At 47.3% G+C, this 144,179-nt stretch overlaps 1 long non-coding RNA gene across 1 annotated transcript; it reads left to right on the forward strand.

Annotated features, from left to right (window-relative positions):
* The first annotated feature begins 14,557 nt into the window (after positions 1-14,557).
* On the forward strand, positions 14,558-78,839 carry LOC138267837 (uncharacterized). The gene is made up of 7 exons (XR_011199875.1): positions 14,558-14,616; positions 75,614-75,677; positions 75,763-75,976; positions 76,063-76,126; positions 76,217-76,280; positions 76,364-76,420; positions 76,544-78,839. It is a non-coding gene; the product is annotated as an uncharacterized lncRNA (long non-coding RNA).
* The last annotated feature ends 65,340 nt before the right edge of the window (positions 78,840-144,179 follow it).

Here is a 144,179-nt window from a genome sequence, read left to right on the forward strand (position 1 = left end):
TGCTATCCCCTCAATCTCTACAAGTTTTTGGCCTTTTTCTGTTGCAGACACCTAGCCCACCCACACAAGTGAAGTACCGTGTCTATGGGGAGACTTGGGGTGAACGCTGGGTGGAAAGACATTTGTGTCTCCTCTCAGATTCCAGAACTTTCTGTCACCGAAATGTGAGGAAAAAGTGTTTTTTTTCTGCAAATTTTGAGGTTTGCAAAGGATTCTGGGTAACAGAACCTGGTGAAAGCCTCACAAGTCATCCCATCCTGGATTCCCCTAGGTCTCTAGTTTTTAAAAATGCACAGGTTTGGTAGGTTTCCCTAGGTGCCGGCTGAGCTAGGGGCCAAAATCCACAGGTAGGCACATTGCAAAAAACACCTCTGTTTTCTTTGGGAAAATGTGATGTGTCCACGTTGTGTTTTGGGGCATTTCCTGTCGCAGGCACGAGGCCTACCCACACAAGTGAGGTATCATTTGTATCGGGAGACTTGGGGAACATAGAATAGCAAAACAAGTGTTTTTGCCCCTTGTCTTTCTCGAAATTTTTTCCTTCCAAATATAAGAGAGTGTGTAAAAAAATACGTCTATTTGAGAAATGCCCTGTAATTCACATGCTAGTATGGGCACCCTGGACTTCAGAGGTGTGCAAATAACCACTGCACCTCAACATCCTATCTTGTGCCCATTTTGGAAATACAAACGTATTCTTGATACCTATTTTTCACTCTTTACATTTCAGCAAATAATTTGCTTTATACCCGGTATAGAATGAAAACCCACTGCTAGGTGCAGCTCATTTATTGGCTCTGGGTACCCAGGGTTCTTGATGAACCTTCAAGCCGTATATCGCCCCGGAACCAGAAGAGTCTAGCAGACGTAACAGTATATTGCTTTCAAAAATCTGACATTGCAGTAAAAGGTTACAGAGTAAAACGTACAGAAAATTTTTAGTTTTTTTCACCTCAATTTTTTTATTTCAGTTGTTAGTTTCTGTAGGAAACCCTTGTAGGATCTACACAAATTACCCATTGCTGAATTCAGAATTTTGTCTACTTTTCAGAATTGTTTGGGTTTCTGGGATCCAGCATTGGTTTCACACCCATGACTGGAAAGAGGCTGAAAGCACAGAAAATCGTAAAAATGGGGTATGTCCCAGTAAAATGTCAAAATTGTGTTGAAAAATGTAGTTTTCTGATTCAAGTCTGCATATTCCTGAAAGCTGGGAAGCTGGTGATTTTAGCACCGCAAACCCTTTGCAAAACACAACTCTTTTTCCCATTTCTGTTTTATAAAAACAACATTTTCGCTGTATTTTGGCTATTTTCTTGGCTGCCTTCAAGGGAACCCACAAAGTCTGGGTACCTCTAGAATCCCTAGAATGTTTGGAAAAATGGACGCAAATTTGGTGTGGGTAGCTTATGTAGACAAAAGGTTATGAGGGCCTAAGCATGCCCTGCCCCAAATAGCCAAAAAAAGGCCTGCACCTGAGGGGGAAAAGGCCTGGCAGCATTTATGTTTTGGAACTCAACTGAGGCCTACATAAAAATAAACAATAAAGCAATACATTTATCCCTACCACGCTTTACACCTCGGAATCTAGTTGGCCATATTTAAAAACCTATACAATAAAAGGTTCAATAAAGTGCTCATTATTAGTTTTTATGAATATGCAATTGCAGGATAAAGTACTCCGATATAAAGTGCAAAAAAACAGAATAGTACAAATGTGCACATCAGTTCGATTGAGATGGATTTAGTGCAAAAATACTAGGACACTTTGAGAGCATTACCTTCCATATTTACATAAAAAGAACCGTGTATAAATATGCAAATAAGATACTATATATAAAACAATAGAATAAAATATTTACATAGACAGCAGCACTCGGAAAATATACTCGAGCACTCGCTATGGCACGTTTTATTTTATGAGGTCGAGCTATTTTTAGATTCCACTGGGACCCTTCTGGCAAAAATCTTATTCTTATCACATTTGCACTGTGTTCAGAGACAGAGGTCAAAAATCAGTTTGTCTTCTTGCATTGCAAATGCTTTTCCTTTTGACTGCACAGTTCCAGGGTTTTGTAAGGTGAACTGCCTGACCTATGTGAAATGAAAGGCTTTTGTTATCAGGTGTTTCCTAATACACAACATTTATATAACTAAGTCAATTTTACAAACATTTCAAAATATATTTCTCTAGCTGTGAAAGACCATTTTTTAAACTTCTCTGTGATGAATTTTAATAGGATGAAAAAAAGTCAGAACGCTTTACTTGGTGATGTGCAAATGATAAATGTTTTTGTGAAAGCCAATTTTCACAGAGTATTGTTAATGCACCACATAGTATTATCAGTAAAGCTGAAAGTTAGTGGGAAGGTTTTTGGACATTTCTTGGAAATGTACTGCCTGTAAATGACAGTGCACTACCACATCATGTTTTAGTAATACATTTATTTAAAGTAGGCGTTTAAACATAAACTGAGAAACACTCCTGTCCTGATGGCAAACCTATTCGTAAACTAAGAGGCAAGTCATGCATGGATCATGTGTACCCTATATCTGGGCTGGATTTATTATACAGGGAGCAAACGTTTAGTGTATTTAATCAAACAAAAGAGGATTTTTTTTACAGCAGAAATGCCGAACTCACATATTTGAAGGTGCACTCGTGTGAGAATGAAGAAAAAGGCAAATGTAAAATACAATATTTGCCTAGGATCACACAATTTGAGACACGTTTCCAGAACAAGTACATTACATTTAGGTCGAGTAGATTATTCACCCTGCGGGCTAGTAAAATTTTTATGATTTTTTGAGGCCTGTAATACATACACCCCATCGCTCTGAACAGTTTCACTATGGTGCCACTAATATAGTAGTTTCAGCAATTAGGTGCCCTTGTGGAGAGTGGTGCACCCTTTAACTTCTTACATTGAAAAATATAACTTTTGTCCTAAAAACACCACACTGAGCATTGCTATCAATGACAAACATTCTGCACTCGAGCATCACATTTTTATATATAGAATCCATGTTTAGACAATCCTTTATTCTAAATATGAAATTTTAAATAATGATGACTAGCGACATATTTTAAAGACAGTAAAGCAGTGGTGCCATCTAGCGGCAACTAGAGAAAGAGACGGAATGTGTATAATTCACTTTTCGTGTTTTTGTTTTACATTTAGATCAGCTTTCACATTTTCAAAATGGTTTCCTACCACTCCAAAGTGCTTTTAAACTTTTATTATTAAAATGGCCATTGACTTCAGAGAACATTTAATGTGATACGAATCATGAGCCATTTGTATTTCACATTTTTTTTTGTAAATGAAAAAGTACAGAACTTGCCTCTTCGTTCCCATCCATTTTCTTGTCTTTGGCCTTACTAATGTGAGGCGTGTGCATCTGATAAATAGGCAATACACTTCCCATCTAATAGAAAAAAGTGACCTGGATCTTCATTGCGGGAGGCTCGCTCACTATACGAAGAGTCCATGCAACCATAACTCTTGCTTTTAGGGCTGTCCTTTCCACAGACAGTGCCGTGGGCGAAACTCGTTCTTCCCCATCTTTTCAATTGATCTTAGCGGGAGGCTGTTTTGGGCTCACAGGTCGGGGTCTGGATGGGTACCTTTTACAGTGATAGGCCTGTGTCCTTATATCCTCATCTGAATCACCTATTCAGTTGCTAACTGAATGTGAAAGCGACATGGGAGAGGGAGCAATGGGAGGTTAAGGAAAGCAAACAAAACAATTCGATATTGTACACCAGGAGACACTAACCAGTCGCGCGTGAGCTACCAGTAGCTACTAGACACCTTCAGAGTAGCTCGTAGCCCTGAATTCATTTTTTAAATAAGCTCAACATATCTCTGCACTTAAAATTTTTCCCATTTAAAAAAATATGGTGGTATGTTTGTGCTATATATGTGATAGTGCAACATATGGTGAAAAGTATGTCCGTGCCACAATTGCATACAACACAGGCTATCAGTCACCAATCCACACACATATCCCATTCATACACACACATGTTCATACATCCACAAAAGACCACAGTCTCACTGTCACACCTGGCATTCCTGTCAAAAGTATTTTGTTCAAATCATAGAATCTGGCTCTAGGAACAATAGGCTTAAAGTCAATGAAGCTGGGTATGGGGGTGTCTGGTAACAACACACAAGTTGCTTAGCCTTCAGTAGCTCACAATTATTTTCACTGATCAGAAGTAGATCTCACTAAAGAAGAGTTCGGAAACCCCTGTTGTAGACATTCTGGAGAAGATCAGCCGCACCTGCTGCCTGGAAAACGATGTGTAAGGGCATTTTTCAGAGTTTCGGGGTGGGTAAGGATATTGGGTAGTAAAGGTATTTTTAGGATTTACGGTGGGTAAGGATATTGGGTGGTAAGGGTATTTGTACGGTTTAAGTGTGGGTAAGGGTATTGGGAGGTAAGGATATTTTTAGAGTTTATGGGTGGTGAGGGTGTTGGGTGGTAAGTGTATTTTTAGGGTTTAGAGTGGGTAAGGGTATTTGGTTAGGAAGGGTTTTGGATTCAGGATGGGTAAGGGTGTTTGGGTGATAAGGATATTTTTAGGCTCTATGGGAGTAATGGTTTAAGGGTGGGTGGGTTGATTATTGGGTGGTCAGGGTATTTCTAGGGGCTAGGGGTGGGTGAGTTTAGGGGCCAAGAAGGGGATATAGAGATAACCGAGTGGCGGTCGCCACTAGGTACTAGGTCGGTATAGCTGCTTTTCCATAGCTGATCGTTTTTTGGCTTGCTAAAAAAATTGACCCCATTTTATGAACCTTCACAAAACTTTCCCAAAAAAACTTTGTCCACCTCCCCTCCTTCCTGGACAGTTTTGGGGTGATCCATCAAGCAGGGGCTGAGGGAAAAAGGGGGGTCCCAAAACATTGTATTTTCCACAGAATTATTTAAGGCAGGCTTTATCAAAAACTGCTGACTGGAATTACACCAAATTTGTCAAGATGCTAGATCAGTGGTTCCCAACCTTTTGACTTCAGTGGACCCCCACTTTATCATTACTAGAACCCGGGGACCCCACTGAATTATTGTTGGACTCCCCCACTGAGTCATTACTAAAAGCTGGTAACCTAATCTGTCAATATCATTTAATTTTCCAAGCAGTCGCGGACCATCTGAGGAGGCTTCGCTGACCCCCAGGGGTCCCCGTACCACAGGTTGGGAGCCCACTGTGCTAGATCTTGGGCCGCAGATTGTGCTTTTTGTGATATGGTGTGAATCTGTTAAGTAGTTTTGGGAAATTAATGGCGAAAAATAATATTATATTCTGATGGATACAACTACCTGTCGATTCCTCACCTAATGAATTCTCCCCATGCGAAGCATTCAACGGAAACTTCTCTCCAGCTCTGCACGTCGGCGAGGACTTCACAATTGCCCGACTCCACGCGGCTCCGCCTGACGTCGTGGCAATAAGAGGCCCTCGCCAGCGTGCTGACGTCAGTTCCCTTTTTTCTATGCCTTCGATAACTGTTACTTTTCCAGCTACCTGTATCGTTTGCTGTTCGGAAGGGATACTTTGTGTTTTTTGTCGACATGTCAGCCCGAAGAAGTCAGGCTTCAAGCCCTGCAGAGAATGTGGAGGTCGGATGTCGGTGACTGACCCCCCATAACGACTGTCTTTGGTGCCTGAGTTCGGACCACGACGTCCAGGAATGTGGTTCATACCAAAAAATGAACCCTAAAGCCTTGGGAACGTGAGGCCAAGTTGTTCTTAGCCAAGGCTAAGAAGGGGAGAAAACGGCACCATAGATCATCGTCGGGGAAGTCAAGTCACATGAAGCGGTGTCATCGTGATTCCAGGCGTTGATCCAGAAGCCAGTCGGAGTCGAGGTCTCAGTCAACCCGACGCCGTAAGTCCTGGGAGGTCAGTCCGACGGTGTCTCCTCAACCATTGACTCCGCAGTCATCCCCGGCGCCGTCGGTCTTTGAGGTTGTGGAGCCTCAGAGTCAACAAGCTTCTCCGGCGCATCCAGGCGTGCAGGATTCGAGTCCAGCACCAGCTCTGGCTCCTCAGGACTATCCTGAATTCCCGGCTCCGGGTACGGATCCGGTGGCATTTCTAAATGCCATGTTTACTTTATTCCAGAACATGGCTCTGGGAGGTGGTGCGCCGGCTGGCCCCACTGGTCCCCTGGCATTCAGCTTAGGCGTTCCGGCTACGTTTAGGCTGACGCCGTTTATGCCGTTCTGTCCAGCAGGAGACACTAGCCCGGCGCCGGTGCCGGCGGTGCAGCCATTGACGTCGAGGGAGAGGCCTTCGACGCCATTATCCGTTGAGATGGAGCATCGAAGCCGGATGGCGTCGACAGGTGCAGGTCATATATCCACGGCGCAGATGGATCCATCTACGGCATCGGGAGGATCCGGAGATCCTGTAATGACGCCTTCTTGGCGCCATTCACCGACGTCTTTGCACTCCATTTCGACGCCGGGGTTGGAGGCCAAATTGTGGTCCAGGAGGAAGGCCCTCAGGTTGTTGGAGGAGAGGGAGTACCAGCGGCAGATCCTTGAGGAAGGGGAGATTGCTGAGCCCCAGAGTGAGTTTCAAAGGTTGGATATGGCCAGTGGACTAGATACTTCCCCGGAGTGGGATCTGGCCTCCCCCGGGGAATATACAGAGGAAGCAGCCACATTTAATTCCGTCATCAGGAAGGCTGAGGATTTCCTAGAACTTCCCCTGCCTACAGCGCAAGTTAAAACCAACATCCTGACGGAGGTACTTCATCCTGCCACGGCCATTGCAGATCCTCTGTTGACATTCAGTGAAGCTCTCATGGAGCCAATAGAAGAGGTGTGGAAGAAACCTGTTACTTCGTCGGCTGTGAGCAGGTCGGTGGTCAGACGGTATAGGTCTGCACCTGGAGACCCCGAATTTCTATCTAAGCATCCGTCTCCAGGGAGTCTGGTCGTACAGGCATCTTGTTCTTCACGGTCGGCTCCTGGCTCCTTTCCTGGAGTACCATCTGACCGGGAGTCCAAGCGTATGGAACAGTCAGCCAAGAAGGTTTTCTCCTCGTGCAGCATGGCAATGAAATCTGCTAATGCTACATGCATCCTTGGCAGATACATATACGCAATAATGGATGTAGAAAAGACAACGTTACCGGACATGCCCCAAGACTTGCATGGTCTACTCTCGGATGCCCAGGCAGCAGCTACGCAAGTCATACAGTCAGGGCTGGATACCACGGACTCTGTTGCTAGAGCCATGGGAACCTCTATTGCCACCAGGCGCCATGCCTGGTTGCGCACATCTGGATTTTCATCAGATGTTCAGGCCACGCTCTTGGACTTGCCTTTTAATGGGGCTAAATTGTTTGGCTCTAAAGCTGACTCTGCGCTAGAGCGCTTTAAGGAGTGTAGGGCCACTGCTAAGTCCTTGGGCCTGCAGACTGTTTCGACCCCATTTAGATCCTTTAGGCGGCTGCGAGTTTTTGGACGAGGGGCTTCCATTTGTGGGAGATCGCAGCAGGCAGGACAGTAGTCTTTGAGCCTCCCTTATAGATCATTTAGGGGGCGGGGTAGGGTCCACACTAGAGGGGCCACCCAGCAGCAGCACCCTTCCTCTTCCTCTTCCTCAGGAGGGATGCAACAGGGAAAGCAGCCCTAGTCCTCTCGCCATCGCGTCCCATGCCTCTCCGGTAGGGCGAAGGTTATCTCTTTTTCTTCCCATGTGGGAGTCCATAACATCCGATTCCTGGGTCATCAGCGTGGTAAGGAAAGGCTATGCCCTTTCGGGAGATTCCTCCTCCCTTCCCTCCCCGCCCTTCCTTTTGTTCAGAAGATCATCTCCTGTTGCTAGAACAAGAGGTTCTGTCCCTATTGTCAAAAGGTGCAGTGGAGTTGGTTCCCGAGCAGGAGAGGGGACAGGGATGTTATTCAAGGTACTTTCTGATCCCCAAAAAGGATGGTCGTCTGAGGCCTAATTTGGACTTGAGGATTTTGAATTGGTTCCTCAAGCAGGAGAAATTCAAAATGCAAACTCTAGCACAGGTACTTATGGCATTGAACAAGGAGGATTGGATGGTGTCGGTCGACTTGCAGGATGCTTATTTCCATATTCCCATTCTCAAGTCACACAGGAAGTATCTCTGTTTTGTGGTAGGGTCGCAACACTACCAGTTTGATGTCCTTCCTTTTGGTCTTACTTCTGCACCTCGGGTCTTCACGAAGATGATGGCGGTTGTTGCAGCAGACCTCAGAAGGAAAGGGATAGCAGTATTTCCTTACCTGGACGATTGGTTGATCAAAGCCAAGTCTCCGGAGCTTGTGCTGCATCACCTGCAACTGGCAACCCAGTTGTTGTTCAGTCTGGGCTTTTCCATAAATGTGCCCAAGTCTCACCTGGAGCCCTCTCAACACCTCCTGTTCATAGGGGCAGTACTGGACACTACATTGAATCGGGCCTTTCCTCCGCCTCAGCAGATTCTGGACATTCAGGCGTTGATTCCGATGTTTCAAGAAGGAGCGGTTGTTCTGGTCCTCAGAGTCCTTCGGTTGCTCGGTTTGTTCGCTTCTTGCATTCTGTTGGTCATTCATGCACGCTGGCACATGAGGGCTCTTCAGTGGTGCCTCCGCAGGCCGTGGTTTCAACACAAAGGGGATCTCGAGGAGTCGATAAAGATTTCCAGAGACACTGCAGCGGATCTACCATGGTGGGCTGCGGGCGGCAACCTGTCTCAAGGAAAGCCGTTTTCGCTGCCTCCTCCAGTGACCACAGTGATAACGGATGCCTCCACTTTGGGGTGGGGAGCTCATCTGGGGGACCTGGAGATCAAGGGTCGTTGGTCTCCAGTGGAGGAGATGTTTCATATCAATCTGCTGGAACTGCGGGCTATTCGTTTGGCCCTCAAGAGCAGACGGACAACACGACCGCGATGTGGTACATCAACAAGCAGGGAGGAGTAGGGTCGTACCTTCTCTGCAGAGAGGCTCTGCGGCTCTGATCCTGGGCACAGGACCATCGGCTTTGCGTAATAGCAAACCATTTGGCCGGGGTTCAAAACATGCGTGTGGACAGTCTCAGTCGGTTATTCTCAGACGATCACGAGTGGCGTCTTCATCCAGATCTGGTTCTTTACATCTTTCGGATTTTGGGTTTTCCTCGGATAGACCTATTTGCCACTCAGGAGAATTGCGCACTGCCCGTTGTTCTACAGTCTTCAGTATCCGATGCAGGGAGCGTTGGGAGACGCGTTTCAGATGTCCTGGTGCGACCAGTTGCTTTACACTTTTCCCCCATACCCTTGATTCCTCAGGTTTTGAGGAAGATTCGCCAAGACCGGGCCCGAGTCATTCTGATAGCTCCGGATTGGTTGCGAAGGGTGTGGTACGCAGACCTACTCCAACTCTCACTGTGCCCTCTGCACCGTCTCCCTCACAGGGCAGACCTCCTCTCGCAGTCGCAGGGGCAGGTTCTAAACCCCCACTTCCAGAACCTGCACCTTCATGCCTGGTGATTGAACGGGGCAACCTGAGTGCTTTTTCTCCCCTATTGGATGTGGTGGAAGTTATTTTATCGGCCCGGCGACACTCCTCCAAGTCTGTCTATGCGGGCAGATGGGCTAAATTCGTTCATTATTGTGGAGAGCAACAAATTAATCCCTTAAGTGCCCATCTGTCAGATATATTGATGTTTGCTTTGTCGTTGGCGTGGCGAGGTTGCGCTGTGGCCACTGTCAAAGGCTATCTTTCGGCTCTTTCAGCCTTGTTATGTCTTCCTGATCAACCTTCTTTGTTCAAATCCCCTTTAGTGTTAAGGTTTTTGAAGGGGCTTACCAATAGGTTTCCTCCCACTCCGTTTATCATGCCCCAGTGGGATTTAAATCTGGTGTTAACCTTTTTGATGGGCTCTCCTTTTGAGCCACTTCATTCTTGCCCTTTAAGGTTTTTGGTTCTAAAAACTGTGTTTCTGACGGCCATCACGTCAGCTAGACGTGTGAGTGAGCTTCAAGCGCTTTCTGTTCATCCACCTTTTACAACCTTTCATAAGGACAAAGTGGTTCTGACGACCAGGGCGGCTTTCCTCCCAAGGTAGTGACTCCGTTTCATTTGGGACAATCCATCACTCTCTCGACATTCTACCCTCCTCCGCATCCATCTAAGGAGGAGGAGAGACTCCATCGACTGGACCCTAGGAGGGCTCTCAGCTTTTATATAGACAGGACGAGAGAGTTGCGCGTGGATGACCAACTCTTTATTGCATACGTGGGGAAGAGGAAGGCCGTCCACAAACAAACGCTATCCAGGTGGGTCGTTGTAGGAGGCTGGCCTGGCTTGTAGTTGGTACCAGAGGTACTTACACCTTGTGCCAGGTCCAGTTATCCCTTATTAGTGTAGAAGAGGTGTTTCTAGAAGCTTAGGCTGATAGAAGGTAGCAATGGCAAAGCAGCTTAGGCTGAACTAGGAGACATGTAAAGCTCCTACTATACCACTGGTGGTGTCATATGCACAATATCATTAGAAAACGCAATACACAGAAGTACTAAAAATAAAGGTACTTTATTTTTATGACAATATGCCAAAAGTATCTCAGTGAGTACCCTCAGTATGAGGACAAGTACATATATACACAAGATATATGTACCCAAACCAAAATTATGCAGGTAATAGCAAGACAAGTAATGCAAGCAGTGTAAAGTTACAATAGATTGCAATAGGAGCACATAGGTATAGGGGCAAACACAAACCATATACTCAAAAAGTGGAATGCGAACCACGAATGGACCCCAAACCTATGTGAGCTTGTAGAGGGTAGCTGGGGCTGTAAGAAAACAGTGAGGGTTAGAAAAATAGCCCACCCCAAGACCCAGAAAGGTAGGTGTAAACTGCACCTACTACCCCCAGAGAGCACAGAAGTCGTGATAGGGGGATTCTGCAGGAAGAACCAACACCACCAATGCAACAACAGTGGATTTCCGGACCTGAGTACCTGTAAGACAAGGGGACCAAGTCCAATAGTCGCAACAGTGTCGAGAGTGGGCAGGAGCCCAGGAAATGCCAGCTGAGGGTGCAAGGAAGCTGCCACCTGTTGGAAGAAGCTTGGAGTTCTGCAAGAAAGAAGAGAGCTAGGAACTTCTCTTTTGGAGGATGGATGTCCCACGTCATGATGAAGCTTGCAGAAAGACCGCAAACAAGCCTTGCTAGCTGGAAGGGTCGCAGTAGAGGTTTTTGGGTGCTGCTGTGGCCCAGGAGTGACCAGGATGTCGCCACGTGGAGGAGGAGACAGAGGGGGCGCCCAGCAAGTCAGGGAGCCCTCACAGAAGCAAGCAGCACCCGCAGAAGTACCTGAACAGGCACTTGGAAGAAGAGTGAACCGGAGTCCCCGCAAAGTCACAAAAGGGAGTCCCACGACACCGGAGGACAACTCAGAAGGTTGTGCACTGCAGGTTAGAGTGTCGGGGACCCAGGCTTGGCTGTGCACGAAGGAAATCCTGGAAGAGTGCACAGGAGCCGGAGCAGCTGCAGATCACGCGGTACCCAGCAATGCAGTCTAGCGTGGGGAGACAAGGACTTACCTCCACCAAACTTGGACTGAAGAGTCACTGGACTGTGGGAGTCACTTGGACAGAGTTGCTGAGTTCCCGGGACCACGCTCGTCATGCTGAGAGGGGACCCAGAGGACCAGTGATGCAGTCTTTTGGTGCCTGCGGTTGCAGGGGGAAGATTCCGTCGACCCACGGGAGATTTCTTCAGAGCTCCTGGTGCAGAGAGGAGGCAGGCTACCCCCAGAGCATGCACCACCTGGAAACAGTCGAGAAAGCCAGCAGGATGAAGCGATACAATGTTGCTAGTAGTCGTCTGGCTACTTTGTTGCGGTTTTGCAGGTGTCCTGAGCAGTCAGCGGTCGATCCTGTGGCAGAAGGTGAAGAGGGAGATGCAGAGGAACTCTGGTGAGTTCTTGCATTCGTTATCTGGTGAGATCCCCAAAGCAGAGACCCTAAATATCCAGAAAAGGAGGTTTGGCTACCAAGGAAGGAGGATTGGCTACCAAGAGAGGTAAGAGTCTATCAGAAGGAGCCTCTGACGTCACCTGCTGGCACTGGCCACTCAGAGCAGTCCAGTGTGCCACAAACACCTCTGTTTCCAAGGTGGCAGAGGTCTGGGACACACTGGAGGAGCTCTGAGTGGTCACTCCCCTTTCCTTTGTCCAGTTTTGCGCCAGAGTAGGGCTGGGGGATCCTTAAACCGGTGTAGACTGGCTTATGCAGAGATGGGCACCATGTGTGCCAATCAAAGCATTTCCAGAGGCTGGGGGAGGCTACTCCTCCCCAGCCCATCACACCTATTTCCAAAGGGAGAGGGTGTTACACTCTTTCTCAGAGGAAATCCTTTGTTCTGCCTTCCTGGGCCAGGGCTGCCTGGACCCCAGGAGGGCAGAAACCTGTCTGAGGGGTTGGCAGCAGCTGCAGTGGAGACCCCGGAAAGGCAGTTTGGCAGTACCCGGGTTCTGTGCTGGCGACCCAGGGGATCATGGAATATTGGGGTGACAATTCCATGATCTTAGACATGTTACATGGCCATGTTCCCCATCTTGGATTCCCCTAGGTCTCTAGTTTAAAAAAATGCACAGATAGGGTAGGTTTCCCTAGGTGCCGGCTGAGCTAGAGGCCAAAATCCACAGCTAGGCACTTTGCAAAAAACACCTCTGTTTTCTATGTGAAAATGTGATGTGACCACGTTGTTTTTTTGGGGAATTTCCTGTCGCGGGCGCTAGGCCTACCCCCGCAAGTGAGATACCGTTTTTATTGGGAGACTTGGGGGAACACAGAATACCAAAACAAGTGTTATTGCCCCTCGTCTTTCTGTACATTTTTTCCTTCCAAATGTAAGACAGTGTGTAAAAAAGACGTCTATTTGAGAAATGCCCTGTAATTCACATGCTAGAATGGGCACCCCGGAATTCAGAGATGTGCAACTGCTTCTCAACACCTTATCTTGTGGCCATTTTGGAAATATAACGGTTTTCCTGATACCTATTTTTCACTTTTTATATTTCAGCAAATGAATTGCTATATACCCGGAATAGAATGAAAACCCATTGCAAGGTGTAGCTCATTTATTGGCTCTGGGTACCTAGGGTTCTTGATGAACCTACAAGCCCTATATATCCCCACAACCAGAAGAGTCCAGCTGACATAACGGTATATTGCTTTAAAAAATCTGACATCGCAGGAATAAGTTACAGAGTAAAACGTGGAGAAAAATGACTGTTTTTTTTCACTTCATTTTCAATATTCTTTTACTTCAGCTGTTATTTTCTGTAGGAAAAACTTGTAGGATCTACACAAATGACCCGTTGCTGAGTTCAGAATTTTGTCTACTTTTCAGAAATGTTTAGATTTCCGGGATCCAGCATTGGTTTCTCACCCATTTCGGTCACTAACAGGAAGGAGGCTGAAAGCACAAAAAATAGTAAAAATGGGGTTTGTCCCAGTAAAATGTCAAAATTGTGTTGGAAAATTGGGTTTTCTAATTCAAGTCTGCCTGTTCCTGAAAGCTGGGAAGATGGTGATTTTACCACTGCAAACCCTTTGTTGAAGCCATTTTCAGGGAAAAACCATGAGACTTCTTTTGCAGCCCTTTTTTCCCTTTTTTTCTTTAAACAACATTTTCGCTGTATTTTGGCTAATTTCTTGGTCTCCTTCAGGGGAACCAACAAAGTCTGGGTACCTCTAGAATCCCTAGGATGTTGGGGAAAAAAGGATGCAAATTTGGCGTGGGTAGTTTATGTGAACAAAAAGTTATGAGGGCCTAAGCGCGAACCGTCCCAAATAGCCAAAGAAAGGCTCGGCACAGGAGGGGAAAAGGCCTGGTAGTGAAGGGATTAAAATGGAACTGAGTGGGGAAGTAGTAGCTAATTTCACAAGGTCAGTTAAGTACTAATTTTAAGTTGGATATTGTTTTCCTTACTTCATTTATCTGTAGAGGACAACTGAGCCCACAATTACAATCAGGAATGAAGCTCCATCAGGAATGCAGATGTATCTGACTAATCTACCACCTGGTTCGATCCTGTCTGTCGACCAAGCTGACATTGTTTTCTTCAAAATCTTGGGTCATGTCTCAGACTGTTGAAGATATTTGCGCAATATTAATATATTATGAGCAACTTATAGTAACACTTTTATCGCCGTGTCTTTCGCTGTGAGTGAAGTGGAACAGAGGTTGGTTGGCCTTAGCACCTTTTTTTAGGTTGAAGGTTAGTCGTTGGGAATTATATACAAGATAAAATCAATCCTGGTTTGCATCCTTGATTTAGTTAAAGTGTATTTTGTGTTTACCCAAACGTACCTTGTGATAGATTCTTTTTTACACAATGCACGAGTTTCACCCACTAGAGTGTTAATGTATTTCACATTTTTATATAGCGCACCGCTAAGTCAGGTGTCAATGATGTTTGCAGGATGAACAACAAGCTAAGTTTGGATCTCATAAAATGATGGAAAGCAAACTAGTAGAATCAGTTCAGCAACCTAAAGGGATTAAACATTGACCTATACATAGGAACCTAACATTAAAAAGAGAAGCATGAAGGCAAACCAGTAAGAAGCAACATAATGTTTTCAGGTGAGAATGTTTTAAGAAATGTTTGTGTATACCTGGGAAACGTTTATATTCCTGCATTATATGTTTTGACTGTTGCCTGGATTACTTCCCTGCAGGGCCACAGGAATTGTGTGGCAGGGTTGACTAATTATGCATGAAGAAATTATAAATGACGCAGCACAATGTAACACTTTTTGTCTCGTAGGGGATTTCAATGTATAGTCATAAGCACTGAATAGTTCTGCGGGGACCCCGGAGCACTGTCCTGTAATGTATTCTTAAGTGTAGATGTTAGCCTTTCTTGAAAAAAGGCCTGTTAAACCACTTAAGAATATCACTGTGCAGCCTAGGTGAAAAGCTACACAGGCCCAAATTGTTTATTCTTGAGGTTGGAAAGAAAGACAGCTGTAGTATAGATACACCTTTAAACACATATTTATTCTAGAAATGTAAAAAGTGAAAAATATATTCTCAAACTTTATTTACACCTCCAAACGAGAATAAAACAATGCAGGGCAGTGTAGCCCATAGGCTGCCATTATACAGGATGTAAATAGAGCTGTGCCTTTAAGAAAGGAAAGTCTTCCTGTATCCCATCATGCACAGCAAAAGGCAGTTGCCTCAGTTCTTTTTTCCGGCTCCTTCTGACAGGACCCTGAAGCATTGAGCTCTACCTTACAAAGCATTTTTTGACAAAAATTCAATTAAAATCCTTTGGATTTCAATTTCACTCGACGTTTTTCATCTAGAGTGAACATTTTCTAGCCTTTCCTGTCAAATTCTGACAGAAATTTAAAGTTTTTCTGTCTTTAGAATGCCTTCTCTTTTTGACAAATGTCCTAGCTGTGGCAGGAAAAACGCCAAAACAGACCCACACCAGGTCTGCATTATTTGCCTACCATCAAGTCACAAACCTGATGCCTGTGACATTTGCAAAACTTTCCCCAGAAGAACTCTTCGCGACAGGGAGAAAATTCGGCTTCAGGCAAGAGAGGAGAGGAGAAGAAGAGGGCAGTCTGCCACAGAGCGAGGAGAAGGTCAGTCTTCTACCAGGGCTCTCACTGTGTCCTCAGGAGCAGCTGCCAGACCTGCTCATAAACGCCATAGGTCTCCGACGACGTAGAGAGCATCGACGTCGAGACCGGGAACGGCACCAACATGTTCGCCGTCGAGGACCGGCTCACCGTCGAGGAAGAGACGTCGCTCAACGTCGACAGCCGTATCGCCGTCAAGACGGCGTAGACACTCGCCGTCAAGAAGGTCTTGGTCCAGGTGCACGATCGACGTCGGTGGACAGTACTCGTCGTTGAAGACGTTTGCCGTCATCCCATCGACGTCGAGTGAGATCACCGTCGAGGGGCTCTCAACGACGAGAGGAGTCAACGCCGAGAGGTACACGTCGTCATCGTACTTCGTCGTCGAGAAGTGTGTTGACGTCGAGGAGGCACTCAAAGAGGCCAAGGAGGGTTTATACCACCTCAGAATCCTCGGCTTCTCTCATTCTTCTACCAGCTTCACATCAGCCGTCACCCCTACCACAGACACCTCTGGCACCTACAGCTCCTCCGCCGGCTCCTCCTTCAGAGTCCGCTCCAGTGACTCCAGCGGAATCCACAAGATATTCCCGACACTCTTCGAGACGCTCTTCTTCCTCTCGACACCATCGTCGACGTGAATCGGTTCAAAGATCTACTCGTTCCCACCTTAGACATTCCTCCTCATCCACAAGGGATTACTCTCCCACTCTATCTGACTCACCGTCTCCGAGAGTTTCTCCCATAGACGACGTGAACACCTTCCAAGAGGTTCTAGTTCGCAGTGCTACCAAATTAAACATCCCGCTGGCAGTACCCGCTCCAACAACCTCTGTTATTTTCGAGACATTACACCAGCGCTCATCTTCAAGACCATTACTACCGCTGGTCCCAGGGCTACTTGAACAGGCAATGGACATATTTTTAACACCGTCCACAGCTAAAACTGCTCCTTCCAGGCTTATAAAGAAATATCGTCCTCCGGAGCAGGACCCTTTATTTCTGAGGACGGATCCTGTGCCTGACTCAGTGGTTATAGTGGCTGCTAAAAAGTTGCATTCTACATCTCCGTCTTCCTCTTCACCACCGGACAAGGAGAGTAGAAAGATTGATGCCGCAGGCCGCAAAGTATGCTCTACCTCAGCCATCACGATGAAAGCAGCCAGTGCTACTGCACTGTTAGGCAGGTATGATCGTGCCCTTTGGGCTGCAATTTGCGGAACATCTCCCTAAAGAGAAAAAAGAAGATTTTTTGGAGATCGTTAGTGAAGGTGCCATGGTCTCCAATCAAGTGATCAGCGCCGCTGCCGACTCTTCGGTGCTATCCTCCCATAACTATGCTCATGGAGTGTCCTTAAGAAGACACGCCTGGCTACGCCTGACATCACTTAAACCAGAGGCGCAACAGAGAATTCAAAATTTGCCCTTTTCAGGTTCCACTTTGTTTGGCTCTCATGCTGACGATGAGATGTCGAGAATAAAAACTGAACTAGACACTCTGAAAGCGGTGGGCATCGAGAGACCAAGAGAGCAACGGAAAACATTCCGTCCCTTCCACCGTAGACTCTTTACTCAGAGATATCAAACGCCACAGTGGATGTCTTCAAGACCCCAGCAACAGCATCAAAGAACCTTCTCGACCCAACGAAAGCCAACAAGGGGTCGCTCTACACCGCAAACCCAGACAGCTCGTCAGGCACCAGCGTCTAAGCCCTGAATCCTCGCTTCTCCCTCCTCCGTTACCCACTCCGGTAGGGGGAAGTATCTCAAATCATCTGGACGAGTGGCAACGCATTACATCAGACGCCTGGGTGTTGAATATTGTGCGGAATGGCTACTCTCTCAGGTTCATCAGCCCTCCGCCGTCTATTCCACCCAAACCAGTGAGTCACCACCTCAACGCTCTCAAATTAGAAGTAACAACCCTATTACAAAAGAGAGCAATAGAACCTGTCCCGATCAATCAGCACGGAAAGGGAATCTACTAGAGGTATTTTTTGGTACCAAAGAAAAACAAACAAGAGTTTCGTCCCATTCTAGATCTAAGGGTAGCAAACAAATGGATTCGCAGAGAGGAATTCAGGATGCTACCCTTACACCAAATCTCCCCCCAACTTCGTCAGGGCGACTGGCTCTGCGCAATAGATCTCTGCGACGCTTACTTTCACATTCCGGTGATCGAGAAGCATCGAAAGTTTCTAAGGTTCGTCGTCGGAAAAAGTCATTACCAATTTACGGTACTGCCTTTCGGCCTCAAATCAGCACCGAGAACTTGTTCCAAATGCATGGCGGTGGTGGCAGCCCATTTGAGGAAACATCGAATATTCGTCTACCCCTATCTAGACGATTGGCTCATAAAAGCTTCCACGTATCTGGAGGCTCAACAGCATTTCAACTGGACTCACCAGCTTCTCCAAAGTCTGGGCCTTCAAGTCAATCTCTCCAAATCCACAGCAACACCTGTTCAGAGGCTGCATTACTTAGGTGCCATCATAGATACCAAGCAAGGAAAGATGTTTCCTTCGGAGGAACGATGATTATCAATTCTCCAAAAGTGACAGCAGCTCGAGAAAACTCCTCAGACCACTGCAAGAGCGATATCTTCTCTCCTGGGCTCGATGGCGTCTTGCATCTACCTCATTCCCAATGCTCGCCTCCATATGAGACCCTTACAGGAATGTCTGGAGGATTAATGGTGTCAACTAGTGGACGATTGGGAGAACAGCATCCTTCTTTCTCCCCACACCTTTCTCCCCACACCATACAATCCCTCAAGTGGTGGTGTTCGCTGAACAATCTTCTGGAGGGGATTCCATTCCAACAACAGCCGCCATCTCAAACCATTGTCACAGACGCATTGCTGCTCGGATGGGGTGCGCATATGGATCACCTTCGAGTCCAAGGCACGTGGTCACAGAGAGAGCGACTGTATCACATCAACCTTTTGGAGCTTCGCGCAGTCCATCTTGCGCTCAAGGCCTTCCTCCCATCACTGAAGACGAAAACTCTGCTTCTCCAGACGAACAACATGGCCACCAGGTATTATTTAAACAAACAAGGAGGCACCAGAACCAAGACTCGACAGAGGCTCAAATAATCTGGCACTGGCTTCTAGCCAGGAACCTCTCGCTAGTGGCAACTCACCTTCCGGGCATACAGAATGTTCAAGCGGATGCCCTGAGCCGAGCAATGGACGAAAACCACGAATGGGTTTTGCACGACGTCCGTTCCATTTTTCCCATGTGGGGTACCCCCTCTATAGACCTATTCGCAACCCCAGAAAACAAAAAATGCCAAAACTTCGCCTCCAGATACTACCATCCAGGAACGCTGGGGAATGCCCTGTGGAAGCACTGGTCAGGCGCATTTCTTTACGCCTTTCCACCGCTTCCCCTGATACCGGCAGTCCTCCTGAAGCTGTCCAATGCTCACTCCAAGATGATTCTCATTGCCCCAGAATGGCCACGCCAGTGGTGGTTTCCAGACCTCCTTCACCGGTCACTCAAACCACACATCAGGCTGCCTTGTCGCCCAGACCTTCTCACGAAGTTCAGAGGCCAGATAACTCATCCCAACCTCTCATCGTTGAATTTGGCAGCATGGCGCCTGAGTTAGTACAATATGGTCACCTGAACCTACCTCAGGACTGCATAGAGATTCTAAAGGAGGCAAAGCGCCCATCCACAAGAACAGCTTATGCCTGCAAATGGAAAAGGTTCTGCGTGTGGTGCTTGGAGAATAATGTCGACCCAATATCCTGCGGAGAGGAGACTATTCTGCCATACTTATTAAGTTTGGCGAAGTCTGGATTGCAATTGTCATCAATAAAAGTACACCTGGCGGCTCTAACGGCATATAGAAAGAGCCCTTCCCAATCCTCTTTCTTTAGGATTCCAATCATAAAAGACTTCCTGGAGGGATTGAAAAAGGTCTTTCCTCCCATTAGAAGGCCATCTCCTCCATGGGAACTGAATATTGTCCTTTCGCGTCTGATGCTACATCCTTTTGAACCAATACATAAAGCATCACTCCAACATCTTAAGTGGAAAACTGCTTTTCTGGTCGCAATCACATCAGCTCGTAGGGTCAGTGAGATCCAAGCCCTTTGCGCTCAAGACCCTTATACAGTGTTTCATTCTTCGAAAGTAGTGTTGAGGACACATCCAAAATTTTTACCTAAAGTCGTTTCAGACTTCCATGTGAACCAAATCATTTAATTACCAACTTTCTTCCAGAATCCTTCTACCCCTGCCGAGAGAACCCTACATTCTCTCGACGTAAAGAGGGTTTAAAAATTTTACTTGGACATAAAAAAATGCTTGCGCAAATCACAGCAGCTGTTTATTAACTATGGCCCAGTTAGAACAGGTTTAGCCACTTCCAAACAATCCTTATCCAGGTGGATTGTCTCATGTATCATATTTTGTTATCAGTTAGCAAATAAATCTCTCGATGGCAGGCCAAAAGCCCATTCCACTAGAGGGAAGGCAGCGACTGCTGCCTTGATGAGAAATATTCCTTTGACAGAAATATGCAAAGCGGCTACCTGGAAATCTGTCCATGCCTTTACTAAGCATTACTGCCTTGATTCAGATGCTAGGGCAGATGCGCAGGTCGGACAGGCCTCTCTCAAGAATTTATTTGCATAATTTATGGTTTCAGTATTGCTCTGTCTACTCCACCGCGGTTATGGGGGTGGGCTTGCTAATCTATTCAGTGCTTATGACTATACATGGAAATCCCCTATGAGAGAAGGAATGGTTTCTTACCTGTAACTCCAGTTCTCTCGTAGGGGTATTTCCATGATAGTCATAAGCAACCCTCCCTCCTCCCCGGTGGAGTTGACATAAGAAAATTTGCAATAATGATAACGATGTTGTTAATACAAAGAATGTTCATCTTTCTTCATGTCATGTTACAAGCCTACAAAAAAGAACTGAGGCAACTGCCTTTTGCTGTGCATGATGGGATACAGGAAGACTTTCCTTTCTTAAAGGCACAGCTCTATTTACATCCTGTATAATGGCAGCCTATGGGCTACACTGCCCTGCATTGTTTTATTCTCATTTGGAGGTGTAAATAAAGTTTGAGAATATATTTTTTATTACATTTCTAGAATAAATATGTGTTTAAAGGTGTATCTATACTACAGCTGTCTTTCTTTCCAACCTCAAGAATAAACAATTTGGGCCTGTGTAGCTTTTCACCTAGGCTGCACAGTGATATTCTTAAGTGGTTTAACAGGCCTTTTTTCAAGAAAGGCTAACATCTACACTTAAGAATACATTACAGAACAGTGCTCCGGGGTCCCGCAGGCGAGCAGAACTATTCAGTGCTTATGACTATCATGGAAATACCCCTACGAGAGAACTGGAGTTACAGGTAAGAAACCATTCCTTGTATAGTATTAGTTCATTATTCTGAAATTTCTACACATGATAATACTGTCAGTGCAAAGATTTCACCCCATTTGTACCAGTTAACAACCAAATACATAAATAAGCAACTGAAAGTTGACTCGTTTACTTTAGCGAAGGGCCTTCCACAGCGTGCAAGCATGTCCCAACATTTTTATTAATCTTTGTTCCGCTTGCAATAGAAAGACTTTTTAAAATTAAAATCTGCAGATTATAAACAGATGATGGGTAAAATCAGAAATCCTTAAGTATACGCAAAAAGCAGTGGCTACAGAATCGCATAATTCCAGTGGCCCCGTTTACCAGTGATTTTCACAATTCTGAACCTTCCTCATCTCAGTACTTACTACCTTTCAAAGTAGTCTTCTATGTCTGTGCACCCTCCTGTAAACTTCATATAAAATAGGAATGGTCCCATGCCCTCTTCCTAAAAGTCTAATGGCTATTATTGACAACCTGATGAAGACTCTACGAAAGGAGGGAGGGTCAAAATATTGGGATGAAAGGTATTAAGAACTACTGGCAAGTAATCAAAGTTTTACCTGCTCATCTTCTTCCTTGTTCTATTACTCACTTAAATGAGAATATGCCTAATTGGCATGCCTTCATCGTTGTCTGAAAGAAACTCAAGATTTACCAGTGAAGAAATTAACAAAAAATGAGTGCAAGACATTTCTATTAACACTGTCCCTAGACAGCCAAAATGCAAGACATACATGCCACAATAAATACAAAAACAGCATTTTTGAGTAGCTGTCTTAGTCCCTTTAATCCAAAACTTAGGCCCATATTTATACTCTTTGACGCAAAGCTACGCCAACGCAGTTTTGCGTCAAAAGTTTTAACGCCATTTCATTGCACCACCCGGGTGTCAAATTTATACTTTGACGCACGGCGGCGCAAACCACTGCTGAGAGTCATTTTTTTTTTTACTCAAACCAATGCGCCACGTTGTAAAGAAAAACGGAGTTAACGCAGCACAAATGACTTTTATCCGGTTTACGACGTTGCAAACTGGGTACGCAACATTTTTTGACGCAATAGCGTCAAAAAGCGCTGCAAACACTGCAAAATGTGCAAAGGAGCCCCAAAATGGATTCCAGAAGCTATGAGAGACCCCAGGAAGATGACAACCGACCAGGAACCAGCCAGGAGGACCTACACAAGACCCAGGAGAGGGAAAAGAAGAAAAGGAAGTGTCGGTTCATTGCAGAGGAGCATGAAATACTGGTGAAAGAGGTGACGGAACACCAGCACCAACTTTTTGTCACCTCTAAATTGCCAATTGGGAGGAGAGAGGCAATTTGGCAAAAAATTGTCAATAAGATCAACAGTGTGGCAGAAGTACGGAGAACAGTCAGCGTGTGCAAGAAACGCTGGCATGACTGCAAGCGCAGGACCAAGGAAAAAATGGCCAGGAACAGGACAGGAGCACTGCAGACTGGAGGTGGGAGTCCAGCACCGCAGGAGGCCCTGGACCACATGGAGGAGATGGTGGCAGCCGTCATCCCTGAGGAGATCGTCACGGGGATTCAAGGACAGGACAGCGCAGACTACCAGGAAACCACACAGATGTAGGGTAAGTGGCATGGGGGAACAAAAGTGCCTAATTGTTAACTGAAAGCTGGGGGGCATACCTACTACACAATACATGTCAGCCATGATAATCAGGTAGTGGAAAGGGCAAAGGGGCAGGGCACAGGGGCCAACACTACACCAACAACCTTTGCATGGGGGTGCTCAGCCATGCCAAGGATGTTGGAAAAGCAAAGCCAGTCCAGGAGGGTAGGGTAGAACGTAAAACTGGCATGCTGTCACACGACTGCTGGTATTGTCGCTACATGAACTAGGGCTCAATTAATAGTCCCAGGCCATATCCGCAAGTGGAATTTAACATTGACAACAATTGCCACTACCACCTCTGCTGTGTGTGCAGGTCAAGTAGCTAATAGCAGTTACATGCCCCTGGATCAAACACACCCAAAATAGAGGGGTCAGGATGAAGTTATCAATCCCCTGTAATCAATAAAAATGTGCAAATCCTGTCAAATGTTAATGTCCATAGTCGCTACAAAAATCATGCAGTGTCATAAACATTATGAGGTACACAGCAGTAAAGTCATACCCATGCTGCACATGTCAGGGTCTACCCTGTGCCTGGGTCACAATAGCTGCAATGCCACCATGCAACATCTCAAGTGTCATAATGCTAAGACAACAGCATTGAGGGGGAGGACATATGTTTCCGGCTAGTGAAACACACCTGCACAGTCAGTAGAGGAAATAGAACACTGCTAGGACCATCAGTGCAATCCAATGTAGCACAGATTCCCCAACATCAACATTACACACTACCAATGCTGACACCTGCATTGTGCCTTGCCAATGCTATACATAGTACATGATAGGTTCCAGCAACATATAGCTGGATGTGAAATATCTGAGACTGGGTCAGTTCCAGATTGTTAAGTGTGGTGCAAGTGCCATCAGAACACCCACAGACATTGCAAGGCCACACCATGATAATGGAAGTAGACAGAGGGTTGGATAGGACAAGAAGGTGGCAACATACAATTTGGGCAGAACCTACACCTAGAGGATGTGACGCAGACATTTACCCAAACTGCTCACACTACATGTGACATGCAGATGGGGCATAGGCCTGGGAGAATGCTAATATTGATGACAGTAACAATGAACATTAACCAAGATCACAATGTGCAACTAATAGGAAGCCAGGAAACTCACATTACAAATGTCACAATACAGACACACTAATTGTACAATATCTAATTGCAGAGGACGAAGGCTCTCCTGGGGATATGCCTGTCCTGGACTTCCCTGATGACATGGATGACGAGCTGACAAACATCAGCCAGCAGACCCTCCAAGATGTCCTTGGAACCCTCCAGACACCACCTTCAGTCGCAAGGAGGAGCACAGAAGTAGCAGCCATCACAGAGGATACACCCACCCACCCCAATTATACATCCTGCCAGCTCCAACCCAGCAGAGGACTCTGATGACACTGGCCTGGCACCAGATTGAGAGGACTGTAGTTGGAGTACAGCGGGAGCGGGCCAAAGAGGTGTGGGTGGGGATGCAAAATATGACAGCCAGCCTAGAGGGGGTGCGTTTGTGCATGATGTCATCTGCAGTACGGGCAGCAGCCATGCAAGGGCGAACATCTATCTTGCAAGAACTTCAACAAAGTGTGAAGGAAATCAGCACAGCAGTAAGGGAGTTGCCACCGCAGCTCGCACACCAAACCTTTCACTGCGTGCACAAATGCAATATTGACCCCCTCAGGGCCGACCGGGTTGCCTACCACAGTGATGTAGCTGCTATACTTAAGAACCAGCAGCTCCTCCTTGCTGCAGTACTGCCCTTAATAGCCCCAAAGTTGGCAGCTACCGGGATTTCCACGTCTTCAAACACCAAAGTGTGTGTTTCCCCTTCAAACCCACCACCACCAAGGGCCGAGGAGACGACACACACATCAGAAGATGAAGACGTGGAACAGATAGCCTTCACCCGTAAGAGTACCCGGTAGCACAAGTCCATGCCAAATGGGCACTTATATCCAAGGTCCTGTGCTTCGTAACATGCCAGTCTTGCAACAGCTGCTCACATGTACTGTTCCCCAGCCCACTGTTTACCTTAACACTATGCTCTGTGATTGTCTCTCACTACCTCATTGGCAATTCATGTTCCTCTGCACTGTATGACACTTCACCCCAGCATGTCCAATGACATGTCCTTTTGAACTTGTGTAGTATCACAATAGAAGGCGTCACACTAATAGACACACAATCCTGGACTATGTAAATATAGCACTACAGAACTTTAAAATAAATAGCACTTACCCAACCACTTTGTCTCTGTGTAATGTGACACATCAACCGTGTAGGAGATTAGTGATGTTTGTCTCATGTCAATGGCCAGAGAATGTCAATACAACTTCCTTGAAAGATTGAGGGCTGATAACTATGCACTGGGGTCTGGATTGTACCATAATTTGCCCTTCCTGAGGGTTATTTCTGAAGTAAATAGAAAGATTACAGTATAATGCTGTGTTGGACGGAATAAGTCTGCTTCAAGGGATGTCTAAGCAGAAAATCAATGTCTTCAATTTTTTTGTCTAGACAATCTTTAGGTATGTGACATCTGACTCTAAAACTTCATCACACACACACCATACAGCAGGAATGGATGTGTACGAGTGTACGGACAAATATGTAACCTGGCAGTACAATGTAAGAAATGATATTTGTGAGTTATGTATACAGAACTACATAAGATTATACAGTCACTCACCTTATCAGGGTTCACATGAACATCAGGCTGCAGGCAGACGTACCACAGTGTCCAAGATTCCAAATCTGGTCCCAAAGTATGACATTAAAAACATACATCCAAACTTAACAACACATTGGGAACCATATTAACCTTGAGTGGTGGGTGCAATGGATGGCAGATGCATAAAGAAGTAGCTTTGGTGTAGCTGCCAATGTGAGAGCTCAATTGGAATTTGGATGCAGGATGGAACACAAATGCAAATACTCAATTGACACTGTTCACCCATGCCAAGGCCCTGATCCCCAAGCATATGACACTTACTGTAAAGGAGTAACTAAATATTTATTAAACTATAAAAAAGGATAATAAAATCAGGGGAAACATCTTAACTAACCTAACCTATCCTAACTACACATTACCCACAACTGACCCTAACTACCCTAAGCTAAACTTACTTATCACATTTAACTAATCAATCTAAACATCAACCCTCCACCCCAGTTATATGATGGGACACATGGAGGACAACATATACTAACCTAAACATATACTATCTTATCCTAAACAATTATATATAACTTTTAAAAATATTTATATATTTTTTGTATTTTTTTTTAAACATGTAAAAATATCATACCCCCACCCCCCCAACCCACTTATACTAACTAAACTAACAGCCTATTCTAACCTAACACTAAGCCCCATAAACCCATTAAATATAAGAACCAGGAAAGAGGAGGGGGGGAAGGAATCATGACTGAGGGTCCAACAGTTATAAGTTTGCACTCCGCAGGATCTTTTTTATCCCACACACTCTCTTGTTAATCTGGGACACCTCCTGCTGCAGCCTGTCCATTCTGCGCAACATCCGTTGCATGTCACGTTGCATGTTGCGAAGTTCAACATTGTCAGTGACTGCAGCAGGGGTGGCCTGTTTGCCAGTTGTTGAGGGTTGGGCGGTTGTCGGTGCCATTCCTGGCGGGGGAGGTGCAGGGGCTGCTGTCAGTGGTCCAGGAGCTGATGATGTTGAGGGACCTGCAGTGGTGGCTGTCATCCTTGGTGCCACTTGGGTCGGAGTGGTGGTGCTGGAGGTGGCGGCTGTTGTGGACATGGATGGGCCCCCTTGGGCAAATGCCCTCTAGACCCCTGTGGCTCTCTCATGGCTATAACGCCGTGCCATGTGGCGGAACCCAGACTCAACATCCAGAATGTGGCGGTAACGCATCGCCCTCTTCTGGAATTCACGGATCTGATTGGCATCCATATTGGCTGCTGTTAAAAAAGATGAAGCCAAACATTAGTTACATTATTGTGTGATGCAGCTACTGATGATATTCAAAAAAGTCATCTTAAACAGGCCAAATCACAGTACAGATCACAGATTGTCCCTGAGGAAGTACATGCCAACGCAGCCTACAAATGTCCTATCTAACAGCAGAGCAATGCTCTAAAAGATGTGTACCTACTTAAATGATCTAAGCATCATTGTTCAGCCATTAGTCACATAACAAATGCTGCAACTCCTCTACATGTGGCAGGCCAACTAATGACTGTCTTCTGGATGACAATCAAGGGCCACAGGATCTGTGATTTGTAAATGGAATTGCCAGGATGGTATGCAGTTGCTAATCATGAGTGGGTATCCTAGGTTGGAACAAATGAATTTCTGAATTATATGTCTGTGTACTACACTTGGATCCTCACACCTAGGTACACATATTTCATAACGCTAACCCTGTGCCTCAGGGGGAATGGACATGCACCTCATACTTTCAAACATCAAAGACAGCCAGGAAGCTTTGGACAGCTGTCCATGGGTTTAGTTAGTCCACCGCAGGTAAGGAGGGTGTCCAACTAGGATAGACACAAATATTGTACAATCACATACCAATTTATGTTCCTAATTGCAGACAATTGTCAACATCATTTGATATCACCAATACCTGTCCTACAACAAGCAAATAGATGCAAGCACCCATCTGGGCTTGAGCTGCATGCACACCTATGACATTGTACTCAAGTGCCACGTAAACGTAGCATAACATGTGGAGCTAGATGCTGTTAGGAATTCAAACATACAGTCCTACATGTTCATTAGTTAACAGGGAGGCTCAAGTCTGTGGGTAATACTTCGAAATCCCTGCTCTGTGTGATTCAGGGTATGACTTGCTGACTAATTAATTAAAATGGCTACCTCTAAATATTTAATTACAAGAAATGTAACATCAAATGCTACCCTATTCACATGGCCATGCCTACAGTGCTGCACTATAATCCCAAATGATGACTCTACGCCACTGATTGACCAACTCAAATATGGAAAAAAAGGTCAAACTCCAGTCAAGTCACATATCAGATCATGTGCCAGCACATCATACCTTGCTATGAGTCCAACACACAGGTGGCAGTCACACAACAGCTGCAAACGCAACACAGAACTGAAATATCAACACTTACTGGATATGTCTGGGTCCGCAAATTGAGCCACTTCTCCAATTGTGTAGGGGGGAGGTCCACCTGTAAAGCATGGAAGGGTGAAATGTGCTCAATGTCTGTGCACTGTACAACATTTTGAAGAAAAAATTACTGTGTGTGACATTATATCTGATTGTCCAGCCCCTCAGGCATAAAGACACTCCATCATACATACCACTGCAAACATGTATTGACCCTGTCACTCCAGTGAGTGATACACACACATATGCACACATGCAGTGGCCCTAACAAGCTTGTGGTGACAAACATGATTCCTCAGTTGGTTGCAGATTAATTTATAGAGTGTACTCCATTTATTCATTTGTTGTTTTGAGAGACATGCAAAGCCACGTTCCTGGTGCACTGCAATACCAGTTACTCAAATATTGTGGCTTGTGCATCAAGGGACAATCAGTTACTGTGTGATGCTCATGTGGGTTGAGTTTAGCTCATGAATTATTATGCTTTCTATGGTCCATTACATGTGGGCCTGTGTTGTCTGTAGGTTACATATGCTACATTGACAGTGTACCCAAAGCCAGATATGCCCCCTATGACACCATAATGGCAGGGATCCTGTGTGTTACTTGATGACAGTCTGACGCTAAACATGGATTGGCCATTTATCTAAATTAATACAACAAAGAAATATATGCTGACAGTGTCTATTTTGGTCATTGGTGACAGAATGCAGTGGCACAGGTGTAGTAATTGTACCTTAAATGTGTAACTCATTGCCCTGTGTACCCATATCGGGTATTGGAATTCACAGTTAGCCACATTCATCATCTTACATTAGCCAAGTTGGGTGATCTGCGGGTATACAACAAACTGACACTGTCCCATTATTGAAACATGGTTTAGCAAACGTCCTACTGTGGCAATCTTGATGATGTAGGTTTCAATTTGTATGCACCTTGGGAATGGCAGCAGTCACAGGAATGCTTGTCTTCTGATCTTAGCATACACCCATGTCTGTGATAGCCTTCATACTGGGAAGTTAGCTATTGTACATATGGTGCACTAGATCAGCAGGGGTGTACCAAATGTAAAGTAGCAGGGTTTCTGATGGATACAAACTACCTGTGGATTCCTCACTTTATGAATTCACCCTTGCGCCAGCATCCGATGGAAAATCTTCTTCCCAGCTCTCCACGTCGATGATGATGTCACAAGTGCACGGCTCCACACGACTCCGTCTGACGTCACTGTGCCAATAAGAGGTCCTCGCTGGCGTGCTGACGTCAGGTCCCTTTTTTCCATGCCTTCGACGCTAACGGTTTTCTCCTCGCTCTTGCTTCTGTTGGAGGTTTCATCTTGTTGCTCTTTGTAGTTACAATGTCTCCCCCTAGGAAGTCCGGTTTCAAGCCTTGCAGATAGTGTGGGGGGTCGCATGTCGGTCACTGACCCTCATGACGATTGTCTTTGGTGCCTTAGCTCTAAGCATGACATCGAGGAGTGTGCGTCTTGCCAGAGCATGAATCCTAAGGCTTTAAAGGAAAGAGAGGCCAAACTCTTTTTGGCCAAGGCGAAGAAGGGTCATAGGAGCCATAGAAGATCCTCTTCCCATGCTTCTTCGAAGAAGCATAAGAAACGGCGGCATCATGACTGTCGGCGCAGTTCGGCTCAGAGCCGATCGAGGTCTCCATCTCGTCGGCGCCGTGTTCTGTGGGAGGTGAGTCCGACGGTGACTCCTCAACTCCAGAGTCCTGAGGCTTCTCCGGCACCGTCTATCTTGGAGGTTGTGGCACCTCAGGACAGTCCTCGATTTTCACCTGCTGCTCAGGAGTCCGATGTTCAGCAAGCACAGGTGCAACAGGGAGACTAGCGGTATCCTGCCTTCCCGGCTCCGGGAGCGGATCCGGCGGCCTTTTTGGATGCCATGTTTTCTATGTTCAACACCATGGCCCCTGCTGGTGCACCGGCTGGTCCCACGGGTCTATTGACATTTTCATTGGGCTCCCCTGGTCCGTACAAGGCAGCGACGTTTATGCCATTCTATCCGGCTGATGGTACCAGACCGGCACAGATGACATCGCCTAGAGGTCCTGTGAATCCCATGATGTTGCCTTATAGATTTATGGTGCCGATATCATCACCCCGTCAGCGTTGCCAATGGTGGAGCCACATGCATCTTTGGCGACATCAGGATCCGTGCCGGATCCGAGTGATGGATTCGAACGGAGTCAACCTTCCTCTCCTGTTCCTCGTCAGGTCTTGAAGCCGGTGTCTTCGACGTCGGCAAATTCCATGTCGACGCCGAGGTTGGAGGCTCGATTGAGGTCACGCAGGAAGGCCTTGCGTCTCTGGAGGAGGAAGAATATCAAAGGCAGTTGTTGGAGGAAGGAGAGATTGTCGAGCCTTTGGGAGAGTATCAGGGCCTGGAGTCGGCCAGTGGGCTGGATACTTCCCCGGAATGGGGCATGTCTTCAACGGGGGAATTTACGGAGGAGGCAGCTTCTTTTCACACGGTGATCAGGAAGGCAGGGGACTTTTTAGAACTTCCATTGCCTGCTGCGGCAGTTAAAACGAACATTTTAAAGGAGGTGCTTATTCCTTCTTCGGCTTCTGCAGACCCTTTGCTTCCTTTCAATGAGGCTCTTACGGAACCCATATTAGAAGTTTGGAGGAAGCCTGTTTCGTTGCCAGCGGTGAATAGAGCTGTGGCAAGGAGATATAGAGTGGCGCGTGGTGATCCGGGGTTTTTATTACGACATCCTACCCCGGACAGTTTGGTGGTCCAGGCCTCTTGCTCTACAAGGTCTGCTCTGGGCTCCTTCCCTGTGATTCTACCTGACAGGGACTCCAAGCGGATGGAACAGTCCGCAAAGAAGACTTTTTCGTCTTGCAGCATGGCTCTCAAGACTGCAAACGCTACCTGTGTGTTGGGCAGATATGTCCACATCCTCATGGACCCCGCGAAGGCCGTATTTCCTGATCTGCTGCAAGATGTGCAAAGACCGTTTGGGGAACTCCTGTCTGATGCGCAGGCTGCGGCGAAACAAATAATTCAGTCTGGCCTGGATTCTACAGATTCGGTGGCCAGGGCAATGGGTACATCTATTGCTACCAGGAGGCACCCTTGGTTGAGGTCCTCTGGGTTTTCTCCGGATGTACAGACCACCTTGTTGGACTTGCCATTTGATGGGGGAAAAACTGGAGATAAAGCGGACTCTGCCCTGGAGCGCTTTAAAAATAGCCAGGCCACGGCGAAGTCTTTAGGATTGCAAGCCTCCTCTTCTACCCCTTTTAGGTCCTTTTGTAGGTTCAGGGGGGTTGGACATGGGGCAGTTTATCGATAGAGACCCCAGTCCTCGGTCCAGCAGCCTACCAGCCTCCCATAGCCGTCCTTTGGAGGGTGGGGGAGGGTTAGAACAAGAGGGGCCACCCAGAAGCACCCTAATTCATCCTCTTCCTCTGGAGGACAACTGCAAGGGAAGCAGCCCTAGTTTTCTCCCCTTTATCGACCATACTTCTCCTGTAGGGGGAAGAGTACGTCTTTTTCTCCACGAGTGGGAGTTAGTTACATCGGACTCATGGGTTCTAAATATTGTGAGAAAAGGATATGCTCCCCCTTTTCAGGAGTTTCCTCCTCCCATGCCTCCCCATCCCTCGTTTTGTTCAGAAGACCATCTCCTGTTGTTACAGCAGGAAGTTCAGACCCTATTGTCAAAAGGTGCGGTAGAGTTGGTTCCAGAGCAGGAAAGGCGTCAGGGTTGTTATTCAAGATATTTCCTGATCCCCAAGAAGGACGGTCGTCTGAGGCCGATCCTAGACCTGAGGATTTTGAATTGGTTCCTCAAGCAGGAGAAATTAAAAATGCTGACTCTGGCACAGGTACTTCTGGCGTTGAACAAAGAGGATTGGATGGTGTCTGTCGACTTGCATGATGCGTACTTTCACATCCCTATACTCAAGTCGCACAGGAAGTATCTCCGGTTTTTAGTGGGGTTGCAACACTACCAGTTTGCGGTCCTTCCGTTTGGACTTACTTCAGCACCTCGAGTCTTCACAAAGGTGATGTCGGTAGTTGCAGCACATCTCAGGCGGAAAGGAATAGCGGTATTTCCTTACCTGGACGATTGGTTGATCAAAGCCAAGTCTCCGGAGTTGGTGCTGCGTCACCTGCAGGTGACAACCCAGTTGTTGTTCGACCTGGGGTTTTCGGTAAACGTGCCCAAGTCTCACCTGGAGCCCTCTCAACGCCTCCTGTTCATGGGGCAGTACTGGATACAACATTGTATCGGGCCTACCCTCCGCCTCAGCGGTTTCGGGACATTCAGGCGCTGATTCCAATGTTTCGGAATGGAGCGGTGTAGGAAGTTGGCTCTGTATGTACTATTTCAAAGTAAGAAATAGCATGCACAGAGTCCAAGGGTTCCCCTTAGAGGTAAGATAGTGTCAAAAAGAGATAATTCTAATGCTCTATTTTGTGGTAGTGTGGTCGAGAAGTAGGCTTATCAGAGGGTAGTGTTAAGCATTTGTTGTACATACACACAGGCAATAAATGAGGAACACACACTCAAAGACAATTCCAGGCCAATAGGTTTTTATATAGACAAATATCTTTTCTTAGTTTATTTTAAGAACCACAGGTTCAAGTTTTACAAACAATACTTTAAATGAAAGGTATTTCACTTAGGAACTTTAGGAACTTTGAATTAGCAAAATAGCATATACAGTTTTCACACAAATGGCAATAAGCTATTTTAAAACTGGACACAGTGCAATTTTCAACAGTTCCTGGGGGAGGTAAGTGTTTGTAGTTTTGCAGATAAGCAGACCACCTACAGGGTTCAAAGTTGGGTCCAAGGTAGCCCACCGTTGGGGGTTCAGGGCAACCCCAAAGTTACCACACCAGCAGCTCAGGGCCGGTCAGGTGCAGAGGTCAAAGTGGTGCCCAAAACGCATAGGCTTCAATGAAGAAGGGGGTGCCCCGGTTCCAGTCTGCCAGCAGGTAAGTACCCGCGTCTTCGGAGGGCAGACAAGGGGGGTTTTATAGGGCACCTGGGGGGACTCAAGTCAGCACAAAAAGTACACCCTCAGCGGCACGGGGGCGGCCGGGTGCAGTGTGCAAACAGGCGTTGGGTTTGCAATGGAGTTCAATGGGAGACCTAGGGGTCTCTTCAGCGATGCAGGCAGGCAAGGGGGGCTCCTCGGGGTAGCCACCACCTGGGCAAAGGAGAGGGCCACCTGGGGGTCGCTCCTGCACTGGAGGTCGGATCCTTCTGATGGATACAACTACCTGTGGATTCCTCACCTCATGAATACTCCCATGGCGCCAGCATTCGACGGAAATCTTCTTACTAGTCTCTGCACGTCGACGAGGACGTCACTGTCGCCCACGCGACGCCGTCTGACGTCATACAGGCAATAAGAGGTCCTCGACGACGTGCAGACGTCAGTTCCCTTTTTTCCGTGCATTCGAAACGGTTATCTTCGAGGGAGCAACTGTTACTCTTGCGGTTACAGTGTATATCTTGCTGCGTAGTCTTTCGTTGTGGAAATAATGTCGCAGAGAAAGTCTGGATTTAAGCCTTGTCGTGAGTGTGGAGGCAAGATGTCGGTGACGGATCCTCATTCCGATTGCCTTTGGTGTTTGAGCTCCGACCACGACGTCTCGACTTGTGATTCATGTCAGCACATGAATCCAAAGGCTCTTAAAGAACGTGAGGCGAAGCTGTTTATGGCCAAGTCAAAGGAGAAGCATCACAAGAAGTCTTCTCCAAGACATCGGCGTCATCGAGACTCCCGGCGCCGTAGAGAATCTCGGCGTCATTCAAGGGAGGCTCGTTCCAGGTCTCCGGATCGGCGCCGAAGAACATGGGAGGTCAGCCCCACGGTTACGCCGCATCCTTCGACGCCGTTGCCTTCTCCGGCGTCTCCAACTTCACCTGGACAGGCGTCGGTGATTGAGGTATTGGAGCCTCAAGTGTTTTCTCTGGCGCAGACGCCGAGGCCGGCGTCGGGGTCGCCTCCGAGACAGGCACCCCAGTATCCGGCTTTCCCCACCCCTGGAGCCGATAGTTCCGCATTCTTGAATGCGATGTATGCCATCTTCCAACAGATGGCTCCAGGGGGTGCTCCGGCTGGGCCTTTGGCCTTTTCTTTGGGTGATCCTGCGCCTCTTCGGCCGGCACCCTTTATGCCCTTTCTCCCGTTTGGGAACGTGGGCTCGGCGCCAGTGTCGGCGCCGGTGGCCGCTCCGGTGGCTTCGGAAGGATTGGCCCCAGGGATTTCCATCCCGTCGACGTCGAGATTTCGGCCTGTGACTCCGGTGGGTCCATCCGTTTCAACTGCTCTTCAGTCGGCGCCGAAGTTACCTGTGGCGCCGGATGCGGCGTCGGTGGCTTCGGAAGATCGGCGCCGATCTCCGACTTCGGCGGAGGCATTGTCGACTCCGCGGATTGAGCAACGACTGCATTCAAGGAGACGTGCTCTCCGGGTACTAGAAGAGCAGGAGTACCAACGAGCCCTAGAGGAAGGAGAGCTAGAGGACTCGGGTGATGGGCTGCGTGGACTGGAGTCGGCCAGTGGGCTGGACACTTCCCCTGAGTGGGACCTTTCGTCCCCGGGGGAATATACTGAGGAGGCTGCTTCCTTTCATGCAGTGGTACGGAAGGCAGCTAGTTTTTTGGACCTGCCTTTGCCGGTGGTGGAGGCGAAACAGAACCTTTTGACAGAGGTGTTACATCCGGCCTCAGCCGCGGCGGAGCCTCTGTTACCTTTTAATGACGCTCTGCTGGATCCGGTTTTAGAGGTGTGGAAGAGGCCGGCATCTTCCCCAGCAGTTCACAGAGCCGCGGCCAGGAGGTATCGGGCGGCTCCAACTGACCCTGGTTTTCTGTCCAGGCACCCTACGCCGGAGAGCTTGGTGGTGCAGGCCTCCTGTTCGTCCAAGTCAGCGCCTGGTTCTTTTCCGACGGTGCCTGGGGACAGAGATTCAAAGAAGCTAGAGGCGCAGTCGAAGAAGATTTTTTCGTCCTGCAGTCTGGCGTTAAAAGCCACCAATGCAACCTGTATCCTGGGGAGGTATATTCATGCTCTGATGGATGACATCTCCTCTTCGTTTACAGAGCTTCCCCAGGGTCTTTTGGATCTTGTCTCAAATGCCCAGGCTGCTGCGACCCAAATTATCCAGACGGGACTGGATACCACCGACTCGGTAGCCAGAGCAATGGGCACAACTGTGGTGGCAAGGAGACAGGCCTGGCTCCGTAACTCGGGCTTTTCGGCTGATGTACAGTCCACATTGTTGGATCTCCCGTTTGATGGGGACAAACTGTTTGGGGCTAAGGCTGATTCGGCCTTGGAACGTTTTAAGGAAAGCAGGGCCACGGCTAAGTCGTTAGGGCTCCAAGCTCCTTCTTCCACGGCCTCTTCCAGATTTTTCAGGAGGTTTCGTGGATTTGGGCGTGGCTCTTCCTCCTCTTCCTTTCGGGGAAGATATCAGCAACCTGCCTCTTCCCATCCCTATAGATCTTTTAGGGGGAGAGGTAGGGTCCGCACCAGAGGAGCCTCTCAGCAGCACTCTGCCTCTTCCTCATCCTCTGGCGGGGTGCAGCAGGGGAAGCAGCCTTAGGCTTCCACCATTTCCAACTCACGCCTCTCCTGTAGGGGGAAGATTACAGCATTTTCTCACCAAATGGGAGACTGTTACGTCGGACAATTGGGTTCTCAGTGTTGTGGGAAAAGGCTACACCCTTCCTTTTCGGGAGTTTCCGCCCCTCATCCCGCCCCGCCCTTCGTATTGTTCACAAGAACACCTCCTGTTGCTAGAACAGGAGGTAGAAGTCCTCCTTTTAAAGGGCGCGGTGGAGTTGGTCCCGGAGCAGGAAAGGGGTCAAGGAGTTTACTCAAGGTATTTCCTGATTCCCAAGAAGGATGGTCGTTTGAGACCAATTCTGGACCTGAGGATCTTGAATTGGTTCCTCAAGCAGGAAAAGTTCAAGATGCTGACCCTAGCACAGGTGCTTTTGGCGTTGAACATGGAAGAATGGATGGTGTCTGTCGACTTGCAGGATGCCTCCTTTCATATCCCGATACTCAAGTCACACAGGAAGTATCTCCGGTTTGTGGTGGGATCGCAACACTATCAGTTTGCGGTCCTTCCATTTGGTCTTACTTCAGCACCTCGAGTCTTCACGAAGGTGATGTCGGTGGTTGCGGCAGAGCTCAGAAGGAAGGGGATAGCAGTATTCCCTTACTTGGACGACTGGTTGATCAAAGCCAAGTCCCCGGAGCTTGTGTTGCGTCATCTGCAGTCAACAACCCAGTTGTTGTTCGACCTGGGTTTTTCGGTGAACGAGCCCAAATCTCACCTAGAGCCCTCTCAGCGCCTCCTGTTCATAGGGGCAGTACTGGATACAACATTGGGTCGGGCCTTTCCTCCGCCTCAGCGGATTCAAGATATTCAGGATTTGGTTCCAATGTTTCGAAATGGAGCGGTAGTTCCAGTCCTCAAGGTCCTTCGTCTGCTCGGTCTTTTTGCCTCCTGCATTCTGTTGGTCACGCATGCTCGCTGGCACATGAGGGCTCTTCAGTGGTGCCTCCGAAGGCAGTGGTCTCAACACAGAGGGGATCTAGAGGGTACTGTCAAGATCTCCAGAGATGCTGCTGTGGATTTGAAGTGGTGGATTGTAAGCAACAATCTTTCGCAAGGAAAGCCGTTCCAGCAGTCGCCACCAGTGGCCACAGTCATAACGGATGCTTCCACTCTAGGGTGGGGAGCTCATCTGGGGGATCTGGAGATCAAAGGTCTTTGGTCTCCAGAGGAACAGATTTTTCACATCAATCTGTTAGAATTACGGGCTGTACGTCTGGCTCTCAAGGCCTTCCTCCCTTCCCTTCGTGGTCAGTCGGTACAGGTCCTAACGGACAATACTACCACGATGTGGTACATAAACAAGCAGGGAGGAGTGGGGTCGTACCTTCTCTGCAGAGAAGCTCTTCGACTATGGTCCTGGGCAAAGGACCATCGGATTTGCTTGATAGCAAACCATCTGGCCGGAGTTTTGAACGTGCGTGCGGACAGTGTCAGTCGCCACTTCTCGGCAGACCACGAGTGGCGTCTCCATCCAGATCAAGTCCGTTTAATCTTCCAGAGGTGGGGGTTTCCTCGGGTAGATCTGTTCGCCACTCGAGAGAACGCGCATTGTCCGTTGTTCTGCAGCCTTCAGTATCCGATGCAGGAAGCGTTGGGGGGCGCGTTTCAAATGACCTTTTGCGGCCAGTTGCTTTACGCGTTTCCTCCCATACCCTTGATTCCTCGAGTATTGAGGAAGATTCGCCAAGACCGGGCTCTAGTAATCTTAATAGCTTCGGATTGGCCAAGGAGGGTGTGGTACTCCGACCTTCTCCAACTCTCAATGTGCCCGCCGCTCCGTCTCCCTTTCAGGGCAGACCTCCTCTCGCAGTCGCAGGGGCAGGTTCTACACCCCAACCTCCAGAGTCTGCACCTACATGCATGGAGATTGAACGGGGTAACCTGAGTTCCTTCTCTCTCCCGCCTGAGGTAGTGGATGTTATATTAGCGGCCAGGCGACACTCCACTAAATCTATCTACGCTAATAGGTGGTCTAAATTTGTTGCGTGGTGTGGAGAGAGGCAGATTGATCCTTTGCATGCTCATCTATCGGACGTTTTGTCTTTTGCTCTATCTCTGGCGCAGAAAGGTTGTGCAGTGGCTACCATTAAAGGTTATTTATCGGCCTTGTCAGCCTTCTTATGTCTTCCAGACCAACCATCTTTATTTAAATCCCCTATTGTTATCAGATTCTTGAAAGGTCTTCTAAATCAATATCCTCCAAAGCCATTTGTTATGCCGCAATGGGATTTGTCCTTAGTCCTGACTTTCCTTATGGGGTCCCCTTTTGAACCTATGCATTCTTGCCCCTTGAGGTATTTGGTTTTAAAAACAGTCTTCCTGATAGCTATAACATCAGCAAGGAGAGTGAGTGAGTTGCAGGCCTTATCAGTAAAACCCCCTTATACAACTTTTTATGGGGATAAGGTGGTGTTGAGGACCAAGGCTGCTTTCCTCCCGAAGGTTGTTTCACCCTTCCATTTGGCTCAGGCAATTACTTTGTCCACGTTCTATCCTCCGCCTCATCCTTCCAAAGAGGAAGAAAGACTGCACCGTCTGGACCCAAAGAGAGCGTTGAGCTTCTTTATCGATAGAACAAAGGATTTCAGGCTGGAGGATCAGCTGTTTATTGGATACGTGGGCAAGAGGAGAGGAAAGGCAGTCCACAAGAGAACACTATCCAGGTGGGTTGTTCTTTGCATTAAAATATGTTACTCTTTGGCAAAGAAGGATCCTCCTGAGGGCATTAGAGCTCATTCCACCAGAGCTAAGTCGGCCACTTCGGCCTTGGCCAGAGGTGTTCCTGTGGTCGACATCTGCAAGGCCGCAACTTGGTCGTCCCTTCACACTTTTGCAAAACATTACTGTTTGGATTCTGAGGTTAGAAGGGACGGCCATTTTGCACGGTCAGTGCTGCAGGATTTCTTGGTTTGACCATTTAGGCACCCACCGCCGGGCGTGGTACTGCTTTGGGACTCTATTCATGAGGTGAGGAATCCACAGGTAGTTGTATCCATCAGAAGAACGAGTTACTTACCTTCGGTAACGACTTTTCTAGTGGATACATTAGCTACCTGTGGATTCCTCACGGTCCCACCCGCCTCCCCGTTGCCTTTCTGGTCTTACCAAGTAATCCTTGAGTGCGCTCCTCTTGGTCTTTGAGGGTGCAATAGATGTATATATAATATATTTATATATATATATGTATATATGTATATATCTTTATGTATATACTTGGTGTGTGTATATATTTTAAAAGAGAGAGTTTTATATATATATATATATATGTACATAAAAAGATTTACAGTTATTCATACAATGTGGTGTATTTTTACAATATAATGGATGTTGCCTTGCTCTTTCATTGCATTGCCTGGTTGTTCTCATGCACGTAAAAAATGATTGGTACTGACGTCCGCACGTCGTCGAGGACCTCTTATTGCCTGTATGACGTCAGACGCCGTCGCGTGGGCGACAGTGACGTCCTCGTCGACGTGCAGAGACTAGTAAGAAGATTTCCGTCGAATGCTGGCGCCATGGGAGTATTCATGAGGTGAGGAATCCACAGGTAGCTAATGTATCCACCAGAAAAGTCGTTACCGAAGGTAAGTAACTCGTTCTTCAGGTCCTGGGGGCTGCGGGTGCAGTGTCCTTACCAGGCGTCGGGTTCTTAGAAGCAGGCAGTCGCGGTCAGGGGGAGCCTCTGGATTCCCTCTGCAGGTGTCGCTGTGGGGACTCAGGGGGGTCAACTCTGGCTACTCACGGGCTCGCAGTCGCCCGGGAGTCCTCCCTGTAGCGTTGGTTCTCCACAAGTCGAGCCAGGGGCGTCGGGTGCAGAGTGCAAAGTCTCACGCTTCCGGCGGGAAACGTGTGTTCTTTCAAAGTTGCTTCTTTGTTGCTAAGATGCTTCTTCCTTGGAGCAGAGCCGCTGTCCTCGGGAATTCTTGGTCCTTTTAGATGCAGGGTAGTCCTCTGAGGCTTCAGAGGTCGCTGGACCCTGTGGAACGCGTCGCTGGAGCAGTTCTTTTGAAGTGGGGAGACAGGCCGGTAGAGCTGGGGCCAAGGCAGTTGGTGTCTCCGTCTTCTCTGCAGGTTTTTCAGCTCAGCAGTCCTTCTTCGTCTTAGGTTGCAGGAATCTATCTTGCTAGGTTCTGGGAGCCCCTAAATACTCGATTTAGGGGTGTGTTTAGGTCTGGAGGGTTAGTAGCCAATGGCTACTAGCCCTGAGGGTGGCTACACCCTCTTTGTGCCTCCTCCCTGAGGGGAGGGGGGCACATCCCTAATCCTATTGGGGGAATCCTCCATCTGCAAGATGGAGGATTTCTAAAAGTCAGTCACCTCAGCTCAGGACACCTTAGGGGCTGTCCTGAGTGGCCAGTGACTCCTCCTTGTTTTTCTCATTATCTCCGCCGGCCTTGCCGCCAAAAGTGGGGCCGTGGCCGGAGGGGGGGGGCAACTCCACTAGCTGGAGTGCCCTGGGGTGCTGTAACAAGGGGGGTGAGCCTTTGAGGCTCACCGCCAGGTGTTACAGTTCCTGCAGGGGAGGTGAGAAGCACCTCCACCCAGTACAGGCTTTGTTACTAGTCACAGAGTGACAAAGGGACTCTCCCCATGTGGCCAGCAACATGTCTGGTGTGTGGCAGGCTGCTAAAACTAGTCAGCCCACACTGGTAGTCGGGTATAGTTTCAGGGGCATCTCTAAGATGCCCTCTGGGGTGTATTTCACAATTTAAATGTACACTGGCATCAGTGTGCATTTATTGTGCTGAGAAGTTTGATACCAAACTTCCCAGTTTTCAGTGTAGCCATTATGGTACTGTGGAGTTCGTGGATGACAGACTCCCAGACCATATACTCTTATGGCTACCCTGCACTTACAATGTCTAAGGTTTTGCTTAGACACTGTAGGGGCATAGCGCTCATGTACTTATGCCCTCATCTATGGTATAGTGCACCCTACCTTAGGGCTGTAAGGCCTGCTAGAGGGGTGACTTATCTATACCTATAGGCAGTGTGAGGTTGGCATGGCACCCTGAGGGGAGTGCCATGTCGACTTAGTCTTTTTCTCCCCACCAGCACACACAAGCTGGCAAGCAGTGTGTCTGTGCTGAGTGAGGGGTCCCTAGGGTGGCATAAGACATGCTGCAGCCCTTAGAGACCTTCCCTTGCATCAGGGCCCTTGGTACCAGGGGTACCAGTTACAAGGGACTTACCTGGGTGCCAGGGTTGTGCCAATTGTGGAGACAATGGTACATATTAGGTGAAAGAACACTGGTGCTGGGGCCTGGTTTGCAGGGTCCCAGCACACTTCTCAGTCAAGTCAGCATCAGTATCAGGCAAAAAGTGGGGGTAATTGCAACAGGGAGCCATTTCCTTACAAGCGGTTGTTCCGGTCCTCAAGGTCTTACGCCTGCTTGGTCTGTTCGCTTCTTGCATTCTGTTGGTCAGTCATGCGCGCTGGCATATGAGGGCTCTTCAGTGGTGCCTCCGCAGGCAGTGGTTTCAGCACAAATGGGATATCGAGGATTCGATAAGGATCTCCAGGGACACTGCAGCGGATCTCCAATGGTTGGCAGCGGACGGCAACCTTTCCCAAGGAAGGCTGTTCTCACTACCACCTCCAGTGGCCACAGTTGTAACGGATGCCTCCACTCTAGGGTGGGGTGCTCATCTGGGGAAACTGGAGATCAAGGGTCATTGGTCTCCGGTGGAACAGATGTTTCATATCAATCTGTTGGAACTGCGGGCGATACGTCTGGCTCTAAAGGCCTTCCTCCCTTCCCTTCGCGGTCAGTCGGTTCAAGTCCTCACGGACAACACTAAAGGCGATGTGGTACATAAACAAGCAGGGAGGAGTAGGGTTTTATGTATATATGTGTTGATTGGAGTTGTGGAAGTCGGTTTGCACCTGTTCGCCTCAAAGGCATGTAAAAAATGGGTGAAACAGACGTCAGCACGCCAACGAGGACCTCTTATTGGCACGGTGACGTTAGACGGAGTCATGTGGAGCCGTACTCATCGACGTGGAGAGCTAGGAAGAGAACTTTCCGTTGGATGCTGGCGCAAGGATGAATTTTATAAGGTGTGGAATCCACAGGTAGCTATTGTATCCACCAGATAAAACGTTACCAAAGGTAAGTAACTTGTTCTTCGAGTGGTTAATTGCACAAAGTTGTCCAGTTCAAGTGTGTGGCCATGTGTACCCTGTGTCATTATTGGCCTCCATGTTGTCACAATTACGTGTAGGTCTAGTCATGAGTCTGTAGAGCCATTCCCTACATTAACAGAGTATCCTTCAAAGCAGAATTGACCGAAAGCCAAAGAGGAATTGACAACACACTTGGGGATAGTCCAGCTATGGCACTGCAGAAGTTTTATAAGGCTGACAACAGGCCAACCTTGGTGTGCTCACAAACTTAATGGCTCAGTAAATGGAAACCGGCAGGTTTCATCACAACATTTGTACACAGGGTGGCCTCTAAAATTCCCACTGCAACAGGAACATCAGTGCCTCTGTGCTGATTAATCTCACAGCTAGTTACCACGTAAGCACCATCATTAGGTTGCGGCCAATGTGAATCTGTGTGTAGACCATCAGGGCACAAATATGTTTTGTCCTTTCATGCACATTGGCAAACGTTGTTTGTTGTGCTGGAGGCACCATACCCAATCCATGCATACAGCCATAGTACACTGTCACTGTTTGTCACTCATGCATACATGAAACCCAGACAAGGGATAGGGCCGGTATTAGGCTATTTGAATACATGTCCCAGACCATGATACAATAAGTAAACTGATTACACTGTACAATCTATTTGAGGATTCATCAAAAATCTACCAGACACAATACCCCAGAAGGAAAGTGAGGGAATGGAAAGCAACTATGTTACAATTGTAGCCACAGGGAACCTCTATGGTAACTCAAAGACAGGAACCAATCAGCCTAACAGGATGCAGGCTCTGTCAGGAACTAACATGAACAAGGCAAATGCACAGTGAGCAGACTCTGACTGGGAAAAGCTGTAACAACACTGTGGAAAATAAAAAATGTATTTGTGCTGTGGGCTGCAAAGTCACACAATAACCCAAGGCCTGTGTTACACAAGTGATTTATACAGCAATGCACAACAAGGATATACATAAAATGGCAGCTTCTAAGCCGTTCAAGGCAGCAGCAGTGGCAGTGCAGGTTCAAATGGCTGGTCTGCATGGAAGTGCTCACAGGTGTGTGCAGCTTCAGTCTCTCACAAGTCATATAGGTGAGAATCAAGTTCAAAGGACCAACAGTACCTTTCACATGGGAAGCAATGGACAGGTGATTACACGCCCTACAGACTACCAGGCAGTGCATCATCAGACATGAAGTCCATGCAGACAGATGAACTAGGACTATGGACTCTATACTAAAGAGGGAAGCACACTGGAGTTAGAATGTGAGTCTGGGTGTGTATAGATGAAGGATTATCAGGGTACAAATAGTCCAGTTTCAGGACCCCCTAGAGAAGGGTGGGGAGAAAATTAAAACATGCCGGTGGCAGGACTTATAACCTTGGATGGCATGCGCAGGGCATGTCTTGTGAGCAATGCTTGTCATACCTGGGGCACTTGTGCTATCCATTTGCAGCTTACATGGACTTCTTGTCACACATGCTCCTTGCAGAGATAGCTGATATCACACTTAGTGCTGTCAAGGTTCTGGGCATACATTCCTGTTAACAATGCAATAGCACATCCACTGCCTCATGTATGAAACAGTTTTTTAACTTAGGATTGATTGTGTCTTAGTTGTGTGCCATATGCTGCAATGAACCATGTTGCCAACATGGATGTGTGCCATAGCTGTGCTACTCTGATATTGCCCTTCAAATGTGAAACGGATAGGATATATGTCATTTACACTCTGTGTGAAGTTGGGTGTACATTCATACCCATCAAATGTGATGTGGCTTTTTCAGTATCCTAATCTGTATATCTGCAATGATCCATGAGGCAAAACTCTGATAATGATTCCTAGGGATCATGTGATGCATAAATAATTACCCAGATGATGATTTATGGATGAATTGAGGTGTTTAATGACATATGGTAAGACAGTGGTGATGGTGCCTATAGTTAAAAAAAGTTTTGTACAATGTGTTGTCTCCGACGCAATCCTGCTGCAGTGTTTGGATTGTCCCCCTCATGTTGGTGGACAGCATCCTCCTCTTCAGGCATTTGTGGGTCTGGTTCATAGAGGGGAATGGTCCTCCTTACACATATGTTGTACAGGATGGCACAGGTCAAAATGATCTTGCAGACCATTTCAGGTGAATATAAGAGGTTGCCTCCGGAGATCTCGAGGCACCTTAATCGTGACTTAAGGATGCCAAAAGTCCTCTCTACTATGGTGCGTGTCCTCCGATGTGCCTCATTATAGGCACGCTCAGATGCTGTGCTTGCGTTGGCAAATGGGGTCATGATCCATGGCTGGATCCCATACCCCTGATCAGCTGAAAGAAAATGAGTGGAAAAAATTTTATGTAGCTTTCACCATGATTATCACTTTGCATGGCAGTTGTTATCTTGTGTTGTCTGTGACTTATCTGTGTTTGTGTTATTGTGTGGAATCCTCGGCTTCTAGGATGTACCATCAGCATTGGGTTGTTTAATTATCTAAACTGGTGTTTGGCTGATGGACCGGATATCAGCGGTATTTTTGTACACTTGCAGTACATTGTGTACTCCCATGTATTATGTCTTGTGAAAGAAGTGTTCATGTGTCTTCACTGGGGTGACATGATACTTCCACACACAGAATCGGTTCCACAGTGGTGGTAACACGGTTGCAGTATGTGCCTGAAGATCCCATCCAATTCAGCATATGTAATAGCATGTGTAAAACAACAGTGAGGACCTTTGATTTGGCTAAGTTACTATGTACAACACATCTCCTTAAGTTGGCAGCACTGAAGTGTTGACAATTGACAATGCAAAAATAACCCATGTGTGACAAGTTCTGTGCAAACCTATTTTCTGATGGATACAACTATCTGTGAATTCCTCACCTAATGAATTCTCCCCATGCGTAGCATTCGACAGAAACTCCTCTCTCTAGCTCTGCACGTCGGCGAGGACGTCACAATTGCCCGACTCCACGCGGCTCCGTGTGACGTCATTGAGGCAATAAGAGGTCCTCGCCGCCGTGCTGACGTCAGTTCCCTTTTTTCCGTGCCTTCGATAACGGTTACTTTTCTGTTACCTGTATCGTTAGCTCTGCGGAAGGGATAGTTTGTGTATTTCCAGGATGTGAGCTCCGAAGAAGTCGGGTTTCAAGCCCTGTAGGGAATGTGGAGGTCGCATGTCTGTGACTGATCTGCACAACGATTGTCTTTGGTGCCTCAGTTCCGATCACGACGTCCAAGAATGCAGATCCTGCCAGAAGATGAATCCGAAGGCATTGAAGGAACTCTAGGCGAAGCTTTTCTTGGCGAGGTCCAAGAAGGAGAGGAAGCGGCACCATCGGTCCTCTTCTGGAAAATCATCCCATAAGAAGCGACGTCATTGTGACTCCCTATGTCGGTCCAGAAGTTGGTCGGCGTCGAGGTCTTCATAGTCCCCACGCCGCAAGTCTTGGGAAGTGAGTCCGACGGTGTCCCCTCAACCGGCGACGCTGCAGACGTCCCCGGCGCCGTCAGTCTTTGAAGTCGTGGAGCCTCAAAGTCATCTGGTTTCGCCGGTGCATCCTGAACCTGAAGAGTCCAGCCTGGCACCGGCTCCACAGACTTATCCTTCGTTTCCGGTTACGGATCCTGCGGCATTCCTTAATGCCATGTTTCGGATTTTTCAAACTATGGCTCTGGGAGGTGGTGCACCGGCTGGCCCCACTTGTCCCCTGGCTTTCAATCTCGGCGTTCCGGCTCCATATAAACCGACACCGTTTATGCCATTTTGTTCGGCTGGAGATCCAAGTCAGGCTTCTATGCCGACAGTGCAGCCCTCAACGTCGAAGGAGAGACCTTCGATGCTGGTGTCGGAGGTGATGGAGCCGAGAGGTCGGATGTCGGATGCGGGTGCCTTTTCCATGGCGCCGATGGATCCATCTGCGGCATCGGTTGGATCTGGAGAACCTGTCAGGACGCCTTCCCGGCGCCATTCACCGACGTTGCTGCGCTCCATGTCGACGCTGGGGCTCGAGGCCAAGTTGAGGTCACGTCGAAAAGCCCTTTTAGAGGAGAGGGAGTATCAGCAGCAATTCCTCGAAGAAGGGGAGATCACTGATCCCCAGGGTGACTTCCCTGGGTTGGACACAGCAAGTGGTCTTGATACCTCTCCAGAGTATAACTTGGCCTCCCCGGGTGAGTATACAGAGGAGGCAGCCTCTTACCACTGTTTTTAGGAAGGCCGCAGCATTTCTGGATCTTCACTTACCAACGGCGCAGGTGAAGACCAACCTTTTGACTGAGGTTTTGCATCCTGCTACAGCCATGGCGGACCCTCTTCTTCCATTTAATGAAGCTCTGATGGATCCGATCGAAGAGGTTTGGAAGAAGCCAGTCACCTCTTCGGCTGTTAGTAGGTCGATGGCTAGGTGTTATAGATCTGCGCTTGGGGACCCGGAGTTTTTGTCCAATCACCCTTCACCAGAGAGCTTGGTGGTGCAAGCATCCTGCTCTTCGAGGTCGGCCCCTGGTTCGTTTCCGGGAGTACCATCGGACCGGGAATCCAAGCGGATGGACCAATCGGCCAGGAAGGTGTTTTCATCTTGCAGCATGGCTCTAAAATCTGCCAATGCAACATGTATTCTGGGCAGGTATATCCATGCTATAATGGATGCGACGAAGACTGTTCTTCCGGACATGCCCCAGGACTTGCGTGGTCTTCTTTCGGACGCTCAGGCGGCGGCTACGCAGGTTATTCAGACAGGTCTGGATACCACAGACTCTATTGCAAGAGCCATGGGGACTTCCGTTGCCTCCAGACGGCATGCGTGGTTACGCACTTCCGGATTTTCGACGGACGTTCAGTCTACGTTACTGGATCTGCCTTTTGATGGGGCAAAACTGTTTGGTTCGAAGGCGGACTCTGCGCTAGAGCGCTTTAAAGAATGTAGGGCCACTGCTAGATCTTTGGGTCTGCAGGCTACTTCTACCCCATTTCGATCTTTTAGACGGCTGTGTGTTTTTGGAAGAGGTGCTTCCTTTCGTGGGAGATCACAGCAGCCAGGCAGCAGTCCTCCAGCCTCCCTTATCGCTCATACAGGGGGCGGGGTAGAGTCCGCACAAGAGGGGCCACCCAGTAGCAGCACCCTTCCTCTTCCCCTTACTCTGGAGGGTTACCTCAAGGAAAGCAGCCCCAGTCCTCTTGCCATTGTCTCTCATACCTCTCTGGTAGGGGGGAGGCTTTCACTTTTTCTCCCCATATGAGAGTCCATAACAACAGACTCTTGGGTCATCAGTTTGGTGAGAAGAGGTTACGCCCTTCCCTTTCGAGAGATTCCTCCTATCTTCCCTCCCTGCCCTTCCTTTTGTTCAGAATATCATCTCCTGTTGCTAGAACAAGAGGTTCTGTCCCTATTGTCAAAAGGTGCAGTGGAGTTGGTTCCCGAGCAGGAGAGGGGACAGGGATGTTATTCCAGGTACTTCCTGATCCCCAAGAAGGATGGTCGTCTGAGGCCTATTTTGGACCTGAGGATTTTGAATTGGTTCCTCAAACAGGAGAAATTCAAAATGCTGACTCTATCACAGGTGCTTTTGGCGTTGGACAAAGAGGATTGGATGGTGTCGATCGACTTGCAGGATGCTTATTTTCTCATTCCCATTCTCTAGTCGCGTAGGAAGTATCTCCGGTTTGTGGTAGGATCGCAGCACTACCAGTTTGCGGTCCTTCCTTTTGGCCTTACTTCCGCACCACGGGTCTTCGCGAAGGTGATGGCGGTTGTTGCAGCACACCTCAGGAGGAAGGGAGTAGCAGTATTCCCTTACCTGGACGATTGGTTGATCAAAGCCGAGTCTCTGGGGCTTGTGCTGCATCATCTGCAGCTGACATCCCAGTTATTGTTCAGTCTGGCTTTGTCAATAAATGTTTCCAAGTCTCACCTTGAGCCCTCTTAACGTCTCCTGTTCATAGGGGCAGTACTGGACACAACATTGAATCGAGCCTTTCCTCCACCACAGCGGATACGGGACATTCAGGCGTTGGTTCCAATGTTTCAAGAAGAAGTAGTAGTTCTGGTCCTCAAGGTCCTTCGTTTGCTCGGTCTGTTCGCTTCTTGCATTCTGTTGGTCACGCATGCACGCTGGCATATGAGGGCTCTTCAGTGGTGCCTCCGCAAGCAGTGGTTTCAGCACAGAGGAGATGTCGGGGAGTCGATAAGGATCTCCAGAGACACTGCAGAGGATCTCCGATGGTGGGCTGTGGAAGGCAACCTTTCTCAAGGGAAGCCGTTTTCGCAGCCGACTCCGGTGGCCACGGTGATAACGGATGCCTCCACCTTAGGGTGGGGAGCTCATCTGGAGGATCTGGAGATCAAGGGTCATTGGTCTCCAGTAGAGCAGAGGTTTCATATCAATCTGGTAGAGCTGCGGGCGATTCGTTTGGCCCTCAAGGCCTTCCTCCCTTCCCTTTGCGGTCAGTCAGTTCAGATTCTGACAGACAACACAACCGCGATGTGGTATATCAACAAACGGGGGTGTAGGGTTGTATCTTCTTTGCAGAGAGGCTCTGCGACTCTGGTCCTGGGCTCGAGACCATCGGCTTTGTGTAGTGGCAAACCATTTTGGCCGGGGTCCAAAACGTACGTGCGGACAAACTCAGTCGCTTCTTCTCGGACGACCACGAGTGGCGTCTGCATCAGGATCTAGTTCTTTACATTTTTCGGATGTGGGGTTTTCCCCGAATAGACCTCTTTGCCACTCGAGAGAACGCGCATTGTCCGTCGTTCTGCAGCCTTCAGTATCCGATGCAAGGAGCGTTGGGGGACGCATTTCAGATGTCCTGGTGCGACCAGCTGCTTTACGCGTTTCCTCCCATACCCTTGATTCCTCGGGTTTTGAGGAAGATTTGCCAAGACCGGGACCAAGTCATTCTGATAGCTCCGGATTGGCCACGAAGGGTGTGGTATGCAGACCTTCTCCGACTCTCACTGTACCCGCCGCTCCATCTCCCTCTCAGGGCAGACCTCCTCTCGCAGTCGCAGTGGCAGGTTCTGCACCCCCACCTCCAGAGCCTGCACCTTCATGCCTGGTGATTGAACGGGACAACCTGAGTTCCTTTTCTTTACCACCGGAGGTGGTGGACGTTCTTTTATCGGCCAGGCGACACTCCACCAAGTCGGTCTGTGCAAGTAGGTGGGCTAATTTTGTTCGTTGGTGTGGAGAGAAGAAAATTGATCCCTTAAGTGCCCATCTTTCTGATGTTTTATTGTTTGCATTGTCATTGGCTCAGCGTGGTTGTGCTGTGGCCACGGGTAAGGGCTATCTTTCGGCCCTTTAGGCTTTTTTGTATCTTCCAGATCAGCCCTCTCTATTCAAATCTCCTTTGGTTGTTCGATTTTTGAGGAGGCTTACTAATAAATTTCCTCCCAGGCCTTTTATTATGCCGCAGTGGTACTTGAATTTGGTGTTGACTTTTTTGATGGGCTCCCCCTTTGAGCCACTTCATTCCTGCCCATTAAGATATTTGTTTTTCAAGACTGTGTTTTTGGTTGCCATCACGTCAGCTAGACGTGTTAGTGAATCGCAGGCTTTTTCTGCTCACCCGCCTTTCACCACTTTTTATAAGGACAAGGTGGTTTCGAGGACCAGGGCGGCTTTCCTCCCGAAGGTGGTGTCTCCATTTCACTTAGGACAATCCATAACCCTCTTGACGTTCTACCCTCCTCCACATCCATATAAGGAGGAGTAAAGACTCCATCGGCTGGACCCTAAGAGGGCTCTCAGTTTTTATGTCGACAGGACGAAAGAGTTCCGGTTGGATGAACAACTCTTTATCGGTTACGTGGGGAAGAGGAAGGGGAAGGCCGTCCACAAGAAAACGCTCTCCAGGTGTGTCGTTCTTTGTATAAAAATATGTTACTCATTGGCAAAGAAGGATCCTCCTGAGGGGATCAGGGCTCATTCCACTAGGGCCAAGTCGACCTCATCAGCTTTGGCCAGAGGTGTTCCGATGGTGGACATCTGCAAGGCTGCGACTTGGTCTTCCCTCCACACCTTTGTGAAGCATTATTGTTTGGATACGGAGGTGCGGAGGGATGGCCATTTTGCGCGGTCGGTGCTGTAGGAGTTCCTGGTTTGACCAGACGGACACCCTCCTCCGAGGTGGTACTGCTTTGGCACTCTATTCATTAGGTGAGGAATCCACAGGTAGTTGTATCCATCAGAAGAGCAAGTTACTTACCTTCGGTAATGCTTTTACCAGGATCGCCTTGGGTGTGCACTTCAGTGTTTTGATTTCAATGTTTCTACTTATTTTTATATGTTTAAAGTTCTGATTCAGATTGTTTTCAAGTTTGCAGACCATTCATGATGGTATGTGCCCTCTTTAAAAAAAAAAAAGAAGAGATTTGTACAGAAGTTTTTAGATAAAGATTAATCTTAAAGGGTGTAGGTTGTCGATGTTCTTTATATGTTTCAAAGGCACGTCAAAAGTGGCGTGAACTGACGTCAGCTCGGCGGCGAGGACCTCTTATTGCCTTGATGACGTCACACGGAGCCGCGTGGAGTCGGGCAATTTTGATGTCCTCGCCGACGTGCAGAGCTAGAGAGAGAAGTTTCCGTCGAATGCTACGCATGGGGAGAATTCATTAGGTGAGGAATCCACAGGTAGCTAATGTATCCACTAGAAAAAGCGTTACCGAAGGTAAGTAACTTGCTCTTTGTGCCCTCACTGAGTTGGCTCATGTGCAAACGTGTACCTACACTATCGAACCTGCTCCAGGTAAGCTGGCTAACTTGGTTGTGGGGGTGAAGGTTTAATTGTTAGAAGGTCCATATGCCTCTACATCGGTTGTGTATATGCGTAATTGTCTCAATCCGTTTGTGTAGCAATGTGCAATTTGTAATAATATCACATCAATATGTGTTCTTAGCACAGTCCTATTGCTTATTGGTAGCGGGCAATGTCACCACAGGAGTGATGTGAGATGTTGGTACTGCCTCAATGATTCCATGTCACCTTCATTAGAGTCATCATCATCATGCTATTTGTCTCATGGTGGTTGACCTGCAGCGAAACACATTACACACCCCTTACACAGTACGTATTGCTTAGAAGGGTGTGTGATTGAGTGTTATTGATGTGATATTGAAAGATTCATCTTCCAAGTTGTACTGCCAGTTAAGGCCATGTCATGGTCACTGTGTGTGGTTTTAAATTGGTCCCTTGTTGCTCTGGAGTGGCATCTATTGTTATTTGCGTCCGTCATGTGTCCATAGGTGTGTATCCCATTGGGTCAGGCTATCGAACATGACTAGCAGTGTCACAACCTCAGTGTCTTCCTGGCCACGTGTCAATGTAGTGATGTATGTGTTGTGTGTCCTACAGGGTTGCTGTGCAGTGTGTATATAACTGGGTTTCTGTACTTACCAACAAGTAGGCCATTTCCATATCGTCCATCCTGGAAGTGTTGATTGATGGTGCAGTGGCGGAAGATGAATGAATCATGTACACTCCCAAGATACTTTGCCACGATGTTGGTGATCAATCCCCGATGATCCACAGTGGCCTGCACATTGATGGAGTGTGTGTGCTTCCTGTTGCAGTATAGATGCTCGGTTGCAGCAGGTGACACAATCCGTACATGTGTGTAGTCAATGGCACCAAGCACGCGTGGGAAGCCGTTGATTTGGTAGAAGCCCTGTTTGGTCTCCTGCTGCTTCAGCTGTGTGTTGGGGAAGCTGATGTGGCGGGATGTGAGGGAGATGATGGTATCCAGTACCTCAGGTAGGAAGGCAGAGAATGAGGGCTGTGAGATCCCGGCAACCAGGGCACCGGTGTTTTGAATAGAGCCACTTGCCAACATGTGCAGGACAACTAGCAGCTTGGTCTTTGGTGGAATGGTGTGGGGTGTCTGCAAGCTGGGTGCCAACTGTGGCTCAGTGTTGCGCAGCAGCTGCTGTATGGCTTGCCAGTTTAGTCTGTACCTCTGGATGATGTCATGTTCTCTGAGGCCCAGAAGGGTTGTCCTGGTCCAGAATATACTCTCCTGCCTTCTGCGTTGCCTTTGGGGTCCCTGTTGGTGTGGTGGAAGCTGCTGCTGTTGGTACTGTGCTCTGCCTCTTCGTGCATGCTGGATGAATAGCACCTCCATGTCTTCCTTTTTGAGCACTGATGTTGATTCTGTGTGTTTTCCTTAAGTACTGGTGTGTTTGTCCCATTTTAACGCCTGCCCTGACCCAGGCGTAAAATTTTGACGCAAATCGGGCTGTGCATCATTTTTGGACTCCGCCTCCCAGCAGTGCAGGATTTTTGCGCGGTTGGATAAATATGGCGCATGGGTGTTTAAGTCATTTTTTGGACGGGAACTCCTACCTTGCATGTCATTAACGCAAGGCGGTTTCACGCATCCAGAAAATTACGCACACTGGAATTTTAACATCCGCGGGGTTGGGCGTCAAAGTATAAATATGGTGTTAGGTTTGCGCCTAATTTGCGTTTAAAAAAATGACGCAAATTCGGTCACGTAGAGTATACATATACCCCTTAATTCATTAGCCCGAGCCACATTTAACATAATGAAGATAAACATAGAAGCAATGGCCCAAGAAGCAGCTCTCCAACTGATATCCACAGTGGACTCTAGTCCCTTATGCACAAGAGGCTGCCATTCTTCTTGTGGAACAAGGTTCAATTGAACCAGCTAGATACTTCACAGAGTCATGGCTGTTCGAGACGATGAAAGACTTAGGGGCATATTTATACTCTGTGCAGAATTGCTCTTTTTTTTTTTTTATGCAGATTCGGCGCAAAACCAACTCCAAATTTATATTTTGACGTTAGACACGTCTAACGTGCAAATATAGGAGTTTGCAGCATTTATTAGATACGTTATTTTAGCTACCTAGGCTTGCACCTGTGCACTTTCAACTAGATACATTTTCAGCATGAAAGACTTAGGGGCATATTTATATTCTGTGCAGAATTGCTCATTTTTTTTTTTATACAAATTCGGCGCAAAACCAACTTCAAATTTATATTTTGACGTTAGACACGTCTAACGTGCAAATATAGGACTTTGCAGCATTTATTAGATGCGTGCACCTACCGTGCGTCAATGAGATGCAAGGTAGGCATTCCCATCTACAAAGTGGTCCCCATATTTATCCCCCCATGTTGAAATGACGCACAGGTGGGAGGAGGGGCTAAATAATGGTGCAAAGCTTGCTTTGCACCATTTTCCAAACACCTTGGTCAGACCAGGTGCCCTCGACAAGCCCCAGGAACACCCACACCGGAGGATGGGGGACGCCATCCCAGGTAAGTAGGGTAAGTATTGGTAAGTATTAAAAAAAAAAATTTAAGTACCATCAGGGGCCTTAACTTCGGGTCCCTTTCATGACACAGGGTGCAGTTGCCATGCCCGGGGGACACTTCTCCCCTTGTCGCATAAGTTCTCATTATGGTAATGAGGCTACAAGATTTGGGCGCCAGACTCGCCTGGATTGCGGGTACTAAGTACAATTCCACACCAGGTAAGACCTGTCAGTCTAATCCGGGTTTTACGGCCAACTAGCAGCGCCTCATCTTTGACCGAGATGATTGTGGCAACTGGGCACATAGCAAGATAGATTCCTCGGGGAATTGTGGTAAATCAGATTGCATCCCTTTCTCTCAGTTACCAAAATCTCACTCAGGCAAAGGCAACAGAGGCAGAGTATAGTTCAATAAGGATTTATTGAAATAACTGCATCTTAGATAAAAGCGTGTATAGAAATAAATAGGATGATAAAACACAATAAAAGCAAGCATGTGACTAAAAGTGTATAACACAGAAACAGTCCTACCATACTGTCAAAAGCAGGATGGATCTATAAGCCTCCTGCCTATACTAAGTATAAGCATGACATTCTAAGCCTACTCTGCTCTTCGAGTTTCCCCCTGGGGCAACATCATCCCTCATACCAGGAGAAGAGGCCTGTAGTCTAGAAAGACACCATCCCCATGTGGATCAGGGGCTTGGCCGCCAAAGCAGGTAGCTGTAGCAAAGCATTCAGCAATCAGCATACAGTCGTGGTCATCTGTCTGCAATCTTCCTCTAACCTGTCTGGGACAAAGAGGTGTTCTTGTAATAAAACTGCTAACATTCTATTAGATAGCCCCCTCTTTCTGTGAATGTTAAAGACACAGCATACCACGTTTGTCGGCAATCCTTTCTGACTGTATCATTGGAAGGAGCACAGAGTCTGCTAAGAACGCAGTGTTTCCCTAGGCGAAAGGATAATGCAATATAAATAATAAAACAGCACCTCAAAAGTGGCTCCTGCTAGAAAAATAAAACTATGCTGATGAAACTGTATCTAGTTGAAAGTGCAGAGCTGCAGGCCTAGGTAGCTAAAATAACGTGTGTAAAATATGGCCGGGTGTAATTACATTAGTCAGTGAAATTTAAATACATATGAAATTTGAATGACCTCTGTAGGACCATATATATCGAATAAAACTTTATCCCAAATAATCACATCAGGAATTGGTGTAGCTGTTATGTTCACTAGGAACAAGTTTGTGTATTCTATGTGAAGAAAAATGTGGTTTTAAAACTTCATCCATAGCGTTCAGGAAGGTGATGACCATGTATAAGTAGGAAGAAAACAATGACAAACCCAATCCAAAGAAGAAAAGCGAACACAGTTAATGAAAACCATTGATAGTTCCATGGGCGAGTGAAAGTTATTTTTAGCCAGTGTATTAGGTTATGTCCTTCTGACATTTCAGTCACAGTTGAGGCCGATTAGCCTGAGGAAAAGTCATCAACGTCGACGAAATTACCATCATCTGTACATACAAATGCTGGTGGTCAATGTTCCCTGAAAGGCGCGCTTGCACCCTTCCTCCCCCCCCCCCACTGTGCAGGCCTCTTTGCCAAGCGCGCACGTTTCTGCAACGTCACATCGCTGCCTGCATTGTGCGAGAGAGTGAAACCGTACGTCAGTGCTGCGTTTAAAAAAAGAGCACAAAAACACGGTCACTTTCTTCACACGAAAGCAGGACAAGAAACGGTAGTGCAGCGACCTGAGGAGAAATACCCGCACAAGGAGTGCACCAAATGAAAGCAGGTACGTGTGCTTGTATTGCAGCATAGTGGGTCATGTATCTCCTAGGTAGCAATCCCAGGGTACCTAGAAGTCATAGATCTTGGGGGAATTCAGGGTGACTGGCACAGTTAGCTTGCAACTTGATGTTCCCTGGCATGTTCGAGCAGTGAGGACGGCAGAGGCAATGCTGGGGCTGCCATTTCCTCGCAGTGGAGAGTCAGTGAGTGCCGGTGGTGGCTCAGGCTGCTTGGAGCTGTGTGGAGGCCACCAGTGATGAGCCATTTCCTGGCATTGTTGGAACAGATGTTTTCACGCTTCTTGGCCCGGGAACTGAAAGTATTTGTTTCTGAAAGCCACCGGAAGCTAGACACAAGGCCTCATTACAACATTGGCGGTAAATGCCGCCTACCGCTGTGCTGACGGCCGCCAACATACCGTGACCGCGGCGGTATACCGCTACGGGTATTATGACCTACACAGAGAAATCCGCCACTATACAGACACCCACACAAGTCCGTCATCCCAAAAGTCAGTGATAAACTGGCGGTACCAAAACCCACACAGTTACACCAACAGAAATATGCCTATAGTATCAGGACCCACGAATCACCGCCGCTGTAAACCATTGGTGGTACACACCGCCACGCTCAAAATACACACACACTTACAAAACTACACCACATTGGACAATTCAAACTACACACACCTGACACACATACCCACACCACACCCACACCACTATAAAACACACCCACATTACCCACAACCCTTTCAACGAAAAAAAAAAAGATTGCTAACAGAGAGACAAGCCAGGAGCACCCACTCAATCTGAGCCACGGAACACCATCACCCATAAACCATCCAGGCACCTCACAGCACACACCACAACATGTCACCCCACACATCCTCACACATACCACTCACACCACATCCATGGCACCCCAAAGACACCCCAGGCTTTCAGAGGAGGAGCTCATGGTCATGGTGGAGGAAATCATCCGGGCAGAGCCACAGCTATGCGGATCACAGGTGCAGCAGACGTCCATTGCAAGGAAGATGGAGCTATGGCGGAGAGTCGTGGACAGGGTCAACGCCGTGGGACAGCACCCTAGAACAAGGGATGACATCAGGAAGAGGTGGAACGACCTACTGGGAAAGGTGCGTTCTGTGTTTGCAAAACACCAGGTAGCTGTACAGAGGACTGGCGGTAGACCCCCACTTCCTCCCCCACAACTAACAACATGGGAGGAGCAAGTTTTGGCGATCATGCATCCTGAGGGCCTTGCAGGAGTAGCAGGAGGACTGGACTCTGGTAAGTCAAATCTTTACTACTATATCCCCCACCCTACCTGCATGCCATCACAAACTCCTACCCCTACCCTCACCCATATCACTCCACCACCTCATGTATAACACCCACTATTGCAACCCACCCATCCCAATACCAAGCCCTGCATGCAACACCAATGCATGGACACCCATCACTGAACTGCATGGACACCCATCATTAAAGCATGCCCATTAGAGAGAATCACCTAGCCCACAAAATCACCGCGCACAGAAGGCAAAGCTGACAGGGCAATCACAAACATACAGGGAAACACACCCATCCACAAGATGGCACATGCAGATAAAATAACACTTTGTTTACATCCCCACAGGACCCCCTCTCAACGTCACTGGAGAGGAGGTGCCACCAACATCCAGTCACCCCACAGAAGAGGCCCACAGTGAAGACAGCAGCTCTGCACGCCTGGATCACGATGACTAACCTGGCCCATCAGGGACTTCTGAACAGTCGGTTACCATGCCACAGTCCCATACTGCCACAGACCCTCCCCCCTCAGGAAACACCAGCACAGCACCCACCCAGCGGGCCCATACCACTGTCCCCAGGACACGTCAGTCAGCAGTGTGTCCACCGCTACAGAGACCCCAGGCAAGCCCACAAATCCAAGACAATCAGGGACCTGGGGTCAGTGGCATTGGTCACACGGTTCCGGGGACAGAGGCACAGGACAAAAGGGAAGCAGGGAGGACTGCTGCGCGACCGGGGAGGACAGGCCCAGGGAACCCACTCTCCACGAGGCACTTGCAGGGATCCTGGGAGCATACCACCATTCCCAGGAGACCTTGGGCCAGACACTGGCCAAGTTGTAGGAGACCCAGCGGCTGGAGGAGGAACAGTACCTGGGGATCAGGGAGGACCTCAAACACATCCACACCGAAGAACAGCCCTCCACCTCTGCTAGTGGACAGGGGGCCCCACCACTGGAACATCAGGCCACCAGCACCCCACCCCCTGCAGAAGGAGAACCACCCCGCATACGGTCCCTGCGATTCAGGCAGAAGCCAGAGAACATTACCAAGACCCCGCCAAGAAATAAGCCTCACCTTATTGTCACCTTTGTGTCCCACTCTGTCCACCTTGAACTGCCATTGCTCCCCTTCATATGCTCCATTGGACAATGCACCTGTGATAGAAAGAGACTGGACTCTAACTGGACATTCCTCCAACATCACCCCAGCCCATTGCACATCCCCCTCAACATCTTAGCACTTAAATACACACCCTTGGAACAAATACAAGTCTAGAGTCTGTCATTTGATTGAAATATGTATTAGTTCAACAATCTGTAAACATTGCAATTCATATGTACAGTTATGTACAGTTATATATACTTTGGTATGACCTGCAGTAGGTAGCAGTAAACACACCAGGAGCCAGAGTGGGGCACAGAGATCAGAAAATAGAGGTGTCAAAGGGTACAGTAAGTGGCCATAGACATAGGGAAATCATGCTGCCATGTGCAATGTCCAACAGAAAACTGAAATGTAAAGTGAAGTTACAGTGTCCTACCTGTGTGTCACTGGAAGTACTGCTGTAAGAGAACTTCTGTTGTCCATATCTTCATCCTCTGCCTCCTCTTCCTCACTGTCCACAGGCTCCACAGCTGCCACAAGACCATCGCCAGGCTCATCCTCCTGCAGAAAAGGCACCCGGCGTCTCAAGGCCAGGTTGTGCAACATGCTACGATGATCTGGCACACCTTCTTGGGTGAGTAGTACAGGGATTCACCAGTCAGATGGAGGCACCTGAACCTGGCCTTCAGGATGCCAAAGGTTCTCTCATTTATCCTCCTTGTTCGCCCATGTGCCTCATTGTAACGTTCCTCTGCCCTTGTCCTGGCATTCCCCGCTGGGGTAAGTAGCCATGAGAGGTTGGGATAACCAGAGTCACCTGCAAATATCGAGGGATACCTGTTAGCCACACACTCACGCTTAGGGACAATCCCATACCCAGACACCAACATATACTGGGTGGGGACCTTGGGCTCACCTATTAGCCACACCCGGTGCCTCTGGATTGAGCCATCACATATGGGATGCTGCTAGTCCTCAAGATAAAGGTGTCATGCACAGAGCCAGGATACTTGTCACTCACATGGGAGATGTACTGGTCCGCCAAACACACCATCTGCACATTCAGAGAGTGCTACCTTTTTTTATTCCTGAACACTTGTTCACTTTTTTTGGGGGGGGGGGGGCAGGCACCAATGATGTTGGGCATTTGTCCCAGAGCATAAAAGTCAGACTTTCACTGTGGCCAAATCCTCCACCTGGGGGAATATGATGTAGCTGCGCATGTGTTTCAGTAGGGTAGACAACACTCTGGTCAACACGTTGGAGAACATTGGTTGAGACATCCCCGATGCCATGGCCAGTGTTGTTTGGAAGGAACCACTTGCCAGGAAATAGAGCACTGACAGGACCTGCACTAGAGGGGGGAAACCTGTGGGGTGGCGGATAGCTGAAATCAGGTCTGGCTCCAATTGGGCACACAGTTTTGGATTGTGGCCCGATCAAGTCTGTAGGTAAGGATTATGTGCCTGTCCTCCATAGTCGCCAGGTCCACAAGGGGTCTGTACAAGGGGTAATGTCTCCATCTTGGATTCATCCTCAGCGGTTGAACTCTAGGGTGGAAAACGGTGAGCAGAGGGTCATATTCACACATATGTTGCAATAAAAATGCATTTCTTCTTTTACAGAAACATTATGTGAATTCGAAAATCTGTTGATTTGCCAATATCTGCTGTGACGCAGTTAGGTGCCATGGCCTCTGCCCCCCTGAAAAGGCAGCTGCCTGACCTCTGAGGAGAGACAAGTGGAAATGAGGTAATTCCGCTGGCGTTATGCGCCGGTGCGGTCGGCGGTTGATGACCGCTGCGCAACTTCAAATTGGTTATCATTGAGCCCTATGGATTTCAGGAGCCAATGGCGATGTACGCTGGTGGTGATGGTATGCACTGCGTGGACGTGACCACCATTTTCTAACTTTCAATCACTTGCTACTTGACCTTCAGTAGGAGAGGATGTATACTGCAAGTGCTGCTGTGACCTGTGTCTGGAAGCGACAATGGATTAAGTGTCTGGGGAAAGGGCCCCCGCCTTCACTTCGGAAGAGTTGGTGAGGCTGGTGGATGGGGTCCTACCCCAGTATACTTCACTCTATGGTCCTCCAGACAAACAGGTGAGTACACTGTGAGCATGATGCGTGGGCCATGAATGTATGGAGTGCTGTGTGTGTATGCCTTGTGTGGGGGGTGCTGAGGGGTCCTGGTTAGAGTGCTGCATGTTTGGTGGTCAGTGTCTGTGCGTAAGGGGATGGGAGGGATATTGTGGGACTTGAGTGTAACAGTCCGGACGGTATTACTAATCCCTTTTTTCTATGCAAATTTCCCTGCAAGTCAGCGCCCATCAGAAAAAGGGTATTTGGCGTGCTATCGCCAAGGAGGTGCGGACCCTGGGGGTCTTTGACAGGCGGAGCACCCACTGCCGCAGTCGGTGGGAGGACCTGCACCACTGGGCAAGGAAGACGGTGGAGGCCCAGCTTGGGCTGGCCTCCCAACGAGGAAGGGGTGCCCATCGTACCCTGACCCCCCTGATGTTCTGCATCCTGGCGGTGGCCTATCAGGAGTTGGATGGGCGCTTGAAGGCATCACAGCAGCCACAAGGAGTGAGTACAGATTCAGAATCATGACTTTGCGCGCGTCAAGGTTTTACCTGGGTGGGGGATGTGGGCTTTGGGCCAGGGCGAACTGGCAGGGTAGGTCCCTTGTAGGGCAGGCTCTGAAGCACTCCAACCCAATAGTGTTAGTAGGCATCTACTACTGGGCAGGGTCCTGTGGGTTTCAGGTGTGCAGCTCATGGCGTTAGGCATTGTACCCCATGGGCTGGTGACTAGCTGTGTAACTGGTAGTGCATGGCCTAGTGTATAGGGCAGCTCCCTGTGTGTTGTGTATGCCAACGGTAGTGGCGTTGCTGACTTTGACCAAGTGTATCCTTTCTCTCTCCCCTTTTTGTTTTGTCGCCCTGTCCTTGTGTGCATTAGCACCATCTGGCGGAGGAGCAGAGGCACCGGCATGGGCGGTAGCTGCATCCCACATGGGCCTGGAGGCCGAATCCACCGACGGTGAGGGCACCAGTGGGACGGAGGGCGAGGGGAGCACCACGACAGAGACAGGAGGGGACACTACAGACAGTGACTCTTCCCCTGATGGAAGCTCCCTGGCGGTGGCGGATACCTCTGTGCCACCCCAACTACAGGTACAGCCGCCACCCCCGCTACCAGCACCGCCTTCAGCGTGTTTCCCGTGCCCGCTCACCCAGGAGGGTGGGCATCTCCTTCGCCCCAGGCACCTCAGACCCTGCCCCAGTCAGCCCTGCTGCCCTGAGTGAGGAGGCTATTGACCTCCTGAGATCCCTCACTGTTGGGCAGTCAACCATTCTGAACGCCATCCATGGTGTCGAGAGGACTTTGCAACAAACAAATGCATACCTGGAGGGCATTCACTCTGGCGTGGCAGCCCAACAGAGAGCATTTCAGGCTCTGGCCTCCGCACTAGTGGCAGCCATTGTCCCTGTCTCCAGCCTCCCCCCTCCAACTTCCTCTACCCAGTCCCAATCCCCTCAACCCAAATCTATCCCAAGTACACCATCAGACCAGCATTCACCCAAATCACACACAGAAGTGGCTCCGGGAAACACAAGCTCCACACACATCCTACAGGCACTCACAAAAGCACCATCCAGAAGCAGACACTCCAATATCCACTGCCTCCACTGTGTCCCCCTCATCCTCCTCGCCCACCTCCCTCCCAGTAGCATCTCCACTCACACCTGCATGCACTACATCCTCGTCCACTACCTCCATCACCAGCACGCCAATCACTACACGCCCCTCACTGGCATTCACCACCCCCACATCCATGCACACGTCCCCTGGTCCTCTCCCAATGTGTCTGTGGCCCCCTCCTCCCAAAGTACACAAACGCAAACACACACACACCCAACAGCCATCCACCTCACAACAGTATCCAGCTGACACACCTGCACCCAAACACAGCAGACTGACACCTCCTACAACCACTCCCTCTTCCTCCACTCCCAAACCTTCCCCCTCTTCCCGCCCCAGTGTCCCTAAGAAGCTTTTCCTCGCCACCCTTGACCTATTCCCTACCCCTCCCACGTCCTTCACCTCAGGCTAGGCTGGCCAGATCCCAGCCCAGCACCTCAGCCACCAAGTCCACGTACGCTGTGCTTTCTGGAGCTCTGAGAGGCTCTAAGGAGGCACCCGTCAGCCCAGCCAGTGTGACACCTGCCAAGGACAAGAAGGTTCCGCTACCAGGAAAGGGCCAATAGGGTAGACCATCCAGCAAGGAGAAGGAGGCACAACCAGCCAGCAAGGTCAAGGCAAAGACTCCAGCTGGCAGAAGCAAGGAGGCACCACCATCTGCCAAGGGCTGGAAGGGGCACAGAACACCAGGAAGGGCACTTCAGCCGTCTGAGGCTGCAGGGAAACAGCTGGAGCCTCTTCCTTCCACTGGCAGCACCGCCACCTGCACCCGCACTGCACCTACTGTACAGCCGTCCCCGTCGGCGGATGGACTGTAGTCATGCATCCATGGTGTGTCATGCATCCTGCCCACAGAAAATCGTGTGGATCTGACACCCATGTGAGTGATGTGTCTTTGCACACCCCATGTGCTGCATCACTGGACACCAAGCCCTCTCCAGAACCAGTGGAAGAAGGCATCCACTCACCCTATCCTTGGCAGGATGTAGCACTGGGCACCAAGCCCCTTCCTGAACCAGTGGAAGAAGGCACCCACTCACCCTATCCTTGGCAGGATGAAGCACACTGGGCAGCAAGCCCCCTCCAAAACCAGTGGAAAACCAGCACCCACTAGAGAGACTCAGGCTTTGCACTCCCCAGGACCGAGCAGTGGGCAAACCACCCACTTGAGAGACTGTGGCTTTGCACTCCCTGTGACCAAGTAGGGGGAAAACTACCCACTTGAGAGACTGTGGCCTTGCACTCCCCAGGACCAAGCAGTGGGCAAACCACCCACTTGAGGGACTGTAGCTTTGCACTCCCCAGGACCAAGCAGTGGGCAAACCACCCACTTGAGAGACTGTGGCCTTGCACTCCCCAGGAGCAAGCAGTGGGCAAACCACCCACTTGAGAGACTGTGGCTTTGCACTCCCAGGACATCGCTGTGGGCATGGAGCCCCCTCCAGGAGCAGTGGCGTTGGACTATCTTCCGGCTGAGGTGCCCCCTTCCCTGTCCCCCTGAGGTGCCTGTGTGTTTTCGACCTGATGCCTCTGCAGTGTTCTCTCCGTATTGAGGCAGGAGTCAAGTGTGGGCTTGGCCTATGTGTTTTGGCCCAGTGGGCCACGGACATTTTGAGTGGACATTGTCCCGCCTTTTGTAAATATTGTATATTTTGTAAATACTGTTTCTCTCGAAGGGCATTTCCATGTCTAGTCATAAGCGTTGAATATTCCCTGCCCGCCTGCGGGGACCCCGGAGCACTTTTTCCAGTATATCTTCTTAAGTGTCCACCTTACTTCAGAAAGGCCTGCCAAGTCACTTAAGAATGTTTCCATGCAGCCTATAGGAAGGGCTACAGTGTTCAAACTGCCTCATTCGGATTGTCCTCGGAGTGAATACATTAAATTGCTTGAACAAATGAATATAATTTTTTTTAGAAAAATTCCTCCACAAACCTGTTTATAACAAAAAAAACCTATGAAGGAGTGCAGAGCAGTGTAGCCCATAGGCTGCCATTAGTAATAAAAAAAAAAGGATACTATGCCTTTAAGAACAGCCAGTCCTCCAGTATCCCATCATGCCTAGAGAGAGAGGCAGTTACCACAGTTCTTTTTTCCGGCACCTGCTGACAGGACCCCTGAGCATTGAGCTCGACCTTTTTAATTTTTTTTTCTTCAAAAATATAGAGAAATTTTGACAAAAAGGCTTCCTTCAACGTCTTTTGTCATTCTCTCTTGGATTTTGAAGTTTTCTGACAAGAATTTAAAGCTTTTTTACACAAAAAATGCCTTCCTTGTTTGACAAATGTCCAAAATATGGCAGAAAAAAGGCCAAAACAGACCCTCATGAGGTCTGCGTCATTTGTCTGCCATCCTCACATATACCTGCCTCCTGTAACTTCTGCAAGACATTCTCCAGGTGCACATTGCGTGACAGAGAGAAGATTCGCCTTCAAGGGAGAGCAGAGAGAAGACGCCAAGGAACCAGTGGGACTTCTTAGCGAGGGGAAGGTTCCAGTGGTTGGGGAAGGTCTGAGAGGCGTTCCTCAGGGCGGAAACGCGATCGGTCCCGGTCGACGTCGAGAGGAGGTACGGCGCCGACATGCTTGCCGTCGAAGTCCGGTTCGACGTCATATAGGAGTCGCCGTTCAACGTCAGGGCACCGCACGACGTCGAAAACCCCATGACACACGACAAGGAGGAGCAGATCGGCGTCGTCGGAATCGACGTTGAGAGGTAAAAGAAGACGTCATGGGTTGAGGTTCCGCACAGCATTGACGTTGAAACGTAGAGTGAGATCGACGTCGAGGAGACCATCAACATCGAGGAGACATAAGAGAAGAAGAATTTATTCTTCCTCAGAGCGATCTACTTCGGTAGTGCTGCCTCGTTGCCTTCTACTCGTGCATCTCCTCATGCCTCTCCTTCTCCACATCTGCTGCCAACTTCACCTCAACCGAGGCCTACGGGTCAGGAGTTACCATAACGAGCACCGCTTCCAGTGCCTCAAGTACCGAGTAGTGTCCCAACTAGACCGCACTCTACATCGCGCCACCGTTCACGTCATGGCCATGATTCATCCCGCTCAAGATCTCACCGTTCACGTCATGGCCATGATTCATCCCGCTCAAGATCTCACACAGATCTAGACATCGATCAAGTTCAAGGGGTCATGAGAGAGAGTCTTGGTCTTCTACCAGAGACTACTCCCCTACCTTATCAGACTCTCCCCTACCTCGGTCCTCGCTGGTTGACGATATTAACACCTTCCATGAAGTGCTGGTCCAAAGTGCGTCAAAACTAAACATTTCAATGGTCGCCCCTACACCATCTACGTTGGTCATCTTTGAAACTCTACAACAGCGTACAGCCGCCAGACCGTTCCTACCCCTAATACCTGGTCTCTTAGAGCCTGCTATGGAAGTTTTCCTCACACCGGCTACGACACGACCTGCACCATCTAGACTGCAGAAAAAATATCGCCCTCCTGAGCAAGATCCTGTGTTTTTGCGTTCCGACCCTCCACCAGACTCAGTGGTTATATTGGCGGCTCGCAAAGCTCACGCTACCTCTCCGTCTTCCACCTCTCCCCCGGATAAGGAGAGTAAAAGGCTGGATTCATCAGGCCGTAAAGTCTGCAGTTCGGCTGCATCATCTATGAAGACTGCAAGCGCCACAGCCCTTTTGGGCAGGTACAATAGATCTTTGTGGGATTCCATATTGCAGTTCGCAGAACATCTCCCGAGAGATCACAGAGAGGACTTCCTCGAAATAGCCAAGGAGGGTGCTATGGTCTCTAATCAGATCATAAGTGCGGCAGCGGATGCGTCCTTACTCTCAGCACATTCTTACTGCCATGGTGTGACACTGAGAAGACATTCTTGGCTACGGCTTACGTCATTGAAGCCGGACGCTCAGCAAAGAATTATGAATCTGCCATTTTCAGGATCCACCTTATTCGGATCCCTTGCAGATTATGAAATGGCAAGGATGAAGGCGGAGGTGGACACATTAAAAGCAGTGGGTCTTGACAAACCTAAAGAGCAACGTCAGTCCTTCCGTCCTTTCCAACGCCGCTACACCATGCAGAGGGTTCAAACCCCTCAATGGGTCCCTACAAGGTCTCACCTGCAGTACCAACGAGCCTATCAACCTCAGCGTAAATCACAGAGGGGACGATCGACCCATCAGTCCACTCAGAGTACCCGACAACCTACCACCTCAAAACCCTGAGAATTTCCTCCCCCCCAACTTCGTTAACCACTCCGGTGGGGGGAAACATCACCAATTGCCTGGTAGAGTGGCAAAGGATTACAACAGACGCTTGGGTCTTAAACGTTGCACAGAATGGATATTGTCTCAGGTTTTCCACAGCGCCTCCGGCCATTCCACCAAAACCCTCAGCTGCGCACCTCGACCTCTTAAAGGCGGAAGTTTCCATCCTCCTCCAAAAGAGAGCAGTGGAATTGGTTCCCCATAACCAATGGGGGAAGGGTATTTATTCCAAATACTTTCTCATCCCAAAGAAGGACAAGAGCGAATTCAGACCCATTCTAGACCTCAAAATTGCCAACAAATTGGTGAAAAAGGAAAAGTTCAGGATGCTATCCTTACACCAGATATATTGTCAGATTCAACAAGGAGACTGGCTTTGCTCAGTGGATCTACACAATGCGTATTTTCATATCCGATTGCGAAGAAACATCGGAAATTCCTGAGGTTTGTGGTGGGTCAAGATCACTTCCAATACACTGTCCAACCATTCGGTCTCTGGTCTGCACCCAGAACCTTTTCCAAGTGCATGGCGGTGGTGGCAGCGCATCTCAGGAAAAATCGAATTTTCATATACCCGTATCTGGATGACTGGTTAATCAAAGCATCCACTTATGCAGAAGCCAAGCTGCATTTTCAGATGACCTGCGAGGCGAGCTCTTGTATCGGCTAGGCCTTTATGTCAACTTTCACAAGTCAACAACAGTTCCTGTCCAGAAGTAACACTACTTAGGAGCTACCATAGACACACTGCAGGCAAAAGTGTGTCCTTTGGAGGAACAACGCTTATCCATTCTCCGGAAGTGTTGGGCTCTCCCATCAATGCGTCACCCAACAGTGCGAACAGTCTCCTCACTTCTCGGCTCCATGGCATCCTGCATCTTTCTGACACCCAACGCTCGCCTCCACATGCGACCGCTTCAGGAATCCCTGGAGGACCAATGGAATCAATTGTCGGGGAACTGGGAAGACCGAATTAGTCTGTCCACCCATGCGATCAGATCTCTAACTTGGTGGTGCTCTCCAGCCAATCTCCTAAAGGGGATGCCATTCTGTGCACAGCCTCCAACGCAGACTATTGTGACAGATGCCTCTCTCCTCGGATGGGGAGCTCATATGGTTCACCTGCAAATACAAGGTTGATGGTCTCACAAGGAATCATTGTACCACATGAATCTCCTAGAGCTACGGGCAGTACACTTAGCTCTCAAGGCATTTCTACTGTCAATCACCACCGACAACTTGCTAGTACAGACAGACAATACCACCACTATGTTCTATCTGAACAAGCAAGGGGGCACCAGATCCAGAGTCTTGTCTCAAGAGTCCCAGTCAATATGGCACTGGCTCCTAGCCAGGAGATTGAGCATAGTGGCAACCCACCTTCCAGGGGTTCAGAACATGCAAGCGGATGCCCTCAGCAGAGTTCTAGAAGAGAACCACGAGTGGGTACTCAGCGAAGATGTCACTCGAGACATTTTCCGTTTGTGGGGCACGCCTTCTATCGACCTTTTCGCCACAGAAGAAAACAGGAAATGCCGCAACTTCGCCGCCAGGTTTTACCACCCAGAATCGCTGGGGAATGCTCTGTGGATAGACTGGTCCAGCAAATTTCTGTACGCCTTTCCACCAGTTCCGCTGATCCCAGCAGTCCTGCTCAAACTCTTGATGACGTCAGCCACGATGATCCTCATTGCACCAGAGTGGCCGATGCAGTGGTGATTTTCGTTTCTCCTTCACCGATCACTCCGGCCACATCTCAGGCTACCCTGCAGACCGCACCTCCTGATGAAGTTCGGAGGACAAATGAGACTCCCAATCTCTCCTCCTTGAATTTGGCAGCATGGCTCCTGAGTTAGTACAGTGTGGTCATCTAAACCTTCCACAGGATTGTATGGACATCCTAAAAGAGGCGAAGCGGGCATCTACTCGTTCAGCATACTCCTTCAAGTGGAAAAGATTTTGCATCTGGTGTTCCTCTAAGGGGATAGACCCTACATCTTGCAAGGCAGATGTCATTCTCCCTTACTTGTTACAATTGGCACGATCTGGCCTGCAACTTTCTTCAATAAAAGTTCATTTGGCAGCTTTAACTGCTTATAGGAAAACTCCTTCGCAAACCTCTTTCTTTAGAACTCCAGTTATCAAAGATTTCCTAGAGGGGTTAAAGAAGGTCTTTCCTCCAGTTAGGCACCCTTCTCCACCATGGAGCTTAATGTGGTCCTTTCACGTTTAATGCAACACCCATTCGAACCCATACACAAGGCATCCCTCCAACACCTCACTTGGAAGACGGCCTTTCTAGTGGCAATCACTTCAGCACGAAGGGTTAGCGAAATCCAGGCCCTCTGTACCCACTAGCCTTATACAGTTTTTCACTCCTCTAAAGTAGTCCTACGAACACATCCTAAATTTCTACCCAAGGTCCTATCCGACTTTCACATTAACCAGTCGATTTCCCTACCTACTTTCTTCCCAAACCCTTCTACTCCAGCAGAGAGAGCTCTCCATTCTCTAGATGTTAAGAGGGTGTGGAAATCTTATCTTGATAAGACCACTCCCCTACGGAGAACTTCACAACTGTTTGTTAATTATGGTACGGTCTGTACCGGCCTAGCCACCTCCAAACAATCGATATCGAGATGGATAGTCATGTGTATTTTATTTTGCTATCAACTAGCTAAGAAAACCCTACAGGGTAAACCAAAAGCACATTCCACCAGAGGTAAGTCGGCAATGACTGATTTATTGCGGAATGTTCCATTAGCAGAAATTTTTAAAGCTGCGACATGGAGATCGGTTCACACCTTTACTAAACATTATTGCCTCGACTCAGATGCTAGGGCAGATGCTCAAGTAGGACAGGCTTCTCTTAGGAACCTCTTTGCTTGAGAGAATATTCTCTGACTACTCTATCTGCTCCTCCACGTGTTATGGGATGGGCTTGCTATTCTATTCAACGCTTATGACTATACATGGAAATCCCCTGTGAGAGAAGGTATAGTTTCTTAGCTGTAACTCCAGTTCTCTCGTAGGGGTATTTCCATGATAGTCATAAGCAACCCTCCCACCTCCCCGGGGGAGCAGATAGATTGCTTTAATAGATGAATATTTAGTATCAGCATATAACTGCCTGCAAAAAGAACTGAGGTAACTGCCTCTCTCTAGGCATGATGGGATACTGGAGGACTGGCTGTTCTTAAAGGCACAGTATCCTTTTTCTAATGGTAGCCTATGGGCTACACTGCTCTGCATTCCTTCATAGGGGTTTTATGTTATAAACAGGTTTGTGAAGGAATTTTTTTAAGAAAAAATTATATTCATTTGTTCATGCAATTTAATGTATTCACTTCGAGGACAATCTGAATGAAGCAGTTTGAACACTGTAACCCTTCCTATAGGCTGCATGGATACATTCTTAAGTGACTTGGCAGGCCTTTCTGAAGTACGGCGAACATGGACACTTAAGAAGTTTATTGTAAAAAGTGCTCTGGGGTCCCCGCAGGCGGGCGGGGAATATTCAACCCTTATGACTATCATGGAAATACCCCTACGAGAGAACTGGAGTTACAGGTAAGAAACTATACCTTTTGAATTATTAACATATTTCTAACTATTTCTAATATAACACTCATTTGACTCAATTATTTTTGTCCTTGTGTTATTCCAGAGGGTTACGGGGTGTACATGTAATGTTGTTGCATGTGTTTGTGTGTATGGTGTTGGGGGTGGGGGTGTTGCGTGTGTGGGTCACTCTTTTTCCTCCCCTATGTGCTAGGTGCAGTACTCACCGTGGTCGTCGCTGCCGCCACCGTTGGTACTCCTGGTATATGAGCAGAAACACCAGCATGGGGAAGACCTGCAGCTCGGGCTCCATGGTGTCCTGGTTCTTCCTTGAATGTTGAGAGGTGAATGTTTTCCCTTGAAAGTACTGTTTCCGCCGTGCTTTTGATGGCGTTCGTACCGCCCCGGAAAAGCTGGCGGATGGGCGGGTTGTAATGGGGTGGGCAGTACATTGCCTTCCACCTGGCTGTTTGGTGGTTACCGCTGCTGTGCTTGTTGCTACCGCCGTGGCGGTCAGAGTGTTAAAGTGGATGTATCTGTTGGCGGTTTCCGCCGTGGTCATGATTCCATTTTTGTTACCGCCGGCCTGTTGGCGGTATTACCGCCGCTTTAACACCGACAGCCAGGGTTGTAATAAGGGCCAGAGTCTTGATCCAGAGAGCGAAGTGTGCAGTCTTTCAAGACAATGCTCCCTCTACTCTGACACGCTGATTACAGTTTAAGCCCATCACAGATAAACTCCACACAGATAAACACATCAAATACATATGGACCTACGCCTTTGGCCTCTCCTCTGCAGTGAGTGTGTTTTCGGCACTGCTCAATCTACAAATAAAAGGGTGCTGGTGCCCAAAGCCTTCTGCGTAACCACGCGGCTGCTGCAATTAAATGTTGCTTACCGAACGCTACTTACAAAACTGTAAGACAAAAAACAAGAGAGGATAGCACAGGAGCAAAGAATTTACACAGCGTTCAAATTATGGCAAAAGGACAAGAGCAGCAAACTCACTCTGCAGCCCTGCTGTCAACATGATAATGTCTCTCTTCCTCTCTGCATCACATCGGCACTGCTCATCAGAGCTCTTTACAGAAGCCCTGCAAAGCGCTACTTGTCTGGCTCCAGGCCGGTGACTTCAGCTCCTCCATAGTAATACAGTAATAGCTCACATTAATACAGTAATAGCTCATAGAGAAAAGGTGCACAAATGGAGGACACAGAGAATGCTCAGACATCCTGATGAAAGGCAGCTGCATCATGACCAGAGAAAGTGCACAGGGAGTACTGCCATTTACTCTGGGTCAAATACACTTTTTGCAGGTAGTTAGCTGCAGTGCTGAACTGACATTTTTGTAAATGAACTGCAAAGCCTGGCACTTTGTGAGCAGCCTGCTGTAATCACATGCAGCTCCTTACTTCCAACGAATGGAAAAGCATTTCAAAATAATATTGAATTGTAGTTCTTTCGTGTGGTTTACAAACTCCTTGTAGTTTTCATTTCTCCAGTATTGGATCTTTCAGGATTCACTTGCTTGAATCATCCCCGTCGCACAGGTGGGAGCCTCACGGTAACTTGAAATACATATAGCAGTAGGTGTAACACAGTAGGCCCTAATGGCCCAACTAGGCACTGTTACAACCTATCCAATTTCTTTTATAAAAAAGAACCAAACTTGAGCTACAGCCAATCAGGCGTCAACACCCTCTAGAACACTCCCAACAGAGGCTGTTTCCCTCAGATTTTCTACTGCAAGTCGTGTGAGGGGAGTCTCCCTGAGCTCTGCTCAGTTTATTCTTCTGACGGGAATATTTTCTCTCAGAGACCCCAGCTTTGCAGTGGACAGAATGTTCCAACAGACTAAGAAAGAACTTTTCAGAGACTGTGGCAGTTATGGGAAGAAAAGACTTCATATTGATGAACCCCACAAGAAATGCATCTACTGCCTGCATCCAGATCACAAGGTGAGAGACTGTAAGATCTGTCACACCTTCAGTCGCAAAACCCTCAAAGACAGTGAGGGTACACTTTTGTTGTGGCTCCAAACGCAGAAGGCCACGGAAAATCCTTCTTCAGATGAGAGAGAAGCCTCATCACACACTTCTCACTCTTTAAAAAGACCTGGAGAGAAGGGAAAACTACCTACAGAGCCTCCAAGAAAGATGGCTAAAAAGACAAAATATCTCTGTGTGGAAAAACATAAGCGCCAGGAGAGTGCTGCCTCGGGATCAGAGACCCACTTAAGACTCTCAAAAAAGGTTCACTCAGAGTCTACCACACCTGTGGGAAAAAAGGCACCCCCAAGAAGTGCCTCTCTGTCCCTGTCATCTATGAAGGATCTGGGAAGATTCTCCTCAGATGCTGCCAAGAAAGGCCCATCGACGACGACCGTGTCGACGGTCACTGCAACGACGGTAACGTTGATGTTTACTACAGTGGTCTTTCAGATCATCATTATGTCGTTGCCACTTTCATCGATGACGATCATTACCGCCAAGATGTATAAGAAAGCATAGTCGACGAAGGAGTCTTCTGGAGATTTCATGGCTCAGCAAGACTCGGCAAGATTCCTCCCTCTTTCTTTGATAACCATGGGAGAGAAAACATCTCCAATCCTCCTGAAGCATACTTCCGCAAGCAAGGTTTTGCTATACCCTCCTCAGCATCTATTGGATGATGACAATGACATTTATTCTCAGGAGGAGGGAATGTTTGGTGCAGCCAGTAGTCCTTCACAACTGCATGTAAAATGCCAGGACCTGGATGAGGAGGATGAAGGGCAGGACCAGCCCACATATACGTTGACTGCGCTCCAAAAGGATCCGTTATACCCCACATTTGAGACAGAGGCTTCCTTTCCCATGCCTAGATCTTTGGTGTCAGACCTCCACGGTATGTTGAAGGATTATTATCGAAGGTTTCCGCTTTCACTGCCGGCGACTCCATCCAGGCCCTACAACCCCTAGATGGCTCTGCAGACCCCTGTTCCCAGTCACCCGGGAACGCCACACAGAAGTATTCCGTTTGTTCACCAACCACAGGATGATCATAACTCTACAGATCTCGTTAGCCATCCTCAGCAGGTATGATTGCCAAATGTGGGCAGACATGTCTGCTTATACAGACCTCTTGCCTGAGGATGCCAAGTTGGAGGCAAAGAAGGTGTTACAGGAGGGTGAGCGGATTGCAGCTGAGATCATTGATTGCACAATTGACATTTCATCAACAGGTTTCCGGCAGCTAGCAGGTGCAGCGGTCTTGCGTAGACAGGGGTGGCTGATGTCTAATTCCTTCTGCCCGGAGGTTCAGAGTAGAATTCTGGACATGGTGTTTGATGGGGAAAGCCGCTTTGAGACCGATACAGACACAGCGAAATCCCTTTTCAAGGTGTGAGGGCTAGTGGAAGTTACTCCTTTCGGGGTGGTTTCCAACAGTATAGACCACAGTACCAGTCCTCTCCAGCAGGACTCCGACAGCAATACAGTCAGCACCAGCAGCATTATCAGTTGCCACCTACCGCTGCTTATAGACACCCCGCAAAGGAACGATCCATTGCCCGTGGAAGAGATACGAGCAGAAAGCAATGACCGGACAGTCAAACCAACTCCCTACACTACCCAGAGGTCGAGAATTGGGGGTCGCATCACTCTTCACTTCCTTCGATGGCCAAGTATAACATCCACCATGTGGGTGCTGGATCTAGTGGCCAAGGGGCATACTATGGAGTTAATTCAGAAACCACCAAATATCCCTCCGTCAGGTCCGCCACTTCCACGATCAAAGCAACTCCTCAAGGAAGTTTATGCGATGTTGAGAAAAGGGGCAATAGAACTGGTCCCAACTCTTCACAGGTACTATTATTCAAGCATGTGAATCTATGAAAGATCCAATACTGGAGAAGAAAATTGGTTACTTAACTGTGACGGTGTGCTCTCCAGTATTGGTATCTTTCATAGATTCACGTGCGACCCACCCTCCTCTCCTCAGAGGCTCCCCTTATAAATGAACTTTTTGCTTCACACCTGTACTAGAAAGTCTGAGGGAATCAGCCTCTGTTGGGAGTGTTCTAGAGGCTGTTGACGCCTGATTGGCTGTAGCTCAAGTTTGGTTCTTTTTTTATAAAAGAACATGGATAGGCTATAACAGTGCCTAGTTGGGCCATTAGAGCCTATTGTGTTAAACTTACTGCTGTATGTATTTGAAGTTACCGTGAGGCTCCCACCTCGACAACGATGATGATTCAAGCATGTGAATCTATGAAAGATACCAATACTGGAGAACCACAGTTACAGGTAAGTAACTAATTTTCTTCCGAGGCTTCAGAAAACTATGGGGGTCATTCCGACCCTGGCGGTCTATGACCGCCAGGGTCGCGGATGACGGAAGCACCGCCAACAGGCTGGCGGTGCTTCATTGCCCATTCTGACGCGGTCAGAAAACCGGGGCCGGCGGTTTCCCGCTGTTTTTGCCCCGGCTGGGCGAATCCGCCATGGCAGCGCTGCAAGCAGCGCTGCCATGGGGATTCTGACCCCCTTACCGCCAGCCTGTTTCTGGCGGTTGTCACCGCCAGGAAGAGGCTGGCGGTAACGGGTGCCTTGGGGTCCCTGGGGGCATCTGCACCGCCCATGCCACTGGCATGGGCAGTGCAGGGGCCCCCGAACAGGGCCCCGGCCGGCTTTTCACTGTCTGCCTAGCAGACAGTGAAAAGCACGACGGGTGCAACTGCACCCGTTGCACGGCCGCAACACCATCCGGCTCCATTCGGAGCCGGCTTCTGTGTTGCAGGCCTCCTTCCCACTGGGCCGGCGGGCGCTAACATGGTTAGCGCCCTCCGGCCCAGCAGGAAGGTTTGAATGCCGGCAGCGGTCTTTTGGCCGCGTAGCGGCCAAATGGCGGTTCCCGCCTGGTGGGCGGCCAGACTTGCAATGAGGGCCTATATCTTGCAATAAAACACATTTGTGCAGTCTTGTCTTTTTTTGAAGTTCGGGTAAAAGGGTTTGCAGTTATCGAGAATGTGTTATTTTATACACAGCCGTCAGCGTACACCACTTCATGTAATTGCTATGTGGAGAATGGCCTGCAGAAGTAGAGTAATGTGATTTTAACCTTTTTTACTCTAGTTTCATGGGGGACAATTTGTTCAGAATCAAACCAGATTTGTGTTTTTAACCTTTTGACCACCCAGGCACATTGAATCTGGTAGCAATGTATAGAAAAAATAGCTTTATTACTACAGTGTTTTATATCACATTGTTAAGTGTCATCAATGCAAAAAATAGAAGGTGGTGTGTTAATCCAGGTATGTAACTGAAGGCAGTGTCATTCACGTCAGAGCTTTACGGATGTAGAAGAGGAACTGAGCACACATCAGTTGATGCAGAACTAACTCAGCATCAAATTGTTATTAGCATTTGCTCTACATAATTGGCAGAACCTAAATGAGTAAACATAGAAAAAAACAATAGGTCTTACCTATGAAATGTATTGGATTTGTAATTTTTCAATCTGGATGGATGTGCATGTGCTTACATGGTGCGGAGGCCTTCTTCTTAGAATTTTACTTAAAATGTGAGACAAATCATGCATAGCGGCCAATTTAGAATGTTTTTTCTATAACTTTTAACACGCTGCAAAGCCATAAGAGCGGTGAAGTTGACTACACAAGTGAATGCTCATGATCTCACCAGATTCTCCCGCCTTAGTGATGAGAGCTGCAAGGGGGCTGGGTAGCTCTCCCCACTTTCAGCTGGGGCGGATACATGTTAGACATGACAGCCTTGGGTGGTCATCCCCCAACTTTTTGCCTGCCTCCCTCCACTTTCCTGAGACTGTTTTTGCTGGTTTTAGGACTCTGCGCACATTACCAGTGCTAAAGTTCATATTCTCTCTCCCTTAAAGATGGTATCTTTGGTTCATTCCCAATTTACATATTTGAATTACCTTAAAGTCCCTAGTAAAGTGCACTACATGTGCCTGTCCAGGGCCTGTAAATTAAATTCTACTAGTGGACCTGCATCACTGATTGTGCCATCCACATAAGTAGCCCCTTAACCACATCTCAGGCCTCCCACTGCAAGGCCTGGGTGTGCAGTTTCACTGCCACTTCGACTTGGCATTTAAAAGTACTTGCCAAGCCTTAAACTCCCCTTTTTCTACACATGTCACCCCTAAGGTAAGCCCTAGGTATCCCATAGGCTAGAGTGCTGTGTAGGTAAAAGGCTAGACTCTGTTTGTGCTGAATTAGCGTCATTGTTTTTAGCTAATAAGTCACAAACTTTACTCTACAGCAGTCAGAGCAGAAAAGTAACAATTAATTTTCAGGATAAAAGAAGCAGCAAATTGTAAGAAGACGTAAGCTGGCACTGGACTTCTGTCTTTGAACCCACACCAAATGTGACAAGACAAAAACAAGACTTAAAGGCACCTTCATTGGTAATTCACTGTCTGAATGAACATAACACATTTTTTGTCAGTATGCCAGAAAGGGTCAGTAGGCCTAAAAATGGCTCACCTCTATAAGATCCGATTAGTCATAGGAAGTGGGTAAGCAGATAACCTTAGGCATGTAAACGCTCCATCATCGAAGGCATGATGTAGGTTTCTAAACAGATGATAATATGGAACAGAGTTAGTCTAAACTGAAACCCCAGGTAGCTATTCAATTGCTCTAGAACTGTCATGCATAATGTTTTTGTAACTCCTATAACCTGTGCTAATCTTCTTCTTTCCAATTACAGACGGTCAACATTTGGATTTAAAAGGGCAGGTGTGAGTACCAAGGAAGACCGTGTAATTCTGTAGATGCTCCAGGTGGGATTAAGGGTCTTTAGATAAATCACGTTCATGATCCACACATTTGCTTCTATTACAGTGTTGTAAGACCGAGCAAGTTATAGATTTGAATGGGTTGACATGCGTAGAAGCATAGGGACCAGGTAATTATTTGGTAGGTCTCCCATCTGGGTCACCTGGTGCATTATAATAGGACAACATGCTGTAATCATCTGTTAACCATCTTTTCCTTTGTTGCAGGCATCTCAGACAGTACTGGTCATAGATGAGGAATGGCAGACCGGAGTAGTAGCAGAAAGAGCAGGTTATTATTTGCTAGTTTTTTCTTATGGTGCACTTGAAACATTGAAACGATTCAGGTGCTGTAATAAGTCTTTCCTCTTTTACAGGCATCTTAGACCCTGCTAAACAAACATTTTAACAGGCACACGTGAGTAGAAGCAGAAAGACAAGGTAATAATTCAGCAGATTTTCATTGTTGTGTACCTAGTACACTGGAATATGACAACCTCCTTTAATCACCTTTTCTTCTGTTGCAGGCATCTCTGACAGCACTACTCATAGATTACAAAAGGCACATGTGAGTAGAAGCAGAAAGACAAGGTAATAATTTAGCAGATTTTCATTGTGGTGCACCTAGTACAGTGGAATATGACAACCTCCTTTAATCACCTTTTCTTCTGTTGCAGGCATCTCCAACAGCACTACTCATAAATTACAAAATGCACATGTGAGTAGAAGCAGAAAGACAAGGTAATTATTTGGTAGGTTTCACTTGTGATGCACCTAGTACATTATTATAATATAACAATATTCTTCAACCCTTTTTTTGTTCTTTTGCAGGCTTCTTAGACAGTGCTAATCATAGGTCGGAAAAGGCAGATGTGACTACAAGCAGAAAGACCAGGTCATTATTTAGTAGTTTTTCCTTGTAGTGCATGTGAAACATTGGAACATAAGCATGTGCTGTAGCCATTTCTTCTATTGCAGGCATCTTAGACAGTGTTACATCTATAGACAAGTGTAAGAACAAACAGAAAGGCCCAGGTAATTACTTGCTACATTTTCAAAGAGATAGCTCAGACTTGTTTTGTCGATTGCATCCAATAGCATAAGAGCCAACTTTAAATAATGTTCCTCACTTTAAATAATGTTCCTCTTTTTTTGCAGGCTTTGCGGCATAGTAGGAGGCTCAGACTGATTGCCACCAAAATGTTCTAGGGAAAAGCTGTGACTTCTGCAGAGAGCATTGTTTCACCACAAACGAAGAAATGCTGTCTTGTGTTCAAAGAAGAATGGCTGAAAGAAATTGTGGAGACTGAGACACAGAAGTCACGGAGCAAGGTTTGTGTACAACTGGGAGAGCTATTTCTATACAATTCAGAAGTAGGCCTGATTTGCAAAGTTTGTGCAGAAGCAAAGATCGCAGGGGACTTTTCTACTGGGAAGAAATTGAGTGATCGCTGGAAGCTGGACTACTTGAAACGCCATCCATGTGGTAAAGTTGACGCATCTGCTTTGGTGACCCTAAGACATTAAAGTGCTGCTGCCAGGCTGGGTTTCAGGGTGCGCACCATGCTGACAGAAACCGCCAGTGACAGAGCAAACAAGAATAGAAGTGGATGAACGGCAAAGATCCCTGCCTGAGGAGATAAAGATTCTCATCAACAATGTGTTGCTAGCAGTCAAAATGCACACTTCAATATTCAAGACATCCATGACCATGTTGCGTTGTATGTGAAAATACCAGGCAGCTGGAGAAGCAAGAACTATGCCTTTGAGTTTTTGGAGGCCATCAACAGCGTGATACGCTCTCACTTCCTGGCAGATATCACACTTTGATAATTGATGAGAGCACAGATATTTCAGTTACAAAAATGCTCATCCTCTACTAAAAAATCTGATCTGTAACATCTACAGAACACAAAACAGTGTTTGGGGGGAATTGTAACTCTGAGTACATGTAATTCGGAGGCTATCACTATAGCTGTAAAAGACTTCTGCACAGTCAATTAACTGGACCTTATGAAAATGGTCATGTTTACATCAGATAGTCATCAGTGATGCTGGGAAAGGACAGTGGTGTTGCTACCCGCCTCAAACAGTCCATTCCCCATCTAGTTGAGCAGCACTGTGTTGCGTGCAGGGAAGATTTGGGAGTTGATAATGCCTGGAAAAAAAGTGCTGATGATCAGGGATTTGGAAACATTATTGAGGACTGTCTACACAGTGTTCTCCCGCTTACCTGTAAGAAAGTCCAAGCTGGACGAAATTGCTTTATTCACTGAATGTGGAGCGGTCTCCTTTCGGCCACTCAATGAAGTGTGGTGGCTTTCAAGGCACTTTGCTGTTGCTGCACTCGAGTAATTATGAGGTTGCTCTCAAACACTTTGCTCATGAAAGAGTTGAGGAGAATGACCCAATTGCTAAATATTGCTGCAAAAAAACCATCTGACTCAAACTACCATATTTCCTTTGCAGCACTGAATGACATTCTGGGTGAACTTGCATCTTTGTGCAAGTTGTTCAGACAAGCTCTTTGACCACTGTTGAAGCTATACAGTATGTAAGCGCAAAAATTGGCCAAATAAAGGAACAGTACTTGGGCGACACTGTTTTTTTGAGCAACACTTTAAGAGATCTGATGGCTTTGTACAGAGAGTACGGAGAGTATGGTAGTGAGCCAATGTTATCTTTCATTAAACTTCTTGATGAGCACATGGAAAGAAGGTTCCCAGAAGAGGAATTGAAGAAATGGACAAGCTTTGATTCCCATGCAGTAACAACACAATCACAGTTTGATTTTGGGACTGAGAATGTTCAAAGACTTGTTGAAAAGTATAAGAAGGTCTTGGTCCTGAGTGATTGTGACACCCCTGATGATGATGTTCAGCAATACAGAGATTATAAATATGCGGTGGCAGAACATATAAAAAGCGGATTGTTTAGGACCTTTAAAGACATGGTGAATTTCACTATGCGGAATGCTGCACAGTATTGTGTTGTATCTCAGCTTGTTGATGTCTGTGCAACTTTCCAGGCTTCAAACACTGCAAACGAGAATTCAGCCTCATGAACTCAATCAAGTCCAAATTAAGAAACAGACTCGAAGAGAGCCACCTAGATATGCTGATGAGGACAAAGGCTTTCCTCTCAAATGGTAAAGTTGACTTAGAACAAGTTTATCAGCTCTGGAAGAATGGCAAGGACTGGCGAGAAAAACAGACATGTCACATCTAATGTTGGCACCTGACTTGTGTAAACTCTGATGCGGCTCCTCCTACAGTCCATGTGTGGGTTGGGTAAGAACATTTCTCATCCTGTCTCTTGGCAGGGGTATCATGGCATTTATCAGTAGTGTGTTCATCAAATTTTAAATGTTAACTAATTGTACAACTTGCTCTATTTGATGTACATGGCCCTCTGCAGCACTCTGAGAGTATTCATTAAAGTTTCATAATGGTGCAACCTCCTGATTTCTGTTTTTTCTAACTGGGGTGTAGGTGGCACTTAACAGGTCATGTTCTTGTGGTGTGCCACCAGGTCACAAAACTGCCCTAATGCCCTATTACATGAAGCAATGTTTATACAAATATCCCTTTTTTGCTTTAGTGGTAAAACAAAGCTATGGAGAGGCAAATGCCAAAGATCTTGGTAGTTATGCACTGCGCACGTGTCCTTGGCAGCAGCGCACAGAGACCTTACACTGCCACACACTGTGGAAAAAAAATAGAGGGAACATTGCTGGAGGTGTATTTTGAAGAGGAGAAGCTGCAGAAGATTCCCTCAGTGGTGCAAAGTAGATTACGGCATCAGTTTGTGTAGAATTTGTGGAAGGTTGTTCTGCAGCAGGAATTAATGTAGAAGTAGTTGTCTGTGGAACTAATGAAAGCTCATTTTCCATCCTCCCCAAGCTCGGAGAGGTGTCAGTATTGCTGTTGATGACTTGTAGGGGAGCATCCTGGTTGGTAGTGGGAGGGATTCGGGTACTACCTTGGAGTCCCCTAGGTTTGCTGTGCAGGATCGGCCATGTAGTGTAGTTTGATATTGTCGATCGAGACAAAGTGATTCTCTTTTGAGCCAGTCAGCGGTGGTAGAATGACTGTTCTGATACTGTGTATTCCCAGGCCTGGAACCGGTGCACAATAACACAGACCAAACTCGTATTTTACAGCAATCTTTTCACATACTAGATCCCCTAGCTTAGGAATCCAGCCGGTAGATGTTACAAGTGCATCCCCAATTCCAGAGGAGGCACCACTGGCAGATGCGTTGTCATCACAGAATTGTTGTAACTCCTGCAAGACAGTGACACGTTCATTTATGTCAAAAGATGTATCTGCGTCCTCCGTTCCTGGACCATCAAGATCTGGAACATACATTCGAGTTCCAAACAGGCACTCGTATGAAGTAAGAGTGATTGCAATATGGAAATTGTAGCTGCCACCTCAGCATGTGCAGAAGCAACTCTCATGCGCTGCTTTCACTAACTCTGGTCTTTGTTTGGAATCAGTCGGACTCCCACGCCTCAAAATTTGACTTCTACGTCAAACATGCCTACTATCTGGTAGGAATACCTAGCAGGGTAGGCTTTAAGCAAAGGTGTGCCATCAGTTGACGCTTTCACAGCTGCTAGTGTTTCATCATCCACTTTTGATCTAGAACGAGTTACTGCTGCGACAGAAGCCATTGCAACTGCTGACTTTTCTGACACTTGTCCCCTGTGCTGGCCATTGGGGTGGTGGTCATGACTCCTGTCTTTCCTAAGACAGGAGTCATGTTTTTGGTGGTTGTGCTCCAAGAAATGGAGCTAGTCTGGTTAGCGGCTTTTTTTTTGTCCTCTAACCAGGCTAGCGTCATTTTCTGATGCACAACCCCCTCCTTTCCTACCGCCACCACCACCCGGCTAGCGTCTTTTCTTTAGACGCTAGCCCAAGTTTAGTGCCGGCTTGCGGCATTGCTTTATTATGGCGCCTGGGTGGCGTTGGGGAATGGCAGAAGCTGGCGCTATACTTTTTGCCGCAAAACTGCGTTTGCGCAGTTTTGCGGCAAAAAGTATAAATCATGCCCTTAATCCATCTGCTTACCATAGCTTTCGAGGATTTACAGCCTTACTTGCCAGATCAAAATTCTATAAACAAACTCTTAGGCCTCTTAAAAACTTCAGTTCTCTCGTAGGGGATTTCCATGTATAGTCATAAGCACTGAATAGTTCCGCGCGTCTGCGGGGACCCCGGAGCACTGATGTGAAGTATATTCTTAAGTGCAAATACCAGTCCTTTGAAAAAAGGTCTGTCAAAAACCACTTAAGAATAACACTGTGCAGCCTATGTGAACAGCTACACAGGCCAATTTGTTGAAAAGAAAACAGCTGTAGTGTAAATTCACGTTCAAATACCTATTTATTCTAGAAATGAAATAAAAAATACATTCTCATACTTTATTTACACCTCTCATGAGAATAAAACAATGCAGGTCAGTGTAGCCCATAGGCTGCCATTATACAGAATGTAAATAGAGCTGTGCCTTTAAGAAAGTAAAGTCTTCCTGTATCCCATCATGCACAGCAAAAGGCAGTTGCCTCAGTTCTTTTTTCTGGCTCCTGCTGACAGGACCCTGAAGCATTGAGCTCTACCTCACAAAGCTGTTTTTGACAGAAATTCAATTAAAATCTTTTGAATTTTCAATTTCACTCGACGTTTTTAATATTGAGTGAATATTTGCTAATCTTTTCTGTCAAATTCTGACAGAAATTTAAGGTTTTTCTATTTTAGAAATGCCTTCACTTTTTGTAAAATGCCCTTCTTGTGGCAGAAAAAAGGCTAAAACAGATCCACACCGGGTCTGTATAATTTGCCTTCCATCCAGCCACAAACCTGATTCCTGTGACATCTGTGGAACTTTCTCCAGAAGGACTCTTCGTGATAGGGAGAAAATTCGACTTCAAGCAAGAGAGGACAGGAGAAGAAGTGGTCAATCTGCCACAGAGCGAGGAGAAGGTCAGTTTTCTACCAGGGCTCACCCTGTTTCCTCTGCAACTTTGGCCAGACCTGCTCAGAAACGGCATAGGTCTCTGACGACGTCGAGGGCATCGACGTCGAGACCAGGAACGGCGCCAACATGCTCGCCGTCGAGGACCGGTTCACCGGCGAGAAAGAAACATCATTCGACGTCAGCAGCCGTTTCGCCGTCGAGACGACGTGAACGCTCGCCGCCGACGAGAAGGTCTGGGTCGCCGTCGACGCGACGGGGGCGGTCGACGTCGAGAAGATCTGGGTCCGGTTCGCCGTCGACGCGGCGAGGACGATCGACGTCGAGAGAGAGTGCTTGCCGTCGAAGACGGTCGCTGTCATCGCATCGACGGCTAGAAAGGTCGGCCTCGAGAGGATCTCAGCGTCGAGGGGAACCGACGTCAAGAGGCACCTGACGTCACCGTACTTCGACGTCGAGGAGTGTGTCGACGTTGAGGCGGCAGTCAAAGAGACCTAGAAGGGTTTATACCACTTCAGAATCCTCGGCCTCACTCATCCTGCTTCCAGCTCCGCCGCAGCTCTCTCCTCAACAGCCGCAGTTGCCGCAGACACCAGTAACACCTACGGCTCCTCTTCCGGCTCCCCCTTCAGAGTCTGTTCCGAGGACTCCAGCGGAATCCATAAGACATTCCAGACATTCCTCTAGACTTTCATCTTCTTCTCGGCACCATCGTAGATCTCCACATTCACGTCATAGGCATTCTTCTTCGTCTACACGGGACTACTCTCCAACCCTGTCGGACTCTCCGTCCCCGAGAGTGTCCCCCATACATGACGTGAATACATTCCAAGAGGTCCTAGTGCGCGGGGCGACCAAACTAAATATCCCGCTGGCGGTACCCGCCCCATCGACCTCAGTGATTTTCAAGACTTTATGACAGAGGACATCTTCAAGACCTTTACTTCCACTGGTCCCAGGTCTTATTGAACCAGCAATGGATATTTTTCTAACACCGGCCACAACGAAATCTGCTCCTTCCAGACTTATTAAAAAGTATCGCCCACCGGAGCAAGATCCTCTATTTCTAAGTTCGGACCCGGTGCCGGACTCGGTGGTGGTAGTAGCTGCAATGAAACTACACTCTACATCACCGTCTTCCTCCTTGCCTCCGGACAAGGAGAGCAGAAAAATCGATGCTGCAGGCAGAAAACTATGCTCTACCGCAGCCATCACAATGAAAGCAGCCAGTGCCACTGCTTTATTAGGAAGATATGATCGGGCCCTTTGGGACTCTATACTGCAGTTTGCGGAACACCTACCCAAGGACAAAAGGGAAGATTTCTTGGAGGTCGTGGATGAGGGATCCATGGTTTCCAACCAGGTAATAAGCACTGCTGCTGATTCTTCGGTACTTTCGGCACATAACTACGCTCATGGAGTAGCGCTAAGACGACACGCATGGTTGCGATTGACATCTCTCAAACCAGAGGCGCAACAGAGAATTCAGAATTTACCATTCTCAGGCTCTACTTTGTTCGGCTCTCATGCCGAAGACGAGATGTCAAGAATGAAGTCTGAGCTAGGCACTTTAAAAGACGTAGGCATCGAACGCCCAAAAGAACAGCGAAAAGTATTCCGTCCCTACCAGCGAAGGCTTTTCACCCACAGATATCAGACACCACACTGGATGTCCTCACGTCCCCAGCAACAACAGCAACATCAAAGGCCCTTCTCGACGCAGCGAAAGTCGACAAGGGGTCGATCCACGCCGCAAACTCCGGCAACTCGCCAGGCTCCCGCGTCTAAGCCGTGAATCTTCGCTTCCCCCTCCTCCGTTATCCACTCCGGTAGGGGGAAGTATCTCAAATCATCTGGACGAGTGGCTACGCATCACATCAAACGCCTGGGTATTGAATATTGTGCGACATGGTTACGCTCTCAGATTCACCAGTCCTCCTCCATCTGTTCCACCCAAACCAGCCAGCCACCACCTCGAAGCTCTTCAGTTGGAAGTCGCTATTCTATTACAAAAAAGAGCTATAGAACCCGTCCCGATCAATCAACGCGGGAAAGGGATTTATTCGAGGTATTTTCTAGTGCCAAAGAAGGACTAACAAGAGTTTCGTCCCATTCTAGACCTAAGGACAGCAAACAAGTGGATTCGCAAAGAGAAATTCAGGATGCTATCCTTGCACCAAATTTATCCGCATCTTCGTCAGGGCGATTGGCTCTGCGCGATAGACCTTTGCGACGCTTATTTTCACATTCCGGTGAGCAAGAAACATCGAAAATTCCTAAGGTTCACCGTCTGCAAAAATCATTACCAATTTGCGGTTCTACACTTCGACCTCAAATCAGCGCCGAGAACTTTTTCCAAATGCATGGCGGTGGTAGCCGCCCATCTGAGGAAGCATCGAATATTTGTCTACCCCTATCTAGACGATTGGCTCATAAAGGCCTCCAACTATCTAGAGGCCCAACAACATTTCAAATGGACTCAAGAGCTGCTACAGAATCTCGGTCTTCAAGTCAATCTTCTGAAGTCCACAGCAATGCCTGTTCAGAGGCTGCATTACTTAGGGGCCATTATAGATACCAATCAAGGAAAGGTGTTTCCTTCGGAGGAACGACGATTATCGATTCTCCAAAAGTGCAAACAACTAGAGAGAACTCCACAGACCACTGCAAGAGTAATAGCCTCTCTACTGGGCTCGATGGTGTCTTGTATCCACCTCGTTCCCAATGCTCGCCTCCATATGAGACCCTTACAGGAATGCCTGGAGGATCAATGGTGTCAACTGATGGACGATTGGGAGAGCAGAGTCCTTCTTGCTCCCCACGCCCTACAGTCCCTCAAGTGGTGGTGTTCACCCAACAATCTCTTGGTGGGGATTCCTTTCCAGCAACAGCCTCCAGCTCAAACCATCGTAACAGATGCATCACTGCTCGGATGGGGAGCGCACATGGATCATCTTCGAGTCCAAGGCAAGTGGTCAGAGAGAAAGAGTCTCTATCATATCAACCTGCTGGAGCTTCGCGCAGTCCATCTTGCGCTCAAGGCCTTCCTACCTTCTCTGAAAACGGAAACTCTCCTCCTCCAGACGGACAACGTGGCCTCCATGTATTACGTAAACAAACAAAGAGGCACCAGGTCCTGGATATTATCCAGAGAGGCTCAGACAATCTGGCATTGGCTTCTAGCCAGGAACCTGTTGCTAGTAGCAACTCACCTGCCGGGCAGCCAGAATGTTCAAGCGGATGCTCTCAGCCGCGTAATGGACGAGAACCACGAATGGGTATTACACAACGACGTCGTTCGTTCCATTTTCGCACTATGGGGTACCCCCTCTATAGACCTTTTCGCAACCCCAGAAAACAAAAAATGCCAAAACTTCGCCTCCAGATATTACCATCCAGGGACAATGGGGAATGCCCTGTGGATAAACTGGTCAGGAGCATTTCTTTACGCCTTTCCACCGCTTCCCCTGATACCGACAGTCCTTCAGAAGCTATCCAATGCCCAGTCCAAAATTATTCTAATTGCTCCAGAATGGTCACGCCAGTGGTGGTTTCCAGACCTTCTTCACCGGTCACTCAAGCCACACATCAGACTGCCTCATCGTCCGGATCTGCTCACGAAGTTCAGAGGGCAGATATCTCATCCCAACCTCTCATCATTGAGTTTGGCAGCATGGCTCCTGAGCTAGTGCAATATGGACACTTGATCCTACCTCAGGACTGTATGGAAATCCTAAGAGAGGCAAAGCACCCTTCCACACGATCGGCTTACGCATGCAAGTGGAAAAGATTCTGTGTGTGGTGTTTGGACAACAACGTTGACCCGATATCCTGTGGAGAGGAAACCATCCTGCCATACTTTCTAAGTTTGGCAAAATCGGGTTTACAATTGTCATCAATAAAAGTGCACTTGGCGGCTCTAACGACATATAGAAAGAGCCCCTCTCAAACCTCCTTTTTTAGGATCCCAGTTATCAAGGACTTCTGGAGGGCTTAAAAAAGGTCTTTCCTCCCATTAGGAGGCCATCTCCTCCATGGGACCTGAATGTTGTCCTATCACGTCTGATGCTACCTCCATTCGAGCCAATACATAAAGCATCATTTCAACATCTCACGTGGAAAACTGCCTTTCTGGTTGCAATCACATCAGCGCGTAGGGTCAGTGAAATCCAGGCCCTTTGCGCTCAAGAACCCTACACGGTCTTCCATTCTGCGAAAGTAGTGATGAGGACCCATCCAAAATTTTTACCAAAAGTCGTTTCCGACTTTCATGTGAACCAAACCATTACATTACCAACTTTCTTTCAAAATCCAACTACCCCTGCTGAGAGAACTCTACATTCTCTGGATGTAAAGAGGCTTTTTAAATTTTACTTGGACAGGACAAAATGCTTACGTAAATCGCAGCAACTCTTTGTTAACTATGGCCCAGTTAGAACAGGGTTGGGCACGTCTAAGCAATCATTATCCAGATGGATTGTTTCATGTATACTGTTATGTTATCAGTTAGCGAACAAATCTCTTGGTGGCAGGCCAAAAGCCCATTCTACTAGAGGGAAGGCAGCTACTGCGGCCTTAATGAGAAATATCCCTTTGGCAGAGATATGCAAGGCAGCCACTTGGAAATCGGTCCATACCTTTACACAGCATTACTGCCTTGATACAGACGCTAGGGCAGATGCGCAGGTTGGACAGGCCTTGCTTAAGAATTTATTTGCATGACTTGTTTTTTGGTCAGTATTATTCTGTCTACTCCACCGCGGTTATGGGGATGGGCTTGCTAGTCTATTCACTGCTTATGACTATACATGGAAATCCCCTACGAGAGAAGGAATGGTTTCTTACCTGTAACTCCAGTTCTCTCATAGGGGTATTTCCATGATAGTCAAAAGCAACCCTCCCTCCTCCCCAGTGGAGTTGACATGGGAAAGGTTGCCATAATAGTATCGATGTTGGTACTACAACGAATGTTTTGTTCCCTCATGTCAGGTTACAAGCCTTCAAAAAGAACTGAGGCAACTGCCTTTTGCTGTGCATGATGGGATACAGGAAGACTTTACTTTCTTAAAGGCACAGCTCTATTTACATTCTGTATAATGGCAGCCTATGGGCTACACTGACCTGCATTGTTTTATTCTCATGAGAGGTGTAAATAAAGTATGAGAATGTATTTTTTATTACATTTCTAGAATAAATAGGTATTTGAACGTGAATTTACACTACAGCTGTTTTCTTTTCAACAATTTGGCCTGTGTAGCTGTTCACATAGGCTGCACAGTGTTATTCTTAAGTGGTTTTTGACAGACCTTTTTTCAAAGGACTGGTATTTGCACTTAAGAATATACTTCACATCAGTGCTCCGGGGTCCCCGCAGACGCGCGGAACTATTCAGTGCTTATGACTATACATGGAAATACCCCTACAAGAGAACTGGAGTTACAGGTAAGAAACCATTCCTTCTCCTCAAACAGATCTTTGAAGGCACTATCATATGTAGATGATGAATAGTGGAAACAGCATCTGAGTAAAAGTAGCCCGCTAACGGAAATAGGACTATTTACTGATCCCTATGGAAGCCTAAGTCTTGGGAAGCTAATCCAGTCCCTTGACAGAATATGTTTTTTTCAAATAAGGGTTATTACAGATAAGGGAACCTAACTCAGTTCTTCTTGGGGTAGTTCTAGTAACCAAAAGGAAAACATTAAAGGTCAAAAACATTTCTGAGACATCTTCCATTTGCTCATTAGATGGTGTCTTTAGGAAAGATTAAACCAGAAGAAAATCTCTCAATGTTATGGAGACCTTGTCTAAATCCTAAAGAAACTGAAACTTCTAAATAACCTTGAAACTGGAGATTTGACAAAAAAAGACCAGTTCATAATTGTAAACCTCTTGTGGATCATCTTCTAGAAGCCTGAATCAACCTAGGAAAACATAATCTTTAATATCCCCATTCACGAACCCCTTCTTTCAAATTGTACTCTGACAGCCTCAATCAACTGAGTGTGGCCAGAGGAAGAGAAGGTTTATGCAAAGAAGCTAGGGAAAATTAAAGAATCCACTTCCTATCTATGCGAGATCAGACAGAAGAAATCATGTCCTTCTCGGCCATTCAGGTACAACCATGAACACCTCCACTTTCTCTCTCTAAATACTCATTAGAACCCTGAGAATCAGAGGGATAGAAAGGAAGGCACACAGATGGAACTTTGTGCAAAGGACTTATCAAAGCACCCTGTCAGAATATTACCCATTAAATCAAAGTTGCACAGGAGCAGATGCCTTTTACCCAACTCCTCCAACAGATGCGTGCTCAGACTTTAACTGATTATCTGAACCCTGCATCCGCTAGGGGGAAGGGGAATGGGAATAGAAAAATAGAGACCACCTCCAGATCCAGTTCCAGCCTGTGTTTCCCACTTAAAGATAGGATATTCAGAGTGTGTCTCTGAAAACCTGCATCTTTCTTCTTATTGGGATTTCTTTAAAGGAAGGACCTGCAGTCGGCTGATAAGAGCATAGATAAGTACATTCCTACTGTGTATTCAACTGTTCAGCCATTCACATTCACACAATTCTGTTGTTCTCCCAACCTGGATCTTTTGTAACAATGTTAACTTAATATCTTCTTTTTTCCAGAAGTCAGAGGTTTCCAAGATTCTCTGGAGAACAGTTCAAAAGTTCACAAATATACAAACTACTAATGCCTTTTATAGGAAACGAAAACTCCTTCTCAAGGTTCAGTTTTCTCAATCACAGTCTCTAGGAATTAGTCTGAACACTGAGGCTTGTCTCTTAGACTGACAAGTCTGCAAAGCAAAGAGTTCTTGAATATATACTTGAGTTATACATTTTCAAAGTTTAAGGTTCACAATAGTGCTTAAAAGCAAAAAACGTCAACTGTGGACATCTGGTTGCGCTAGACCAGGGCAAAGTCAGAAGTTAAGGCGACCGCGAATGAGCGCGGTTCGAATACACAGAATGGATTGGGCCCGGACAGCATTTACCTTTGGACTTAAAACATTTATGAAGAAAATGTTTCTGAGAATATAGAAGTTCAGCGGGGCAAGGCTGCAAGAGTATCCAAGGGAGCATCGTTGCCATATAGATGTAGAGTGGAGCCGAGGTGAAGAGTTTTACCTTTGGACTTAGTCATTGAGATGGACATCAAAAATCTCCAGTGGGAGGAAGCAGAAGGCTGTGGACGAAGACAGTTCCTTGAGGTCAGATGCCCCAAAATGGATTTTCTGCTGCGGAAAAGAGCAAAGCGGGAGAAGGTGCAAAGTCAATCTAACCGGCAATGTACCTTAGACAAAATTTGACAAAAAGTGCTTTGAGAACCAGGAGGCAACTGGGACCTTCCTGCTCGCCTATACGCCTGAGTCCTCAGTTTTGGTCCACGAGTGGATGGAGTCCTCTTGTGGGTTTAGCACCTACTCAGGCTGGGTCCAGGTACAAGTGCAGGTTTTAGTCCCTACTGGAAGTCCTGGGTGCAGGTGAAGATACAGGGCTCAACAGCAGAGTTGGTCTCTGAGAGTTCAAGACAGGCTCCAGGCAGCAAAGCAGTGCACAGCAGGTTACAGCAGCAGGCAGTCGTCTGAGAGTTCTTCTGCAGTTCCAGTAGTGAGCTGAAAAGTGGGATTGAGAGCCTTATTTTTATACCGTAGTCCCTTGCTCCTAGAAGGTGGGAGACATTTCCAGAAAAGGTTCTTTGACGTTTCCTGCTTCCCCTGCCCTGGCACCTAGCTGGATGCACTGACAATACAGGGTCGTTAAGCCTATTGTGTGGTAGCAGAGCACAGTCTGTTCAGGTGTAAGTGAGGCTGTACTCAGCTCTGCCCCCATCTTGTCAGTGGAAAGGGCATTGAGGCTCAGCTGATCCCACTCTTGTGTGACTGGCTGGGATGAATTCACAAAGTCTCAACTGTCAGTTACACCCATTCATATGACCTAAGGCGGGCAGCAGGCATAGAGGGCTAAAGGATGGAAAATGCCAACCTTCTAAAAGTGATATTTTCAAACTTGTATTGGTAAACTTTCTCGTAGGGGATTTCCATTTATAGTCACACACATTGAATAGTCCCACCCATGTGCGGGGCCCCGGAGTACTTCTTCATAATATATCCTCTTAAGTGGAGATGTTCACCTTTTGGAAAGGCCTGCAGAGTCACTTAAGATAGAAAATTATTGCGCAGCCTACAGGGATAGGCTACAATGGCCCATATCTTCATCTTTAATTAAAAAAAGGGGCCAAGAGATTTATATATAAATAATTTGATGGTGTTTTAATAGAAACAGCATAAATGTCTGTCACAAATACTTTTTTTTGAGTAACAGAGAGATGAAGCAATCTAGGACAGTGTAACCGCATGAGCTGCCATTATATGAGTGAAAATAGAGTCCTGATTCGTGCCTGTGGTGGATACCAGCTCAAGAAAGCGAACACTACGAGGGAGCAAAGCAAAGCCCCATTCATGTGTGGAGAGTTCCCTATCTTCAAAAGTGGTACTTGCCTTGAACTGCACTATGACTTAACTGCCAAGCACATGTCCTACTTTTTAATTAGAAGGTACACTACCCTATGAGCTACCTAGGCCCCTTCTTGCTGTGGTGGCAATCTGGGACATGTTTTAAGGTGCTACTTAAGTGGGTGGTACAATACGTTCTGCAGGCCCACTAGCACATTTAATTTACAGGCCCTGGATATATGATATACCACTCTTCAAGGGGCTTATATGTAAATTAAATATGCCAATCAAGTATATGCCAATTAAACCATGTTTAGGGGAGTGAGCACAAGCCCTTTAGCACTGGTTAGCAGTGGCCAAGTGCACTGAGTCCTAAGTCCATCGGAGCAAGAATCCAGAAAATGTAGGCGAAGGGAGGCAAAAAGTTTGGGGGTGGCCCTGTAGAGAGAGCCATTTCCAACAGTCAGAAATAATATCTTTGGTCAACAGCAAAGGTTTCTCCACCCAGTTAGCCAATACAGGATCTAAAACTAGAGAATGCAGAAGTTTTACATCTTCCTTGGCTAAAGGATATAGTCTGTTCATCAATATTGGCACTGAGTCTATATCAGCATCCTTCTATTCCCTCATTAGCAGGTATTGGATTATGTATTGTATTATTGAAACATCTGGCAGTTTAGGAACTGGTGGTCTCCAAAATTGACGTCACAGTTCCCCACTGATACTGGGTTGCTTTTCATTCTTAATGAGCTGCACGTTGAAGGAGAAGCAGCAAACCACAGAGTTAAGTTCCTTCTTCATAAGATACTTCCCTTTATATGTGTGACGGTCAGAGGGAATCACCAGTTCCCCTGCATCAAGAACAGAGGAGCCCAAGAGAAACAGGGTGAAAAAGATAACACTAAAAAGCCCCCAGAGGCATCCGGAGAACATTATGGGGATTCATGTATAACCCTTTGTAAGTAGAAGGTTTCATATAGCAATTTATGGTTCAAATATTAAACAGAAACCAGCAAAAACCAGTATGTATTCTTATCACTGTCATATTATACTTTGATTATTAAACACATCCCTGGATTAAATAATAATCCTCCTTGAATTCCCTTGAAACCCTTCCTACTCCCGTTGCATTCACCATGGCGAACCAAGATCGCTTTATCTCAGCCTACGTCACTGACAGGAATGACTGGTGTTCATGGGCAAAAAGGGCATTGTCCTGACAACCCCTGGGGAGAGGCAAGAATAGGGAAATAAACACAGAGCAGCTGAAAATAAAACACTGCCCTACAACAGTGCTGAATCTCTTGGGTGAACTCTAGTGAACTTTGCAGAGGTCCTACTGTGCAAATTTCAGCTAGGGAGGTTTTCGACCTGCAGGCATAAGCTACAGCAGTTACATCACAGGAGAAGGAGTTCTGAATTAGAAAGCAAGTGGTCTGGTTGCTTTTGGGATACACAAACAGTGGCCCTGGGAGGAGTAGTAAAACTCCATCCACTTCAACGTCTCGGTGGTAGGGCAGGGCAATGAGACAAGAAGGATGTTGGTGGCAAATATTTGTTGGCCATCACAGAGGGGCAAGCTGTAGGAGGGGTGCAGGGAACTGTTCTCTTGGCAGTAACACATATTTAGTACTGCATTTGGTTTCACTTCAGAAAAAAAAGCGTTATGCGGCTGAGCACGACAGAGTGCTCAGTATTTCGACCATAGAAACCCAAGAGAGTGGAGTAACCAGCTGCAGACAATAATTGCACTTGTGGACTAAATGTGCAGTTAAGCTTCTCTTCCAGGGGATCCTCATCAATAGTCATAAACATTGAATATTCCCGCCCTTGTGCGGGGACCCCGGAGCATATATAAAATATATACACATTATACATGTGTAACAAACAGTCATGCAGGCTATCATGTTAAAAACAGGCTAAAATGCTTTATTTCTATGAAGTTTTTTTTATTTTTTATTAAATACTACAATAGAGCCTAAATAAGTACCCAAGCTCCTAAAACTAGGCTTGGGGAAGTAAGCAGTAGCAAACTCTAGTGAAAAAATAGAGAAAACTGCATTGAAAAACAATGAAGCATTCTTAGCCAATAGGCTGCATGTAGGTTAACACAGGAGAACCATAAAAACTTTGGCACTGTGCCTTTAAGACCCTGAGCACCTCCAGTATCCCACCATGCCTCAGGGGTGAAGGAAAGGTGACAGTTGGTTCACAGTTAGGTCAGTTCTTTTTTCCGGCTTCTTCTGAGAGGATCCTGGAGCATTGAGCTCTCAGTTTTTCTGAGTTTTCCTCAGAAAAATTCTTTAAAAAAGCGTTTTTTCACTTTTCACTCGACAAATAACATCTTTGTCTGAGCTAGGAAGGTTTTTTCTGACAGAAAAATGCCTTCTCTTTTTGTCAAATGCCCGGCTTGTGGGAAGAAGAAGGCCCAGTCAGATCCCCACTCTCTGTGCATAGTGTGCCTGCCTCAGAGTCACTGCCCTGACACTTGTAAGTACTGTAAGAACATGTCTAGGAGGACTCTGAAAGACAGAGAGAAGATCCGACTTCATGGGCTTCAGGAGAGGAAAAGAACATCGTCCTCCTCACTCCCCAGGCATCCAGAAGGCCATTCTCAGGAGAGAATGGCCCGGTCGACGTCGACAGGTAGGAAAATACCTGTTTGTTCACCGTCGACGTCGTCGCTACCACCGTCCCACGGCATAGATCGCCGTCGACGGCGACACACCCGACGTCGAAGGGAACGGCGTCGAGGGAACATCAGAGCAGGGGCAGGTCTCCGTCGACGGCAGCCCGCCGATCGACGTCGAGCCATCGCCGGCATGCCCGGTCGCCGCCAAAGGCTGTGCGCCCCCCGACGTCAGGAAACACGGCGTCGAGATCTCCACGACGGCACGAGAAACATCCGCCGTCAACCTCCCATCGCTCCACGTCGAGGCACACGACGGCGAGCAGGTCGAGGTCCAAGGAACGCCGTTCGACGTCGAGGCACTCAACGTCGAGGCAGGACCAATTGACTGGGCGTCCTTCGACGTCGAAACAGCCATCGACGTCGACGCAGGTTTTACCTGTCCAACAGGGAGCAGAACATCGCCCCTCGCCAGACAAGGCTCCGTCTCCAGTGGTCTCCATACCGAGCGACTCTTCTCGGTCAAGAGCATCTCCTGGGCATGTCTCGCCCATCAACCTATCTCCGAGATGGCTGGAGAGCCTCAACAGACCAGCGGCCTCCCCAGATTCGCAATATTCGCGAATGTATTCACCCACTGCCTCCCCGCCAAGAACGCCATCGCCGACAGCCGGGGCAGAACGGCCGCGAGGCCTAGGCGCTCGGCTACAGCGTCCCGCAGCAGATCTTGCTCTCAACGGAGATCCAGGTCGCGCTCAAGAAGATCACCCTCTTGGTCTTCATCAGGTTCTTCTGTCGGGCGTTACTCACCTACTCTTACAGATTCACCACCTGCTAGAGTCTCACCAGTGGATGACATAACCACTTTCAACGAGGTGTTGCTAAGAGGAGCGCAGAAACTCAATATAGAGGTTCCAGACCCGTCTACCTCCTCATCAATCATCTTTGAGACGCTACAACAGAGATCAGCGTCGAAAAAGTTGCTGCCTCTAGTGGCTGGTTTGTTGCAGCCAACCATGGACACTTTTCTGGCCCCAGCCTCGCTTAAGTCTGCCCCGGCTCGGATTCTTAAAAAGTGCAAGGCTCCAGAGCAAGACCCTTTATTCCTTAGGAAGGATCCGCCACCAGACTCAGTGATCATAGCTGCCGCCCGAAAGACCCACTCGGTGGCATCTTCATCCACGGTACCCCCGGATAAAGAGAGCAGGCATTTAGACTCTCTGGGAAGAAAGATATGCGGGACAGCGGCTTCAGCAATGAAGGTCTCTAGTGCGTCTGCGCTCCTGGGCAGGTACGATCGTTCTCTGTGGGATTCCCTCAGTAGATTTACAGAAAAACTGCCCAGAGAAGACAGGCAAGATTTCCAAGAGATTCTACAGGAAGGATGCCTGGTATCTCACCAAGTTATCAGCGCGGCAGCGGATGGGGCGGATTTGGCGGCTCATGGGTACGCACATGGTATCTGTGCGAGGAGATCTTCCTGGCTGAGGCTCACTGGCTTGAAACAGGAGGCACAACAACGTATCCTGAATCTCCCATTTGCCGGGAATTCTCTATTCGGTGCCCATGCAGACGAAGAGATGGCCCGCATGAAGACCGAGGTGGATACCATGAAGGCGGTAGGCCTCGAAAGAAGGAAAGATTTCAGGCGGAGGTACAGACCGTACGATAGACGCCCTTTCCAACAGAGGGTTCAAACCCCTCATTGGTCGCAAAGGTCTCAGCAACGACAGGGACGCCCTCTGTTTCAGCGAAGAAACACAAGGGAGCGAGGGTCAAGCAGACCTCAACAGTCCACTCCAAAAGCACCCACTAAGCAATGAAGTCTCGCTTCCCTCGACACTGTACACCACTCCGGTGGGGGGAAGTATTATTGCTCATCTTCACGAGTGGCACTCTATCACAAGAGACAAATGGGTGCTCAATATTGTCGAACATGGCTATTCTCTTCTTTTCAAACAGCCTCCACCACACTTGCCACCAACCAAACACAATCCGTCTCATCTCACCTTGCTACGCAAGGAGGCTCTCGCCCTCCTAAGAAAGAATGCCATAGAAAGGGTTCCACCTGCCCACAGAGGAAAGGGGGTCTACTCCTGTTACTTTCTAGTAGCAAAGAAGGGTCAAGAGGGCGTTTTCAGGCCAATCCTGGATCTAAGACTGCTGAACAAATACATAAGAAAGCAGAAGTTCAGAATGCTAGCGCTTCACCAAATTTTCCCTCAACTGCATCAGGGAGACTGGATGTGCTCCATCGACCTGCAGGATGCATATTTCCACATCCCAATAGCTCCAAAGCATCGAAAATTCCTGCGCTTTCGAGTAGCGTTACAGCATTACCAGTTCAGGGTTCTACCCTTTGGCCTGAAATCTGCTCCAAGAGTTTTCTCGAAATGTATGGCAGTGGTGGCGGCACATCTACGAAGACAAAGGATATACATATATCCATACCTAGACGACTGGCTACTAAAGGTTTCTTCTCCGGAGCAGGCTAGAAGCCATCGGGACATTGTACTAGGAGTTTGCGAAGCTCTAGGTCTTCAGGTCAATTACCAGAAGTCAACCTTGACTCCAACGCAGAGTCTTCACTACCTAGGAGCTATCATAAACACAGAACTACAAAAAGTGTATCCTTCGGAGGAACGACTGTCCTCAATAAACAAGAAGTGCCAGGACCTGTTGAGAGCCAGCGCACCTACGGCACGTCAGGTGACATCACTACTGGGCTCCATGGCATCGTGCATCTTTATTGTCCCAAATGCCAGACTCCACATGAGACCCCTCCAAGAGGCATTGGAGGCCAATTGGAGCCAAAGAACAGGTCGCTGGGAAGACACAATGCGGCTACCGGAGGTAGCACTTCAGTCATTGAGATGGTGGATGCACAGACCTCACCTGTCAGTGGGCGCTCCGTTTCACCAGGTACTTCCATCCGACACTCTGGTAACGGATGCGTCTCTTCAGGGATGGGGGGCTCATCTGGGTCCTTTTCAAGCACAGGGTCTGTGGTCAGACAAGGAGAAGCAGTACCACATCAATCTGCTAGAACTCAGAGCGGTCCATCTGGCTCTCAAGTCTTTCACACCGCTAATTCAAGGGAAAACTCTATTGATACAGACGGACAATACAACCACGATGTATTACTTGAACAAACAAGGGGGAACGAGATCCCTACCCCTTTCACGAGAGTCCCAAGCGATATGGCATTGGCTCCTGGCCAGAGGAATGTCAATCACAGCAGTTCACCTGCCAGGTCAGCAGAACGTAGAAGCAGACTTTCTAAGCAGACACCTGGAGGACGTTCACGATTGGGTCCTGCACGACGAAGTCGCAGAATACATCTTCGCGCAATGGGGTCGGCCTCAACTGGACCTCTTCGCAGACGATGTAAACAGGAAATGCCCAGACTTCGCATCCAGGTTCTACCGTCCGGGATCTCGAGGGAATGCCCTGTTGATCGACTGGTCAGGGACATTTCTTTACGCTTTTCCGCCGATTCCCCTCATTCCGGCAGTGATCAGCAAACTTTACGGATCCAGGACCAGAATGATTCTTATAGCGCCACAATGGCCTCGACAATTCTGGTACACGGATCTCCTCAACCTGTCGGAAAAACCTCACAGGAGGCTGCCGTGCAGACCGGATCTTCTGAGCAGAATGGAGGGCAGGATTCTGCATCCCAACCTACCCTCTCTGAGCTTAACAGCATGGGTCCTGAATTCCTGCAGTATGGGCACCTAGGACTCTCGCAGGAGTGCATGAACATCTTGAAAGAGTCCAAACGGCCTTCCACGCGGCGTTCCTACGCTTTTAAGTGGAAGAGATTCTACATATGGTGCTGTCAGCAAGGCCATAATCCCATACGGGCGCAGGAGGACGTCATACTGTCCTATTTGCTTCACCTAGCGAAATCCGGTCTGCAGGTATCATCTATTAAGGTACATTTGTCTGCTATTACTGCCTATCGCAAGTCACCTTCTCAGGAATCCTTCTTTACGAAACCTGTAGTCAAGGATTTCTTAGAAGGTTTGAAGAAAGTTTTTCCGCCAATTCGGAGGCCTTCTCCTCCGTGGGAACTGAACATAGTCCTAGCAAAACTTATGGGCCCTCCTTTCGAGCCTATCCATGAGGCCTCCTTACAACACCTTACGTGGAAAACGGCTTTTCTGGTGGCCATTACTTCAGCGAGGAGGGTCAGTGAGATCCAGGCCTTGTCTGCAAAAGAACCGTACACGGTTTTTCATGACAATAGAGTAGTTCTACGAACTCACCCATCTTTCCTTCCGAAGGTGGTGTCAGAATTCCATATTAATCAGACCATAACTTTACCGACGTTTTTTCCCAATCCAGAAACTCCGGCTGAGAAAGCATTGCACTCATTAGACTTGAAAAGAGTGCTGAAATTTTATCTGGACAAGACAAAATCGATTAGACACTCTAACCGCTTGTTTGTGAACTATGGTCATTTAAGGACAGGAGAAGCAGCATCTAAGCGAACAATATCAAGATGGATAGTTTCTTGTATTGTTAATACTTACCAGCTAGCTAATAGACAATTGCTAGCGCGGCCTAGAGCGCATTCCACAAGGGGAAAAGCGGCTACTGCTGCTCTCCTTAACAATGTTCCTATATCTGAGATTTGTAAGGCTGCTACATGGAAGTCTGTCCATACTTTTACAAGACATTATTGTTTAGACTCAGATGCAAGAGCGGATGCCCAAGTGGGGCAGGCCTCTCTAAGGAATTTATTTGCGTAAGACATGTCTATTCCTGCACTTCTATCGGACAGTCCGCTGGGTTTAGGGATGGGCTTGCTAATCTATTCAATGTTTATGACTATTGATGAGGATTCCCTGGAAGAGAAGGATAAGTTACTTACCTGTAAATCCTAGTTCTCTTCCAGGGGTATCCTCATCAAAGTCATAAACAACCCACCCTCCTCCCCGGACGCACGTCTACTGGAAGTGCAGGACAGACAGTATTTTGATTCAATTATACAAATTGTCACCGTAAAAAGAACTGACCTAACTGTGAACCAACTGTCACCTTTCCTTCACCCCTGAGGCATGGTGGGATACTGGAGGTGCTCAGGGTCTTAAAGGCACAGTGCCAAAGTTTTTATGGTTCTCCTGTGTTAACCTACATGCAGCCTATTGGCTAAGAATGCTTCATTGTTTTTCAATGCAGTTTTCTCAATTTTTTCACTAGAGTTTGCTACTGCTTACTTCCCCAAGCCTAGTTTTAGGAGCTTGGGTACTTATTTAGGCTCTATTGTAGTATTTAATAAAAAATAAATAAAAAAAACTTCATAGAAATAAAGCATTTTAGCCTGTTTTTAACATGATAGCCTGCATGACTGTTTGTTACACATGTATAATGTGTATATATTTTATATATGCTCCGGGGACCCCGCACAAGGGCGGGAATATTCAATGTTTATGACTTTGATGAGGATACCCCTGGAAGAGAACTAGGATTTACAGGTAAGTAACTTATCCTTCTGCCCACACACAAGACCCTCCAACCCCTCTTTAGCAGGTAGAATGGGGTGGGTTTCTTGATGGGCCTCTTCTTTCTACAGCTTGGCAGACAAATTTGCTTGGGAGGATGAGTGAGTGAAAGGAGGGATGTGTGTATGAAATGGTGAATGGGTAGATGAATGGATAAATGAGTGAAAGGATAGATGTAAGAATGGAAGAGTGAAAGGCAGGGAGGGTGTACGAGAGAGGGAGGATTGATGGATGGGTGGATGGATGGATGGCTGGATTGAAAGTATGAGTTGATGGGGAAGAGAGAAAGGATGAATGGATGGTAGAATGAGTGAAAGGATGGATGGATGAGTGGAAGGGTAAATGGATGGGTGGATGGATGGAGTGATAGTCTGGATGGATGGGCAATAGGATGAATGGGTGAAAGGATTATGTAAAGATGGATGAGTAAAACTGGATGGATAAGTGAAAGGCAGGGTAAATGGATGTGTGGATGAAAGGATGGATGGATGAGTGAAAGGGTGAATTGATGGATAGATGGATGAGTGAGTGAAAGAATGGTTGGCTGAGTGAAAGGTTAAATAGAGGGATTTATAAGTGGATGGATGGATGGATGGGACGTAGGGTAGATGGATACTTGTAAGGATGGACTGCTGAATGAAAGGGTGGATAGATGGATGAACCAAAGGAAGGATGGATGATTAAATGGATGGATTGGTTTGATGGATAGGTGTCCCTGGACAAGTGGCGGCTCTTCTTTATGGGCTCCACAGCTACACTACACTCTCCTTGTTTTGTGATCCATTTTTATTGTATCAAGAGTGAATAATTATTCACTCAATATAATAAAAATAAAATGCAGACCTGCTTCGGGTCCAGCAACAAACTGAGGCAGCTAGTGACACTGTTTGACTGCTGACACAGGTGCATGAAGGTGCCTGCGCCATTCCAGCACTGTGAGCTTGTCAGTGTGACAGCGAATGTTAGTTAAAGTAAGAGAGAGTCAGTGAAGGAATGAGTCATAGTGTGTGAGAATGAGTGACAGCAGGGACTTGCGTGTGTGAGAAAGAATGTGAGCGAGTGAGGGAGAATATCAATAAGTGTAGCTGAATGTTACTGTGTGTGAGACTAAGATACAGTAAGACTGAGTAATTCCGAATGAGTGAGAATGAGTGGGGCTGAATGAGGCAAAGTCGAATGAGTCAGACTATGTGAATTAGTGACACCAAGTGAGAATGAGTGAGTCAGAGTGAGACAGTAAACTTAGGCCTCCATTATGAAATTGGCGGTATGCGAAGGCGCAAGTTATAGTTACCTTAGGGCGCTAGCTGTAGTTACTTTAGTTAACAATAACTATAACTGCTAAATTTATATGGGTTTGAGCACGGAAATTCATAACCTAACTGTCACTCTTGGGGTGGTGAGACTAAGGGCTTGATTTAAGGAAAGTGGCGCCACTTATCGCCTCCCTACTGGCATCATATGTGCGCCATATTTAATATAGATCACACCATGGCGCAGAGTAGGGGCAATGGCGTTGACATTTTTGAGGCAATAGATTACTGTGTAGGATTAGCGCCAAAATCTTGGCGCTAATCCTGCACAGTACATAGGGGCCCATTGAAAGCAATGGTGGGCCCCTTTTAACGCCTGCTCTGTGTCTGCTCTGTGCAGCCACCATGTGTGTACCGTATTTAATATACGGCGCACCATGACGCAGGGTAGGGGCAATAGCGTTGAAAATGTTGACGTTGATGTATTGTGTAGGATTAGCACCAACATTTTGGTGCTAATCCTGCACAGTACATAGGGGCCCATTGAAAGCATTGGTGTGCCCTCTTTGAACACCTGCATTGTACAGGCGTGAAACATAGCCACAAAAAATGACGTAGTGGAATCTCTTGGATTCCACTGCACCATATTTGTGGTCCCCTTAACGATGAAAAGCCCCCCTTGCATACATTATGCCTGGTGCAGGAATAATGTGGAGCAAGGGGTTACAAAGAGAAGCAATGCGTGTATTGCACCACTTCGTAAAAATGGCATGGCAATTTTGGCCTTGTTGGACCACATTAGCGTAAAAAAATATATATAAGCTAATGTGGAGCAAGGAGACACTAGGCCCTCTTACATCTGAGCCAATATCTCATTTAAGTAAACAGTGAGAAAAGGAAAGAGTTAAGGAGCTGATGTTGCATTTTACAATTTTGTTGCGCACCAGTTGCTAATCCACTTTCAGTTGTAGGTGTTGTTTTACGATTAATTTCCACCTTAAAAGTGAGGTGTTAATGATTCGCACCATGTGCAACAGGCCCGAGCTAGTTTGTTTTGTAGTTTGAAATATTAAGCGACAAAAGAAATAGTGCTTGGACCTGAGTGGAGCGGAGAGCCTGGGGATGCGAAATCAATCATTCTTCCTTTTTATTTGCACCCTGTGGATCGTTAGCGTCACCCACCCGGCACAGCGGACGGTCGCCTTGACCCAGATTGCATTCACTAATAATTTAATACTCAATGCTCTGGATTAGTGGCCCTGTGCCTCGTGCTATGGACATGAGCAGCCTCTAATTATCGCCTCTTGGGCATCATCTATTGATCTTGGCTGCCACCTGCAATTCTACTTTCAGTTTGACAGATCTGTTGGACGTGTTATTCCACTGACCTCACACCTCTTGTTCTTCGCTCTGCTTTTGCTTCGTTGCATAGACCCAACTGTGCTTGGTAACATTCGACACGAAAATGACTACAGAGCACAATACATAACAGATTACATAAAGGAGCCCCCATGTACATGACTCCCTGCATAGTAATCCGCTACTCACCGATTCCAGAAAGCAATCCACTAGACTACCCTGGGGTCTCAAAAAGTAAGTCCATTTAAAAGCCTTACTACAGAAGGTAGTCCACAAAGGAACTCCCATAGACCGTAAAAATGATTCTGCCCGGGAAACATCCCAGTTACCTATACAGATCACCCATAACTTGGAAAAATTAATCTCATGCAGATTACACTTCCTGGAAATTAACCCGGTTTATGCTTTGGATTCCAGAAAGCAGTGCATTACAGATTACTCCTGGGTCTCTAAAAAGATGCCATTTAGACGAGCCCCTCAAGAAATTAATCCACAACAGATTTTACCCAAAGTGCAATTTGTAATCCTTTGTGGGTGACATATTCGATATTTACCCCAGTTTTGCAAAATGTAGTCCCATGTAGTGATGCAGCACTTTTCTTGCGGCTCCCTTGCGTCCCCTGACGCCATGGTAGTGCTATATTTACAATACGGTGCACCATGGTGCATTTTAGGAGCAATAAACTCATTTTTCTGACGCTATTATAATGCTATACTGGATTATTATTAAATAAATGAAGCTAATCCAGTATAATGTTAAGAGGCCCAATTGAAATCAATGGGAGCCTAATTTTAACGCCTGCTTTAAGCAGGCGTTAAATATGATGCTACGAATGGTGCAATGAAATCTTATAGATTCCATTGTGCCATTTTTAGCAGACCTCTAACAAGGGAACGCCCCCTTTGAATACATCATGCATATATTATGCATGTTGAGGCTCAAAGGCTTTACAAGGTGGCGCAACCCTAGTTTGCACCACTTTGTAAATATAGCCCTATGGTAGTGACCCGTTAGCGTCACATTTGTGGCAAAAATGTTGCCACAAATGTGGCGCTAATGGGCGCAAGGGCATTGTAAATCCGGCCCATTGTTTTAAATAGTGCTTGTTACAATACTCTTGCTGTTTAGTAACACTATATAATATGCATTATTATTGACCAACTCAGTGGTACTTATTTTATCAATTTTAAACGACTGAAACACTATGCAGCAATAACGAATTTCGAACCTTTGATTTCAGCAGTAGGTATAGCAATCCAATGAGAGATTTTAGCTGATATTCTATTTTGTCCAGTGTTTCATTTAGGAGGATGGCTGAGTGAATAAAGGCATGCGGCAGACAACTGCATTTTTTTCAGGTCCTTGCATTCAATAGTGGTGAAACTGCTCAGGCAGTTAATGTGTCTGTTGCAATGCACGCCCTTTATGGAAATCAGGTCAGAGGTTTGAATGCTAGAAGATAGCTCAGTCAGTTTGTGTGTTTGTTGCAGAGCTCCAGGTGTAACCTGCAGGTCGCAAATCCCATTATACTAAGCTATCCCACTGAGTTAGACTTGTATATAATTTGAAAGGCATTGGTCTAAATCCCAACTGAAATATCTGACCTTATTCTAAGGGAGAAGAAAATAGTAAGATTCACTTTGGGAGTAATTATATCATATCATAAAGCATCGAGACGCAAGAACGTCTGTTTTGTGTGCTATTTAAATGTCCCTTATAAAAATAATTATTTACCTAGACTTACAGCACATTACCTACATTATGTATTCAAGAGACGTTATTTAACTTTATTAAATATAGGGTGTAGTAAAATTTATGTAATTTGGCAAGTTGGCGTAATGGTCATTTTTATTTTTATTACAAGCATATTCCATAAAAAGAAAAAATTTACATCACAAAGGGCCAGATGTATCAAGGCTTTTTGCATTCATAAACAGTGCGAACGACCGTTTGCGAATGCAAAAATGCCTTTCAGTGGGTATGAAAGGCATTCACTATGCAGTTTTAAGGAATCACTAAAATAGCGATTCCATAAAATTGTGACCCCGTTTAGAGAATCACAAATTGCGATTCTCTAAATAAGAAATCGCAAATAAGGAATCCTTATTTGCGATTTCTTAACACATGTATCAAGCTTTTCCTTAATGCAAATTGGGCATTAAGGAATCGCAATTACCACCAAATACATTTTGGTGGTAACCATGTGCAAATTTTAAAAATGCATTAAAGATGCATTTTTCAAAATTGACATGTAACACACACATGCCCCTTTGGCATGAGTGCGCCTTACATGTCCTAAAATAATTTTTGGGGCTGCAGCAGAGGGGGTCTTAGGCCCCCAGCACCCTGGGGTTTGCATTTCCAAAACTGTGATTTCCAGTTAGGAATTCGCAATTTGGGAAATGCAAAAAATCGCAAATATGGGCCTACAGGCCCATAGGTGCAAATGGGTCAGAAGCGCTATTTGCGATTCGGTAATAGCATTTGCTATTTTTAAGAAATCGTTATAGCCGAATCGCAAATTTGATACATACTATTTTGTGACTCTGAAATAGCGATTTCTTAAAAATCACTATTTGAGAATCACAAAATTGGTTCTTGATACATCTGTCCCAAAATGTACTAATGCATTAGCCATCGCATTTCTAACTGTCAAGTTTTTCCTTTCACGTTCACCACGGTTGAAAAACTTGGCAACAACATTACATACAGTGACATCATTTTAGTTGATCAAGTACGTAAAAACCTCTGATAATCAAACAACTTCTCTTTTAAAAACAGTGGTTTCTATAAACAGATTAAAATGTACAGAAAAGAGCTAAGTGCAATGCTGACTGAGTGCCTCTCTTGTCACAGGGCCATATCAAGTTAGTGAGACCACAGGCCCCCTTTTTCAGAAACGCAACCAAATGATGCATTGTTCCTAAATGTAATTCTGTAATATACCTATGGTGAACATAAGAGACCAAACTAAAAAAAAATTGTTTCCCCAAGTGTTTATAAGTTTACAAATACCTTACCAGTGAGTTTTATTATTGTCTCTCAAATATCTTTCTTGTGCTCTCATACCATTGGAGAAATCTTTTAATTCCCTTTTTGAGAACCATGCTCTGTTTTCAGGGGTCTTCCAAATATTCCCATCTAGGTTATCTAGTCCCTTTTAAGTATCTCTAACGTGCTATCCAAGGAATTTTAATCAGATGGTCAAAAGCTAAGCTGTCTTTTACGGTTGCTTTAATAAACAGCCTTTCAGCTTTGGACCAAATCAAATGTCACAGAAGCATCCGCTATGCATCTGTTGTGTCAGTTGAAAAGAGGAGTCCTCGCTCCATTTGAATTTCAGGCTCAGATGTTAAGTGTGGACCTGAAAGAAGTTGTTTCAGAAATATATCCTCTTGCCTTTCTAACAATATGTTGACTACCCGAACCCTCCCCAAGCGCACATGAATATGCCGAAACCAAAGGTTACTGCTTCATGTGTTTTAGCACAATAGAGAGTTATCATTTCTTTAATGGGCTTAGTACCTAATTTGGTTGCAAACCTAACTATCCATTCAATGTTTGTAGGCATGATGTTACAACTAATTTCTTTTTTAAAGTTCCAGCTGCCATTAGAGGAGAAGTGTGAACCTAAATAGCTGAAGTTCTGGGTACCTGTTATCCTGCATCCGTTAATATTAATGGTACGGTTCTTTAATCTTTCTTCACCACAACTCATTGTAAATGTTTTCTAAGACTAAACCTCTGGCGTAACTCCTCCATATACTCAGTAAAAGTATTAAGGTTCTGCGAGCCTATAGGAGTTTGAGATAGTAAGGTTGCATTGCCTGCATACCGCAGTATTGGTACAGGCCGTTGTTCAACTCTGGGGGTGTCAGTACCAAGTGATTGTAGTTTCCCATCAACACCACTGATATGAAAGGAGAAAAGAAAAGTTGCAAATACACATCCCTGCGCCGCCCCTCTTCTTATCTTGGACAAATGGGTTAATTTCCCTAGTGGCCCAAAATGAACCCTAGACACTAAACTATTATACATAAGAGCTAGATGTGATAATATCCTTTGGTGCACCTATTAGATTCATACACTTGACAGTTTGTTATGGTTCACAAAATCGAAAGCAATACTCAAGTCCATAAAGCACATATACAGACTTCCTTTTTTTGCCCTTGTGTACTGACCTACCAAGAGGTTCAGGTTGAGGCACCATTCTGCAGTCCACAACCCTCTCCTAAATCCATAATGTGCCTTGGACAGAATATTATTATATTTTGCCTACTGTTCCAATCACTCTAAAAAGACCTATCCTAATCATTTTTCTGAAGAATCTAGAAGTGATATTCGTTGATAATATTTTGGGTGATTTTTTTCAACCCATCTGGAAGATTGGAATAATTACTGATTCTGACCAAGAAGAGGGTCTATGACCAGAACCGTCTGCATTTAGTACCATGGTGTACGAAAGTAGCATCTTTCTAGCTGGGTCACCCCCACTTTTCGCCTGTGTGTTTGACTGTGTTCACTGTGATCCTGCTAACCAGGACCCCAGTGATTATGCTTTCTCCTCTATATTTGGTTGCTGGTAACTTTTACCCCTACAGTTGGCATACTGGTGCCCCATGTAAGTCCCTAAAGGCACCTGACTACAGTCAACCCTTCATTGTGTCGACTGACACCTCAGATAAATTAAGAGAAGTTGTAAGAATCTAAAGGCTTTTACCAGTCATAAATTGCCATTGACTGGGAGAAGAATGCTGTGCCATAATGGAAACTTTGAAGAGGTTCAGGGCTTCCCTGTTTGGTGTCACATTTGTGGTCCAGACAGATCGCAAACCACTCAAATGGATGATGGCAGTGAAGGGTGAGGATCCCACATTCTCATTACAAGGCTTACTCTTTGCAGTTGAGCCCCAACTTGTAATGAATCTTGGGAATGCAGGTGGACTTTACTGCCGGTTTAGCGAGTTTGATGGCACAAGTTCTTCATCGTTAAAGTAAGGAATGCTGTAGTCTGAGATTAGTGTCTGTAAGGAAGTGCCTCCTTGGCATGGTTACCCCCTGACTTTTTGTCTTTTGTTGATGCCAGTTATGATTGAAAGTGTGCTGGGACCCTGCTAACCAGGCCCTGCACCAGTGTTCTTTCCCTAAACTGTACCTTTGTTCCCACAATTGGCACAGCCCAGGCACCCAGATAAGTCCCTTGTAAATGGTATCCCGGTACCAAGGGCCCTGATGCCAGGGAAGGTCTCTAAGGGCTGCAGCATGTCTTATGCCACCCTGGGGACCCCTCACTCAGCACATGCACACTGCTTCACAGCTTGTGTGTGCTGGTGGGGAGGAAATTACTAAGTCGACATGGCACTCCCCTCAGAGTGCCATGCCCATCTCACACTGCCTGTGGCATAGGTAAGTAACCCCCAAGCAGGCCTTACAGCCCTAAGGCAGGGTGCACTATACCACAGATTAGGGCATATGTGCATGAGCACTATGCCCCTACAGTGTCTAAGCAAAACCTTAGACATTGTAAGTGCAGGGTAGCCATAAGAGTATATGGTCTGGGAGTTTGTCAAACATGAACTCCACAGTTCCATAATGGCTACACTGAAATCTGGGAAGTTTGGTATCAAACGTCTCAGCACAATAAATGCACACTGATTGATGCCTGTGTAGAATTTATTGTAAAATGCACCCAGAGGGCATCTTAGAGATGCCCCCTGAATACCAGTCCGACTCCTAGTGCTAGGCTGACCAGTTTCTGCCAGCCTGCCACAACCAGATGAGTTTCTGGCCACATGGGGAGAGTGCCTTTGTCACTCTGAGGCCAGGAACAAAGCCTGTACTGGGTGGAGGTGCTTCTCACCTCCCTCTGCAGGAACTGTAACACCTGGAGGTGAGCCTCAAAGGCTCGTGCCTTTTGTTACAGCACCCCAGGGCATCCCAGCTAGTGGAGATGCCCGCCCCGCTGGCCACTGCCCCCACCTTTGGCGGCAAGGCTAGAGGAGATAATGAGAAAAACAAGGAGCAGTCACCCACCAGTCAGGACAGCCCCTAAAGTGTCCTGAGCTGAGGTGACCCCTGCCTACAGAAATCCTCCATCTTAAGTTTGGAGGATTCACCCAATAGGATTAGGGATGTGCCTCCCTCCCCTCAGGGAGGAGGCACAAAGAGGGTGTAGCCACCCTCCAGGACAGTAGCCATTGGCTACTGCCCTCCTGACCTAAACACACCCCTAAATTCAGTATTTAGGGGCACCCCAGAGCCCTGCAACCTACACAAAGAAGGACCGCTGACCTGAAAGCCCTGCAGAGACGACGGAGACAACAACTGGTCTGGCCCTAGTCCTACCGGCCTGGCTCCATACTCAAAGAAAACTGCACAGTGACGCGTCCGACAGGTACCAGAGACCTCTGAAGCCTCAGAGGACTGCCCTGAACCCGAAGGACCAAGAAACTCCTGTGAACAGCCGCACTGTTAAAAAACAGCAACAACTTTCTTGCAACTTTTAACCCTTTCGCTGCCAGACCTTTTCCCCCTCCTGTGCTGAGCCCTTTTTTGGCTATTTGGGGCAGTTCGCGCTTAGGCCCTCATAACTTTTTGTTCACATAAGCTACCCACGCCAAATTTGCGTCATTTTTTTCCAACATCCTAGGGATTCTAGAGGTACCCAGACTTTGTGGGTTCCCCAGAAGGAGGCCAAGAAATTAGCCAAAATACAGTGAAAATTTCGTTTTTTTAAAAAAAAAATGGGAAAAAGGGGCTGCAGAAGAAGGCTTGTGGGTTTTTCCCTGAAAATAGCATCAACAAAGGGTTTGCAGTGCTAAAATCACCAGCTTCCTAGCTTTCAGGAACAGGCAGACTTGAATCAGAAAACCCAATTTTTCAACACAATTTTGGCATTTTACAGGGACATACCCCATTTTAACATAATTTTGGCATTTTACAGGGACATACCCCATTTATACGATTTTTTGTGCTTTCAGCCTCCTTCCAGTTAGTGACCAAAATGGGTGAGAAACCAATGCTGGATCCCAGAAAGCTAAACATTTCTGAAAAGTAGACAAAATTCTGAATTCAGCAAGGGGTCATTTGGGTACATCCTACAAGTGTTTCCTACAGAAAATAACAGCTGAAATAAAAAAATATTGAAATTAAGGTGAACAAAACAGCCATTCTTCTCCACGTTTTACTCTGTAACTTTTTCCTGCGATGTCAGATTCTTTAAAGCAATATACCGTTACGTCAGCTGGACTCTTCTGGTTGCGGGGATATATAGGGCTTGTAGGTTCATCAAGAACTCTAGGTACCCAGAGCCAATAAATGAGCTGCACCTTGCAATGGGTTTTTATTCTATACCGGGTATACAGCAATTCATTTGCTGAAATATAAAAAGTGAAAAATAGGTATCATGAAAACCTTTGTATTTCCAAAATGGCCACAAGATAAGGTGTTGAGAAGCAGTGGTTATTTGCACATCTCTGAATTCCGGGGTGCCCATACTAGCATGTGAATTACAGGGCATTTCTCAAATAGACATCTTTTTTACACACTGCCTTACATTTGGAAGGAGAAAATGTAGAGAAAGACAAGGGGCAATAACACTTGTTTTGCTATTCTGTGTTCCCCCAAGTCTCCAGATAAAAATGGTACCTCACTTGTGTGGGTAGGCCTAGCGCCCACGAAAGGAAATGGCTCAAAACACAACGTGGACACATCACCTTTTTTCACTTAAAACAGAGGTGTTTTTTGCAAAGTGCCAGCGCATTTTTGAAAACTAGACACCTAGGGGAATCCAAGATGGGGTGACTTGTTGGGCTCTGACCAGGTTCTGTTACCCAGAATCCTTTGCAAACCTCAAAATTTGACAACAAAAAACACTTTTCCCTCTCATTTCGGTGACAGAAAGTTCTTGAATCTGAGAGGAGCCACAAATTTCCTTCCACCCAGCGTTCCCCCAAGTCTCCCGATACAAATGGTACCTCACTTGTATGGGTAGGCTTAGCGCCCACGAAAGGAAATGGCCCAAAACACAACATGGACACATCACATTTTTTCACAGAAGACAGGGGTGTTTTTTGCAAAGTGCCTACCTGTGGATTTTGGCCTCTAGCTCAGCCGGCACCTGGGGAAACCTAGCAAACCAGCGCATTTTTGAAAACTAGACACCTAGGGGAATCCAAGATGGGGTGACTTCTGGGGCTCTAACCAGGTTCTGTTACCCAGAATCCTTTGCAAACCTCAAACTTTGGCTAAAAAAAACACGTTTTCCTCACATTTCGGTGACAGAAAGTTCTGGAATCTGAGAGGAGCCACAAATTTCCTTCCACCCAGCGTTCCCCCAAGTCTCCTTATAAAAATGATACCTCACTTGTGTGAGGGGGGCAGAAACGGCCTAAAATAAATATGCCCCCCCAAACCCCCCCAGGGAGCGACCCTTGCCTACGGGGTCGCTCCCCCTGCGTGACATTGGCGCAAACAAAAAAAGATCCCCGGTGCCTAGTTGTTTCTGCCCCCCTTGGGGGCAGATTGACCTAAAATCGGCCGATTTGCCCCCAAGGGGGGCAGAAATGGTCTAAATACAATTCCCCCACCCAGGGGAGCGACCCTTGCCTAATAGGTTGCTCCCTGGCGCCTAGAGGTTTCTGCCCCCCGGGGGCAGATCGGCCTAATAACAATAGGCCGATCTGCCTCCAGGGGGGGCAGAAATGGCCTAAAATAAAATTTCATAAAAATAAAAAAAAATCCCTGGTGTCTAATGGGCGTTTTGACAGCCGGATTGCTTGCAGTCCGGCTGCCAATATGCTGAGAGAGACTTCAAAGGGAAGGAAATAACTTCCCTTCCCTTTGAGGTCTCTCGGCCTCCTCCACGTGATCGGTAGAGAAATGCTTTTGCATTTCTCTTCCGATCGCGCTGGAAGCTGAGCTTCCAGCGCGATGGAGGAGGCCCTCTGTGACAATCGCGCAATCGCGCGCTGACGTCTCAGTGGGGGGTAGGGGGGGTGGAAGGGGAAGGGCTCTGGGCTCTGGGCTCTGTTCCCAGGACGTAATGGTTACGTCCTGGACACACGAGCACTGTGCCTCAGGACGTAACCATTACGTCCTGGGCACAGAAGGGGTTAAAGACTTCACTCTTTTCGCCGGAAGCGTTAGACTTCATCCTCTGCACCCAACACCACCGGTTCGAGCTCCAGAGAACCACCACTACAGGGAGGACTCCCAGGCAACTGCAACCTTGTGAGTAACCTGAGACGACCCACCTGCACCCCCACAGCGACACATGCAGAGAGAATCCAGAGGCTCTCCCTGACCGCGACTGCCTGAACCAAGGAACCCGACCCCTGGACCAAGCAATGCATCTGCAGCCCCCAGGACCAGAAGGAACTGAACTCTAGTGCAGGAGTGACCATCAGGCGACCCTCTGCTAGTCCAGTCGGCTGGCCCGAGAAGCCCCCCTGTGCCCTGCCTGCACCGCTAGAGTGACCCCCGGGTCCCTCCATTGATTCCTATAGACAACCCGACGCCTGCTTTGCACACTGCACCCAGCCACCCCTGTGCCGCTGAGGGTGTGTTTTGTGTGCCTACTTGTGTCCCCCCCCCCCAGTGCTCTACAAAACCCCCCTGGTCTGTCCTCCGAAGACGCAGGCTGGAACCGGAGCACCCCTGTTCTTCAACCATTCAGATAATCCCACCCTCTAGAACCCTCTTGAGAGAAGCTTCAGTACCTCAGATTTTCTAAAACAAGTCGTGCTAGGGAGTCTCCACTGAGCTCTGCTCATTTTTCCTGTTGGAATAGATTTTACCACTACATCTAGAATTATTTCCTATTCTAGAGTGTTTTTGTTCACACTCAGAATATCTGGGGCCTGACATTATCATCATAATGTCTGTCAGAGAGAGGAAACTTCTCTTCAGAGCCTGCAGTACACGTGGAAATATTGCCTCTATCCTGAACATTCAGCTGCTGAATGCAAGGTATGTTGTACCTTTTCTTTTAAAACTCTAAAGGATAGAGAGGGAAGACTGCTCACATGGCTCCAAAAGCTTAAAAGAAGAAAAAAAACCTGTCTCAGAGATTCTGACATTGAGGAATCTTCCTGTCTTCCAAAAAGTCCCAAAAGAGACAAAGATCACCTCACTCTGAAAAGAGTTCAGGGCCACCCTCTAAAGCTTTTAAATCGACCTCCCACAAGAATATTTATGAGGTAAGTCGGAGTTTGAAACCCACTAAGAATGATAGCCATCACAGGGATGGGGGCCTACTGTGGTCAGCAGACCACCATGTCTGATTGCTTTTGACTAAAGCAGATTTTTTTTTAATGCAGCCTGTTTTCCTTTATGGAAAATGAAATGTGTATAAAAAAGAAAATTAAACGTAAGTTTAATTTTTTAGGAGTAGTCAGACATGCGTGTGACCACTGCCTGCTCTTAAAAAATATTTTTGTTTACATTCTCAAATGGAAAGGGGTCCTCAAGGGACTTCTTCACATTTTGAAATTAGTTACCACCTCCTTCGATGTGTTGGTAAAATATTACTGTTTTTCAGCCAGAATTTGTTTGCAAAACATTAATACATACCCTTTTGAATCAGTATTTGGAATGGACACCAAAAGCACGCCCGTTCCAAATATGATTCAGTTTGTGATTCAGTAACCTTACCAAATCACAGTTTGGAAAATGCTTTTTTGCGGTTGCAAGCAGCCTGATTGTGCAAAAAAAGATGTTTGTGACCTCCAAAGAAGTTTTGTACATAGGGCCCAAGATCTTTCTAACCTTAGAGGATACCTCCAATGTATAAAGTCTGAGTTTGGACAGAAAGACCCCTGAACTGATGGTGCTGAAACTAATAATACAGGAGACTTGGAAGGTCTAACCCCCAAATCATTGAGTTATATGACCATATCAAACCCAAGCAGTCCGCTACCCAAAATCTCCCCATTCTTGCTACATTAACAGTATTGCATTACACTCTTCCTGCACATGTGCATTGCATTGCACTGTTCCTGTACATGTCGATTAAAAAATTGCCTTTGGTTAGATATGGAGTCCAAATACCACTCTGGCTCCAAATGAATATGATTATTTTGTTATCATTCCCTGACTCAAAAGACAGTTTTGTTTGGCACAATAATTAGCTATGTAAATATTTAGCCAGCTATAATATGTTATCACAGGCCATTGGAGTGCCGCGAGGATCACACCTGAATGTCAGCCTAACTCAGTGGTTCCCAAATGTTTTGAACCCGCGGCTCCCTTGGCCTATTTGCCATTGCCTGTGGCTCCCCATTATGTCACATTTTTTTCGGTTATGGCGATGTAAGCCCGGCCTCGGAGTACTTCCATTTTTCTCCCTGAAAATTATTGAGATGAAGCCGCTGGAGGTATTATAATCATCAATGAATCTTCAAGTAAGGCCTTCAGTGGTTTGCTCACACCCTAACCTCCACATCCTGATGCGTGCATGTCATTTTCCTTGTTTGCATCAGTGCTGTTCACATAAGGGTGATTGATGTTAGCATAGGTGCCAGGTCAGGTGTAAGAAGTCTAACCCCAAATAAGAAAGGCATTCTGCCCTACTTTGTCTTTACATGTCATTGGTGGATAGGAATTGGAACTCTCCCAAGGAAACTCATAGCAGCTGTTTAGTTCAGACTGCTCTCTCCTACCCACCACCAAATGCTTCTTTTTGATTCTCCAGTGGTCAGCAGTGAGGGCATCTCTGGTGCCTATCCCATGCTGTATATTCCCTTTTGACACCCAGCACTAAATTCAAAATTGAACCAATACGTGTCAACGATCATGTTTCTGCTGTCAGCTAATATTTTCTGGGATTTAAGCACAACAAAACATGTACAGTAAGGGGGTCACACTTGCAGCCTAACAGATGCTTCATTCTGTCACTATATAATGCCACAGATGTACAGAAGTTCTTCTTTGTGTGACATTGAGTGCTGAATTCAAATAGCAGTGCATCTGCTGTGCATCACCGTTTTATAGATCATTAATCATGATGTTTAGGTAGTGCTTGCTCCTACTCTAATTTTGCTCCATAGCAGTATAGATAAATATTTGTACTATTAAACAGTGTTGATAAATCTTTGTAGTATGATTACATGCTTGTCCTCCGATAGGTGGAAGACTAAGGCTTCACAGACTGATTCATGCTTTCCACCTCTAACTTGTACAGATTAGTTTGTAGACTGCAGCTAGAATCCTGAAGTGAATGATTTCTTCTTTCAACCTTAAGGAGCCATAAACTGTAGCAATTATTTTCTTAATTAATAACAACGAAATTGAAAGCACATGTGAAACACTTCATTCTAGGGTGCACACTATGCTGGTAGTTATTATAAACTAACATTTATTATCACTCCGTCTGAACATCAGACTAACGTTTTACAGCAATTGATACACAGCACAATGGCACACACACAGTTAAACACTGCTAAATGCTTTTATGGCAGGCTGAGAGATAAAACAGGTGCATGCATTTTGAGCTGTTTATTTTAGAAATATCTACATTTTCATTTCTCTTATCTGACGTACGTGGAAGGCTGGTGGAGCTTCTTTCTTTTAACATTAACCCCACCCTTGTTTGGTTCATCACAGGGCAGGGCAGGGTGGGGTTAACAGCGAAACTTGCTCAACTGTGATTGATGTGTATCTCTGCCTGCTGCAGAGCTGTAGTCCACAGCATCCCAGAGTAACTTTATGGAGGGGAAGGTCCTTCAGGAAGAAATGCAATGGCTTTGCCAGGCTGGTGATATCACAAGCCTCAAGGCTGTGAGCTTATCAGCCCAGCAAATCTGGGATTGCCTGGGCATGCTTAGAGTGCATGATTTGTGCCTGCCATAACCCTGGCTTGCGAACGCTGTCTGGAGTCAATGTCTGCGTCGCAGACAGCCTGAGGCAGTTGGCAGAATTCTTGTCTATTAATAATAGAATTAAAAGTCATCTAGGGGGCAGAAAAAGAATGAGTGCATACCCCTACCCTAAATCTTCTTAACTTCCTTTTACCACATTCCCAAGATGTGTGCGGCACCCCTGGTTAGTTCTAATAGCGCACCGGGGTGCAGCGGCGCACAGTTTGGGAACCCCTGGTTTATGCCTAATAAAAGGTTACAAAGGCCCCAGACCTAATCTTTATGATTCCCTTTCCCTGCAGTGTTTCCCTTATTAACCTCCATCCTATTCTTAAGATGAGCCCAGACCCAAATAACCAATGACCTTTCCAGAATCAAAGTTTTAGTAAGAGAGTCTTGCTCTCCTGTCCTTCAGTGTGTGCCCCACTCTCAGAAATGTGGTAATCCACAAATCTGCCTGGGATAGATTCACTATCTCCACATGCCTTTCCAGGCGTGACCTTCATATATGGAACCCACAAGCCTCTGTGTATTGTACCAGTCCCAGGCACACATACATCACAGCATACACACACAAGCACACATTCTCTCCACAACGCTGCATGCTAACATGACGTAGGCCAAGGATATGTTAAGAACATAGCAGCAGAACTTTACAGTGACCCTGATAAACAGCCATGTTCACACAACAAATCCTCAGTACAGAAGCATGGTATGCTGCCACCACTATGCCCATGCTCCTTAACTCTTGGTAAATTGAATAGCCATTTAGCACTCTAAAGGTAGTGCTCTGTGCTCAGCTCCAGGTCTAACAAGACTGCAATCCCTGAAACAGATGTAGCTCATGGTGCACATGCATATTATGTGTTCGCCCATGACCATAAATCAGTACCTAGTATCCAGATATCTTTACAACTGGAGCACACGTGGCAGTGCATGGCCATCACCATGTAGAGGACTTTTCTGTCCCAACGGCTCAGATTTCAATATCATGTTTAATGCAGTAAATGTGAAATGCCTTTTTTCTTCAGCATAGCAAACTACATTTATTCATCAGTTTTCAAATGCATCTGGTTGCATTCACGAATTATTATTATAAATATGCCCCTCAGCTCACAATATAGGACATTCTAATCTATATTAACGAGGTCTGGGCTATTGCTAACCACTGGAGGCAATCGAGTAGGCCTGCTGATATGTTTTAAAAGCCCTAATTTAAATGAGGTCATATATATCTTCATATCTCCCTTGTAGTCAAGTATGGACCAATTTGGCATACAAGTAGGAGAGACAGGCTGTGATTCAGCACCTCCCACGACTTAGGTGGACAATTATTAGTGAGCTCTAAAGCCCAGTTCCCCAAACAATGCACAAGGAGTCCTCACATACGTTTTAAAAGACTTCATTAAATATTAAAACTCTTTGTAATACCGATTATATGAATAAGCGTTATTGCAGAAATTAAAACAATGGTGAAAAGTGGAAATGCGATAAATGAAAATGTAAGAATGAGGACAAATGTTAACATGTTAGATGGTGATCATTGAATCAAATCATTGATGAAATCAATGTGTATTCGAATCATTCCTTTCTAGCCCCTAGAGTTTACTTATATTAGCACTAAGGCTCTGATTTATACTTTTTGATGCAAACCTGCATTAGTGCAGGTTTGCATTAATAAGTATACCGCGGGCTAGCGCCATTCCTGGACGCCAGCCAGGCGTCATATTCAAGCTATGATGCTAGCTGGCGGTAAGACCCAGTTAGCGCCAAAATTATTGACGCTAACTGAGTGGGGGAGGCGTAGGGGAAACTGAAGGTTGTAAGTGAAAGAATGCCGCTAGTCAGGTTAGAGTAAAAAAAATGACTCTAACCTGATTAGCGTCATTATTTCCAAGCACAAATCCCATGGACATGACTCCTGTCTAAGTAAAGACAGAAGTCATGCTCCCCAGCCCAATGGCCATGCCCAGGGGACATAAGTCCCCTGGGCATGGCCATTGGGCACAGTGCCAGGCCCAAGTTAGGCCCCCCTATGGCACTTTGCAAAAAAAAAGTAATAAATATTTACCTGGACTTACCTGAGATGGGTCCCCCCATCCTTAGGTGTCCTCCAGTTGTGGGTGCAGGTGGGTGGGGGTGTCCCTGGGGGCAGGGAAGGGCACCTGTGGGCTGTTTCCAAGGTCTCTGACCATGGAAAGAGGTCCACAGGTCCCCTAACGCCTGCCCTGACCCAGGCCTTTGATAATGGTGCTAAGCAGGCTTAGCGCCATTATTTAAGGTCCCGCTACTCCTGTGCGTGATTTTTACACAGGAGGATAAATAAGGCGCTAGGGCCTTTGAGTCATTTTTTGCCCGGGAACGCCTACCTTGCATCTAATTGATGCAAGGTAGTTTTCCGCAGGCAAAAAATGACTTTAACTCCAATATTTTAGCCCTAGACATGTCTAGCGTCAAAATATAAATATGGAACTAAGTTTACGCAAAAAACAAAATGATGCAAATCCGGTGCAAACAAAGTATAAATATGCCCCTAAGTAACCATATAAACAAGTTTCCTAGATGGCTATACACACATACTGTTTGTTCAGTCTGTTTGATGATTCTCAGTCTGCAGTAAACAAGGTCAGTTTGAATGTTTGTTTAGTTAAACAACTTTTACCCAGACTGTGTGCAGCTTCGATGCTCCTGTGAAAGCAAGTCGATCCTCTCTGCCGAAATGCCTATGCATGCGACTTAGATACGATATTTCAGCATTATTATGAGAGAAACAGGCTATCTGGTTTGTGATGTGTAAAAAAAAAAGAAAAGTGTAAATTTCAGCTGTAGTTGCCTACATTTCGAATACTTTATAAATCATGCTATTGGATACATAATTTCCGCCACCGCCGGCATGGCGGTCTGGACCACCATGTTTATAATGAGGCCCATTGTCTATGAGGTATTGATGCACAATCCACCCATATCAAATTGTCATGCTGTAAAACATATGTAACTTAATGAAATAATAAGTAAACCATGCCTTCCTAATAAATAAGTTCCGAATGTGGGGATCGTATACAGGAAAATGCAAACAAAGCACATGACATTGTGGTCTGTAATTATGAATGTTGAACAAACTTTTTAAATGCACAAGTCTCAGCAGTGACTGAATGGATCTTCTAAACATATTCTCATTATCGGCATAGGTCCCAAATCATAAAATGCATTTTGGATCATTTCAGATACGTTATGTGTGAAACATATAAATCAATATGCTTTTTAAAAACATTTGCAGATACTTATTATATGCCATATTTAAAGGGGTACTATAATGAGTGTTACAGAAAAATATAGCATTCACACATTATGAAGATCATTGTCAATCAGAAAAGTGTATCAGTAATTCTAAAGACTCAGTTCAGCATTCTATCCATCCTCCTAAGTACTGGGAAGCCACCAATGATTCTGAAACAAAGATGTGTGTCACGGTATCAAGGATGCCTGTCAGTAATCAAAACAATATATCAGGTGTTCTCCGACTTCTCGGTAAACTGCAACTCAAGATGGCGACTGCTCAGTGGTCACTCCCAGAACTGTTGGGCCAAACCCAATCACTAACCAAAATGGAATTAAGTTCAACTAAATGCAAAGGGTTGCCTGTGGTTTTCAAAAAGGGTACTATTAAACAAATTGGAAAATGTGTGCACATTAAATGAAAACTCTTGACCTCTGTCATAATGTAATAGGACCACCTTCACAGCTGCATAGAATGTAAGAGGAACATCCAAAACAGTTCAAGGGTAGCAGTCCAGCATGACAACAGATCTTTGGATGCAGTTTGGCATCTCCCATTTGGCAAACAGAAGTACCTTTTTGAGCATGAGTCTTCAGTCCTGATTTACACTTTTTAGTCAAAACTGTACTAACACAGTTTTGCACCAAAATATTTAGCACCGGCTTGCACCATTTCTGTGCACCAGCCGTGCACCATATTTATGGAATGGTGCAAGCCGGTGCAAAGGGTAGGCTAGCGTAAAAAAAATTACGTTAGCCTGCTGGGGCTAGCGGTATGGAAGAAGGGGGATTTGCACCAAAAAATGAGGTTAGGCAGGTTAGAGTAAACAAAAATTACTCTAACCTGCCTAGAGCCATTTTCTGACACAAAACCATCCATACCACATGACTCCTGTCTTAGAAAAGACAGGAGTCATGCCCACCACCCCAATGGCCAGCACAGGTGTCCAGGGTCCCCTGGACATGGCCATTGCACCTAGTGCCACGTAGGGGGCCCCATTTCAGGGCCCCCAATGGCACTTAAAAAAAAAAAAAAAGAATTACTTACCTGTACTTATCTGGGATGGGGTCCCCCATCCTCCCCTGTATCTGGTGTGGGTGGGGGTGTCCCTGGGGAAGGCACCTGTGGGCTTATTCCATGATGTTGCACCATGGAAATATGCCCCCAAGTCCCCTAATGCCTGTCCTGACCCAGGCGTTTAAAAATGGTGCAAAACAAGCTTTACACCATTTTTTGACCTCCTCCGCCTTCCCTTCCTTGCATGATTTTAGCACGGGATAGATATGGCACTAATGCCATAGTCATTTTTTTACACAGGAACGCCTACTTTGCATCTCATTGACGCAAAGTAGGTTTCCACGTCCGAAAAATGACTTTAACTCCATAAATTTTGCGCTAGACGGGTCTAGTGCCAAAGTATAAATATGGATTTAGTTTTGCACCGAATTTTCGTATTAAAAAGAATGACGCAAATTTGGCGCACAAGTATAAATATGCCCCCAAGTTCCTGCTGGTTGCAGTCAAAATATACTGCTGGTGACTATTGACCTTATGTTCCAAGCTGTGTTGCTCTGATTCACAAAATCAGAGACTTTTTGACTGCAAAATTGATTTTAAGTATGTTCCAAACTCAAATCAGGGTTGCGACTAAATATTGAATCTGAAATTGAAAAGGGCATGTTTAGGGCAACCCTTGAATTTTTGATTTCTGATTCAATGCTAAGCTACGCAATTGTGGTCACAAATCATTGCTAGGTTCTCAACACCTCAAAGTAGGTGGCAACCCACTCGCAAACGGGAGGGGGGCCCTTAGTGTCAGTGTTGCAAGAAAAACTTCTTGTTGGAGTAGGCAGTAGTCCCCGGGAACACTGCTTACTCGTACAAAAAAGTTTTAGAAATGTTTCTTTTTTTATTTTTAATAGAGTCCGTTTTCTTCAAAGGAAAACAGCCTGCGTAAAAAAAAAAAGATTGCTTTTTTAAAAGTAATCACAGACATGGTGATTTGCCAAGCCTAGCAGCCTACCATCCCTGTGATGGCAGCGTTTGGTAGAGGTTTACAATTTATGACTTACCTAATGCATATTAACGAGGTAAGTCAAATTGCGTCCCCCTACGAAATGGAATTTTGCAAACCAATATATGGTGGTTTGCAAAAAAGCAATGCATTTAGTAAAATTCTGTGCAAAAATTGAGACCACTTTTACCGAATGCATTGTATGAACATTTGGCCCTAATTGCCCAAAGTTTATACTTATTCTATCTCTAGTACAGGTTCTTTCTGATGGGTACAACTACCTGTGGATTCCTCACATAAGGAATTTTCTCCCGTGCACCAGCATCCGACGGCAATTTTTTCTTCTAGCTCTGCATGTGGACGATGACGTCACAATTGCCCGACTCCCATGCAACGCCGTATGACGTCATCCAGGCAATAAGAGGTCCTCGTCGGCGTGCAGATGTCAGTTCCCTTTTTCCCTGCCTTGGAGTAAAGTTTTTTTTCTTCAAGGCTCCAGGCAGCTACTGTTTCACTTCGAGTGTTACTATGTCTCAGCCACGCAAATCGGGTTTTAAACCCTGTAGGGAGTGCGGTGGCTGAATGTCGGTGACAGACCCACACAAAAATTGTTTGTGGTGTTTGAGTTCTGACCATGAAGTCAAGGCGTGCAGTTCATGCCAGCGTATGAATCCGAAAGCACTCGGGGAGTGGGAGGCCAAGTTATTCTTGGTGAAATCGAAGAAGGAGGAAAGACATCACCATCGTAGGTCTTCTTCTAAATCTTCGAAGACGCACAGGCATTATCAAGAATCCCGGGGCCGGCATGGATCAGTAAGGACTGATCCCGCTTGAGGTCGCCATCAGCTCGACGCCGTAAGACGGGAGGTTAGTCCGACGGTAACACCTCCGCCTCGGACGACTCCTATTTCTCCGACATCTCCTCTATCTGTCTTTGAGGTCGATCCTCAAGAGGATCCGGCGGTTTCAACGGCGCAGACGGAGATGCCCGAACCGACCCCGGTGTTACCTCAGGCACCGACTCCACAGGGATATCCGGCGTTCCCGGCGCCAGGTACAGACCCTGCCGCATTTCTCAATGCGATGTTTAACATCTTTGCCAGCATGGCTCCGGGAGGTGGCACGTCTGGACCTTCAGGGCCTTTGGCATATGACATGGGTGTTTCGGCTCCATACATACTGACGCACTTCATGCCTTTCCTTCCTACGGGAGGTGTTGGTTCGGCACCGGTACCAATGGCGTCACCTAGAAGGCCTGTGACGCCGACGACGTCTGCTGCCCCGGCGCCGATGAGTTCACCACAACCTCAATCAACACTGAAGAAGCCTACGGCGCCGATGGATCCGGCGTCGGATGAATCCGAGGGTTGACGCCGACCGAGGTCTTTGGCATCAGCAGACGCCTTATCGATGCCGAGAATTGAGGCCAGGCTGCGCTCCAGGAGATTGGCTCTGAGGCCGCTTGAGGAGCAGGAATACGAGAAACAGCTCTTGGAAGAGGGGGAGATTGCAGAGCCCCTAGGGGACCTACAGGGCTTGGACACTGCTACTGGGTTGGACACTTCCCCCGAGTGGGACTTAGCATCACCGGGGGAGTACACCGAAGAGGTGGCTTCTCTCGTAGGGGATTTCCATGTATAGTCATAAGCACTGAATATTTCTGCGCGCCCGCGGGGACCCCGGAGCACTGATGTGAAATATATTCTTAAGTGCAGATATCAGCCCTTTTGAAAAAAGGGCCTGATAAAAAACCACTTAAGAAAAACACTGCAGCCTATGTGAACAGCTACACAGGCCAAATTGTTGAAAAGAAAAATAGCTGTAGTGTAAATACACCTTCAAACACAAATTTATTTTAGAAATGTAATAAAAAATACATTCTCATACTTTATTTACACCTCTAATGAGAATAAAACAATGCAGGGCAAGAAGGTCTTGGTCGACGCAACAAGGACGATTGACGTCGAGGGACAGTGCTCGCCGTCGAAGACGTTCGCCGTCATCTCATTGACGTCGAGGAAGATCGCTGTCGAGAGGATCTCAGCGACGAGAGGGGTCAACGCCCAGAGGTACTCGCCGTCATCATACTTCGACGTTGAGAAGTGTGTCGACGTCGAGTAGACATTCAAAGAGGCCTAGAAGAGTTTATACCACCTTAGAATCCTCGGCTTCTCTCATTCTTCTGCCAACTTCACCTCATCCGTCTCCTCAGCAGTCACCTCTGCCGCAGACACCTGTGGCACCTACAGCTCCTCCTCCGGCTTCTCCCTCAGAGTCCGTCCCGGTGACTCCAGCGCCATCCACAAGACATTCCCGGCATTCCTCGAGACGCTCTTCTTCCTCTCGACACCATCGTCGACATGAATCAGTTCAAAGATCCTCTCATTCACGTCATAGACATTCCTCCTCTTCCACAAGGGATTACTCTCCAACCCTTTCTGACTCACCGTCTCCGAGAGTTTCTTTCATAGACGACGTGAACACCTTCCAAGAGGTCCTAGTGTGCGGTGCTACCAAATTAAACATCCTGCTGGCAGTACCCGCCCCAACGACCTCGGTGATTTTCGAGACTTTACATCAGAGAACATCCTCAAGACCATTACTACCACTGGTCCCGGGTCTTCTTGAACCGGCAATGGATATATTTTTAACACCGGCCACAACTAAAACTGCTCCTTCCAGACTTGTAAAGAAGTATCGCCCGCCGGAGCAAGACCCTCTCTTCCTAAAGTCGTATCCAGTGCCTGACTCAGTGGTTATAGTGGCGGCAAAAAAGTTGCACTCTACATCTCCATCTTCCTCCTCGCCTCCGGACAAGGAGAGCAGAAAGATCGATGCCGCAGGTCGTAAAGTATGCTCTACCGCAGCCATCACAATGAAAGCAGCCAGTGCTACTGCGCTATTAGGTAGATATTGGGACTCTACTATAGTTTGTGGAGCATCTACCTAAAGAGAAAAGAGAAGATTTTTTGGAGATCGTGAGTGAAGGTGCCATGGTCTCCAACCAAGTGATAAGTGCTGCTGCTGACTCCTCGGTGCTATCGGCACATAACTATGCTCATGGAGTGGCCTTAAGAAGACACGCTTGGCTACGCTTGACCTCTCTCAAACCAGAGGCACAACAGAGAATTCAAAACTTACCCTTCTCAGGCTCCACTTTGTTTGGCTCTCATGCCGATGACGAGATGTCGAGAATGAAATCTGAGCTAGACACTTTGAAAGCGGTGGGCATCGAACGACCAAGGGAGCAAAGGAAAACATTCCTTCTCTTCCAGGGGATCCTCATCAATAGTCATAAACATTGAATATTCCCGCCCTTGTGCGGGGACCCCGGAGCATATATAAAATATACACATATTATACATGTGTAACAAACAGTCATGCAGGCTATCATGTTAAAAACAGGCTAAAATGCTTTATTTCTATGAAGTTTTTTTTTATTTTTTTTATTTTTTATATTAAATACTACAATATAGCATAAATATGTACCCAAGCTCCTAAAACTAGGCTTAGGGAAGTAAGCAGTAGCAAACTCTAGAGAAAAAATAGAAAAAACTGCATTGAAAAACAATGAAGCATTCTTAGCCAATATGCTGCATGCAGGTTAACACAGGAGAACCATAAAAACTTTGGCACCGTGCCTTTAAGACCCTGAGCACCTCCAGTATCCCACCATGCCTCAGGGGTGAAGGAAAGGTGACAGTTGGTTCACAGTTAGGTCAGTTCTTTTTTCCGGCTTCTTCTGAGAGGATCCTGGAGCATTGAGCTCTCAGTTTTTCTGAGTTTTTCTCAGAAAAATTATTTCAGAAATAGTTTTTTCAATTTTCACTCGACAAATAACACCTTTGTCTGAGCTAGGAAGGTTTTTTCTGACAGAAAAATGCCTTCACTTTTTGTCAAATGCCCTGCTTGTGGGAAGAAGAAGGCCCAGTCAGATCCCCACTCTCTGTGCATAGTGTGCCTGCCTCAGAGTCACTGCCCTGACACTTGTAAGTACTGCAAGAACATGTCTAGGAGGACTCCGGCTACATGGGCTTCAGGAGAGGCAAAGAACATTGTCCTCCTCACTTCCCAGACAGGCAGAAGGCCATTCTCAGGAGAGAATGGCCCGGTCGACGTCGACAGGTAGGAAAGTACCTGTTTGTTCACCGTCGACGTCGTCGCTACCACCGTCTCACCGGCATAGATCGACGGCGACACACCCGACGTCGAAGGAAACGGCGTAGAGGGAACATCAGAGCAGGGGCAGGTCTCCGTCGACGGCAACCCGCCGATCGACGTCGAGCCATCGCAGGCGTGCCCGGTCGCCGCCAAAGGCTGTGCGCCCCCCGACGTCAGGACACACGACGTTGAAAACACCACGACGGCACGAGAGACATCCGCCGTCGACCTCCCATCGCTCCACGTCGAGGCACACGACGGCGAGCAGGTCGAGGTCCAAGGATCGCCGTTCGACATCAAGGCACTCAACGTCGAGGCATGAGCAACCGGCTGGGCGCCCTTCGACGTCGAAACAGCCACCGACGTCGACTCAGGTTTTACCTGTACCACAGGGAGCAGAACATCGCCTCACGCCGGACAAGGTGCCATCTCCAGTGGTCTCCATACCGAGCGACTCTTCTCGGTCAAGAGCGGCATCATCTGGGCATGTCTCGCCCATCAATCTATCTCCGAGATGGCTGGAGAGCCTCAACAGACCAGCGGCCTCCCCAGATTCGCAATATTCGCGAATGTATTCACCTACTGCCTCCCTGCCAAGAACGCCATCACCGACAGCCAGGGCAGAACGGGCTCGTTCAGCTCCTCGCCAACCGACCGCGAGGCCTAGACGCTCCACTACAGCGTCTCGCAGCAGGTCTCGCTCTCAACGAAGATCCAGGTCGCGGTCAAGAAGAAGATCACCCTCTTGGTCTTCATCAGGTTCATCTGTCGGGCGTTACTCACCCACCCTAACAGATTCACCACCTGCTAGAGTCTCACCGGTGGATGACATCACCACATTCAACGAGGTGTTGCTAAGAGGAGCGCAGAAACTCAACATAGAGGTTCCAGAACCATCTACCTCCTCATCGGTCATCTTTGAGACTCTACAACAGAGATCAGCGTCGAAAAAGTTGCTGCCTCTAGTGCCTGGCTTGTTGCAGCCAACCATGGACACTTTTCTGGCCCCAGCCTCGCTTAAGTCTGCCCCGGCTAGAATTCTCAAGAAATACAAGGCTCCAGAACAAGACCCTTTATTCCTTAGAAAGGATCCGCCACCGGACTCGGTTATCATTGCTGCCGCCCGAAAGACCCACTCGGTGGCATCTTCATCCACGGTGCCCCCGGATAAAGAGAGCAGGCATCTAGACTCTCTAGGGAGAAAGATATGTGGGACGGCGGCTTCAGCAATGAAGGTCTCTAGTGCGTCTGCGCTCCTGGGCAGGTATGATCGTTCTCTGTGGGACTCCCTCAGTAGATTTACAGAAAAATTGCCCAGAGAAGACAGACAAGATTTCCAGGAGATACTACAAGAAGGATGCCTGGTATCCAACCAGGTTATCAGCGCGGCAGCAGATGGGGCGGATTTGGCTGCTCATGGGTACGCACATGGTATCGGTGCAAGGAGATCTTCCTGGCTGAGGCTCACTGGCTTGAAACAGGAAGCACAACAACGCATCCTGAATCTCCCATTTGCCGGGAACTCTCTATTCGGTGCCCATGCAGACGAGGAGATGGCCCGCATGAAGACCGAGGTGGATACCATGAAGGCGGTGGGCCTCGAAAGAAAGAAAGATTTCAGGCGGAGGTACAGGCCGTATGACAGACGCCCTTTCCAGCAGAGGGTTCAAACCCCTCATTGGTCGCAAAGGTCACAGCAACGACAGGGACGCCCTCTTTTTCAACGGAGAAACACAAGGGAGCGAGGGTCAAGTAGACCTCAACAGTCCACTCCGAAAGCACCCACCAAGCAATGAAATCTCGCTTCCCTCGACACTGTACACCACTCCGGTGGGGGGAAGTATTACGGCTTATCTTCACGAGTGGCACTCTATCACAAGAGACAAATGGGTGCTCAATATTGTCGAACATGGCTATTCTCTTCTTTTCAAACAACCTCCACCACGCTTGCCACCAACCAAAGACAATCCATCTCATCTCAGCTTGCTACGCAAGGAGGCTCTCGCCCTCCTAAAAAAGAATGCCATAGAAAAGGTTCCACCTGCACACAGAGGACAGGGGGTCTACTCCCGTTACTTTCTAGTGGCAAAGAAGGGTCGAGAGGGCGTTTTCAGGCCAATTCTGGACCTACGGCTGCTGAACAAATTCATAAGGAAGCAGAAGTTCAGAATGCTAGCGCTTCACCAGATTTTCCCTCAACTGCATCAGGGAGACTGGATGTGCTCCATCGACCTGCAGGATGCGTACTTTCACATCCCAATAGCTCCCAAACATCGAAAATTCCTGCGCTTCCGTGTAGCGTTACAGCATTACCATTTCAGAGTTCTACCCTTTGGCCTGAAATCTGCCCCAAGAGTTTTCTCGAAATGTATGGCAGTGGTGGCGGCACATCTCCGAAGACAAAGGATATACATATATCCATACCTAGACGACTGGCTACTAAAGGCTTCTTCTCCGGAGCAGGCGAGAAGCCATCGGAACATTGTACTAGGAGTTTGCGAAGCTCTAGGTCTTCAGGTCAATTACCAGAAGTCAACCTTGATTCCTACGCAGAATCTTCACTACCTAGGAGCTATCATAAACACAGAACTCCAAAAAGTGTATCCTTCGGAGGAACGACTATCCTCAATAGACAGGAAGTGCCAGGACCTGTTGAGAGCCAGCGCTCCTACGGCACGTCAGGTGACATCACTGCTGGGCTCCATGGCATCGTGCATTTTTATTGTCCCAAATGCCAGACTCCACATGAGACCCCTCCAAGAGGCATTGGAGACCAACTGGAGCCAAAGAACAGGTCGCTGGGAAGACACGGTGTGGCTACCGGCGGTAGCACTTCAGTCATTGAAATGGTGGATGCACAGACCTCACCTGTCAGTGGGTGCTCCGTTTCACCAGGTGCTTCCATCCGACACCCTAGTAACGGATGCATCTCTTCAGGGATGGGGGGCTCATCTGGGTCCTTTTCAAGTGCAGGGTCTGTGGTCATACAAGGAAAAGCAGTACCACATCAATCTGCTAGAACTCAGAGCGGTCCATCTGGCTCTCAAGTCTTTCGTACCGCTAATTCAGGGAAAAAAACTCTTGATACAGACGGACAATACAACCACGATGTATTACTTGAACAAACAAGGGGGAACGAGGTCCCTACCCCTATCGCGAGAGTCCCAAGTGATATGGCATTGGCTCCTGGCCAGAGGAATGTCAATTACAGCAGTTCACCTGCCAGGTCAGCAGAACGTGGAAGCAGACTTTCTAAGCAGACACCTGGAGGACGTTCACGATTGGGTCCTACACGGCGAAGTCGCAGAATACATCTTCGCGCAATGGGGTCGGCCTCAACTGGATCTCTTCGCAGACGAAGTAAACAAGAAATGCCCAGACTTCGCATCCAGGTTCTACCGTCCGGGATCTCGAGGGAATGCCCTGTTGATTGACTGGTCAGGGATATTTCTTTACGCTTTTCCGCCGATTCCCCTCATTCCGGCAGTGATCAGCAAACTTTACAGATCCAGGACCAGAATGATTCTTATAGCGCCACAATGGCCCCGTCAATTCTGGTACACGGATCTCCTCAACCTGTCGGAAAAACCTCACAGGAGGCTGCCGTGCAGACCGGATCTTCTGAGCAGAATGGAGGGCAGGATTCTACATCCCAACCTACCCTCTCTGAGCTTAACAGCATGGCTCCTGAATTCCTGCAGTATGGGCACCTAGGGCTCTCGCAGGAGTGCATGAACATCTTGAAAGAGTCCAAACGGCCTTCCACGCGGCGTTCTTACGCTTTTAAGTGGAAGAGATTCTACATATGGTGCTGTCAGCAAGGTCATAATCCCATACGGGCGCAGGAGGATGTCATACTGTCCTATTTGCTTCATCTAGCGAAGTCCGGTCTGCAGGTATCATCGATTAAGGTACATTTGTCTGCTATTACAGCCTATCGCAAGTCACCTTCTCAGGAATCCTTCTTTACAAAACCTGTAGTCAAGGATTTCTTAGAAGGTTTGAAGAAAGTTTTTCCGCCAATTCGGAGGCCTTCTCCTCCATGGGAACTGAACATAGGCCTGGCAAAACTTATGGGCCCTCCTTTCCAGCCTATACATAAGGCCTCTTTACAGCACCTTACGTGGAAGACGGCTTTTCTAGTGGCCATTACTTCAGCGAGGAGGGTCAGTGAGATCCAGGCCTTGTCTTCAAAAGAACCGTACACGGTTTTTCATGACAATAGAGTAGTTCTACGAACTCACCCATCTTTCCTTCCGAAGGTGGTGTCAGAATTCCATATTAATCAGACCATAACTTTACCGACGTTCTTTCCCAATCCGGAGACTCCGGCAGAGAAAGCATTGCACTCATTAGACTTGAAAAGAGTGCCGAAATTTTATCTGGATAAGACAAAATCGATTAGACACTAACCGCTTGTTTGTAAACTATGGTCATTTAAGGACAGGAGAGGCAGCATCTAAGCGAACAATATCAAGATGGATAGTTTCTTGTATTGTTAATACTTACCAGCTAGCTAATAAACAATTACTAGCGCGGCCTAGAGCGCATTCCACAAGGGGTAAAGCGGCTGCTGCTGCTCTCCTTAACAATGTTCCAATATCTGAGATTTGTAAGGCTGCTACATGGAAGTCTGTCCATACGTTTACAAGACATTATTGTTTAGACTCAGATGCAAGAGCGGATGCCCAAGTGGGGCAGGCCTCTCTAAGAAATCTATTTGCGTAAGACATATCTATTCCTGCACTTCTATCGGACAGTCCGCTGGGTTTAGGGATGGGCTTGCTAATCTATTCAATGTTTATGACTATTGATGAGGATCCCCTGGAAGAGAAGGATAAGTTACTTACCTGTAAATCCTAGTTCTCTTCCAGGGGTATCCTCATCAAAGTCATAAACAACCCACCCTCCTCCCCGGACGCACGTCTCCTAGAAGTGCAGGACAGTCTGTGTTTTGAATCAGTTATACAAATTGTCACCGTAAAAAGAACTGACCTAACTGTGAACCAACTGTCACCTTTCCTTCACCCCTGAGGCATGGTGGGATACTGGAGGTGCTCAGGGTCTTAAAGGCACGGTGCCAAAGTTTTTATGGTTCTCCTGTGTTAACCTGCATGCAGCCTATTGGCTAAGAATGCTTCATTGTTTTTCAATGCAGTTTTTTCAATTTTTTCTCTAGAGTTTGCTACTGCTTACTTCCCTAAGCCTAGTTTTAGGAGCTTGGGTACATATTTATGCTCTATTGTAGTATTTAATATAAAAAAATAAATAAAAAAAATAAAAAAAACTTCATAGAAATAAAGCATTTTAGCCTGTTTTTAACATGATAGCCTGCATGACTGTTTGTTACACATGTATAATATGTGTATATTTTATATATGCTCCGGGGTCCCCGCACAAGGGCGGGAATATTCAATGTTTATGATTTGATGAGGATACCCCTGGAAGAGAACTAGGATTTACAGGTAAGTAATTTATCCGTCCCTACCAACGAAGGCTCTTCACTCACAGATATCAAACGCCACAGTGGATGGCTTCGCGACCCCAACAGCAGCAACAGCATCAAAGAACCTTCTCGACACAACGAAAGTCGACAAGGTGTCGCTCCACACCGAAAACCCAGACAACTCATCAGACACCCGCATCTAAGTCCTGAATCCTCATTTCCCCCTCCTCCATTACCCACTCAAAGTATCTCAAATCATCTGGACGAGTGGCAACGCATCACATCAGACGCCTGGGTATTGAATATTGTGCAGAATGGCTATGCTCTAAGGTTCATAAGTCCTCCTCCATCTGTTCCACCCAAACCAGTCAGCCACCACCTTGAAGCTCTCCAATTAGAAGTAGCAACCCTATTACAAAAGAGAGCAATAGAACCCGTCCCGATCAATCAGCACGGAAAGGGAATTTACTCGAGGTACTTTTTGATACCAAAGAAAGACAAACAAGAGTTCCGTCCCATTCTTGACCTAAGGATAGCAAACAAGTGGATTAGCAGAGAAAAATTCAGGATGCTATCCTTGAACCAAATTTACCCTCAACTTCGTCAGGGCAACTGGCTCTGCGCGATAGACCTCCGCGACGCTTACTTTCACATTCCGGTGATCGAGAAACATCGAAAATTTCTAAGGTTCATCGTCGGAAAAAGTCATTATCAATTTACGGTACTGCCTTTCGGCCTCAAATCAGCACCGAGAACTTTTTCCAAATGCATGGCGGTGGTGGCAGCCCATTTGAGGAAGCATTGAATATTCGTCAACCCCTATCTAGACGATTGGCTCATAAAAGCCCCCACCTATATAGAGGCTCAACAGCATTTTAACTGGTCTCAGCAGCTTCTCCAGAACCTGGGCCTTCAAGTCAATCTTTCCAAGTCCACAGCAACACCTGTTCAGAGGCTGCATTACTTAGGTGCCATCATAGATACCAAACAAGGAAAGGTGTTTCCTTCGGAGGAACTACGGTTTTCAATTCTCCACAAATGCCAGCAGCTCGAGAGAACACCTCAGACCACTGCAAGAGCAATATCCTCTCTCCTGGGCTCGATGACGTCTTGCATCCACCTCATGCCCAATGCTCGCCTCCATATGAGACCTTTACAGGAATGCCTGGAGGATCAATGGTGTCAACTGGTGGACGATTGGGAGAGCAGAGTCCTTTCTCCTCACGCTTTACAATCCCTCAAGTGGTGGTGTTCACCCAACAATCTTTTGGTGGGGATTCCATTCCAACAACAGCCTCCAGCTCAAACCATCGTAACAGACGCATCGCTGCTCGGATGGGGAGCACATATGGATCACCTTCGAGTCCAAGGCAAGTGGTCACAGAGAGATCGTCTGTATCATATCAACCTGTTGGAGCTTCGCGCAGTCCATCTTGCGCTCAATGCCTTCCTCCCATCTCTGAAGACAGAAACTCTCCTCCTCCAGACGGACAACGTGGCCACCATGTATTACGTAAACAAACAAGGAGGCACCAGGTCCAGGATCTTATCGACAGAGGCTCAAACAATCTGGAACGGGCTTCTAGCCAGGTACCTGCCGTTAGTGGCAACTCACCTTCCGGGCATACAGAATGTTCAAGCGAATGCCCTCAGCCGCGCAATGGACGAGAACCACGAATGGGTATTGCACGACGACTTCGTCTGTTCCATTTTTGCCATGTGGGGTACCCCCTCTATAGACCTATTCGCAACCCCAGAAAACTAAAAATGCCAAAACTTCGCCTCCAGATTTTACAATCCAGGGACGCTGGGGAATGCCCTGTGGATAAACTGGTCAGGAGCATTTCTTTATGCCTTTCTACCGCTTCCCCTGATACCGGCAGTCCTCCAGAAGCTGTCCAATGCTCACACCAAGATTATTCTAATTGCCCCAGAATGGCCACGCCAATGGTGGTTTCCAGACCTCCTTCACCGGTCACTCAAGCCACACATCAGGCTGCCTTATCGCCCAGACCTTCTCACGAAGTTCCGAGGCCAGATATCCCATCGCAACCTCTCATCGTTGAATTTGGCAGCATGGCTCCTGAGTTAGTACAATATGGGCACCTGAACCTACCTCAGGACTGCATGGAGATCCTAAGGGAAGCAAAGCGCCCTTCCACAAGGACAGCTTATGCCTGCAAGTGGAAAAGATTCTGCGTGTGGTGCTTGGATAACAACGTCGACCCAATATCCTGCGGAGAGGAGACTATCCTGCCATACTTATTAGGTTTGGCGAAGTCTGGATTGCAATTGTCATCAATAAAAGTACACCTGCCGGCTCTAACGGCATATAGAAAGAGCCCCTTTCAACCCTCTTTCTTTAGGATTCCAATCATAAAGGACTTCCTGGAGGGCTTGAAAAAGGTCTTCCCTCCCATTAGGAGACCATCTCCTCCATGGGAACTGAATATTGTCCTCTCACGTCTGATGCTACCTCCGTTTGAACCGATCCATAAAGCATCTCTACAACACCTTACGTGGAAAACTGCTTTTCTGGTTGCAATCACATCAGCTCGTAGGGTCAGTGAGATCCAGGCCCTTTGCGCTCAAGAACCCTACACGGTTTTTCATTCTTCGAAAGTAGTGATGAGGACACATCCAAAATTTTTACCAAAAGTCGTGTCAGACTTTCACGTGAATCAAACCATTTCATTACCAACTTTCTTTCAAAATCCAACTACCCCTGCCGAGAGAACCCTGCATTCTCTTGACGTAAAGAGGGTTTTAAAGTTTTACTTGGACAGGACAAAATGCTTGCGTAAATCACAACAGCTCTTTGTTAACTATGGCCCAGTTAGAGCAGGGTTGGCCACGTCTAAACAATCCTTATCCAGATGGATTGTTTCATGTATAGTTTTTTGTTATCAGTCAGCAAATAAATCTCTTGATAGCAGGCCAAAAGCCCATTCTACTAGAGGGAAGGCAGCTACTGCGGCCTTAATGAGAAATATCCCTTTGGCAGAGATATGCAAAGCGGCCACTTGGAAATCGGTCCATACCTTTACAAAGCATTACTGCCTTGATACAGATGCTAGGGCAGATGCGCAGGTCGGACAGGCCTCTCTCAAGAATCTATTTGCATGATTCATGGTTTCAGTATTATTCTGTCTACTCCACCGCGGTTATGGGGATGGGCTTGCTAGTCTATTCAGTGCTTATGACTATACATGGAAATCCCCTACGAGAGAAGGAATGGTTTCTTACCTGTAACTCCAGTTCTCTCGTAGGGGTATTTCCATGATAGTCATAAGCAACCCTCCCTCCTCCCTGGTGGAGTTTGACATAGGAAAAGTTGCCATAATAATACAGATGTTGGTACTACAACGAATGTTTTTGTTACTTCATGTCATGTTACAAGCCTCCAAAAAAGAACTGAGGCAACTGCCTTTTGCTGTGCATGATGGGATACAGGAAGACTTTACTTTCTTAAAGGCACAGCTCTATTTACATCCTGTATAATGCAGCCTATGGGCTACACTGCCCTGCATTGTTTTATTCTCATTAGAGGTGTAAATAAAGTATGAGAATGTATTTTTTATTACATTTCTAAAATAAATGTGTGTTTGAAGGTGTATTTACACTACAGCTGTTTTTCTTTTCAACAATTTGGCCTGTGTAGTTGTTCACATAGGCTGCACAGTGTTATTCTTAAGTAGTTTTTTATCAGGCCCTTTTTTCAAAAGGGCTGATATCTGCACTTAAGAATATATTTCACATCAGTGCTCCGGGGTCCCCGCGGGCGCGCAGAACTATTCAGTGCTTATGACTATCATGGAAATACCCCTACGAGAGAACTGGAGTTACAGGCAAGAAACCATTCCTTCTTTCCATTCTATGGTGAGGAAGGCAGTGGATTTTCTTGACCTTCCTCTTCCAGCTGCTGAAATAAAAACTAACATTCTCACTGAAGTGTTGCACCCTTCTTCAGCTGTGGCGGAGCCACTTCTTCAATTTAATGAGGCACTTGTAGACCCGATAATGGAGGTGTGGAAGAAGCCTGTGACTTCGGCAGCAGTGAATAGGCCAGTTGCAAGGAGGTATCGGGTGGCTCCTGGAGATCCAGCCTTCTTGTCAAAACATCCAACTCCAGAGTGCTTGGTTGTGCAGGCCTCATGTTCCTCCCGCACAGCTCCAGGATCTTTTCCAGGGGTTCCTTCGGACAGGGAATCCAAGAGAATGGACCAATCTGCAAAAAAGTCATTCTCTTCATGCAACATGGCCCTGAAGTCAACGAATGCAACCTGTATCTTGGGCAGGTACATCTATGCCCTGATGGACGAGGCCAAGGCGACACATCCTGGTTTGCCTCAGGAGGTTCTGAACCTTCTGACGGATGCTCGGGCAGTGGCAACTCAGGTTATCCAATCTGGACTTGACACGTCTGATTCCGTGAGCAATGGGCACGTCCATAGCAACAAGAGCCATGCCTGGCTACGATCTTCAGGATTCTCTTCGAAAGTGCAGTCAACCCTACTTGACTTACCCTTTGATGGAGATAAACTCTTTGGGACAAAGGCTGACTCTGCCTTGGAGCGGTTCAAGGAGAGTAGGGCCACTGCAAAATCATTAGGCTTGCAGGCCTCCGTCTCCACTCCTTCACGTGTATTCAGGAGGTTCAGGGGGTTTGGGCGTGCCTCTTCCTTTCGACTGAGATTTCAGCAGACAGGCCAGCAGGCTGCCTCTACTCACTCCTATAGATCATATAGGGGAGAGGGTAGGGTTCGTACCAGAGGGGCCACCCAGCAGCACTCTGCCTCTTCCTCTTCCTCCGGAGGGGTGCAGCAGGGAAAGCAGCCTTAGTCCTCCATCAATCCCTTTGCATGCATCTCCTGTAGGTGGGAGATTGTCTCAGTTTCTCCACATGTGGGAGTCAATAACATCGGAATCCTGGGTCACCGATATTGTGGGGAAAGGCTATACTCTTCCCTTTTGGGAGTTTCCCCCTCCCATCCCTTCCCACCCATCCTTCTGTTCGGAAGACCATCTCCTTTTATTACAACAGGAGGTTCTAGTCCTTTTGTCGAAAGGTGCAGAAGAGTTGGTTCCAGAGCAGGAGAGGGGTCAGGGCTGTTATTCAAGATATTTCCTGATCCCCAAAAAGGATGGTCGGTTGAGGCCAATCCTGGACCTGAGGATTTTGAATTGGTTCCTCAAGCAGGAAAAGTTCAAAATGCTGACCCTAGCACAGGTGCTTTTGGCTTTGAACGAAGGGCATTGGATGGTGTCTGTCGACTTGCAGGATGCTTACTTTCATATCCCGATTCTCAAGTCGGACAGGAAGTATCTCTGATTTGTGGTGGGATCGCAACACTGTCAGTTTGCGGTCCTTCCGTTTGGTCTTACCTCAGCACCTTGAGTCTTCACAAAGGTGATGGCGGTGGTTGCAGCTGAGCTCAGAAGGAGGGGGATAGCAGTATTCCCTTACCTGAACGATTGGTTGATCAAAGCCAAGTCTCCGGAGCTCCTGCTACATCACCTGCAGGCGACAACACAGTTGTTCGATCTGGGCTTTTCAGTGAATGTGCCCAAATCTCAGCTGGAGCCCTCTCAACGCCTCCTGTTCATAGGGGCAGTACTAGACAAAACATTGAATCAGGCCTTTCCTCCGCCGCAGCGGATTCAGGACATTCAGGTGCTGATTCCAATGTTCCAGAATGGAGCGGTCGTTCCAGTCCTCAAGGTCCTTCGTCTGCTCGGTCTGTTCGCTTCTTTCATTCTGTTGGTCACTCATGCACGCTGGCACATGAGGGCTCTTCAGTGGTGCCTCCGCAGGCAGTGGTTTCAACACAAAGGGGGTCTTGAATCGATAACTGTAAGGAAATGCCTCCTTGGCATAGTTACCCCTAACTTTTTGCCTTTGCTGATGCTAAGTTATGTTTCGAAAGTGTGCTGAGACCCTGCTAACCAGGCCCCAGCACCAGTGTTCTTTCCCTAAACTGTATCTTTGTCTCCACAATTGGCACAACCCTGGCACTCAGGTGAGTCTCTTGTAACTGGTACCCCTGGTACCAAGGGCCCTGATGCCAGGGAAGGTCTCTAAGGGCTGCAGCATGTCTTATGGCACACTATCGACTCCTCACTCAGCACATGCACACTGCTTCACAGCTTGTGTGTGCTGGTTGGGAGAAAATGACTAGACATGGCCCTCCCCTCAGAGTGCCATGCCAACCTCACACTGCCTGTGGCATAGGTAAGTCACCCCTCTAGCAGGCCTTACAGCCCTAAGGCAGGGTGCACTATACCACAGGTGAGGGCATATGTGCATGAGCACTATGCCCCTACAGTGTCTAAGCAAAACCTTAGACATTGTAAGTGCAGGGTAGCCATAAGAGTATATGGTCTGGGAGTTTGTCAATCATGAACTCCACAGTCCAATAATGGCTACACTGAAAACTGGGAAGTTTGGTATCAAACTTCTCAGCACAATAAATGCATACTGATGCCAGTGTGCAATTTATTGTAAAATACACCCAGAGGGCATCTTAGAGATATCCCTTGAATACACCCGACTTCTAGTGTAGGCTGACCAGTTCCTGCCAGCCTGACACACACCAGACCTGTTGCTGGCCACATGGGGACAGTGCCTTTGTCACTCAGTGGCCAGGAACAAAGCCTGTACTGGGTGGAGGTGCTTCTCACCTCCCCCTGCAGGACCTGTAACACCTGGCGGTGAGCCTCAAAGGCTCACCCCTTTTGTTACAGCGCCCCAGGGCATCCCAGCTGGTGGAGATGCCCACCCCTCAGGCCACTGCCCCCACTTTTGGCGGCAAGGCTGGAGGAGATAATGAGAAAAACAAGGAGGAGTCACCCACCAGTCAGGACAGCCCCTAAGGTGTCCTGAGCTGAGGTGACCCCTGCCTTGAGAAATCCTCCATCTTGAGTTTGGAGGATTCCCCCAATAGGATTAGGGATGTGCCCCCCTCCCCACAGGGAGGAGGCACCGAGAGGGTGTAGCCACCTTCAAGGACAGTAGCCATTGGCTACTGCCCTCCCAGACCTAAACACACCCCTAAATTCAGTATTTAGGGGCTCCCCAGATCCTAGGAAATCAGATTTCTGCAACCTGAAGAAAGAAGAAGGACTGCTGACCTACAAGCCTACAGAGAAGGAGGAAGACGACTACTGATTTGGACCCAGCCCTACCGACCTGTCTCCAACTTCGAAAACCTGCTCCAGCGACGCATCTGACAGGGACCAGCGACCTCTGAAGCCTCAGAGGACTGCCCTGGACTACAGGACCAAGAAACTCCCGTAAACAGCGGCCCTGTTCAAAACATGCAACTTCTTTGCAACATGCAACAAAGAAGCAACTTCCAAGGAGTTCACGTTTCCCGCCAGAAGCGTGAGACCCTACACTCTACACCCGACACCCCCGGCTCGACCTGCAGAAAACCAGCACCCCAGGGAGGACTCCCCAGGGACTGCGAGCCCGTGAGTAACCAGAGACGACCCCCCTGGGCCCCCACAGCGACGCCTGCAGAGAGAATCCAGAGGCTCCCCCTGACCGCAACTGCCTGTAACAAGGGACCCAACGCCTGGAACCAACACTGCACACGCAGCCCCAAGGCCTGAAGGAACCGAACTTTGACGCAGAAGTGACCCCCAGGCGACCCTCTGCCTTGCCCAGGTGGTGGCTGTCCTGAGAAGCCCCCCCTGTGCCTGCCTGCACCGCTAGAGTGACCCCCGGGTCCCTCCATTGTTTCCTACCTGAAACCCAACGCCTGCTTTGCTCACGGCACCCGGCCGCCCCTGTGCCGCTGAGGGTGTACTTTGTGTGCCTTCTCGTGTCCCTCCCCAGTGCTCTAAAAAAAACCCTGGTCTGCCCCCGAGGACGCAGGTACCTACGTGCTGGCAGACTGGAACCGGAGCACCCCTGTTCTCCCTAGGCGCCTATGTGTTTTGGGCACCTCTTTGAGCTCTGCACCTGACCGGCCCTGAGCTGCCGGTGTGGTAATTTTGGGGTTGCCTTGAACCCCCAACGGTGGGCTGCTTATGCCCCAGAACAGAGACTTGTAAGTGTTTTACTTACCTGCTAATGTAACCTTTACTTACCTCCCCGAGGAACTGTTGATTTTTGCACTGTATAGCTTATTGCCATTTTTACAAGGACTGTACATGATACTGTTTTCATTCAAAGTTTCTAAAGTATCTAAGTGAAGTACCTTACATTTAAAGTATGAATTGTAAATCTATTTTCCAATATAAAAACCTATTGGCCTGGAGTAAGTCTTTGAGTTTGTGTTCCTCATTTATTTCCTGTGTGTGTATAACAAATGATTAACACTACCCTCTGATAAGCCTACTGCTCGACCACACTACCAGAAAATAGAGCATTAGAATTATCTACTTTTGCCACTATCTTACCTCTAAGGGGAACTCTTGGACTCTGTGCACACTATTTCTTACTTTGAAATAGTATATACAGAGCCAACTTCCTACATTGGTGGATCAGCGGTGGGGTCTAAGACTGCATTTGCTGGAGTACTCAGCCAAAAGCTGATCACACGACTAAATTCCAAAAATTGTCAATAGAAACTGATTTTTGAAATTTGAGATAATTTTCTACATTTTTAAGAGTCCTGCTAGGGCCTTGTGTAAGTCTCTGTTAGCATTTCTTTTAGAGTTTAAAAGTTTTGTAGAAGTTTGGATTAAGTTCTAGAGATAGTTTTAGATTCTTAAAAGTATCCCAACTTTTAGAGAAATAATGTCTAGCACAGAAGAGATGGTGGTGGAACTCAACCTCACCCCTTACCTGCATCTAAGATGTCAGAGTTAAGGACTCTCTGTAAAATAAAAAATATAAAAACTGGATTAAACCCTACCAAAGTACAGCTCCAGGAGCTTTTGGCAGAGTTTGCTGAGAGGCCACCCTTCTAGGACAACCTTACAGAGGGGGAAACTAGTGACCTGGAGGATAACTCCCGCCCTCCTGTCCTAGTTAGGGATACCAGGGTCCCTCAAACCCTGACTCCACAAGTGATAGTCAGAGATGCCGCTTTTCCCGCAGGGGAGTCCAGCAACTCTGAAAGCATTGAAGGCAGCCTCAATGAAGATGACCTCCTGTTAGCCAGGATGGCCATAGATTGGCTCCTAGCCATAGAGAGGGAAAGACAAGAGATGGGTTTAGCTCCCATCGATGGTGGCAGCAACTTAAATAGGGTCAGAGAGAATACTGACATGCTAAAGATCCCCAAAGGGATTGTAACAAAATATGAAGATGGTGATGACATCACCAAATGGTTCACAGCTGAGAGGGCTTGTGCAACCAGACAAGTAAACAGATCTCACTGGGGTGCTCTCCTTTGGGAAATGTTCACTGGAAAGTGCAGGGATAGACTCTTCACACTCTCTGGAAAAGATCCAGAATCCTTTGACCTCATGAAGGCTACCCTGATTGAGGGCTTTGGATTCTCAACTGGGAAGTACAGGATTAGGTTCAGGGGGGCACAAAAATCCTCGAGCCAGACCTGGGTTGATTTTGTTGACTTTTCAGTCAGCACTAGATGGTTGGATTAATGGCAGTGGTGTAAATGATTATGAAGGGCTGTATAATTTGTTTATGAAGGAACACCTTTCAAGTAATTGTTTCAATGATAAACTGCATCAGCATCTGGTAGACCTAGGTAGACCTAGGTCCAATTTCTCCCCAAGAATTGGAAAAGAAGGCAGACCACTGGGTCATGACAAGGGTGACCAAGACTGCCATAGGGGGTGACCAAAAGAAAGAGGTCACAAAGCCTCCCCAGGGGAAGAGTGTTGAGACATCCAAGGGAAAAAAAGTAAAGAGTCTTCTACAGGACCCCAAACACCTGCACAGGAGTGTGGGTCCAAAGCCTCTTCACAATCCTCATTTGGGTACAAGGGTAAAAACTTTGATCCCAAAAAGGCCTGGTGTCGCAGCTGTAGTCAGCATGGACATCAAACTGGAGACAAGCCCTGTCCCAATAAAGGTTCCACTTCAACTACTACTCCAGTTAGCACTCGAATAGCCAGTCTCCAGGTGGGATCAACAGTGTGCCCAGAGCAAATCAGGGTCCACACTGAAGCTACATTAGTCTCTGAGGGTGGGGTGGACTTAGCAACACTAGCTGCCTGGCCGCCTAACATGGAAAAATACAGGCAGCAGCTCTTTATTAATGGGACTAGAGTAGAGGCCCTGAGGGATACAGGTGCTAATGTTAGTATGGTGACAGACAAACTGGTTTCCCCAGGACAATACCTGACTGGACAAACGTATCCAGTCACCAATGCTGACAATCAGACTAAAGTACATCCCATGGCTATGGTAACTTTAGAATTGGGAGGGGTCACTGACCTGAAACAAGTGGTAGTCTCTTCTGCTATACCAGTTGAATGTCTGCTTGGAAATGATCTGGAGTCCTCAGCATGGGCTGAGGTAGGACTCAAAACTCATGCAGCCATGCTGGGTATCCCTGAACTGGTGTGTGTCAAGAGTAGGGCACAGTGCAGAGCTCAGGGTGAAAAAGAGGTGTTGGAGTCTGGAATAATAGCCCAACCCTCCAAGAGAAAAGGAAAGCAGACTGGGGAACCAGCTTCAGCACAGAAAAAGAAACAGAACCTCTCTTCTCAGGAAGAAGTTCTATCCCCTGAGGGAACTGAGCCTATAGAGTTAGAACCTTATCAGGTACGCTTTTGGGCCTAGGGGGACCCTCAAGGGAACAGCTGTGCAAGGGGAAAGAAACTTGTCCCTCTCTTGAAGGCCTAAGGCAGCAATCTGCTGACCAAGAAAAAGGAAATGTCAGTGGAACTCAAAGGGTCTATTGGGAAGATGGACTCCTTCACACTGAGGCAAGAGATCCCAAACCTGGTGCCACTAGGAGAGTGGTAGTGCCTCAGGAGTTTAGGGAGTTCCTTCTGACCTTAGCCCATGACATTCCCCTTGCTGGGCATTTGGGACAAACCAAGACATGGGAGAGGTTAGTCAACCATTTCTATTGGCCCAGTATGTCCCAGAAAGTGAAGGAGTTTTGTGCCTCCTGTGCCACCTGTCAAGCCAGTGGTAAGACAGGTGACCATTCAAAGGCCCCCCTTCATTCCACTTCCAGTGGTGGAGGTCCCCTTTGAAAGAGTGGGAGTGGATATAGTGGGTCCACTTGAACTTCCCACAGCATCAGGGAATCAGTATATCCTAGTAGTAGTGGGTCATGCTACTAGGTACCCTGAGGCAATTCCCCTTAGGTCCACTACTGCCCCTGCAGTAGCCAAAGCACTCATTGGTATTTTTACCAGAGTGGGATTTCCTAAGGAGGTGGTTTCTGACAGAGGTACCAACTTCATGTCAGCTTACCTGAAACACATGTGGAATGAGTGTGGGGTGACTTACAAATTCACCACACCATACCATCCACAAACCAATGGTCTCGTTGAGAGATTTAACAAGACATTGAAGGGCATGATCATAGGGCTTCCTGAAAAACTCAAAAGGAGATGGGATGTCCTCTAGCCATGCCTGCTTTTCGCAAACAGAGAGGTGCCTCTGAAGGGAGTAGGGTTTTCCCCCTTTGAACTTCTGTTTGGCCATCCTGTTAGGGGACCACTAGCTCTTGTGAAAGAAGGCTGGGAGAGACCTCTCCATGAGCCTAAACAAGATATAGTGGACTATGTACTAGGTATACGTTCCAGGATGGCAGAGTACATGGAAAAGGCAAGTAAAGTCCTTTAGGCCAGCCAACAACTCCAGAAGATGTGGAATGACCAAAAGGCTGCTATGTTTGAGTTTCAGCCAGGGCGGAAAGTCTGGGTTCTGGAGCCTGTGGCACACAGGGCACTCCAGGACAAATGGAGTGGCTCTTACCTAGTGCTAGAGAAAAAGAGTGAGGTCACCTACCTGGTGGACCTAGGCACTAGCAGGACCCCCCAAGAGGGTGATCCATGTTAACCGCCTAAAACTCTTCCATTACAGGGCAGATGTAAACATGTTGATGGTTACAGATGAGGACCAGGAAGCAGAGAGTGAAGCTCTGCCTGATCTCCTCTCCACTGACCCTAAAGATGGCACAGTAGATGGAGTGACTTACTCAGACACCCTCTCTGGTCAACAGCAAGCTGACTACAGGCAAGTCCTCCAGCAGTTTGCTGAGCTCTTTTCCCTAACCCCTGGTCAGACACAGCTGTGTACCCATGATGTGGACGTAGGAGGCAGCATGCCTGTCAAAAACAAAATCTTCAGACAGTCTGACCAAGTTCAAGAAAGCATCAAGGTGGAAGTCCACAAGATGCTGGAGTTGGGAGTGATTGAGCACTCTGATAGTCCTGGGCTAGCCCAGTGGTCTTGGTCCCCAAACCTCACACAAAAGATGGCAAGAGAGAGATGAGGTTCTGTGTGGACTACAGAGGGCTTAATTCTGTCACCAAGATAGATGCTCACCCCATTCCAAGGGCAGATGAGCTGATTGATTAATTGGGTGCTGCCAAATACCTGAGTACCTTTGACTTAACAGCAGGTTACTGGCAAATAAGAATGGCACCAGGAGCAAAAGAGAAAACAGCATTCTCTACACCTGATGGGCAGTACCAGTTTACTGTGATGCCTTTTGGCTTAAAGAATGCCCCTGCCACCTTCCAAAGGTTGGAAAGGTTGGTGAATCAAGCCCTTGCTGGCTTGGAGTCCTTTAGTGCAGCTTATCTTGATGATATTGCTGTCTTTAGCTCCAGCTGGCAGGATCACCTGGTCCACCTGAAGAAGGTTTTGCAGGCCCTGCAAGCAGCAGGCCTCTCTATCAAGGCATCTAAATGTCAGGTAGGGCAGGGTACTGTGGTTTACTTGGGACACCTTGTAGGTGGAGGCCAAGTTCAGCCACTCCAACCCAAGATCCAGACTATTCTGGACTGGGTAGCTCTAAAAACCCAGACTCAAGTTGGGGCATTCCTTGGCTTGACTGGTTACTATAGGTGGTTTGTGAATGATTATGGATCTATAGTGACCCCCCTCACAGAACCTACCTCCAAGAAAATGCCCAAAAAAGTTAACTGTGCCTTGGATTGTCAAAAGGCCTTTGACACCCTGAAGCAAGCAATGTGGACAGCATCAGTTTTGAAAGCTCCAGATTACTCTAAGCAGTTCATAGTGCAGACAGATGCCTCTGAACATGGGATATGGGCAGTCCTGTCCCAAACAAATGATGGCCTTGACCAGCCTGTTGCATTTATTAGCAGGAGGTTACTCCCCAGGGAGCAGCGTTGGAGTGCCATGGAGAGGGAGGCCTTTGCTGTGGTCTGGTCCCTGAAGAAGTTGAGACCATACCTTTTTGGTACTCACTTCATAGTTCAAACTGACCACAGACCTCTCAGATGGCTCATGCAAATGAAAGGAGAAACCCCTAAATTGTTAAGGTGGTCCGTATCCCTACAGGGAATGGACTTTATAGTGGAACACAGACCTGGGAATGCCCATGCCAATGCAGATGGCCTTTCCAGGTTCTTCCACTTAGAAAATGAAGACTCTTTTGGGAAAGGTTAGTCTCATCCTCTTTCTTTGGAGGGGGGGGGGGGAATGTGTAAGGAAATGCCTCCTTGGCATGGTTACCCCCTAACTTTTTGTCTTTGCTGATGCTAAGTTATGATTTTAAAGTGTGCTGGGACCCTCAGTTAAGTCCCTTATAATTGGTACACCTGGTACGAAGGGCCCTGATGCCAGGAAAGGTCTCTAAGGCCTGCGGCACCCTAGGGACCCCTCACTCAGCACATGCACACTGCTACACAGCTTGTGTGTGCTGGTGGGGAGAAAATTCCTAAATCGACATGGCCCTCCCCTCAGAGTGTATGGTGTGGGAGTTTGTCAAACATAAACTCCACAGTTCCATAATGGCTGGTGTGTTCGCTTCTTTCATTCAGTTGGCCACTCATGCACGCTGGCACATGAGGGCTCTTCAGTGGTACCTCCGCAGGCAGTGGTTTCAACACAAAGGGGGTCTCGAATCGATAAGTGTAAGGAAATGCCTCCTTGGCATAGTTACCCCCTAACTTTTTGCCTTTGCTGATGCTAAGTTATGATTTCAAAGTGTGCTGGGACCCTGCTAACCAGGCCCCAGCACCAGTGTTCTTTCCCTAAACTGTATCTTTGTCTCCACAATTGGCACAACCCTGGCACTCAGGTGAGTCTCTTGTAACTGGTACCCCTGGTACCAAGGGCCCTGATGCCAGGGAAGGTATCTAAGGGCTGCGGCATGTCTTATGCCACACTAGGGACCCCTCACTCAGCACATGCACACTGCTTCACAGCTTGTGTGTGCTGGTTGGGAGAAAATGACTAGACATGGCCCTCCCCTCAGAGTGGCATGCCAACCTCACACTGCCTGTGGGATAGGTAAGTCACCCCTCTAGCAGGCCTTACAGCCCTAAGGCAGGGTGCACTATACCACAGGTGAGGGCATATGTGCATGAGCACTATGCCCCTACAATGTCTAAGCAAAACCTTAGACATTGTAAGTGCAGGGTAGCCATAAGAGTATATGGTCTGGGAGTTTGTCAAACATGAACTCCACAGTCCAATAATGGCTACACTGGAAACTGGGAAGTTTGGTATCAAACTTCTCAGCACAATAAATGCATACTGATGCCAGTGTGCAAGTTATTGTAAAATACACCCAGAGGGCATCTTAGAGATGCCCCCTGAATACATACCCGACTTCTAGTGTAGGCTGACCAGTTCCTGCCAGCCTGCCACACACCAGACCTGTTGCTGGCCACATGGGGAGAGTGCCTTTGTCACTTTGTGGCCAGGAACAAAGCCTGTACTGGGTGGAGGTGCTTCTCACCTCCCCCTGCAGGACCTCTAGCACCTGGCGGGAAGCCTCAAAGGCTCACCCCTTTTGTTACAGCGCTCCAGGGCATCCCAGCTAGTGAAGATGCCCGCCGCTCCGGCCACTGCCCCACTTTTGGTGGCAAGGCTGGAGGAGATAATGAGAAAAACAAGGAGGAGCCACCCACCCGTCAGGACAGCCCCTAAGGTGTTCTGAGCTGAGGTGACCCCTGCCTTGAGATTAGGGATGTGCCCGCCTCCCCACAGGGAGGAGACACAAAAAGGGTGTAGCCACCCTCAAGGACAGTAGCCATTGGCTACTGCCCTCCCAGACCTAAACACACCCCTAAATTCAGTATTTAGGGGCTCCCCAGATCCCAGGAAATCAGATTCCTGCAACTTGAAGAAAGAAGAAGGACTTCTGACCTACAAGCCTGCAGAGAAGGAGGAAGATGACAACTGATTTGGCCCCAGCCCCACCGGCCTGTCTCCAACTTCGAAAATCTGCTCCAGCGACGCATCCGACAGGGACCAGCGACCTCTGAAGCCTCAGAGGACTACCCTGGACTACAGGACCAAGAAACTCCTGTGAACAGCGGTCCTGTTCAAAACCTGCAACTTCTTTGCAACAAAGAAGCAACTTCCAAGGACTTCACGTTTACCGCCGGAAGCGTGAGACTCTACACTCTGCACCCGACGCCCCCGGCTCGACCTGCAATAAACCAACACCTCAGGAAGGACTCCCTGGCGACTGCGAGCCCGTGAGTAACCAGAGACGACCCCCCTGGGCTCCCACAGCTGTGCCTGCAGAGAGAATCCAGAGGCTCCCCCTGAACGCGACTGCCTGGAACAAGGGACCCGACGCCTGGAACCAACACTTCACCCGCAGTCCCCAGGACCTGAAGGAACCGAACTTCGATGCAGGAGTGACCCCCCCGGCGACCCTCTGCCTTGCCCAGGTTGTGGCTGTCCCGAGAAGCCCCCCCCGTGCCTGCCTGCACCGCTAGAATGACCCCCGGGTCCCTCCATTGTTTCCT

This window comes from Pleurodeles waltl, chromosome 12, assembly GCF_031143425.1.
Source record: "Pleurodeles waltl isolate 20211129_DDA chromosome 12, aPleWal1.hap1.20221129, whole genome shotgun sequence".
Classification (NCBI taxonomy): Eukaryota; Metazoa; Chordata; class Amphibia; order Caudata; family Salamandridae; genus Pleurodeles; species Pleurodeles waltl.